General features: G+C 35.2%; 1 protein-coding gene and 1 non-coding gene across 5 annotated transcripts; one reads left to right on the top strand and one right to left on the bottom strand.

Annotated features, from left to right (window-relative positions):
- Positions 1-5,677: 5,677 nt before the first annotated feature.
- Positions 5,678-110,825, bottom strand: ANKHD1 (ankyrin repeat and KH domain containing 1). Of its 4 annotated transcripts, XM_055555378.1 has the most exons (35): positions 110,015-110,825; positions 85,420-85,573; positions 76,961-77,117; positions 76,105-76,252; positions 75,199-75,346; positions 73,258-73,491; positions 70,718-70,812; positions 66,875-67,112; positions 66,448-66,639; positions 64,625-64,734; positions 54,622-54,678; positions 46,529-46,616; positions 44,971-45,098; positions 44,634-44,777; positions 43,212-43,314; positions 35,069-35,827; positions 29,081-29,226; positions 28,801-28,912; positions 28,193-28,338; positions 27,608-27,750; positions 26,955-27,168; positions 25,920-26,095; positions 25,544-25,706; positions 22,122-22,217; positions 21,546-21,662; positions 18,214-18,388; positions 16,727-17,183; positions 16,126-16,272; positions 14,095-14,244; positions 12,312-13,924; positions 9,237-9,455; positions 8,018-8,269; positions 7,296-7,471; positions 6,437-6,601; positions 5,678-6,158 (listed from the first exon to the last, which is right to left on the bottom strand). In XM_055555378.1, the coding sequence occupies exons 1-35, from the start codon at positions 110,303-110,305 to the stop codon at positions 6,099-6,101; spliced, it is 7,773 nt and encodes a 2,590-aa protein (XP_055411353.1). In that variant the 5' UTR covers positions 110,306-110,825; the 3' UTR covers positions 5,678-6,098. The 4 variants fall into 4 exon arrangements, with proteins under 4 accessions (XP_055411353.1, XP_055411363.1, XP_055411359.1 ...); XM_055555388.1 differs by lacking the exon at positions 54,622-54,678 and having other exon boundaries at positions 9,279-9,455; positions 110,015-110,824; XM_055555384.1 differs by lacking the exon at positions 54,622-54,678 and having other exon boundaries at positions 8,018-8,218; positions 9,279-9,455; positions 110,015-110,824.
- On the top strand, positions 82,375-82,481 carry LOC129642496 (U6 spliceosomal RNA). Its single transcript, XR_008709765.1, has one exon. It is a non-coding gene; the product is annotated as a U6 spliceosomal RNA (small nuclear RNA).
- Positions 110,826-111,856: the final 1,031 nt, after the last annotated feature.

Below are 111,856 nucleotides of genomic sequence, written 5' to 3'. Positions count from 1 at the left end.
CCGTTCCTCCTGGCCCTAAACAGGCCAGCCTGCTTTTGCCTATGAGCGCTGCAGCCGCACAGTCATTTACTATTTACTATTTCCAGCGGGTGCTGGGAACGCGTGAGGTATGGCACACGTTTTTTGCTTGTATTCATCCATTCCTCTCAACAGTTGGATAGTAAGACACTATTATTAGTTACAGTTACAAGTGAGGACACCAAAGCCCAGAGAGGTTACGTCATGGTTGGAAGTCATGGATCTTGTATTAGGAACAAGTATTCATACTTGAGTGTGTCTGATTTAAGTGTGTGCCCCTGAGCACAGCTATTATGCCCCCCATTAATCAGTTTCAGTACAGAGTTAAAGTGCCTTGATGGCCTGGTGCACAAACATTTGTTGTGGAATAAGTGGACTGATTAAAGGATGAATAAAGGTTGGAAGATACAATAGGTCTGTTCTTTGATCTCTGCCACAGCTAACCTCAGTTCAGTTCAATCTCTCCAGTCGTATCTGATTCTGCGATCCCATGGACTGCAGCACGCCAGGCCTCCCTGTCCATCACCAATTCCCGGAGTCTACTCAAACTTATGTCCATTGAGTGAGTGATGCCATCCAACCATCTCATCCTGTCATCCCGTTCTCCTCCTGCCTTTAATCTTTCCTAGCTAACCTCACAACCTCAGAAAACTAAAGGGCTGGGGGCTGGAGAGGAGGGCTTGCTTTTTTAGCCCTCTGGCAACACAGAGTCTGGCTTTTTTTTGGCCAAGTCTCCAAGCATGTAGGATCTTAGTTCCTCAATCAGGGATGGTATTCAAGCTCCCTGCAGTGGAAGCACTGAAGTGTGGAGTCTTAACGACTGGCCCAAGAGTGGCCTCTTAAAGGATTTTTTGATGTAGGCATGGTGATGTGAAAGAAGGCATGAAAGAGATGGTAAGAGAGTAAGTACTAAATTGAGTATACTAAAAATCTCAACTTGATCTGGTTTGTTGTTTGGCTTCCTCAAAATCAGTATACCTTTCACCAGTGTCCCCCTTCTCCTCCAGCCAATTAATTATAGGCCACCTGATTTCATGCATTTATCAGTATTACTTCAGCTTTGGCTTCACCAAATTTTCCTTCAGCTCTGATTTCTTTACTTACTAAAAAAAAAAGTATTTTACAAGTCACTGCTTCTCAAATTTTACTGTACACATAAATCACCTGGAGATCTTACTAAAATGAAGATTCTGATACAGTAATTAGAACTTGAAATTCTAGGCTTTTAATAAAATCCCAGGTGATGCAGACCCTTCAGGTAGCAAGGATATGAATGTTTTATTGTTCCAAAAAGGCTTTTGAGCCTCTTATAAAGTGGTATATACCTGAAAGAAGTGTTTTAATAATAAGTGCTGGAGCATAAGGCTTGGGATCAGATTGTGAGGAACCGTCTATGATAACTCAACTTTTAAGCAAGGTAAGTAGTCTAATGAGGAGAGTGGGAGATGGGATGGAGAATAGTGAGACTGAAGGTGAAGACTCCAGCCTAGTGAAATGGGGTGGGCAAGAAGACAGTGGCTGTGAGGATGGAGAGAAGTGAAGGGGATCCAGATACACAGAGGATAAGGATAAGGTGACTGATTTAAGGGTAGGGTGGGAAGGAGATAAGCTAGGATAAGTCCCAGTCTTCTGACTTGAGAGTCTTCGTAGTTTATAGTACCAACTAATATAATAAGGTGGAGAAGGCAATGGCACCCCACTCCAGCACTCTTGCCTGGAAAATCCCATGGATGGAGGAGCCTGGTGGGCTGCAGTCCATGGGGTCGCTAAGAGTTGGACACGACTGAGCGACTTCACTTTGACTTTTCACTTTCCTGCATTGGAGAAGTAAATGGCAACCCACTCCAGTGTTCTTGCCTGGAGAATCCCAGGGGCAGGAGAGCCTGGTGGGCTGACGTCTATGGGGTCACACAGAGTCGGACACGACTGAAGTGACATAGCAGCAGCAATATAATAAGGAAAACAAGGGGAGGGGCATATTACTATATTGGGGAGTATATAATGTGTGTGGAATGTTCAGATGGAAAACACTGGAGAATGTTAAGTAAGGAGCCAGATGTACAGGTCTGAAGCTACAGAGGGAGAACTCTGGGCTAGTGATTCAGATTTGGGTGGAATAAAATCTAAGGCTGTGGGATGAGATTCCTTGGGGAGAAGATTCACCAAAAGAAGAGACCTGGGCACATCAACATTTCTTTAAGGGGTAGTGGAGGAAGAGGATTTCACCAAAGGAGACTGGGAAAGACCAGTGAGAGCAGAACAACTACGAGACAAGTGTCAAAGGCTGTCAAGAAGGATCAGTATGGAAGTGAGGTCTCCCGTCTATTAATCTCTTCTATAAAACAACAGCAGCAGTTACTACTACTATAAGACTACCACCAGAAGCTTACTTTTCTTGAGACACTGTGTGCTACAAGGGTTGGGGAACTAGAGAATAGGTAGTTGGATTTTAGAGAGAAAGCCAGATCCATTATCCATTCAACCTGCATGAAGGACCAAGAAAGATTTTAAATCAGAGGATTTTGTCAACACTTACTGACCATCAGAGTATAGGAGCTTTAAAAAGAAAAACAACTTAAACTCAGAGATCTGATTAAACCTGTAGGGAAATACTAGGTCTCTGCCACCAGGCAAATTACTGTGAACTAACATCAGTATCATTAAAATAAAACAGGAAGAGATGAAAAGCAATCACAAAATAGGTTTGCAATCTCATCATTAGATTTACAATCTTGTTTTCCAAATTAGGTCTTTAAGTGTAGGCTCCTGCCTTTATTGGATGTGGTCTTAACACACTTAAGTTTTGGATACTCAACCATTTCCTACTGGAGAGAGTGAAGGCAAAGTAACCTGTCAATAACATTGACACATGGTGACAAATCTTTGAGCATGAATAGAAAATGCAGCATTATTAGAGTCTCTCCCGCCAGGACAGGGTCCACTGGGAAGATGTCACAACCAGCCACATTTCTTGGTAGAAGAGCTCCAGGACCAGAGAACAAGATGTTCAGAAGCTGTTTTCATACAGTTTGTTTGCCTCTTCCTAGGTTTACAATGTGGTACAAAGGTCTTAAAACAGTGGGACAGAACTGTGTATACTAAGTAGTCCTCCCTGTCTGGCTTGAAACTCTAATATGATCAGCCTTTCCCCTTCTAAAAGCCACCTCAAACTAAGGATGGTACCTCCTATACTAATTTTGAGGTTGGGAAAGACTTGGTGAGAATTTACAAGATGGAAACTATAGTTCCAGGTCCTGAGATCTCTTACCTCTGGTTGGGAGAGGCCACCATTGGCTGTCCAACTCTCTTCTTCGGTCTGGTTAGCTGAGGTGATGAAATTTCCCCTTTGAGAGCAGGGACTGAAGGAAGCAGACTGGCCTATAAAAGGGCAAGTCAGCACACTGTAGCCACAATAGGTTTAAAGGGTCTTAAAAACATCAATACTGTTATCGGTGGTGGGATTTTATTTTATTGAACACTACTTGAAATGAGTAGGTTCAGAAACCTTGATGATACAGTTTTATTTCTTGAATGAGCTGTTATTCATAGGGTTTGATCTATGCCTTGGCAGGATGTTCTTTTTATTTTTTTCAGCAGGATGTTTCTTAATGACTTGAGGGCTCACTATGGGTGTGCAAGGTTTTCTTCTGCCTCCACTAAATCCCCAAAATCAATAATGGCTCTCACAACAGCAGGCTTTTGATTCCATGTAAGAACAAATAGTAGGGGCTCTCAAACCTCAGCAATGCATCAGCTTCTAGCAGTCCTATACCGCATATTCTCATTCATGAGACAAGTAAATCTGTTAGAACTAGGAGACCCTTTTGAGTTCAGTTATATTAAATTTCATTTTCAGATGAGGAAAGTGAAGCCCAGAGATGAGAAATGACTTGCCTAAGGTCACACAGTATTGAGTAACAGAAATGAAAAGAGAATTTAGTTTTCTGACACTTGTTCCACTCTACCCACTCTGCCTCCCCACAAATCCCTTGTATATTTGAAAATAATTAAGTTCTTACCTGAGCTAGGTTTAATCCAAGGTTCAGGTTGGTAAAATAGCAGTAAAGTAATGCCAGGAAGAGGCAAGACAGAGGAAGAAGAGATTATAGCAGGCAAAATGTAGTGGGGAGTAGGTTACTGGGATTCAAATAGAAAAGAAGGCAGTACAGATAAGAGGACAGGAAGGAGGGTATCCTAAATAGCTGCTACAAACTGCACAGCTGCTGTTTGTTCCTAATTCTCCTAGGGGGTTTCTTATAATTGTATCTTCTTCTTTTGGGTTCTAGTTCCTGACCTGAGATAAAGTTTCTCATTCTGTTGTCCTCAGGGTGTAGAAGATATTGGAAGAGCTCTTCCAAAAATTCAAATGTACTTTAATTAGTTAAGATAGAACACCACTTACTTTTTGTCCCACTGAATAGTTTACTTAATATTATCTCTCACTATATGTTTCATCAAGAGTAGTTCCATTCATTTCACTAATATTCAGTGATTTTTTTGTGGGGGGGTTGTTATTAGTGATAACTGGAAACAGCAAGATATGCAGGTGATCCTAGGGGTCCTTTGTTCTCCTCAAGGTGAGGAGGTTTCTTGAGACTACCTGATGTGGTTATTAAGCACTACAAAGGCAATAGCTTCAACACCAGTGATAGTTTCTAAATCCAATCAAAATAGAAAATAAGAAATCTTTCATATGTAATATAATATAGAAGACAAAAGAACCAGGTATGTCTAACATAGAACACCATGGTGTATCTCATCTAGTGGTGGCTCTAGGAGGAGGGCAGAGAAGATTAAGAACTCCTGTTGGTATGAGAGTAGAAAAGTGTTTCTCGTATGGCTGTGCTCCTAGTTACTATTTTTCTGTGCAAGCTACTTTGCCTCAAAGTGTGTTCTGGCTTCTCTATCAGTCTCCAACATTTTGTTTTCTTTTTTAGATTGCTTTTATCTAAGACCAAGTAATTCAACCACATTACAACATGAACAAGTTGATAACTGTTCTTTTCATTGGGATAGTTTTTTTCTTCTCTATTGCATCAGATTCTTGGCATAGCCTATAGTTTGGCCAAAGCAATCCATTCCAGGGTTCCTGAGTTTAGTTTGTTGACCATATTGGCTCTTCATGAAACTAAGCTCAGAATTAGTCACATATTTATAAACATTCAGCTGATTTGACAATACAACAGAATTACATGAGTCATCCCACCCCCTCCTATGTCCCAACTCAAAACTTAAACACCTATAACCAAAATAAATCTTTAGATTAAAAAGTCAGGAAGCACAAAAGGAGTCTGAAGGGTGATCTGGGTGTCTTAAGTTTGTTCAGTGTCATCTGACTGAAATCCTACTGTTCTTATTAACATATTCATGATCCATAAAGAGCTAAACCTTTTAATGGCCTATCTGCTAAAATCAGATAGGATACATTACAGGGGCTTGAAACATTCTCGCTTATAAAAATATATGCAAGAAAACCAAAGAACAAGGAATGTTTAACAGATTAAGTATACAACTTATTCTAAAAGTGCTTTTGCAAGGCAATCTAAGAATGAACTCTAAAGTGTAAAATGTGAGAAGACTATTACAAATATAACAACCTAGTTCAATATGATTGTGGATTGGGCAGTACCTGCATGACCACTGAAAGGATCACACCCCACTTCTAAACACTGTTCATCTTTTTATTGAATATTCTGGTAAATATTTCACATTAATACAGGCTACATTAAGTAGAGCCACTATATGACAAGAAATTTACTCAACTTTTTCCTTTTAAGTATGTAAACAATTGTACATGTATTTACCACCCTAAAAGGTTGAAATATGTAATCATCTAATTCTTTTCTGCATACAAGTAGCATTCAGTATGTTTAGCCCAAAGCACTAATTTCAAAATGGCTAAACTAACCAGAGAACATAATCAGGTGGTTAGGAAATCAATTTGTTCTTATACAATGGGCAATCAAATTTCCATTGCTAAAGCCTCAGAGAAAATTTCTTAGGCACATTAAAAAAAAATCCCCAGGGTTCTTCCAAGGTCAAAATTTCTCAAACAAGGCTAAAGAGTAAGACCTTCTAACTTAGTTGACATATTTGAGATGCATGTTTCCAATATGAGGTGCCCACGTGCCAGGCCAAATCTGAAAAGGGGGAGGAAAAATTGGAATTTCTAATTAGGAATCTTTAGACATTTACAAAACGAATATATAAATGCAATGGCAATTCACTGTTTCTGCCTAGAAAGAATACAGTACATGAAACAAAATGTTAAGTAGCATCATCTTGATATTGAAAAACTTAATTCAGATCAAGGTGGTAAGATGTCTTGACTTTTGATATTCAGAACTTGTATTACCCAAAGAATTAAAAGGATGACATGATAAATCTGAAAAATAAAAGAGCATTAAGTTCATTTTACCTGCTGGGCATCAGTGCATTCAGTTGAATTTTGAATAACTTTTATCATAGGGTTCCAAGAAGGATCTGGGTTGTGAAGTCCATTAAACAGAGGGCCTCCTGGAACATCAGCAAGCTGAGGATGGGAGGGTATTATGGTGCCTCCATACATGGAAATTGGTAGACCCTAAAACAGCAGAATGGTGTAATCATGAAGTGACTGTAAATGATGATTCCATAATACCAGCATAGATCTCTCTCATTTCCCTTCATTCAAAGAACTCCAGAGTATGTACAGCACCACTGTACAGTCTTGAGAAACCGAAAGTAGTTATCTACATCAGCAACACATTTTCACTGATAATAGAGAAAACAACTAAACCCAATATTCAATGATTGGGAAATTTCCAATATTTTATGAACATATAATACCCCAACTTTCCCACATTTTAGATTTACTAAATGTAGCTTAGCTTGTGCTAAGAAAAGGGAATTCTACATGATAGCTTGCAGCCACAGTCTGGCTTTACGGCAACCTGGAAGCTCTCAGAGCAGACAAGAGCGCAATGGTGAGCTCAGAGCCAGCTTTCCAGAGAGGGAGAGGCCTCCCTTCTCAGCTGTGGCAGCCAGATGCAAAGCAGCAAAAGTCAAATCTTCCAGGTTTGGAAAGAAGATGGCAGCATCTTCAGGATAGTTCGAGGACAAACTAACATAAACAACATAACCCACTTTTGAAAATAGATAAAAGATCTGACAAATTCATAGAAACAAACTAGTTATAACCAAAAAGGAGAATTATTTCAGTACAAATTACTCCTTAACATGTGACTACATTGGCTGGCAAAGTGGTAAACAAGTTACAATGATGTTTGTCAACTCACTTTAGAAAAATCCACAAAACTGCTCGCCATAGGCTGATGAAAAATGTTAGAGGGGGCTACCATTCCAGAATCATCTCTCTCCATTGGCTGATGCTGAGAGAATGTGCTTGGGTCTGACAATTGTTGATGCATTGGATGGTTCCCTATCACAGACTGTGACCAACCTGATAACCCTTCTAGAAAAAAGAATTGAAATCAAGAGTTAGATATTTATCTGGATAAAATAACAAAACATTACCACTGGAGTTTTTCATACTAAATTTAATCAAAAGCATTCCTTTGATAGCTCAGGACACATTCATAAAAATCTTTGCAATCCCAAAAAAACCAAGTTCCTGTAACTGGATGTAGTCTTCGGAATATCCCAAACACTCTACCTTGTCCTTCAAAAGATTAAATGCTATCTGAAAGAAATCAAATGATTGTCCCATTCTCCAGTGAAAAGCTTAAGAGGGAAAGTAAGTATGCTTTGAATTTTTAATTTCTAATTAACTCTGTATTTATTACATTTATTACTATCATACACATTACATCTATTATTAATATATAACCCAAACTAACATTCCAGACTTTGAGACTGGACTGGGCTCCTCAAAGGTTTAAACAATCCTACTGGTTAAGTGTAGGAATTAAGCTTATTTAGATAAGGAACTAAGTTTAAAAGGCAAAATCTCACAATTTACTCAAGCTATCCCTCCAGACAGAGGGCACTATAACCGTACCTGACATGGCATTGACACCAAATGACCAGATTCCACTGTGTCCAACAGGAGCGACAAAACCGGTTCCCACAGGGGCTTGTGCGACAGACCCTCCTTGTCGAATTCGGGCTAGTCTCTCTGTTCCAATGGGGGGAGGGATTTTTCGATCCTGACTGGCACTGCCTCCTTTTGGTTGGCCCAATGTTGGTGGGGCAGAAGTGGCTGAAAGAGGTGAAGATGATCCCGAAGAAACAGATGGAATAGGAGAGTCACCTGGTGGCAAAATATTTCTCTATTGTTTTATTACATATAAAAATTCAAATTATAAAAATATGAGAAACCTTGTTGGAAAGATCTATTCCACAATACAGGTTCTGGAAAGAAAATTTTCATTTTGCAAGATCATTCAAATGAAAATATATGAGTTATGTATACATTATCTTATACTACTACTGCCTGAAGCAAGTACAAATAGTCTAAATTTTTTTTTTTTAATTGAACTGAACAAGGCTAGAAAGGAAGAAGGCCGTATTTATTCTTGCTGTAGTTCTTTTGTCAAAGGACCAATATTCACTGACTACCTCATGATGCTCATTAAAAAAAAAAAATCAAATCCTGTTCACATCCTTTTAGAACTTCATCTATTCTAAATATTGAAATAAGTCAGAACAGAGGAATATTTTTACTTATAAATGGCAATACAGTTTCCTCAAATGTAAAAATAAATGAGGAATCATACCAAACTGATTAGATATTTAAATACAACCATTTCACAATACTGTCGTCAAAGCATCTTATAAAATTACTTCCCTTTTTTTTTTCTCTTTTTTTTTTTACTCAAGGCAGATATACTGAATGAGTTAATAACAAATGATGCTTAGATTGGTATAAAGTAACTAGATCCTTAGATGGTGGTTTGGATACTAAAAGAGGTGACTCTTGATAAAAATGCCGTGGTTCATCAGAAAATAGAGGATACAAAAAAGCTGAACTCAAACCAAGAAGGTAAGCAGATTCTTCCTCAGTTTCTCTCTTTTCTTTGTACCTCTTTTCTTGATCCAAGTCTCAGTGTAACTTCAAATCTGGCTTGAAAGAATAGCCTGACCCTTCTCAAGTTTTCTATCCTATAAATGACTGATAATTTTTGACATGACTGCGATACAAACCTTGAGTATTTGCATATAACTTAGATTACTTAAAATTACAATATGGTGTTCCCTATAACAAATAATTTAATAACTTATTAGAGATTCTTTGGGATGATTTCCTCCAGGATTCCTACATGAGTTTGAGGCGCTTGTCCAAGGGTGGGGAGAAAAATGTTGTCTGTTGAAACTAGGGGTCCCAACAGGAGCTGGCCCTTGCAGGAAAACCCGAGTTCCAGGTATGCTGGAAAAACTTGTCAGAGGAGCAGAAGAGGAAGATGGGGAGCTGCCTGATGGGTCAATGGACGGTAATCCTGAAATAAAACAGGTCCAAGAAATCAAATTAGCTAAGGCTTTAAAAAATGAAAGTCCAAAGTTTACTTAATTCCTCTTTAAAAAAGAAGAAAGCACACAGTTTATTCTGTGGATCACAGCAACAAGAATCCATTTATACCACACTGTATGTCCCAAACCCATTTTTTTTTCTTGCAGTCGAGAAGAATACCTCAGGTGACACTAGATATAGAAAGTCCAGTGTTTAGGAATGGCAGTCACCTGGAGTATGTTTCAGATAAATCTCAAAGCCTTCATTGGAGGGGATATGAAATGACAACATGTTGTGACTAAGTGTTACCTATTACTTGGAAGAACAGCTGTTCATCTCTATAGTCATTCCCTATGCAAAATGAATAGCAAAATCTACCAATTTTTTTCTTTCTGACAACGAGGAAAAGCATACTATTAAACTAAAGATAATTTCAGAACTCCATCTTACCAAAAAAAGAAAATCAAAAGTTGCAAACTACATCAAGATTTCTATCAATATCTAGTTTATATAAGTCTGAATTTGATAGTCTTCTCAAATTCCATTGCTTTCTCTGGAGAATGTAGTAGGGAAAGAGGGCAAGGATCTGGAAAAGGATTATAGGTGCTCATTTCATTTCAGGAAAAAGTAGTTAACATCAACATAAAAAATTTAAAATTCTCAGGCAGGTCTTTAGTATATTCACTGGGTTGTGCAACCATCACCATAGTCAATTTTAGAACATTTTTGTCCACGCTAAAAGAAAATGTATTACCTATCACTCTCCATCCTCCTTTACCTGATCCATATCTGAACCTTTAAGCAACTACTAACATATTTTTTTCTCTCTAGATTTGCCTATTCTAGAAATTTCATATAAAAAGAATTATACAATATGTGGTCATTTGTGACTGGCTTCTTTCACTTAGCAAAATGGTTTCAAAGTTTATCTATGTTGTAGCACAAATAACTACTCCATTTCTTTTACTTTATCTCATAATATCGAATATACATTATGCTGAGAATAATATCTTATTATATAGATACACCACATTTTGTTTTCCATTCATCAATTGATGGACATTGGATTGTTTCCACTTTCTGGCTATTATGAATGGTGTTGCCATGAGGACACCAGTTTTTGTGTAGGCATATGTTTTCTCTTGGGTATACCTAGGAGAAGAATTACTGGATCATATGGTAATCCTTTTTAATTTCTTAAGGAACTATTTTTCCAAAGTGGCTGTAACATTTTAAATTTCTGCCAGCAGAGTTTGAAAGTTCCAATTTCTCTACATACTTTCTTGTCTTTTGACAGAAGGTCAACGAAAGAAACCACCCAGGCAGTTAAGAAATGAAGCCAAGCTTAATCAATCCTGGACCCTGGAATGAAGGTCAAGGATTAATGCTTGCTTTAAAAAAAAATTTTTTTTTAAATTAGTAATAAGTAATTTTGATGTTACAGATCTGAATAATAAGGATCCCAAACCTGGTTTACTACCAAATTAGATGGATGATTTCCTTGACTTTCTATTTTCCAGCCATTCATAATCTGCACATCTTCTGGGATATAGTATTAGAGTGCAAAGAGCTCAAACACTGGAATATGAAAGATCTCAAGCTCAACTCTAGCTAAGGCATCTAAATTCACGTATTAGTTACTGCCAGTCACGTGAAGGACTAATTTAAAAATTAATTAAATTTTACCACAGTCTGAGCATTGGCAATGAGCTCTTCTTTCATCCTGGGGCCTCTGAAAACTTTATTAGTTTTGACCAAAATGAAAAGTTAAAATAGCACCTATTTATAGAAAAAAAAAATCCTGGAGAATAATATTTTTGGACCACAGATGGTCTTATGTAATATTTATTTTTATTTGAAAGATGATATAACAGCTATGTTTTCCTGAAAAGTAAATGGAAACGTATCTGATAGAAATGCTAAGGCTCACAAATTTTAGTAAACTCACAAATTTTAAACAACTTAGATCAGTTTATAATTAATAAAATGGAAATGGGCTCTGGGAAGTTTTCCAACTGGAAAATAAAAGCTAAATAAGTGGCACTATCACTTCTTACCCCCATTCTAGGTCAGCCACAATTTCTAATTTGTTTTTTACCATTTATTAGAGCAGATTGGACTAAATCAGAGCATTATAGAGCAAACTGGAACAAAATTTTGGCCTTTAGACTCTGGAAAATAGATTCTGGCTTTCCAAATATCTCTGAGCCACCACTAGCCTCTTATCTTTCCAAATCTTTCTTACACTGCCTCAGTAGCTAATTTCTAATTTCAAGGAACAAAGAGCTGATTTGAAATTGTTTTTTAAAAGTAAGAGCGCATACACGACTGGATCTCTTCAAGCAGCTCCATCTACTATAAACAAGATGGGTTAAGACATCATTTAATATTCATTCTGAGCACCCATGACTGAAAACAAAGAATGTAGATTATGAATTGTAACCCAACATTTTTAAATCTAAGAAATGCAAACACTCACTTTGATTTAAAAAATGTCTGTGAATTTGGAACCCTTGAAGCATCCTATGGGTCCCTTTTATGAATATCTTATATCAATTCTAAGAAAATGAACTGACATAAGGTGTAACTGCCTTGATAACAGGTACCGAGAGATCATAAAAAAGAATATAAAGAGTTCAAATTTGAGTGACTAACCTACAACTAGTTTTTTGTCCACTCAATCAGCAGTCATTAAGGGGTCTTTACTGTTTATGATAACACCCTTATTTCTTCATGATCATGCAATACATATTATGCATAAAATAAATGCTTTATTATCTTTGGAAGGTTAGATTATGCTGTTAAAGCCCCAAATTGCGCAGTCATGATAGTTACAATAACTTACCAACTGGACTAGTAGAAACTCGCTGGGAAGGTGATCTGAAGCCAGGTGCCTTGGAATTGTCAGGGTGCACGTTCTCCAAGTGTCCAAGTACAGAGCTACCCAGAAATGCTGACTGAACAGTGAAAGAGGCATCTGCAGCAACTCGTGAGGACAGAGGACCATCTCCCCAACCCTGGTTAGCTGGCACCTGACTGCTATCAAAGAGACTACTGAAGTGATTGAAAAGTGTGGCCGGGCCAAACGTAGGTGGCAAAGATTTATTTGCTGGGTTAATGTGCATCTGAGAACCATTCATAATGTTCATGGCTGAAGAAAGCTGCACTGTAGCTGGTGGGCCTTGAGGTGGTGTTAAAGGAACTGGATTTGTAACAAAAATGGACTGGGGATCCTGGTGTATAGTTGCATTTGGTACCACTGAGTAGAAAGAACCTCTGGGTTGCAATCGATGAGAAACTCGAGGTGCTGGTACAGCTAACTGAGGTAAATTACTGGTATCCTGATTATCAGCAGCAACCAATCTAGGTGATGCCAAAGTCAATGGAGCAGGTTCTGAATTAGATGCAAAAGGCATTGACATAGGACTTAAATCAGACACATTGGATGGCTGTGCTTCCTCCGGTGTGTTATTGGACGGAGGAGTGGGACTACCAGATGGGTGAGCTTCTGGAGCTCCTGGGGTGTTGCTGGCAGAGCTACTGCAGCTGTTGGCAGTTGAAGAGGGGGGACACAGGTTTGCCGTGGACTGGTCCTGTGTGGACAGTTTCTCTTTGGGGGTGGGCATGGCAGAGAAAGACTCCATCTTTTGTGAAGAAAGCTGTGCTTGAGAAGTACTTGCAGGCAGAAATGTGGTGGGAACTTGCCCACTAGTGATAGGTGCAGAGGAGACTGAAGGCAGGGAACTACAAGTGCTTGTCATAGAAGTAATCACTGTTGCTGGAGGGCTTGTCTTAGGCACACAGGCAAACAGCTGCTTTCTGACTGATGAAGGAGTCCGGGTATTAGTCACACACAGTTGCTGACTGGCAGCAACTACAGAAGAGACAGTGATAGGGCAACTGGCAGTAGCTAGTCCAGTAGACTCTGACGGTAGAACAGTTCCATTCTGGTTAGGTAGACGGCCTGTATTATTATGCTTTGGAGAGCTGTTTGTGTTGCCAGGATTCACAGGTCTCACTGGGAATGGTCCCCAAGTGTTAGGAGAGGGTGAGAAGGTTCCTCCAAACTGGGCCATGGGTAAGCGAGGATGCCGAATCTGTTGCATGGTTTGAGCAGCCAACAGGGCAAAATGCGGGTGGGGATAAGCTAAGGGGAGAGAAACTGGGAAAGAAGAACGTACATTTGCTGGAACGTTCTTATTAAGTTTATTAGTGGGCTGGAACGTAGATAATGTTGTTGCCTGTGAAGTTACAAGACTTGGAGCACCCAAGGGAAATGCATTTTTACTGGAAGCTGCTGTGGTGCCTACTCCAGATGAGAAGTTTGCATGAATGGCTTTGATGCTGGCAGGTGTTCTGATATGGTTTTTAGGAATCAAGTCTTCCAGTTCCTTAGCAGGATCTTGAATAAGTGCATTAATAAGTTGAACTGCAGATCTTGTTGATTCTGTACCACCCCTGGGGAGAAAACAAACAAAAAACAAAACAAGATCAAAATCATAAAAAACTAGGTAATCCTTACCACGAAATAAAATTCTGATTGTACCATGGCTAAGAAAAATGTGCTTCTAATACAGTTTAACTTCCTCACAGAACTAACTAAATATATATATATATTTCATAATCACCTAATTGTGATCATTCTCTCGCCATTCTTATCTTTTTGTTTATCCACATCAATGTGGGCACCAGTAACATCTTGAATTGCAGTGATGTTGCATCCTCCTCTTCCCATTATTCTGGAAACCACTGAGGCTGGAACAGATAATTTTTTTGACCTATAAAATGAAGACCACATACATGAGCATATGAAATCAAAATATTTATTAAAAAAACAGGTCTCAAAAAAAAAAAAAAAAACATGTCTCAGTAAGTATGTTCATGAATATCTGGAGAATAGTATTTATCAAACCTTAAAGAGGAAGTTATTAGAAGCTTTTATTTAGAAACTGACCTCTTATTATACTGAATTTAATTTGGTAAAGATGAAAAACACATTGCCATTTGAAAAAAATTATACTTAAGTCACTCATGATCTCAGCATTCAAACTATCACATGTTAACTGAATGGCAATGATCATATATACTGATACTTTCAAAATTAAAATAATGCATACCACATTGTTAAACTCTATATGAAAATGAGTACAGGCAGGTTATCAGTTTCAACGACTTTACTAAGCAATAAGCCTCGGAGTTGAATTACATAAAAAGCAATTCACAAGTGTGTGAATTCCACTTGTGTGAGGCATGCGAAGAGTTGATTCATTGGAAAAGACCCTGATGCTGGGAGGGATTGGGGGCAGGAGGAGAAGGGGACGACAGAGGATGAGATGGCTGGATGGCATCACTGACTCGATGGACGTGAGTCTCAGTGAACTCTGGGAGTTGGTGATGGACAGGGAGGCCTGGCGTGCTACGATTCATGGGGTCGCAAAGAGTCGGACACGACTGAGCGACTGATCTGATCTGATCTGAGGCAAGTGGAACTAGAGAGAACACCAGAGGCTGACACTGGGATCTGACAAGATGGCCTGGGTCTCTTGCAGGATTATCGTGGAAACTCAGTGTTTGCTGGCAGAACCAAAGGAAAGCAACATCCATTTTTTTCATGTGGTCACTGCTGACTGTCAAGATTCCCCCCTTGAAGATTCCACCCTCAAACTTTGAACTATACCGTCCAGAAGAATACCCAGTTGCAGACTCTAAAATACATTTCATGATCAAAATTTAATATCCTAATGTAGACAAACTGGGAAGACTATATTTAGACATTTTGAAAGCTAGAGCATACACTAGGCCATAAATAATATAATACTTAAATCAATCTAATTATTAAGTGCACATCATTTCTCCTGTTCTGTCAAGACTTCTTCCTTTTTTGTTTGCTTCTAATGGACAAAAAGTCTTAGAAAAATTATACAATAAAACTTCAGACATCTTAGTCCTTTGGTGATTAAGTGCACACAAGTAAATCCGTGTCTTGTTCTAATTCCCTGTTGTAAAGCATGAGCAGAGGCTTGAAATACCTTCTGGATTGTGTGAAACATTTTAAAGCACTGGTCCCCCTCTGTTTTTATTCATCATGGTTTAAGTATAAAGCAGTGTGAATAAAGGGAGTTGTCAAAGTTAGCTGCAGGGGTGTTTCTATTTGTCTTTATTTTTTTGAGGGAGAAGGAAGTTTTACTTTTATGAGCTCTTTCCCCACCTTTTACGGTGATCTAACTGCATTAGTTAAAAGTAGACAACGATTCTTTAGTGAACTCTAACATTATGTAGATGAACAAACTTGTCTGACTCAAAATGGGACCATTAAACAATATCATAGCCCTAATAACATTGTGACTTTGCTGTCAAGTGAATCTCTCTTAAGAAGTTTGTGACCTTTTTGTATGATTTGTCTGTAAACTGTTATATCTTATGCTTTAATAAAGTATTTTTTGTTTTTCCTAAAGCCAACATTTCTGGTATCATATAAAATATACATATAAAATTTACATACTGTTTCTAATTTTGCTTTAGTCCACTCTGGATATAGTATGGCATTATAGTTGAAAATAATAGTCACATTCAAATTACTCATTAATTAACTGGGTAACCATCTCACAATAGGAGAAAACGAGGAGATAAGTTAAAAAGATGAGACTAATTGCACTTACCTTCGGACAACTTCTTTCCATCCTTCCTCTCTTTTTTGCCCCCTTTTAGGGCTAGTCAGATTCAGCTTTATGTTTGGAGAACTTAATGGCAATGACACTGACTTGTAGGTTGTTGATAAGGAATTAGGATTCACTTCGCCTTCAAGTCTAAGAGAAATATCAAATCCAATAAAAGATAAATTTTAAGATAGAAACTCAAGAGATTTGCTGAAATATTTGAATTTAAATTTGGCACATCAAATTATTAACAATTCAGAAAAATAGAAATAGGGCAAAGAGTCCATCATTTATTTTAGTATTAAAATGGATTCAGAAGCCAAAAGGACTATATATAATCAATAAAAATGACATAATTAAAGTAAAACCAAGGTATGCTAACATTTTCAACTTCAAAATTAAATCTTAAAAGTTCTAATAATTTCCTTTCATAACTAGCACACAATTAGGAGGACACCGGTTTTAAATGTTTCAGTTTTAAATGTTGAAGACAGATAATGTGGTCGACTTAAATTATTTAACACAACTTGTGTTATTTCAAGTTCTTGTGCCAGGTATGCAAAAGGAAAGGTAGGTACAGAGTTAACAAGTCAGAAAATTTTACCGTGTCGGAGTTTTGGAAGCAGCGGTACTTGTCTTTTCCTCCTGGGAATGGAGTAGCAGTGGGGGGTATCTCCTATCACTAGAGGAATTCACATCCATAGTGAAATTTAATTCTTGGCTTTTACCACCACTGCTACTCTCACTGTTGCAATCTGTGCTGTCCAAGTTATCTGAATCACTATTCCCACCTGCACCACCACCTTTGCTTTCTCCGTTTACTTTATTCTTATCTGCCTTTTGCTGTGCTAAGGATATATGTTGTTCTGGTAATATTAAATGTGCAGTGGGAGGATTCTCTTTGGTTTTGTTCTTCTTATTTTTCCGGTTGGTGCTAGGAGTTGTCACAACATTGGCCCTTTTTTTCCCAAACACATTTGTGAATGTTGCAGATGTTGCAGAGATTCCAATTGTGGTAGTGGTAGTCGCACTAGGAGGTTCTATGGGAACTTCTTGCTCCACTGTAAAAAAGGATATAAATCACACTGAGAGCCATGGATCTCAAAACAAATTGTGACAGAATATACCTAATAATTAATAATTCACTCTTAGTCATAATTTCCTTTTATCAGTATTCACTAGTAAATAAACAAATCTTTACAGCTGTGAGAATGAAAGTATCATATTTTGATGTCTAACTCAGTACAAAACATTAACAGTCTTAAAGCTTTGAAATGCTAGTCTCATGAACTAACCATAAATCACAATACAGATTGGATTTAAGAAGTTTTTAAAATAGCATTTTAGAATTAGAATTCAAATAGAGCAAAATCATTTGCCTATTACGATAACTGCCAGACTGTACAATAAACAATTCTTTGAGAGTAATGGGCCCCAGTGCTATATAGCTTCAACACTAAACCTTAGTTAACTGAGGAACTAGACCTCTCCCCAGTTTCTAACTGGGGAATGAGAGAGTAAGGAAGAACCTGAAGAAAAGCTGGCAAACCTCTTATGGTATCACTTTAGGACATACATAATGTTTTTACAGGGAACTTAAATTACACCTGAATGTCTTCCCCTTCTGTTTGTCTATGTCACTTTACAATGTGAAATATTGAATACAGAAGTCAACTGTCAATTTCAGATTAAAGTAATTGAATATTTAACTAGAATTAGTTTTAAGAGCAAAAAGCACTCAAAAATGAAGCTGCTGCTGCTGCTGCTGCTGCTGCTAAGTCGCTTCAGTCATGTCTGATTCTGTGCAACCTCATAGATGGCAGCCCACCAGGCTCCCCTGTCCCTGGGATTCTCCAGGCAAGAACACTGGAGTGGGTTGCCATTTCCTTCTCCAATGCTTGAAAATAAAAAGTGAAAGTGAAGTCGTTCAGTCGTGTCCGACTCTTAGCAACGCCATGGACTACAGCCCACCAGGCCCTCCGTCCATGGGATTTTCCAGGCAAGAGTACTGGAGTGGGGTGCCGTTGCCTTCTCCCAAGCTGATAAACACAAAAGAATTTTTATCATTAATTCAGACGGTCCATTTCTCACCATCTTCCTCATTCTCCTCTTCATCTTCATCTTCCGGTAGTTCTGAATTCTCCTTAGGTTTGTTTTCCTCGTCTTCTTCCTGCTTTCTTTTCTGCTCCTCTTTTTTCTTCTTTCTCTTTTCTTTTCTTTTCTCTCTTTTAGCTGCAAGAGCTTGCTTTCTGCTCTCCTCTCTTGACTGTGAATAAAATTGTTGTTTTAGTCACTAAGTCCTTCCCGACTCTTTATCTCATCTTAACAATAATGCAATGATTCAAAATAAATAATGAAATGATGCTTTTGTTTATGATACATGGGGTTTCTCATGTATGTCACTCTTAACACACATTTATAAAAGCAACAAAAGAAGAAACAGATATGCTGGATATTATAAAAATTAAAAGTTGTTGTGCTTCAAAGGGATCATCAATAAAGTGAAAAAACATAAAATAGGAAAAAATTTTTGCAAATCTTACATCTGGTAAGGGTTTTGTATCAGGAATTGATAAAGAACTCTTATAACTCAATAATGAAAAGACAAATCAATCAATTAAAAATGGGCAAAGGATCTGGAGACATTTCTACAAACAATATACAAATGGCCAATAAACACAGATGCTCAATATCACAAACCATCAGGGAAAAGCATATCAAATCACAATGAGACACCCATTTCACTGTCACTAGGATGGCTAATCAAAAAGACAGATAAATCATGGTTAGAATGAGAAGAAACTGAAGACTTCATACACTGCCGGTAGGATTATAAAATGATGCAGCTACCTTGGAAAACAATCTGGCAGTTTCTCAAGTGGTTAAGCACAGAATTGCCATATGAGCTAGCAATTCCATTCCCAGATATATACCCAAGAGAAATGAAAACATATTCATACAAAAACTTGTATGCCATGCTTGCTTTGGCACCAAACTTACAAAAAAAAAATTGAAGTAATACAGAAGGTTAGCACTACTCCTGCATAAGAATGCCATACAAATTCATGAAACATTCCATAATAAAACAAAATAAACAACTTTTATACCTATGAAGTGGAAACAAACTAAATGTTCAACAACTAATAAATGCATAAACCAAATGTTATGTATCTATATAATGGGATATTATTCAGCAATAAAAAAATGAAGTAATGATATATGCTACAATATGGATAAACCTTAAAAACATGAAGCAAAAGAAGCCAGTCATAGAGGACCAAATACTGTATGATGATTCCAAATATCAAACGTCTGGAATAAGCAAATCCATAGAGACAGAAAGTAGATTGCTGACTACCTAGATTTATGTGGCATTGTTTAATTAAAATGCAACTGTTACAATCTTTATAAGATATTAACAAATTTCACTATGAAAATGTCCATAGGAGGCCATTATAGAAATTATTTATTTTCAGAAAGGGGAACATGACAATGGTTGCCTTACATCATAAAGAAAGCTTGAAACAAACAGAAAACACATCAAATTACTCACATTTCTATGGAAATTATCTAAAAAATCCTCACCATATGAAACTGACAATGAAGTCCAATTGTCCTGGTAATTAAGTAAAGCACTTTCCTCAAAACTATAATTTACAATTCTAAGTCACAAATAAGCTATTTTTAACATTTTTATTTATCCAAAACCAGGTATCAGCAAATTATGGCTTGAATGCTAAGAATAACTTTTACATTTTAAATGGTTGAAATGAAAATGAAAATGAAATGAAATGAAAAGGCAAACATTTCATGACATGCAAAAATATCACAAAATTAAAATTCTGATGTCCATAAATAAAATTCTACTGGAACACATTCATTTAACCACTGTCTGTGGGTGCTTTCATACTACCACAGCAGAGTCAGAAAGTCATGACAGAGTTTGTATGGCCTACAAAGCCCCAAATTTTACTCTTCTGCACTTTATAGTGTGGCCAAAGAAAGAAAAAAAAAAGATAAATAAAGTCTCTAAACTCCCTATGTAAATGAGAAAGGGTCTGAGGACTGAAAGAAGAAACTGCATATTCAGTTAACAATTATTTTATCATTTTTGTAGCATAAGAGCAAAATGGCTGTTCAGGGAATTGCTGACCATACCCCTGGGTAGTTACACAAAAATAAAATTACAGACATGGAAGGAACCATAGAAGTCATCAAACTTTAAACTTCCCTTTATTTTAAAATGAGTATTATTTTTTCCACTTGTGATTTCAACTATAATCAAGTTTATCATGGAGGTATTAGAATTTACTTAATTTCCTAATGATAAAACTTTAAGGTTTTTACCTTTCCCCTTATTATAAGCTATTTAACAGTGAATGCATCTTTGAGCATCTGTCAAAGTATTTACCTTAGGCTAAATTTCTAAAAGAGGAATGACTGGAGTAAAGGTATGCTCTCTTTTTAATTTGTCAAATCATCTCCATTAATAATTACACTAATTTATACCATGTATCAAAAGTCATACCAGAGTGCTAATTTCTCCACATCCTAGCCATCAACAGCTATTATCAAACCTTAAAATTTTTTTTCCCCAAACAGTTAAATTTTGAGTTTCCCTAGTCTGGCAAAGGAAATTTAAATCACTCTTTCACTGTGCATTTCTTTGTTTATTCATGAAGCTGTGCCTTCTCCATTTATTTACTGAAAATTCATATTTCTTTTTCTGTGAATTGCCCATGAAATTATTTTTCATTCTGGGCAAGTTATCTTTTGTCTTATTGATTTTAAGCAACTTTTTATTCTTTTTTTAACAAGTTTTTTTTTTCTAAACAAACTAAGAATTGGTATCAAAATTTTGGCATCTCTAAAATGATTTTTCCCCTTTCTTTTATCATCAATGAAATATCTTAATGTTAAGCTATCTCACACATTCTAACTCTACTTGATTATAGTATTTATTCTTTTAATATAACTTCTGGGTTCATAAGAACACCCTCATTTTCTGAGCCACACTGAGCCTCAGAAAAGTGATCTTTTAAAAAAAAATTTCCATTATATTAGTACATCCAAGGAAACTTAGACATTTACTCTTTAAGAATTTAATAAACCACTGATACCCCAGATCTTATAATAAAGAAAGATTTCCAATGTCTTAATAAATTTCTGCCTACACTAATGGTAAAACAGCTTAGGCAATAATATCATGTAGAAAACTGTGACGTGTTTAAAAACTAATTCTTCACTTATATGGTTAAAAATATGTTTTTGTATAACAGGTAAGAATAAAAAAAACTGATGGTAGTTTGATAATTTATCATTTTATAAAAAGATTTTGTTAAGATTATAGTCATATAAGTAGCAAATGTATTCTACTAGATTTTCAACCAGTTCTAAAAAGGAAAATTATATTTCTCACTCACCTTTTCCAGATCAAGTTCCTTTAAAAGAATACTTGCATTCTTATTTGCTTCTGCAGCCTGTTGGTCTTTAGCCTTCACAATTGTCTCAACACATTGGTGACATTTTTTCAACAGTTCCTATACCAGAAATGGAATTATATAAATATGGAAACACATAAAGAGGCCAATAAAACTTGAGCTGATAAGTACACCAAAGTTCAGGGCTTAAAGCCCAAATTATTGAATATTTACTAAACCAAATCAAGTTATCCTTTGAATCTAGAGTTTGACTGAAAAATCAAAATAAGCTACCATTTTCTTAAAAAGTTTATGTGTTCTTAGAAAACTGTCTAATCAGACTAATAATCTAATGATAAAGTTTAGATGCAGTTGCTATAATTACAGTCTGTATTAGGAAGAAAATCTCAAAATAATTTATAAATTATACTCATTCTTCATTTGCAAATGGAGAAACTAATCATTGAAAAATCAGGTTATCTGTCTTATAAAGGATGAAAAGAACAGGCTGTTAACATATACTTTGGTATATAATTCCATAAAGAATAAAAATGTGCTTCAACAGCATATTAAACCTACCTTATCAGTGATTGTTGCTATGTATCTCATGCATTCTATATCAGAAGGGAACTGATTGACTTCCTTAACCAAATACTGAACAACTTTTACATGACCCTGTAAAAAGTACAACAAAAGGTACACAAAAGAAAGCACTGAAAGCTGGCCCATATCCTTAAAAACTTAAGAGTAAAAGGTATAGTAACACTTCAGAATTTACTAAACTTAACAATTGAAACTATGAAAATATGAACAGAGAGAGGTAAGTACAACATGATGGGAAATACATGGAAGACCAAATGACATTTCTCCTAAATTTAATTTGCTCACATCCCACTAAAAATAGAAATACTTTTGAATAGAAATAGAAATAAATCTATTAATAAAATAAAAACTGGTGATGTGAAATATCTCTCAATATAAAAGGGAAATTAGATCTAAAAGAGGATATTCTAAATTCCAAAGCATTATTTTGCCCCTTTTTGCTTTTTCTTACTGTTCATGGGGTTCTCACCGCAAGGATAGTGGAGTAGTTTGCCATTCCCTCCTCCAGTTAGAACAACAGTTAGAACTTTACATGGAACTGATAATTTTGACTGGTTCAAAATTGGAAAGGAGTACATCCAGGCTGTATATTGTCACCCTGTTTATTTAACTTATATGCAGAGTACATCATGCGAAATGCCCGGCTGGATGAATCACAAGCTGGAATCAAGATTTCCAGGAGAAACATCAACAATGTCAGATATGCAGATGATACCACTCTAACAGCAGAAAGTAAAGAGGAACTAAAGAGCTTCTTGATGAGGGTGAAAGAGAAGAGTGAAAAAGCTGGCTTAAAACTTAACATTCAAAAAACCAAGATCATGGCATCTGGAATCACTGGGGACGGTGACTGCAGCCATGAAACTAAAAGAAGCATGCTCCTTGGAAGGAATGTTATGACACACCTACACAGTGTCTTAAAAAGCAAAGACATCACTTTGCTGACGAAGGTCTATCTAGTCAAAGCTATGGTTTTTCCAGTAGTCATGTACGGATGTGAGAGTTAGACCATAAAGAAGGCTGAGTGCAGAAGAATTGATGCTTTCGAATTGTGGTGCTGGAGAAGTCTCTTGAGAGTCCTTTGGATTGCAAGGAGACCAAACCAGTAAATCCTAAAGGAAATTAACTCTGAAAAGTCATTGGAAAAGACCTTGACTGAAGGCAAAAGGAGACGGGGGTGGCATAGGCTGAGATGGTTAGATAGCATCACAGATTCAATGGACATGAATTTGAGAAAACTCCAGGAGATAGTGAACGACAGAGAAGCCTGGTGTGCTGCAGACCATGGGGTTGCAAAGAGTCAGACACGACTTAGTGACTGAACTACAACAACAACTTTGGCTCTATCTTACTAAACTAAACAAGGTGGACTGTCATATTTATCTGAGTCCTATGACTTGAATCTAGGTGAAACATTTTCTAGATGGTATTATCAGAGGCTTGATGATCTGTAATCATTAAAAGTACATCTATTTTAACAACCAAACTTGCATAGTTTCCCCTAATACTAAGGTTCTAAAACATCTTCAAGAAGTAATCTGATGGGGAAAATTCCCTGGTGGTCCAGTAGTTAAGGTTCTGTGCTTCCAGTGCATATGTACGGGTCTGATCCTTGGTGGGATAACTATAAATAAAATCTTGGGAGAAGGAAATGGCAACCCACTCCAGTATTCTTGCCTGGAAAATCTCATGGACAGATGAGCCTGGTGGACTAGTGTCTGGCATCACAGAGTCGTACACAACTTAGCAACTGAACAACAACAATACACAATCAGGCAGATGGTGATTTGGGGAAATAGTTCTTGATGGAAATGTGACATAAAATGAAGAGTGAAGTGACCTAGCAATATGGAATACAGAGTTTTGTAAGAAATTAACATTTGTGTATAGAATAATAATTGCAAATATTCAAACAATAAAGTCCATGGCTAAAGAAAAAAATAAATAAATAAAATAAAATAAAATTTTGCACGTGCCATGGTGTAGCCAAAAAATAAAACAATAAAAAATAATTAGTCTGATGGTGGCAAAAGCCAGAAAAGTAGTTGCCTCTTGGGCAGGGAATTAACTGAGAATGGGCATGATTAAAGTTTCTAGGATTATGGAAGTAGTTTATATCTTTATGGGATGTGGGTTACATAGGTATATGCATTTATTAAAACTCATTAAACTTAGCATCTTAGATTTGTGCACTTTTAATATATATAAATTATATCTCAATTTAAAGGAAAGAAAAAATTGGAAAAATATTTAAGATTTTTTAAAAGACAGGTAACTTACACTGCTTTCATTCAATAGCTATTTACTGACCATCTAGTTTGTGTCAGGCACTGTGCTGAACAACTAGGTATAAATAGTGGTGAAAAAGACAATCATGAATCTTCACCTTCATAGATCTTCCAGTCTAATTAGGGAGTGAAAGTGAAAGTCACTCAATCATGTCCAATTCTTCGTGACTCCATGGACTGTAGCCTGCCAGGTCCCTCTGTCCATGGAATTCTCCAGGCAAGAATCCTGGAGTGGGTTGCCATTTCCTTCTCTAGGGGATTTTCCTGACCCAGGGATTGAATCTGGGTCTGGGGCAGATTCTTTACTGTCCAAGCCACCAAGGAAGTCCCTAACTGGGGAGAGGAGCATTAAAAAACTAATACATGTTTGCATGTATAATTACAAAATGAGATAAGAAAATAAACTATAAAAGAGAACAAGAGAAACTTTTCAGGTTGCAAGTTAGGAAAGGACTTTCTGAGAAATGATATTTAAGGAGTGGACATTAAAGAATAACGAGAAGTGAGCAAGGTGAAAAGCAAGTGAAAGAATATTTCAGGAAAAGAAAACCAGTGAGCAAAGGGCCTCAGGAAGTTAAAAATTTAGTGAATTCTAGGCCAGTGGCTGAAGTGTAGTGAGCAAAGGGGCAAAGGGGTACGGCAGTAGAAATGACTGGTCTGAGCCTGGCATGAGCCATATGATACAGGGCTTTGTAAGCCATGTTAAGTAGTTTATAGTCTATCACAATTTTAATGGGAAAGCTTTGTAATATACAGCAGAGAAGTAAACCTTAATTTATACAGGAGGTATAATAAATTTTTATGAGAGTCTACTTGTTTTTGTTCCTCTTAAGCATCTATCTACCCATAATATCTGCCCTGAAATCTCATGTTTTATGTACAAAAATATAACAAAACTCTTCAAGATATGAAGTTATTTAACAGCAAAGTTGCTTATAGGGAACTACCATACAGCTCTAAGATTTGGCCATAAAGAGAGTACAGATAGCAGGGGTGTGTATATAGAAACAGCGTCAATTCCTCAAGACCAATTTATCTTTCTCCTATGACTTCAACTTAAAATTCAGTAGTTTTAAACAAATTCTGTCATTTTTGTCCACATCAAGTTACCTTGCGAAATGCTGACATAAGAGGTGTAATTTTCCGGTTATCAGCTCCATCCACATCAGCACCTGATCGCACTAGCAATTGCACCACTTCAAAATGACCACCATTGGATGCCAACCAAAGTGGTGTGTTTCCCTTCTTGTTACGAACATCAATATGGGCTCCCCTGTACAAATCAAAGAACGTTAGTATAGCTTGCTTCCTATGAGAAGGGGCTAACTTTTCCTTTTTTTCTCTAATTTATCTTTTCTCTTTTATAAAGCAGCAAATACGCTGTTCTTTTAAATGTCAAATAAAGTAAAACAATTTTATTAACTGTAAAGGCTCTGAAAAGTGAAACGGATCATAGGAAATTTTTACAAATATAAAATTTACCTACCTATTAATCAGGAGCTCACAAAATTTGTAGTGACCTTTGTCCGCTGCTATTGTTAAAGCAGTGTCTCTTGAGGAAGGCACAGGGGGAGCATTGACATCTGCTCCTTTATCTAGGAGAACTCTTCCAACCTCTGCATATCCCCCAGAAGCAGCTTCCATCAAGGGGGTAAGACCAGTCTGTTTAAACCAAAAAATTATGTGGGTAAATTACATTGATTTCTTTAAAGGACTGAAACAATGACTTATAAGTGGATTCTATTTCTGATTTTCTCTCCCAAGAGAGCTAAGCAAAATTCACTCTTAAGCTTTACTAAAATAGCAAGTGAAAATTGTTAGATTCTGTTAAGACATGCTAGACTAAATTAACTTATAATACCTTATGGTAATAAAAAACAGTTCATAACATCTCTGTTGTTATAAATCTACATGAGACAGTAACTGTCTCTTTTAAGAAATAAAAAAGTGATAATCAGGGGAAAAAATAAGAGACTTTCATTCAGACATTTTCAATTTGGAATGACTACTAGATTGACCATTGTCTGGTTATAAAGAATTATACAAAAAAAAAAAAAAAAAAGAATTATACATAAGCTACATGTTTCAGGGGGTCTAAGTACCTAATAGTTCTAAGAAGAGAAATTATAAACACTGACATACTAACTCCTACTTTCTAAATGCTACACTGTCATGAAATTGTCATAATCTGTTACAATCAGATTATAGTTGCCTCAATTTTAGTTCCCTCAGTTTTGTAATTTATAAAGTAATTTTTAATTGAGATTTTTACCAGTGGTAAAGCACCTGTCTCATTAAAGGAGATCTCAGCTGTCCTTAATAAAGTTAGGAATGGTGACAATGTGTCACCCGCCACTGGATAGCACTATTCTACGATCCTGCACTGGGGCAAGAATTTCCTAATTTTAACTTAGAAAAATTTAAAATAGCACATTCAATTTGAGTGTGCTATGCTATGTTATATTATGCTCTTTCTATTAGAAATATGTCTGAAGTAGTTGACAAGTTATAAAATGCTTACCTTTGCCCTATGTTCAACATTGGCTTTTCGGTCCAGAAGCAAGCTCACTACTTCTGCTCGGCCTTGGAAACAGGCCAAGGTGAGAGCTGTGTTCCGATTGGTCTCTATTTGGGCATTAATATCTGAACCCATATCAAGCAGCAGTTTCACTGCAGGAACATGTCCATTCATTGCAGCCAACATCAGGGGAGAAATACCTAGTTTACTCCCAGTCCTAAGGGGGGAAATGTGCTCAGAAAATTAAAATAATATGTTGCCTGTTGTTTTTTTAAAAGCAGAGAGAACATAAAAAATGTAAAACTTTCAGTGAAAATAAAGCTTTCTAACACCAAAGAATAGATTTTATTTGTTTAGTCTCAAAATTAGAAAACCTCATAATTAGGAAAATCTCACAATTAAAAACACAACCCCTATTCAGAGGCTATAAATTTCTAACGATATATAACAAAAGAGTTTTCTGAAATGAAACCTCTTTGAAAACAGCCATGTTAGCTGAAATAAGCTCTCATTACTACAGGAATAATTGTTGGCCTTGCAACTTTAGTATTATCTTGCTTAAAAATGGCATCTGTCTAAATATTTAGGGGAAAACACTTAACTCTAAGGTCATAATTTATTAATCATGAATAATAAAATGAACAGGTGATAGATACCTTGAATTAATTTCTGCCCCAGCATTAAGCAGAATCTTAATGATATTAACATATCCTCCAGATGCAGCTAGACTCAGTGGTGTATAATCAGACACGTTCCTATGTTCTTTATTTGCACCCCGAGCCAACAGCAAGTCTACCACCTACAAAGTAAAATAGGAACAGAGAAATCTAGTTTACACCAAGGGTTCATCTTATAATGAATGAAGCACAAAGAAATGGGATCGTTAAGTTCTCTGAATATCTAACATTTTAATCAGATAGTAAATATTCAAATGCCAGTACTAGATAAATGAATTCAATTTTATATCAAGGAATTCAGACCTATGAAATCCTAATTATATTGAAATAACAAGTTGTTACTCTTTCACTTCCTCAATTATTAAGTGACAAATTTGCATTTCCTGTGTTAGGATTTTGCTCCATTCAGAATAGATTCTTTAAAAGGACATTTACTATTCTCATTAAATATAAAGAATATCTCAAAACACATGCAAGTTTTATTCATGTAGCTAAACTACTAAGCACATGCATATTTAAAATACAAATAAAATGTTTACAAAGTGAAAATAAACATCAGCATACTTCCTGACGTCCACCAGAACATGCTAATGAAAGAGGCGTATCCTTAGTTCGTTCAGATTGTGCTTCTATGTCTCCACCTTTATCCAAAAGGATTTCAACAACTCCAACATGTCCTGCTGTTGCTGCCAGGATCAGTGGTGTGAAACCTAAATCAGAAAATAAAAATCTCAGTCAAATTTGTGTTTTTTACTTAATAAGCTACTGTTTTTTAATTCTCTATTGTTTGAGGAGGAAGAAGTCTTTAGGACAGATACTTATAATCATTTAACATAAAACTGCTTTAAACACTAATCTGTTACTGACAAAACCCCATAAATACTTGATAAAAAGAAAATGCTAAGTCAAAGAAAACTATTCAAGCTTATAATCATAATAAACTTTGATACCTTTGTATGCTCTACTTTTGGACCAAGGAAAAAGCAAACACAACTTGCTGTACTTCCCTGAATTTCTGAATAATAATTTGGCTCTGTAGATGAACAAATCTGGATATACTTAATTGAAATATGCTAACCCATCTTTTCACTGAATAGTCCAGGAACTACTTACCCACAGTGAAAAAAAAATTGTTTTCTGACACTCAAGACTTTATTTCTAACACTTCTTACCTTTTTTGTCTCTGTGTTCAATTTTAGCATCTCGTGCTATGAGTACAGATACAAGTTCTTCATGGCCACCTGCACAAGCTAGGGTTAATGCGGTGTCATGATTGCTCTCAGTCTAGGAAAAGGAAAAAAAAAAGAATTAAACTTTTTTCTGTTTATGGTGGGGTTATTGATTGAAGAGCAAATAATGTTAATTTCCACAATTAATGTACAATGAATCTTTTCCTTTCCAAAGAAAATTGGAATGTGCAAAAAATAAATATAAATAAAGCAGTCTACTTACATGTGCATCAATGTCAACTGAAGGATATACAGGGGGTACAGACTGAGAAGCCACATTGCTTGGAGACTGAGAACAGGGTTCAGGTGTAAGACATTCTATGTTTTGAGAAGAGCTGTTTGAGCCAGTGGGCACTCTGCTACTCACAGCTGAAAAACAATATTCATATTGCTGAATTCTACTTAAAAGTAAAGTCATTTGTATACAAAAAAAACACAGAAAACAGAATATTCTATAGCAGTAATACAATGTAGTAGTCAAATCACAAGCTTTTGAGTCAGATGGACATATGTTTGAATCCCAGTTCTACCAATGACTTTCTGATCTTGGGCAAGTAATTTAAACTCTCAGAACCTCAATTTCCTTATGTGTAAAATGGGATGATAAATATAATACCTCCATTGTAAGGTTGTTGGGAATAGAATACTGAGCATGGTACCTGGCATTTAGTGAAACAGAAGAAATAGCAGCCTTTTACAGTGTCAGTAGGAAGAAAATAGTTTCCAATTGAAAAAAAGGAATTGTAAATCTTAGTTTGTAAAAGGCAATTAGATAAAAATATCCTGAAAATAATGCAAATTTTAAAAAAAGAAGAAGAAAAATAGAAGATGTAGAAGAAGGGAAAGAACAAGTCAGAGTATCTCTCTCATAAATAACAGAGAGTATGTATTTTTAAAATTCAATATTTATTCTGAAAATTTGCTAAAATGAATCAGTGTCTGAAAATCAAATTGCTTTAAAAATGAACACTGGAACTTTTATTTGGGACCTCAAAATCTAGTGTCTGAAACTGAATTAAATGAAATTATATCTTTGTGGCTCTGCATATTTCTTTTCTTTCATAAAAGACAAGAGTTTGCCCCATGGAGGGGGAAACAGGACCCATCTCAGACGGATACTGTGAATTGTCTGTGAGATAATGTATAAAAAGCATTTAACACAGTGTTTGGTACGGTAAGTGCCCAATATATGTAATTATCAGATATTTTATAGGACTTCAGTACTATCAATCACTGCATTGAAAAATAAAACATTACAATTCACTCAAGAAAGAAAAAACTCAGAAAAAATATATAATCAATAGTATAGAAAAAGACAACAAAGTTTCAGTGATGGCAATTAACTTCCTCTTACCCATGCTAAAAGTCAATCAAAAACACCTAAGTCATAAAGGAAAATTTAAGCATTTCAATGGTTGGAGAATGTTTTCTCTCTAGAATTTTGATATGGCTGAATCCCAATCAAGGATACTTATGACCACAAGTATGAAAGATTAAGTGTAGTATGCTACTTCTTTATAAATAATAGCAAATTTTAAGGATGTTTCTACATGAGCTGTCCCTTCCTCCTCCCAACCAATATATATAAAATCATCTTGATCATATGAATTTCTGCAGCTTCTGTTACCACATAAATATACACATAAATATTTAGCCATATGGTTATAAATAAAAATTATTATAAACATTTGTTTTGCCTTATAAGAATGTGCATGATGAAAACAAAGCTTTAAAAATCTGCACTGAATGAATTAAAAGCACATAGTATTTTGCTGCCCCCCTCAAAACAGCTGATAAGAGTGGAAAAAAGTTCCAGAAACAAGACACTAAACTTTGATATATAGCACCTTTGTAACACTAAGATTTTAACAGTCTCATAATCATTAACATATGTTAATAAAGAATTACTTTTCTATCATTGTTAAATTTGTTTATTCATGCTATCTCTTTTTGTGATTATGAAAAATAGATATTCAAAAAAATTTAAATAGTTGACTAGAGTGCTATGTCAGAATGTGATGGTATAAAAGACTTTTTTTTACAGAGTTGGTTTTTAAAAAATACTTTTGTACATTCAACAGCTCTATTATCAAAAAAGTGTTGCTACGTTGATTGTACATTTTGGTACAACAGTACCCTAGGAACATTTTTTTCCTCCTTATAATAATGACAATCAGAAACATTCCACAGAAGTGACTTTAAAAGGATAAATTACATATGAAAAGTTCTAAAGATAAAACTAGAAAATAGCAAAGATTTTAAAAGTATATGTGGAATAAAGGATTTATTAAGATAAAATTATACCAGGACTATGACAATTTCAAAAATCCTAAAATGCTTCCTACGTCTGATCAAAATGCCTCTGAAAATGACCAAAACAGATCATTATCATGAAAGTCACTACATAATTCAAATTAAATTTATGTACTATCCTAAAATGGGGTGATACTTTACTTACTTCTTTATAAAATTTAAGACAGTTTTGTAGACAATATGGAAGATAGTAATGTTGCAAGGTCTTAAGACATTAAATCACTGTAATCCAATTTAGGTAACAGTAACTGTATAAATATTTCCATATAAATAACAATCTATAAATAAAACATTAACATCTACTAGAAGAAATGATTACTTAAAGATATTTTATCGTAAATTCCCTCAAAGATAATTTTCCAATTACTTCATTCTAAAACCTAAATTGACTATCACCAGATTGCTTAAAGCAAGATACTTTTGAATTGGTATGTGTTGAAAGCCTATTAAGATGCCAACAACATTAACAATGTTCTAAAGTCACAAAACTGTATTAAACCTTATATACAAATCATATCTTAACATAAAAATAACAAGGGAAATTGTTATTTTATACAATTTAGAATTCTAAGAAAATAATATCTTAAATATAAACTCAGAACTTCCAGTTGAATCAAATGCATGCATATTATATCTAAGGTTCTTAAACCTGGCTGAATTGAGTTTGAATCTTAACATTTAACTAGCAACTTAATTTCCATTAGCCTCAGTTTTCAACAGAAAAATAGATGGGAAATGGACTTATTTTTTAGTATTACTAAATAGCTCATAAAATTACATATATAAAAGCATTTAGCACTGAGCTTGGTAAATGGCAAGCACTCAATAAATGTAAATAAAGAGATATTAGTTGATTTTTTTTAACTAAGGAACTTAATATATTAAGAATGAAAATTTTGCTAGATGTTTCTAGAACTGCTCAATGGTCAAAGCTATTTTGAATTTCTTTAAATTGCTGTTTATTTTTAGACCTTTATTCTAGACATCTGAACTGAGAATCACTTGCTATTATGATAACTTCAAAAGCCCAGCACTTACTTTCGGAAGAAATGGACGTGAAGAACCATGTTTCCAATCTGAGAGTAAACATATATTCTGGTTGGGACTATATCAAGTATGATACATCTAAGACTATATACTAAACTGCTGTCAGTCAACTAGTGAAGTTATGACATTAATAAATTATGTATCTAACTAACTCGCTTTCATGACAAATATTTTGAGATAGAACAGCAGTTAAAAAAAAAAAAAAAATCCTGGGACTTCCCAAGTGGTCCGGTGGCTAATTAACACTCTGCCTTCCAATGCTGGGGGTGAGGGTTCAATCCCTGGTCAGGGAACTAAGGTCCCACATGCCTGGCGTGCTGGGAAAAACAAAAAATAAAAAAACCCTCCTAAAAGTAAAACTTACTGCCATTATCTAAAGTAAAATTGTAAGATGTATTCTCTTTTATTAATAAGGCATGATTCATATAAAGGCATGATAACTAGATTTGATATAGGTAAAATTAATTACATCTTTGGCCTAACCTATAATTTTACTGACATATTAACATATTGTATAATCATGGAACTAGGTATTTACCTAATTCATCCTTATTTAATTTTTTTCACCTTCAATTAAGAAATTAAGAGAAATTCAGACTTAATAAAATAACATTTTAAATTTTGAGGCAAGTCATCCTTTTTGCTATATATTTTAAAATATAAGCTTCAACAAAATGAAAAGCTTTTAAATAAAGATAATTTTTAGGGAATTCCCTGGCAATCCTGGAGAATTCCCTGGACAGACGAGCCTGGCAGGCTACAGTCCATGGGGCTGCAACAAGTTGGACATGATTGAGCAACTAACACTTCACTTCACTAGCAAGCCAGTGGTTAGGACTCTGCACTTTCACTGCTGGGTGCCAGGGTTTGTTTGATCCCTGTTCAGGGAACTAAGATCCCACAAGCTACGCAACATATAATTTTTAATGTATTGACAGATTTATACTTTAAAGCTTATTAACAAAAGAATATTGTACAATATGGTGGGCCAACTGTGTCAGGAGACATTAATGTCTAAAAGAAATTAAATTTTATTCATTTAGATTAATGTTAAATATAATTAAAAGATGTTTTCTAAACTGATTTTTTGAAGTTTCATGTGAACTTTATAAAAGGTCACTTCAATTTAACAAATAGTTCAGTGGAATAAACAGAATTTGACCTCCTCCACAAGAAATAGCCTTAAATACTACCATAAAGTTAACACCTACAAGTACCCTTTAGAGATGTTTTCTCCATTCTTTAAAAATAAAAGGACAGGTCCTAAGTTCCAACAAACTAAACTGATCAGTAATGTGGGTTTCATAACTGCAAATGGAGTACTTAATTAGGAAGATTACAATGATATTTATAGAACCCTAAGTCTTAAAAATGTTCCTTCCAGGTCATGAGTTTCATTATTATTAATCCTAATCACACTTTATACTCTAATATCTGCTTTAACCAAATTAGTAATCAGAACCATAAATGAACTATAAAGTTATTCAATATTTATAACAACTTGCAATGCTAATAACACAAAGTTAATCCGAGTGAAGTGGCTATGGGCTGAAGATATAAAAAATAAAATTAAAGAATAAAGAATCTAACTCCTTAAAACATTTCCTAGCATTTTAATTTTCTTTATGAAAACTAAGATATTCCTCCTCTGCACAGCGATACCTATTACATATCAGAGGAGCCTCACAGGCACTCTTACAATAAACACTGGAAGTCATACACATGCCCAATAAAATTCCTGAATTAAGTAGTTTTATTCCACATTTAAAAGATTCAGTAAAGATTAGGAAGACTAAAGGCTCACAGAAGAAAGGAAACTGGGAAAGCATAACTGGGATGAGAGGAGGGGAGGAGAATATGACAAGAAGAAACAGACAACAGTAAAGAAAAAAAAATGTTGCAATCAAGAGACAGAGGACTGGCCTGCCTTTGAATATCACTCCAGCTACATCTTAGTTCTTGGTCTTCATCCACTGTCAACAGCCATTCTGGCTGCATTTCTGAACTGCGCTCTCATGGAGGTGATACATTCACCAGCCATCTTTAGGAAGGTAAATGATTAATTGCACTGTTTTCCCACTGCTGCAAGGACAATGAAAGGGAAAGTAAACTTGTGCACCTCATTTCATATCTAGTTGTAATTTTCCACACAACAATAAACAGAAACATACACTTTTAAGTTTATAAGGCTGGTCTCTTTTTTGCTTTGGTGATTACCTCTGTGTGTGTGTTTGAGTGTGTGTGTGATGTCTGTGTGCTTTCATCAAGACAGTTACTACAAAAAGCCCAATCTCCAAATCATTATCAAATGGACAATACTTTCAATGTACATTAGATCTTCTAATCACACATATTTTAACAATATGGAATGCTTATGGTTTTTTTCTGAATATCCCTTTTAATTAGAATGTTTAAATTGATCTAATAAAATCATAAAGAAAAAGCAATGTGATTTAGAGTTCTGATTTCCAAATATGAAAATCACCAATAGGAAAATTAAATGTCTAATCTTATATGATTATCTCTAAAGCCTGCAAAGAAATTCTACTTTGAGATCTCCTACCCAAGATATGAGACAGGGTGATTTTGATACCAAAGGTCTAAAATAAAGGATCATGACAACTTTATTTCTTTGCTTTTGCAAATAATGAAAAAGAAGAGGGAAAGCACACTTTTGTGTTTTAATGCTGTTGAGTTGAGTTAAAGTCACTTCCAAAACACCTCAAGAAATGATTTTATAAACATAGCTCTAAAAAGGAAAAATACCAAGTTGGTGTTTTTGGAAAGTTGTGTAAAGAAGTTGAGCACAAAAATTAAAGAGAAATTATTATAGGTATATTTCTTAACCCACCTGCTATCAGGTCATCAAGAGTGTCGGTAAGCGTCTGGGCTGGAGTTGCAACCATTAGTCCATCTGGTTCTTGCACTAACAGCCCCTGATCATGTCCAGTAATAGCAATCTGAGGCTGTCCTATAATCTGATGATTACCTGATACTTTCTGAAGTTCAAGAGAATTTGTCCCATTAGAACCTAATTCACTGGAAAAGTTACACTGTGGAGATGATAAAGGCTGGACTGGGACAAAATCAATTTGTTCTGCCGATGGTGGAGACTGTTGCTCATCATCAACATCATTATCTTTAAATAAGATTGTGTCAACCTGAGGTAACTCTGAAAAGTGATCCTCTGGGAGACTACCATCTCCTTCCCCTTCTGGGAAGACTCCTCTATGAGAGCACTGCTGGTGTAGAGATACTGTGTCTTTCTGACCTTTGGTTTCCAGATATTCTTTGGTAAATTGCTGCTGTGTTTTCATCTGCAACTGCCTTTCCACTTTCTGCAGTTCTTTCAGTATTTTCTTCTTCTTCTGGACTTGCTCTTCTCTGTTCTTTTTAAGTTCTTCTATCTTATCTTTGTTCAGAGGTTCACCTTGAATTAACTCCAATGATTTAAGCTGTGCTTTTTCAATAGCACTAATTCTTTGTCCCAGTTCATTCAGTTTTCCTTCAGTCTCCTCTACTATGCACTCCAAAGGCTGGTATGGGTGAAAAGGTGGCAGTACGTCCTGATCTGCTACCTGCAGGGAACTGGACTTCTGCTTGGATGTACCTAAGCACATGAAAAATGTTTGAAAATGTGCCATGCTAAAAAAAAATAAAAATAAAAAGAAGAAGAAAGAAAAAAAAAATCCCCACCCTCTCCCCACCCCCACCCCCCCACATCCTCCCTCCCAAACCCATGTAACTAGCGCTGCAGACGAACGCTCAAAGATTCACACCAGTTGTAGCTAATGACCAGGCTCTTTGATTTTACATAGCACAAACAGGGATGTTGCCAATTCAAAAAAATGTGACTTTTTTAAATTTAAAAAATGCAATATTTAGGATTGGATGATTTTGGAAAACAAGACAGGGGTAGGGAGAAAAGGAAAATCAAAGAGGAAAGAATCTCAAAATTCTGCTTATTAAATTGGACTTTTTAAAGAACATAAAATCTAAAGCAGAACCAAAATAATGTTGAGGGTATCATAAATGTTAGCTTAACTGACCAGTTTTTCTTTTTACAATATTAACTGTGTACATACAGATTACTGCAAGAAATTATAACTTGTAGATCAAAGTGGGGAAAAGTGTTTTTCAAATTACCAAAATGTTTCTTTTATTATTTTAAAATATAGGTTGAAATTAATTAAGATATAACCTTCTAAATTGTTCATTAATTAAGTCAAATACTTCCATAAGTGTTTAAGTTCACTACCTGAACACTGTATTAAACTTATACTACAAAGGACAATTATTCTGAGTTTAAGTAAACACTTCACGTAAAAATCTATGAGAGAAACAATGAACATTACCTGGGAGAAAATCAGACTTCCCATACAGGAGTACTCATATTGGCAGTGTACATTAAAAATGAAATAATTATACATTTAAGTGAAGGTTTTCAGTCACACTTAAACTTACTCCCCAAAGGCAAAATAATGATCAATAATCCTAACATGGACATAAAATGGAAGAAATATATAATAACCACTTTGAGGCCAGTTTAAGGTTTAATCTTATTTAGGAAGAACTGGGGCTATTCTACAACAAAAAGGAACAAACTACTGATATATCCTACAACATGGATGAACCTTGAAAACATTATGCTAAGAGTCCAGGCACAAAAGACCATATATTGTACAATCCCATTTATATCAGATCTATAGAGAAAAGGCAAATCTAGAGAGACAGGTAAGGAAAATAGTGGTTGCCTAGATTATAGGGGTGAGAATGCAGGCTGATCACAAAGAAACATGAGAGATTTTTTTGGAGTAATGGATCCAAAACTAGATGGAGGTGATGATTACACAATTCTGTAACTTTACTAAAAGTCATTGGATCGTACATTTAAATGAATTTTATGGTATGAAAATTAAGCAATATTAAAGTTGTTTAAAAAAAAACAGGTGAAAAATAGTTGTCTATTCTCAAGGATTGTGGTCAATATATATGAATAACATATGTACCTTCAGAGTTTTAAAAACTAGCTCATCCAATGCATTCAAAATGAGTCCTAGGTCCAAAAGGAAAAAAAATAATCCTTTAGATGTTTAATTGCTCTGAACTGCCAGAGATTGACAAAACTACTGGACAAGACAATCAGAGATTTAACTGCTTCTTTGTTAGAACTCAAAACTGCAGGTAGCTCAAATAACTGCAACATGTTACCATAAAAAGCCTAACAGATTTTCCCCTAAATACTGTCTTTAACAAGGTCATACAATCACAGTTCCAAAATCACTATGATAATTACCCATATTCAATTTTATATTTCTATCTGAGCAAAGTGGTGGGAAGAGATTTTATCCTTAAAGAGCAAAAGCTGTTAGCTTGTAAGATGATTTTCTACCTATTTCCTTAAGATTATATGGAAACCATGGTTTGCTTTACTTGTTCAAAGTACCTCATGACAATTAATGGTAGGAAAAAGGAGTTTAACTGCCACAGAATCTGCAAGCTCAGCAAGGAAATTTTCAGTTGTGTAACAAATTCAATGACATCAGCAGAGTAAATTCTTAAGTTCCGCAAGCTCCTCCAACATTATTTTAAAACACCCTTGTATAGTTCCTATGTAATTTGTATTTAAGATTAAGAAAACTAGGTTAAGAGTTCAACACTAAGACTGGTAATTAATTATGACCACTTTGGACATTCTCAGATTTAAAATCTTATATAAATAGTAAGATCCAAAATAAGACAAGAATTTTGAGAATAGTAACAGAAAGAAATGGCTCTAACTTGTTAACAAATAAAATACAAAGAGCAGAAGATTAAAAAGAGTAATGTATTTAACTGAAATTGAGACGAAAAGCCCTAAATTTAGGCAGCAGGAAAAGCAGAGGATGGTGAAATTAATGCACAAAAGGCAGTTCTTCCTCAAATATCCAATGACTGAATATCAGTAACCATAGAAGTGTGCAATTGCCTAGATACACAACAAAGCACTAATAAAAGCTATAATATCATGAATAAGTCAAGTTGGTGAAAAACAAATTATTCCTAGAAGCTGAAGCAACTCCTTCAATTTGGGGGAAAAGGAGAGAATGTTAAACAAGTGTCCTTTTAGCAACAAAGTTTTCAGTATGTAGGAAAGTAGCAGCATAAGATGTCAGAATATAAAAGAGCTCCTTCTTCCTCAAACATCTTGTACTGTCAGAGAGAAATAAATAAATCTATTCATTTGGTAGCACTGAGTGATATCATAAATTAATATTTAGGAACATAGGTGAAGTTACCATCTTATCTCTTTGGTGTGGTTTCTATCCTACTTCCTCAACTTTCACTTTTCCTCCATTAATTAAAAATGTTTCCAATAGGAAACTTTGATACAGAGAGAGCTTGGAATGTGGCCTTTATTTTTTATTGGAAGTAAGAAAATGAGGTAGATTATATACTTGTCAAATATTTGGTTTACTATAGAAATCAGTTTAATTCTATTAATCATTTTTGTGTCTAAACAATTAGTCCTCTGGGAAACAGAAAAATAATGGCCAAAGGAAAATAATGAATGACCTACAACTGGACCAAGGTTAAGCAAGTGTCCAAAAATAGAGTATCTGTGTTATAGGCCAACAGATTAAATCAACTGCTTTTACTATAAGCAGTTATATGTGAAAAGATATTATTAAATTTGTGCAAATGTAAATCCATACTGCCATGATTACTAATGGAAATCTACTAGAGAATATTATTAGTAAATCTTCCAGAGGAATATTCAACCTCATTTACTGTACATATACTTTTTCTATATAATTTTAATGCTTTGCTATTAAACTGAGAACTTTTCATGTTACCTACTCCAATAAACAACTCAGGGATATAAAGCAGTATGTTAACCTAATGCTTACTTTTCATGCATATTTCTGTTTTCAATCTTTTCCCTACAATTTAGAATACTCCGGCTTAAGTTCTTAAACATCCTCTTTAAACACAATGTTACTCTGCTTAAAAATTCTTAATAATTTTCTCTTGCCTTCAGAATAATCTATATTCTTATCCTGGCAGTTATTAACTTATTCAACAAATATTTAACAGCTAGTACAAGCAAGCCACAGTGGGCCATACAAAGACGAGCAACATAAACCCTGCCCTCAAAGAGCTTACAGTCTAAAACGGGAGATAAAAATGTACAAACTGAAGCATTGGCAGGTATGTAAATGCAATGGGGTGTAAAATATAGTAACCTTACCAATTGCTGGTGGGAGTGTAAACTGCTATAGCATTCTAGAGAGTGAATTCATAGTACTTTGTCAGATAAACATTATGGTTATCTATGACAGGCAATTCTACTCCTGAGTTTATCCCAAAGAAATTCTCACACAGATCCATAAGGGGACTGTAACAGAATTTTCACCATAGCATTGTCTGTGTTGGTGGGGAATGAGACACAATTTGGGTAGCCATCACTGAGAGAAAGGACAAGTGAAGAACAGGATATACAGAATAAACACTATGCTATAGGTAGAAACAATCTAGAGGTAGACATATGGATAGATCTTAAAAACTGTTGGGCTTCCCTGGTAGTCCAGTGTTTAAGAATCTGCCTTACAGCAGGGGACATGAGTTCGATTCCTGGTCCAGGAAGATCTCACATGCTGTGGGGCAACTAAGTCCATGCACCACAACTACCAAGCCCACGTGTTGCAACTACTGAAGTCTGTGCACCTTGAGCCTGTGCTCCTCAATAAAAGAAGCCACCTCAATGAGAAGCCTGAACACTGTAAAGAAGCTCCAGTGCAGCAAAATATAAATAAATAAAAATAATATTGAAAAAATAATATATGTAAAAAGTAAAAACCAAGCAGGACATACAACATAATATCACTTGCGTAAATTAAAATATACATAAAGAAGTGAACATTTTATAAGAACTTGTAAGAACAAAAAAATCTACAAATTAAACACATTAGAAGGACTGCCTAAGGGGAAGTATGGGTGTGGAGAGAGGGATAAAAAGGAATAAAGTAAAACAAGACAGGAACCATGATGACAAAGTCCAAGAATTAAGTATGATTAACTCAACCTTCCATACTTGAAGTTCAAAGGGGAAGTGAAGGTGCAGGAGTGACCATAAACAGAAGGAAGATCCAATAAAGTACCACAGGAATTCAGAGAAAAGAAATGACTCCTCAAGAGGAATGGAGGTGCACACAAAAGAAGTGTATTTTTTATCTTGATATCATTTTAATGTTTTGCAATAGATTAGTTAGTTCTAAGCTATACAACTACATAGAATCATCAGACTCACAATTTAGGATCTCAGTAGAATCAGTTACTACAAATAAATTACATGCAAGAAGTGGCTTCAGTCAACAAATTTCTTTACAAAATTAAATTTGGGTGGTGGTGGTCCCTGGGAACCAATGTTCCCTGATGGTCCAGTGATTAAGAATTTGCCTGTCAATGCAGGGAACACGTTGATTCCTATTTGGGCAACTAAGCCTTGTGTATCACAAGAGAAGGCACCGCAATGAGAAGCCTGCACACCGCAACTAGAGTAGCCCCCATTCACCACAGCTAAAGAAACCCATGTGCAGCAATGAAGACTCAGTGCAGCCAAAAATAAATAAATAAATTTATTTAAAAATTAAATATGGAAGGACAAAGGTTTGATATTACTTATATATCCTTTCCCAAGTGTACTCAGAACTATAGATGATAAAGCTAAACAATGCTATGAAACTGAGCATATCACTCTTACCCAGCTTCATTTCTTTTTTTATAAAGGTATTTCTGAGGCCTCTATCAATGTCAGCTAGGATCTCAAATCTTTGAAAACTAACAATGGATAAGTGAAATTAGTTGCCTAAACCAGGAGACTATAGTCAAGATGGATGGAGCCTGGACGAATGGTGCACATGAAAGAAGAATGTTTGAGTAGAATATATAAAAAAACACCTGGGTAAGACTTATGGGCATGCATATATTTTAAAAGGATGCAAATATGCATAAAGACTTGAGATAGGAGTAAAATGTTATAAACTTGAAAAGATGATTGCTAAGAGGAAAACAGTCCTAGAGAATAAGAATCCTCTCTCCATCACTAGCTACATATGCAATGCATATATCTATTGACTTAGAAAAAACAAAAACAAAAGGATCAATCAGCAAATTCATCACTCAAAGGAACTTCTCCAGAGACATAAGTGAGAAATTTTAGGAAGAAAAATTAAGGAGAAAATAATATATCTTTAATAATTTAAGATAGCTTTTACTATCCATGCAGGTGTACTTTTACATCATCAATTTATTTTTCCTAATTTACAATCATATAATATTCTATGATGCACTCAAACACAACGCATTATTACACCTTCATCCTGCAAAAATAAATGTTGGGGTTGGCAACACCACTTGGTATCTGGCAACAGCAAGTGCCAGGTGTCTAGATACAAGTGTTAATTTTTCCTGCCCTAATAATTTAGTAAAATGAAAGATTTCGTAAAAGGTAGGTTCAGTTTAATACTATTCAGTAAGTAATAAAACATCAAAGTAAAGAAAATAAGTAGATACTAAGTATAAGAAGATATTTCAGTAAGCAAAAATACGATTACTCACTTAAGTATCAACTTAGAAATCATGACCCAAACATTTCAGTTGACTTATATAGTAGATCTAAATTTAAAATGTCTTACTTCCTTTCTGTACATACTGTGTCCTTCCTAGCTCATTTCTTGGTTATTCTGTGGCTCTGTGTCAATAAATATTTTTTCAATTATTTCTTACATAGTACTGAATTTCCCTAGTCAAAGTTACTACAGTCTTCTATAGGATATAGTCAAACAAAAAAACAACAAAAACTGAGGCTTTTAGGTTCAAATACTTTACTAAAGTCTATTAGCCGGTTAGGATCCTCAGATTCTTAACAAGTACATGCTTAATTTGCTTTTTATTTCTTAAGACTAAAAATAGCAGTCTTCGTTTTCTGAAGTTAGAACAGCTTGGTGGCCAATGGAAAACTGCTAGAATTAGCTTAAGTCAGAGAGACTGCAGGTTATTTTTGAAATTAATAGTTTAGAAATGAAGTAGTCCTTGGTAAAGGCACTCAATACTCTAAATTACTAAAACTGACGTTAATTTGAAAGAGGTTTCTGTTTGGTGCTGTACAGTCATGCCTTACCAACTTTACTTAAAGCTATATGTTAAAAAAAAGTTGTATTAAAGATACTGAAACATACTTACACACTTGATTATGATTTCAAACATCTAGAACTTGTCATATAATGAATGAAATATGCTTATAAGTTGGTTTTATCTGTAATAGTTTTTAATACTTTACATACTACCTATTTATTTCAGAGAACTCAGATATGACAACCATACATGATTATCAAGTGAAGGTACTTTATATCTACAAATGAAAATATAGCAGAAAAAAAACAGAGCTCATAAACTTGAGTCCTTTAAACAGTGTATCCTCTTCAATATTCCACTTGGCTGTTTTTCACATACTTTTTAATAGTTATTTGTCTATGTTCATATACTGACAGATGTTAATCCATTCAGTGAAATAGATTTCATGAAAGAAACTAAATATAATTCTTAAATTGACATTCACTGAATTGCATCAATGATACTAGGACTTGACTGACAGCAAACACATATTTTCATTCCTCATATTATAGTATTATTTAGCTAAAGCATTGTGAAATGAAAAATGAATGCCTGATACATTTTTGCTACTTTAATAAAATGAAGTACTTGGTATATGCTTATTTTTGGCATTGCCAGATGAAAACTACACCTAGAAGTACGTTACCATTTTAATAAATCATTTTCCTAGTACTTCTGTCTTTTCTATTTTAAATGGTATACAAGATGATTAGCATTTGTCAGAATTACCTACCTCAATTCTAGATATACAGTAACTGTGTACCATGAAAGTATCTTTATGAATTCACACATTAGGTGATAAAAATGCCCATTTTAAAGAAAATAATTCAAGAACTAACCTTTTTGTACTCCTAAAACAGCAGGAGAGTTCTCCTGTAAAGTTCTGTCAGGTTCCTGAGGAGGTACAACCATGGCAAGTGTATGCATTGGCACACGTGGAACCTAAAAAATCAACTCAGAAAAAAATTATCTCAGACCAAAGAATAAAACAAAGGTCCATACATGAAACAGAGATCTTGTTTTAGATTTTCTTCATATACCACCAAATGAAACAGAGATCTTGTTTTAGATTTTCTTCATATACCACCAAATTAACTTTTTTATTTCTTTAAAAGAAGAAGAGGGAAAGGAAGATGAAAAAGAAGGAGCAGCAGCATTGTTTACCAAGCAATAATTTCTGAGAATACTGATAGGGCAAATTCAGGCAATCTACACATAGTCCATGATTTAAGCTAAATGGAATTAATATCACTCTCTTGTTAAGGAGACAGCCTTGCTGGTTTCAATTACAGCTAGGAGTAAAAGTAACATATTCAACTGACCAATTTACCCTTGTTCAAATTCTATAGGGTCAAAAGAAAAAAATCCAACACATTTCCCAAATTAGTGTATTTTAGCAGTTCTCAGGATACCGTTGTAGAAAAGAATTTAAGACGTCAATGAACTTTGTATACTTATTATACTCTCTACATACTCTCTGTATTTTTAGGTAGGTTTAAAAATTAATAAAATTTTGGTGCATATATCACTCACACTTTCCTGGTTGATAAGAGTAGCTATCTTTAGAATATCTCTAGAAAAGGTATTTCCAGGATATCTCTTAAGAGTCCTTTGGACTACAAGGAGATCAAACCAGTCAATCTTAAAGGAAATCAACCTTGAATATTCATTGGAAGGACCACTGCTGAAGCCAAAAAAGACTTTGGCCACCTGATGTGAAGAGCCGACTCATTGGAAAAGATCCTGATGCTAAGAAAGAGTGAAGGCAAAAGGAGAAGCAGGTGGCACTTGATGATGGTTAGATAGCGTCACCAACTCAATGCACATAAGTTTGAGTAAACTCCAGGAGTTTGTGGAGGACAGAGGAGCCTGGCATGCTACAGCTCATGGGGTCGCAAAGAGTTGGACATGACTTAACAACTGAATAAAAACAACCAGGATAATTAACACTCTTTGGAGGTATTAAGAGAAGAGCTTTCTCTTGGTTAACAACCCTAAAGACATAGCTGAATAAAAGGACAACTTGGAATGCTTATATGGTATTAAGTGTGCATTTTTTTTTTTTAAACCAAACACTATTTTCAGTAAATAAAGACAATTTAAAAATTTCCATGTACTTTTCAAGAAAATCTCAAAAGAATTTAGGACAAGATTTATTTAAATTTTAAAAGAGAAATAAGCCCATTTTATCTAAGACTAATTTTAAACAAAAATTTCCAATTTGAAGAATATTTATAAGTTTAAGTTCTATTTTATATTACCTGAGATTGATCTTGAGAAGGTGGGGTAAGCTGAGACACATCTGTGGTAGGAACTGACAGAACATTGTTTGGATAATCCAAAAGATAAGAAACAACATTAGTATGACCACCTTTTGCAGCTTCAATGAGCATTGTTGAGCCATCCTGAGAAAAATTGATATTGTAATTAATTATTTGTCAATTTCTTTTAATAATATGATTACTAAACACATTTAGTTTCTTAGCTCATAAAAATCAAAACTTAAAACAGTTATGAATATTAATAATATTAAGCACTAAAATATCTGAAATATATTTTAATAATGATATATAATTTTCTTATTTTGAAGTAGAATACCTTGAGACGATGAGTAGGGTCAGCCCCATGAGCCAAGAGTAGCTCCACCACTGCCAGGTGACCTCCTGCACATGCCAGTGACACTACTGTATGATCATTATTGGCTGTAGCCCTATTCACATTAGCACCTTCAAAGAAAAATAAAAAAGCAATCTTAGCAAAGCCAGCTCAGACAATATGATTTTTGAAACATTTCTGAAATACAACATAGACATAAAAAAGTACAAAAATCATAGGTGTATAGTTTGAAATATTTCTCAAAGTGAACATAATTGTGTAACCAGCACCCAGATCAAGAAACAGATTATCCACATACCAGAAGCCCCACTTTGTGTACTCTTTCAGTCACTACCCACCCCTCCAATGATAAGTACTATCCTGACTTCCAAACTGATTTTAGGTTTTGAACTTTATATGAATGAAATCATACAGTGAACTCTTTTTGTGCCTGGCTTCTTTCACTCAGTATAATATTTGTGAGAGTCATCTACACTGTTGCAGTCCATTCATTCAATACCACTTAAGATGAAAAATCTAGATTAATAAATACATATAGTTTAACATATATACGAGCATCAAATAATACCATTGTATGTAACTCTTTAAAGACATTTTTGATCTACTTCTAAAATGTCACAGTATAGCCAGGTCTCAAGGTAGAGAACTTCTGAAACAATACTTAAGAGAAATATAATTCTTCATATTGTGTATTTTAAAAGTTAGAGACCTGGATATGAAGAGAAGACATAAGATCATCTGAATATATTAAAAGGCAATTTAGTAAGTTGTTCAATAGCTCTGTACAATATAATCTAAAGAAAGTCTAAATGCAAATCTTTTCTTAGCCTCTTTTTTTGGTAAATTAATTTTGATTGCCAGGAAAAAAAGACTTTATTTTTAGTTCAACTACCTTTTAAAATCCCAAATGGATCCAATTAGATAGTTAAGACTACAGCAATGTTTGGTCTTCCTTCTTCCTTAATAATCAGATCTATTTTATGAAAGAAAAATAAACCTATGGGAAACTAATATTTATTTAATTTTCAAAACTACCCAGCTGAACCTAATCCTAACTTACATTAAAGTACATTTGTGGGGGAGGGGAAAGTACATTTGGGAAAGGCAAGGTACATCAATAAGCATCCTTACATTAGCAACATGAGATTATTTTTAAAGCTGTTAATATAGCTGATTTAACTGTACCATAAACAATGGTAGTAGACTTTCTCCCCTCTATCCTTCCCTATTTCCAGCAGAACTGCCTTAAGTGCTGAACAATACTGTATCTACTATACATAGCTGGACATTTTACATTTGACTTTTCCAACTTTTGGGAGTAAGTAGATACTGTTTGGTTGATGAAAATTCAAACTTGAAACTAATAAAGATTCCAGCAAAGTACCTTATGAACTCTGCTTCCTAAGAATATACAGCAATAAAAGACTAGAATTCAATACTTAGACTATAGGTAAAGTAGCTTTAACATAAATTGCAACAGTTTAGGAACTTTTTACAGAAGTTGCAGCTTCTTGAAAATTCTCATTTGTACTTTCTTTACCTTTGCTAATAAGAAACTGCACGGTACACAAATGACCAGCTCTTGCAGCTTTCATTAAAGGTGTTCTTCCACCTTCAGATTCATGCTCCTAAAGAAACATAAAATAATCCGTTAGTGCCAATTCATTAACCATCTATCTTAAACACTTAGTAGCAATGACATAAGAAATAATGAAGATTTAATACTCAGTCAATGCAATCACTTCTGCTGCTGCTGCTAAGTCGCTTCAGTCGTGTCTGACTCTGTGCGACCCCATGGACTGCAGCCTACCAGGCTTCTCCGTCCATGGGATTCTCCAGGCAAGAACACTGGAGTGGGTTGCCATTTCCTTCTCCAATGCAAGTGAAGTTGTTCAGTCGTGTCCGACTCTTAGCGACCCCACGGACTGCAGCCTACCAGGCTCCTCCATCCATGGGATTTTCCAGGCAACAGAGTGGGGTGCCATTGCTGTTACCTACCTCAAATCCTGGAAAATACAGGATTAATTTCAGTCCACACTAGTTGGTGTAACTTTCTAACAGCAAGTTCAGTTTTGCATACCAAACAGTAACCATTAAAAATTAGACTTATGTTTAGTTTGATTCCCAAAGAGAAATAACTTGCATTTTTTTCCCCTAATACTAAGTTTCCCTAATTATTCATCTGAACTCTGAAAAAGGAACCTTAATTTTATGAGGTGATTATGAAGATCACATCATATCAGAAGCCAGTAAGAGTTGTATCAAAGGTGAGAAACCAGTCAAACACTGTGGTATTTCAGGAGTAAAGGGAAAAGGAAAAAGAAAAACACAAATGAGCAGATTTTTTTAGAGTAAAATTAAATGCTTGAACAGTCAAAGGCAAAAGAAGCAGTCTTACAATAGCAGAAAGATTGTGTTCTTCCTAGGAAGTTTACCAGCAAGAAGAATGAATGATAAAATAGCTTCCAACCATTCTTTATTAACTCTAAGGGCCCATGGACAGAGGAGCCTGGAGGGCTGCAGTCCATGGTGTCGCAAAGAGTTGGACATGACTGACTAACACACACACACACACACACACACGAAGAATGCATAACTACAGACGATGCCAAAATAATGTGGTTTTAGAATGGATTTTGAACTTGAAAATTCAAGTAAATGTAGATAGTAAAATTAGATAAATGTAATATTCCGGCCATTAACTTCAAACAAAACAGAATACACATCATGAAGAGCTTACTCAGAAAGACATAGAAAGTCATGTCAATACACTATACACTGCAATTCTATCAGCTAAACACTGGAAAGAAAGTGCTCCTTTAGCAACTGCTATTTACCCTCTGTCTCAGGGCCCTTTTCCTTAAGCTGCTATCTCTTCCCTGTAACACTTGTTAGCTCCTTTTCATCCTTGATTGTTTCAAGTGTTGTGTCCTCAAAGAAGATCATTCTGAACCTTAACTAGATCAATTTTCCTAATATCAACTTATAAAGAGTTCTACGAATTGCTCCTTTTTAAGTTCCAAACACGTATTAGTTTGTGTAACTATTTAGGGTTACATGTCCACCACTAAAATGCAAGCTTCATAAGAACAGCAATCATGTCCATTTCTGCTTACCATTATATACCTAATATCTAAAACAATTAAGTACTTGAATACTGTTTACCAAGAAGGTACCTAAGCATAACTGACCTCTCAAATCTTCCCTCTCACAGAAATGAAGCTTGAAGTTTAAATTTTCTACTAGGTAAATAAGAGAAAGAGAAGTTAACAATAAATTAAAAGTAGTAGCTAAAATTAGATTAAGAAATTGATTATCTGCATCAGATAATACATTATTACTAGATCATGGGTGGGCAACACTAATGTCATTTTTCCTTTTTTGGGGGGTGGCTTTCTTATCTCTTAAGCCTGGCAACTAGATCCCATGAATAGTGGCAAAGACAAAAGATTCTGAAAGCCCTGTTTAGAATAAACTTTTAATTAACTGTTAATCCTGTATATTTAAAATATTCCCATAGCTGTTAAAAATAAGAAATCAAAGAGTATAATCCCAAGAGCCGCACCTCAATTTTGAAATTTCAAAATTCAACATATTAACAAAATTTTGGAAATAAAAGGTGTTAAAAGCTGCCTATTTTATTTTCCTCCCTATAAATATACATCCATTCCTTTGGTTTTGAACAATTATGTTTGAGGAAACAGCTGATAAGACAATGCTGCAACTTTATAATGGATTTACATTTCTTGTCCTAAAATTAAAAATGTATATCCCACAATGTATATCACTTGACCCAAAATATCTGATCACTAAATCCTTCTTTTAGGATACGCATCAAATTTGTTTATACAGTTGACCCTTGAATAACATAGGGATCGAACTGTGTGGGTCCATTTATATGTTGATAACTAAGTACTACACTACATGATCTGTGGTTGGTTGATCACAGGGATGCAGAAACCAGAATTACATGGGTAAAGTTACATGCAAATTTTCCACTACACAGGTGGGCATCCCTAACCCCCATGTTGTTAGAAGGTCTACTGGCTACTTAATCAATAGTACTACTATTCACTTATGAATGTTGGGTTTATTATTTCAGCCAATATTTGTTCAGTATCAATAAAATTTTAGAAAAGAAATCACGATTTTTCCCTGCATATACAAAATTACTTTTCAAGGCTACAAAGTTAGATACTGTGCAGTTTAACTTTTCTCTTTTGAAGAAAACTAAAAAATAAAGGGATTATCTATTCTTTGAACATTTGGTAAAGCTCACCGATAAATCCTTCTGGGATGCTCTTACCCTTTTAGGAGACGGGTGGTTTTGAACTATTGACTCAATTGTAAAATAGTTATTGTTTTATTGAGGTATGTGATTCTAGAACTTCCTTTTTTGCGCTGCACAGTGCAGCTTGCATGATCTTAGCTCATCAACCAAGGACTGAACCTGGGAACTCGTCAGTGAAAGTGCAGAGTCCTAACCACTGGATCACCAGGGAATTTCCTGGAATCATTTTTGATAATTTATATTTATAGAAAATAATCAATCATTTCATCTAAGTATTCAAACTGATTGTTCATACTGCCCTATAAATTTAGTCCTCTACTATATCAAAGTTATAACTGTTTAAGTTTATACCATGTATCTGTGCCTTTTGCCCCTTTGAAAAAAGCTGGTCTTACCTACTTCAGAATTTTTTAAAAATCAGCTTTTATTTTGCTGTTTACCCCTATTTTTTAAACTCTTTTTTCGTTTACTACTCAATATTAACTTTTTTTTAACCTTTTATCCTTCCTTCTTTGTGCTGTTGTTCTTTGAGTAGTTTCACTTCCTTTCATTATAGACATACATACACATACAATTTTCCTTCTAGGGACCACTTTAGCTGTATCCTCTCTCCCAAGTTTTAATGTGTAGTTTTGGTGATAACAACTGTTTTGTAGTTTTTACTGTGATTGCCTTTTAAACTCATGAATTATGTAAAAGTATATTTCCTCATTTTCTAATTGTATGGGATTATTTTTAAAAAGGTTTTATTGTCAATTTGTAAAACTACAAAAGACCAGAGAATGTAGTTCACAGGATGAAGAAGTTTGTTTTAAAAACTTTTTTTGTGGCCTACCATGTGTCATTTTTATGTATATTCAATGCACTGGAAAATATATTCCATATTTATTGGAAACAAAATTATAGCTCTCTATAAGAACAAACTTGATTTTTCTATTCTTAGCAATTGTTTTATCTTTCAGTTTCATGGAGAAGTGTGGAAAAAAAATCCTATGAGCAGAAATGTAGAACTAATTTTCTTGTAACTATAATTTTCTATTTTAGTTGGAGGGTAGATGTTAGATATTGATAAGTGACTGATTGTTATACTAATGGGAGGAGCATTTATTTATCTCTAAAACTAATTTTGGCTTAAAATTCCATTTTGTTTGATATTAATATTGTCTTACATAACGTTTTCCATTATTTTGTCAATCTTTTCCCTGTCATTTTGCTTTAGTTCTTTCTCCTGAAAACAGAATTCACTAGATTTTGATTTTGAATCTAATTCAAAATTCTCTGCCCTTTTAACAAATGAGTTGAATAGGTTTGTATTTGTTCTGATTAATAATATATTTTTCTTAAAAAAAAAAAAAGATTCTTTAAAGTTATTCAGTACCTGATTATTCTCTCCAGAACAACACAAGAATTCTAACACGGCTTTTGAACTTTCTAACATATCCTGCTGAATTACACACTATTCTGTCTAGATTTTAGCACTACTTTGTTTTTAAGCATAAAAATTTAGGTTTTACACTCACAAATTTGTATTTATAGTTTACCAGCTTCTGTACTTACCAAGGCTTCTTGCATCCCACACCTTCCTCCGGGGTTCTTTTTTCTTCTTATTGATGTACATATATTTTAGTAGTTCTTTTGGCAAGGGTCTGAGGTGGTAAACTCTTTTATTCTTTGTAGATCTGAAAATATCTACATCTGAAAATATAAGTATGTCTTCTTCTTTGGAATGCTAGCAGAGTACAGAATTCTGTATCATGCTATTATCTTCTAATATTTGGAGGACATTACCCTCTGTTGTTTTCTGTAATTATTATTGTTGGTGAGAATCTACTGTCAAAAATGTAACTGGTCTTCCTTTGAGAATAATTCATTTTTCATATAATGGCTTTTAAGATTTTTTTCTTTATCCTTAAAATTCTGCAGTTTCATTTGTTCTTCTTCGTGATTTTTTCAACCAAGGATTCCGGTCAGCCTTCAGTTCTAGAAAATTCTCCATCAGTATCTCTTCAAGCATTTCTTAGTGATTTTTTTCAAAGACTCATGTCAGGTTTCAATTCTAGAAAATTCTCCATCATTATCTCTTCAAGCATTGCCTTTGCTTGCTATTTCTATTTTCTCCTTCAGCAACTTCAAATAAATATATGGTAGATACTATTTCCTTTCTCTCAGTTTCTCTTTTATATTTTCCATCTCTTTATTTTTGTGCTGTATTTATCATTTGATTAATTCCTTATTCAACTGTTCAACATACTGTTTATCCTATACATTTTTTAATATAAATTTATTTATTTTAATTGGAGGCTAATTACTTTACAATATTGTATTGGTTTTGCCATACATCATCAACATGAATCCATATCCTATACATTTTTATTTCCAAAATTTTTTTACCTGAAAGTTTAAATATTTCATATCTACTTGACCTTAATTCATAATTATCAGCTCCTATTTCACTGCCTCTCATTATTTTATGGCTATTGTTCATAGTTTAAGCATGTTTAAAATCTCTGATTAAAGTATTTTATTTCAATTTTCTTGGGCCTATATTCTCCCAGTTTGCTGTCTGTCTGCTTGCATTTTGACTATCTCTCTTGATGTAGATTTGCTCCTGAGCTTTACAATTTTTCTTATTTGAAAAAGTTCATTTTGCATGGGAGTTGGTTTTTTTTTCTTTTATTTCCATTTATAAACTTATCCCTTCTCATCCGATGGTCTGAAAGTTACCTTAATCTGGTCCGTTTCAGAAGTAGACCTTTACCTGGCAACTTAAGCTTCTTATCCCATGAAGTTCTTCTTTCTTCTCACTATATCAAATAATGATGTCCTCCAAGTTCTTAGCTACACTGCTGTCTTTGCCTCTTCCCTCTATGAAGAACAATCTGCTAATTTCTAACGGTAATCCTGGGCAGTTGCTTTGAGTTTTTTTTCCACCCTGCTTCGCAAGCTGGGCAATAATAAATAAGGTACCAGTTTCATGCTTCAATCAAGTAGACTAAATCTATTGGCCTGCTCTATGTGAGATACATTCAGTTCTTATTCCCTTAAAGATGAAATTCAAGCCCCAAATAGCTTCAACTGTAGATCCAGAGTCCATTTTTAGTCCACAGTTCTTTAACCTTGTTTCTGAGTATAGCTACATATTTTTAGTTTAGTTTGTTACCCTCCCATATTTTATTTACTGTATCTATGTACTTGACACAGAACAGAGAGGTTTCAAAATATTAAGAGACTTTACCCTCTTGAAAGGAAGTCATTTGTTATTTGTATTTAAACAAATTTGAGACAGGATTAATTCAACATACAATAGGAAGGAAAGAAAAAATTTTTTTGGCCTTTAAAAAAAAAATTATCAGGAGTTTTGTGTATTGCACAGATAGTTTAGAGATCAAGAAAAAATTGATAAAAGTTTTCCAGCTTTAAGTAGTAAAATCTTAAAATATGTATATGTTATTCCTTAGCGAAAAGTTATTTAAAAACTGGGAGGTCCTATTTAGTTTATTAATGTAAACTAACCACTAACAGTTAAAATATACTGATAAGTAGATAATTAGAACTTACAAGTCTGCTACACTTTTGTTCATAAAAAATGTACTGCAAAGTTCTGGTTCTGATGCATAAATACTATGAGAAAAAAGGTACACGTGTTTTTCTACTTGGCTTTAGATAACAAAAATTTTAGATTAAGGTTTTTTTCTTTAAAATAAGTCAATTTCCTTAAAAAACCACAGTCCGGGCCACCCAAGGTATTTGTTGAAGACTGTCACTATATCACAGAGACAGTGCTTCTTGGAGTTGAAGGTGGACAATGTCTTGGGGTAAGGACCGGAATCAAAGGGGAGGAAAAGGAGATTGTTTATACTATGTATGTACTAAAGGATTCTTACATCTCCCTTAGTGAATATGCTCTTCCAACCCACTACTCTGTATATTGATCATTACCTTAGCAATTTGTTACTGATCAGATTCACATCCCTCAATAGAACTGAGATGGAGAAAGATTAAGAGGCACCATATTAGTGCTTGTATTTAGCTCAGTTTCTAAAAACACGTAACAAAGACAAAAACCAAGTTCATTCAGTTTGGATGGAGGAAGGATGATAATAAAGCAAAGATGAGAACAGAACTCAACAATGATGCAGAATAATCTACAGACTCTACAGTATAGACAGCAGAGTCTCTACAGACAGACAGCAGTGTTTCAAAGTATGGAATATAAAGGACTTAATGAGAATCTACTGGTATATCATCTAAAGTGCAGACTCCCCATTTCAGAGCTGCTGAATCTGAACCTCTAAAAGGAGGGCTGCAAACCTAATTTTTAAAATTATCCTCCAGTAAATAATAATAATAAAAATCCCAAGTCTTAAGACTTACAGCTAGAGATAGATTTATAATCACATTTCCTTTAACAAATCCAGGGAGAAAGAAATAACTTTATGTGAACTAACACTCAGTTTTACATTCTTGACAGGAGCCAGAGTTGCTACATAAACTGAGCAAAAGTTTACATTTTCACCTAATATTTTGTGAAAGAAATTTATTTACTCTATTCCAAATAGAATGAATATATAACAACTTCTTGCTCCAAAAGCCAATAAAGGTGATCCTTAACAAGCATTATGATTAAAAGTGGCTTGATACTGAAAAATTTATTTTAGATGGCCTAAATTAATTGTGATGCAATCACAACTTACTCTTAATTTAAAAATTAAGTACTGCTCCTGAGTGTAAACAAATCTCCCTGAATTATAATGGATATTAAATTTGCTTGATTTTTAAAACCATTAGGGCAAAAATTCCACACATTTTTTTTCAAAAGAAAAGAAATGCTTGTTTATAAACAATTTCAGAATGAGGCTACATGAGAGGATATTAAGAAAATTTTAATTTTACAGAAATTAGAGCATCAGCTAGTAAATGTGTCACTATTTTTTGTTGTTGTTGTTTGAGGATTATATAAAAAATAATCCACTGTATCACTCTAAATCTGAGTTTCAGACTTTTGTTGAACAAAGCTGAATACAAAGGGCTTTATGACTGTGGGGTATCTTAACTCTCTCAATAAAGGAGAATGCAAAAGAACTATCTGAATAGGAAAAACTATTTTCACCTAAGAGGTTTTTTAGGAATACCACATAAATGAATACTAAGGAAGCAAACTACTAGTAATATAAATCTTTTTTTATTGGAACTTCATAATCTTTTTCAATTGAAGAGTATTTCCTTTGTCACCCAGCAGCATTCTGGAACTTCTTGGCTGGAATTCAGATATCCAGAGTTCTGGTTACCTACATCATCTATTCTTTATGTAGTAGCTTACAAGCATCAAAGGCTACCCTCACCTGATGCTTGGCCGGATCTATGCCCTCCAAAATAGTCTTCATGTCCTCCTGCTTGTCCTGTGAAAGGAAAAAGAAGAACTCACGGATCTAATTCCAAAAATGAAAATCACATTTGGCCATGAAGACCTTGTGACTGATACTTTAGGTGCTGGGCTTTGTTAACTTAGGATCTTCAACTAAAAAGATTCCTATCTGTAGAGACCATAATCTCATGAACAGAGTATTATTTCTTTAAGAGTATGATAATATGGTCTCTACCAATATAATTTTAACATAAACCTTAACATATGCAGACATAATTCTGCTAAATGTTTAGAACTCATGCCTTTGTCTTCAAATACAACTAAAACTACAGGAAAAAAAGAGCAGTATCTTAATATCTAACCAAGGGAAATAATTAAATTGAAAGATCTGTGAATATCAGAAACTGAGAGAAAAAGTAGGGAAAGTATTGTAAGATGTATTATTGTAAGACTGTAAGATGATTAAACAGCTCTGTAGTACCTCCTCCTCCCATTATAAATGCAGTCAGTCCTCACACTTCAATCAAAACAGGAGACTTGAAAGAACCTGAGAATATCTGTATGTTCTCTATATCTTAGACTCCAGATAGGAAGAAAGTTCTTGCAGATGAGACAGGAAGATAGCTGAAGAAATAGCAAGGAGCACTGCAATCACCGACCAGAGTCAACTATATCTCCAAATAAAAGAGATGTGGCCTAGAGAAATCTTCACTCTAAGTCACTCCTACCTCCTACCCTGGAAGATGTGCTTACCTAAGAAGGTGCATGCTCCTACGGCAAAGATTTAGTGAGAAAATATTCTGAGACAACTATATGATATGAAGAAGCTGACTGTTAAAGCTCACTTGTTCTTCCTTTCTCATCCACATATGAGTTTCAACAAAAACAAGTCCCATTCAAATATGAATAGATAAGCACAAAGTATCCAACACAGAACATATTAAGAAGTTCTTATAAAAACAGAAAGAAAATTTAAGCCAAATATTCCCTATACTTTCAAAAAATTAAAGGGAATACAAATGCTTTAAACAGTGGGACAAAGTGATATAACAGCAAGAGGAAATTTAAAAGTGAATTGGAAGAGCAGAAGATACTAAGCAATGAGGAAACCATGAAAACCACATTAGAAGCAGCAACAACTTTACAGAAAAAATAGGGCCCTGATGGATGATCCCTATTAAGAAAGAATACAGAAGAAAAAAAAAAAGAAGTGAAAAGAATCAGACATAAAGATAATGCAAATAAGGGAGATTCAATATATGGATAATAAATGAATTTATTTAGAGAAAATAGAAAAAGAAGTGTTCTATAGAAGAAGAAAACTGAAGAAGAAAACTGGAAGAAAGATGATACTAGAAGAAAACTGGAGAAGGATGATAAGGAGGAGAAAGAAAAGGAGAAAGGAAAGAGGATGAACTAAAATCTTCAAATAGAAAGCATTCATGATTTTCCAGGAAAAACTATTATAAAATAATACACACCAAGATACATCCTGGAGAAATCATAAACGTTTAATATAATGAAAGAATCTTATGATAATCCAGGCAGAAAAGAAGTTGCTTACATATACTTACATACACTGGGGAATATTCGAGCAGGCTTTTGCAATATTTAATACCAGAAGATAACAGAACAGAGGGCTTAGAATTTTGAGAGGAAAAAACCCAGTGATTCAATAATTCTATATATGGCTACAGGGTGGGTCAGTGGTAAAGAATCCGCCTGCCAATGCAGGAGACACACAAGATGCGAGTATGAACCCTGGATTGGGAAGAGATTCCCTGGAGGAGGAAATGGCAACCCACTCTAGTATTCTTGCCTGGGAAATTCCATGGACAGAGAAACCTGGTGGGCAATAATCCATGGGGTCACAAAGAGTCAGACACAACTTAGTGACTGAGCATGCACGCACGCACATTCATTTATAAATACAACAAACAATAGTCCTAAAAATGCAAACACCTGTAAACTTTTTTTTGGTGGAGGAGAGTAAATTCAAAACAAAATACTAATATCAGCCAGCCAAAACTTGAGTCAAGTTCAGGAAATCAGGAATTCACAATCTATATAATATGAAAGACTAGTAAGGTAAACACTGAATCCACCTAAATATACAATTAAACAACTTTGAGAAATAGGATCATAAAACAGAACATAAATGTTGTAAAATCATAACAATGTAAAAATAAAATAACTCATGAAAATTCTATGATGTAAGACACAATCTCCTCTTCAGAATGGAGTTAATAAATATTGTCTAAATATTAGATTTTTTAAAAATCAGTTTTTTAAAAAGAAAGTAACAAAATATTTCAAAACTTGCATTTGTACATGATGTCTGAATACTTCTCCAGGAAGTAACTTTATATCTGTGTTTTAAATAGTTCACCAAAGCTTTGGGAGCAATTAGTGAGCAGCTAACAGGGCTACTTGGAACATTGTGATTTTTTAAGATAAAAAGAAACATGGGGGCTATGATCAGAGATTAGAATATTAAATTATAAAAAAAGAAAGGAAGGAAGACAGAAGAAATCTAATTCATTTTAATGAGAATTAAGAATCTGGAGACCTCGACTGCTAATAGAAATGTAGACTGGTTCAGCATTTTTGAACAATTTTGCAGCAGCTATCAAATTTCTAGATGTGTGGACCCTCTGATAACCAGCAATTTCACTTCTAGAAATTTATCCCTATAGATAAACTCACAAAAGTAGCAAAGATATATAAATGTGCATAACAATATTTGGTGTAGCACCATTTGTAATATTTAAAGATTATAATAACTCAAATGTTTATGAATAAGTTAAGTGGTTAATCAATTACACAGCACACAGGAAACCTGTGAAAAAGAGTGAGAAATCTTAGGGATAGGAAAAATATTATATTAAAAAGAAAAGAGTTTCAGAACAGTATACGTGATAACAAATCTATTCATATAAAAAAGAGATATAGCTCACAAACACAGAATATATACATGCTTGGGTGTACAGAAATATCTAGAAAGACACACAACATACTGCTCAAGTTAAAAAGAAAAAAATCTTATGAAGATTTCTATTTTGTAAGATTTAATACAGATAACAAACTTATCTTTCAAAATTTTTGTCTTTTAAGATAAGTCCATATCAAATCTTAATTTCCAGAAGTAAGAACCAGAGGGTGCCAATATATCCACATTCAAAATACCCAGTTTCCACTAGTTCAACTATTCTAGGAAAACCTCCCCCAAAGTTCATTTGGCTGGTAGAATACAGTCTAAGAAAAGCCAACAGAGGTCAGAGAGCTTACTTTCTATGGTTAGGGAGGAAAATCAGTGACAGGCCACTACAATATATTCAAGGGGCCCAATTTACTCAGTGCAGAAGTGCTTCAATTTTTATTCCAATGTTAAAAATAATAAACCTTAAAAGCTATCATCAACTCTACAAAGAAAATCAGTATAGTAAAAGCCAAAATTCTATTTAAGTAAGGAATTATACAAAGCACTAAGCATTAATTAGAGTATGTATTTCTTTCAATATGTGACTTTTCATCATATCTATAAAAAATATCTCCAGAAGAATAGAAGGAAAGAACAACACTGATTGCCAATAGAGAGGAAAACTGGGTGCCCATGGGACACTTTAAAACTTAACGAGTTTTGAACCATGTAAAGGCATTACCTATTTAAAAAATAAGAAAACCTACAACTGATTTGCATAGGACCAACTATTATTCAATATGGCAAAGATGCAGAATTAGCAACATTGTGTACCTACTACACTTCTTTAGGTTGGTTCTACTTATTTTCTTTGATACTGCATCTATAGCAGATTATGAACATAAAGAAAGAAACCATGTCCTATCTTATCCCTGGAAAAACTTGTCTTCCACCCTTACTTTCAAGATGGTGAACATCTTGAAGCAAAACAGCATTTCTAAATTCCCAGCCACTGAATATTTATCTTAAAGAAATTTTGAAAAGTTTGAAGCCACATAAGATGAGAAGAGGATGTAACAAAAGTTTATTCTGCTACCTGAAATAAAATTTAACTGAAGGAAAAGAATAAATTCTTAATTGAACAATTCCAAAGATAACTGGAGAGATTTTATTCTTAAGGAAACAATGTACTTAAAAATTCATGTCAAGGAAACTCTTCCTACTTCTTTGACAGTATTTAAATAGGAAAAAATATTGATAGTAAAAAGACAGGGTGGAAGACATAATAATTTAGCATTGTATTGCCAAATAATCCTTACTGGGGTGGCCTTGCCAAGTTACTGTATTTTCTAGGGATTGGTAACTTTTATCTATTAAAATATTTTATAGTAAGCTAAATCTGCTAATTATTAACTATAAATACCATCCAAAATTAAATAATTTAATACATTTAATATACACAAAGATTTCAAGAGATAGAATCATTTGTGTAACACATCACTGCTCTTAATGATGAGTCGCAACTAAAATTTCATTTTCTTCAAGAATCCCATAGCACTTTACACATTCTTGAGCTAAGCACTCATCTAGTCCATTCAATACCTCCAAACAAGTAGCTGCTTAACTTGTTCTTTAAAAAAACATAAAATTAGATTCCTTAACACACATCATTAAAGATCTTCTGGTCCAAACCCCTCATAAAAAAAAGGAAAGGGGGGAGAAGAGGAAGAAAGGAAAAAAAAAAAAAAGCCTAGGGAGTCTCAGTGATTTGCTAGCACATTCAGCAGAACCAAAGAAAGAATATTTACATGACTTGGGTAAAATAGTCCAGAAAATAATACTAGATTTCATTTTACAGATGAAATTATTGAGGCAACTATTTACTTAAGATCAGTGGTTTTATGGCTATAATGAAAATTTAGGTCTTGTCTAATGTTCAGAGCATCTCTAATGTAGACTTTTTTCTAAATAACCTAAGTGTAGCCCTCCATTCAGATACAGGATTACAGGGTGCTTTCTGCAGGTACTTCTACCTTTTAGTTGATTTATTTTCAAACAGCAATGAAGGCCTATAACACGCTAAAATAGATCATAAAAAATCTTTATATGAATACAACTAGAATGTATTTACTTTCTCTAATATCTATGTCAGTTGTTTATTATGGGAAATACTACTTGAGTTCCTCTTCTAAAATGAAAGGCCAAGGAGCTGGAGACAAGGAAGAAATACTAATTTATATATTATTCTCCCTTTCCAACCTTAGCTTTGTGAAGGAAAATTCTGTAGATGACAAGTATTTCTTTTATGTTAACAAATGCATCAAAGCTTTAGTGTTCAAATTAACATGCCATGATGAAAACAGAAAGATTCCACCATCTTCACAAATGGTTTGAAAAACACAAACACCACCAAATCAATGTAACTCTTCACAGACTTCAACTTATAAGTAAGTACTGGGAATGTATTATACAATACGGTAAATATAATTCACACTGTATGTTATATATGAAAGCTGTTAAGAGAGCAAATCCTAATAGATCTTGTGACAAGAAATAAATTTTTTTTCTATTTCTTTAACTTTGTGTCTACATGAGATGGAGGAGGGCATGGCAACCCACTCTAGTATTCTAGCCTTAGAATCCCATGGACAGAGAAACCTGGTGTGCTATAGTCCATAGGGTTGGACACAACTGAAGTGACTTAGAACACACAGTATATGAGATGATATATGTTCAGTAATTTATTATGATAATCCCAAATTAAATTTATACAATGTTGTATGTCAAATGTATCTTAATAAACCTGGAATAAAATTTTTTTAAAATAAAACACAATAAAAACTCCTATATATATAGATAAATATATATATTTTAAAAAATATAGATAGATAGATAGATTAAAAAATATATATATATATATCTCACTTAAAAACAGAAAAAAAAATGCTGACATGTTAACCAACACAGTGTTGCCACCTAAACATATTATCATTAGGGCCTTTGTAAACTCTGACCTGATGCAGTCATCTTTCATAGACATGGAGCAACTCTCTAACAATAAAATGGTTGGACATGGAAGCCAGGAAAACAAAGATAACAAAGTAAGTCAAGATTAAAAGCAAGCAAGCCAAAAAATGAGAAAGAAGCAGAGTAGTGTTTTACAATCCAAATTACACTGCTGAATAGTTCATGCAAATTCTCCACCTTGAACATAAAAGTAATAGTGAACAGGGAGCTAAAGGACTGTGGTAAAAGAAATCAAGCCATGTAAGTGCTTTAGCTGATGTAAGCTATCAAGATACGAACAAGAATGAAACATTAAAACTCTGTCTTCTGGTCTAAAAACCAGTAAATAGGGAGAAAGGCCTAGAGTAATAACTATACAGGACACCAGGACAGTGACTCAAAGACTATGGAACTGAATCAACTTCAGTTTTTGTTTTTCTAATACTGTAGATGTTGATTTTAGTTTTACTTTTTATTTTTTGGCAGCACAGCTGTGGGATCTTAGTTCCCCAATCAGGAATGAAACCTGTCCATGTATGCCCCCTGCAGTGGAAGCGTGGTCTTAACCACAGGATCACCAGGGAAGTCCCTCAACTTCAGTTTTGAAATGGTATTTATTGGTTATTTTTTGCCAAGTAATTGAGTAAACAAATTTGTAAGGACACTGATAGTATATTTCTTTTTTTTTTTTTTTTGATAGTATATTTCTTTTCAGAGAAACAAGATTAGTTTTCAAAGGCAGGTGTCTCCTCTTTTTTAAAAAATTCCTTTTAGATTTTAAATATATTACAGAATGCTAAAGTTTTTTAATAAAAACTTTCTTACAATGGATTTACATCATATTATACCTGTCATTATATCAAATACTAAAAACAAATTTGGGCCCAATAAAAGATGCTGTGCTGAGAAAGTAAGCACATAAAGGAATACTATCTTTCAGTATACAATGATTCCCACTACAGTGGTAACAAGAGGTACAAATAGCAGCAAGATGTGGATTAGGTGATTTGTTCAAGGCTCTCTGTTTATTGAGTAGTTAAAGTGATTCTGCATGTTAATAGGGAGAATTTTCAAAAAACTCTGCAATTAACAGACAGTTTTTATTTCATTTAATTTTTGATTTCTAAAAGGAACATTTTAAATGGCTTATTTAAGACTACTAATCTCATTCAAAGGTTTTTAATAATGGACTATTGACATTTATGTAATTATTACAAAGTTAGACAAGTTACATATCAATTCATAATCTTCTAGATATGATGGTATTCAGTGGTTTTTTTTTTTTTTACTAAAAATATCTATAAATACTTTTTCATTTTAAATATTTTTAAAACAAGAAAAAAAATCAAACCTCAAATAACTAAGATTCAAATGAGAATATGCACATATTTTGAGGATCTACCTGAAAAGCTCAAGTATACCATCAGTTCTGGCTGAAGATTTTTTTAAAAAGCATTAAATAAGAAACTGTCTAGATTTCCTTTAAAACTAAATTCTAAAGTATACCTCCTACACAAGTAGAATGAAAAGCCTTAAAAACTCCCAGTTTCATCTCAGAAAACAATAAAAGGAATTCAAATTGTTACATTACATTTTTATAAAACTATAATTAACATCCTGATTCTAGTACAGAATATTTTAAAGAATGAGAGACAACAGCTTTTAAGCTCCTTTAAAAAACATATAATAACAAAGCCTTGAACTGTGGCAAAAGTTAAGCTCTAAAAATCTAAGAAAACATGAGGTCCAGATTACATTTCAAAGACTGACTTGTGAGTTCTTATTTAAAACTGAAGGTAAAAATAGTTGCCCGCAAAATGAAGATTCTCAAAAAAAACTATTTACCTTAAAGAACTACCAAACCTAGACATCGAGAACACATCTATGAGATCCAGAAATGTTAAACAACTCAAGTCCATGCAATGGGAGTATAGAGTTTTTCCAATTCCAATCCACAGTCCTAAACAGACACTAGGAGATGACAGAAAAGAACGAAGGACAAGAAAGATGCTGCCTTTTTAGGTCCAGTTAGCAAGAATTATCAGTCATTTTTTCCTCAGGATTCAAGGACTGATCTGCCTGCACTTCTTGTTTTTCAGTAGGTCGTTCGTTGCCCACCTCTGGCTTATAAGTAAATCCTGAAATTATTATAGGTTTTAAATATCAAACTTACTATACTTTTCCATACTTTCCACATTTTCTATAAAGAACAAGAATTGCTTTTTACAATCAGGAAAATAACATTAAAATTGAAATATCTTTCCCCAGACAGCAAAAGCAGGAAACAGGAATAATTTTTTTTCAATGGAAAATTATATATGAAATAATTCAAAAGCAGAAAAAAGGAAAAAGTTATGCACATGAAATTATTAGATCTAATAATTTACAATAGTGAAATATAAAAAGTTCAATAATAAGTGAATGATGATGGCTCATCAACTTGATGGAATATTATGGACAAGTTACATAGAGAATATGTAGCAATAAGGAAAAGATTATGATAGAACACACAGCTGGAAATTATAATTTAATTATAATTACATATAAATATGAATACAAAGATGGTTTACAAAATACAAAACAATTATGTTAGAATAACAGCATTAGCTCTGTACTTAAGATAAATATTATCTAAGCCATTTTTTAATCTTATATTTTGAATGTAAAACAGTATGACAAATGAAAATCTATCTGCTTAATGAAATTCTTCTAAGGAACTTTAATCACAAGCAACTGACCTAAGTACAGAGGACTATAAGACATTTAAAAATATTTCATAACAAATTTTTAACTGTCAAAATCAGTAAGTTTTGCTATACTTTATACTGCATTTAACAGGTAATTTTTCTTTTTCCTATTTAATATTTTTAGAAGAACTCCTAGCAAGTAAGTTAAGGAAGTGACTTTGTTAAGGAAAAATGGAAGAACAATGAATTTTATAAGAATTCAGAGGATAAGAATATTAAATTTGCTTCTAGTATCTAAGCTTTTATGCTCTATCCTATTTATTTCAAGTGATCAAATACTTCAATTCTTAATTTTTATAGATGACCCAAAGCAACTCTTAAGGAAGGCAGAAGATTAAGATCTATTTAACATACCTGTCACAATTTTCAAACACAAAAATTACACCTCTTAGAAATTCTAACTGGCAGACCCTCATTAATGAGAATGAATGCTAGTGTTATTACCATATTTAGTAGTAGTAGAAATCATGATAAACAAATAGCATAATTACACTATATTCTTATTTTAGTTAGTAATTATTTTCCACAATGTTTTGAGGGATTTTGGGAGGAACTGCTGTTACAAGAAATGGATTAAAAGACAATACTTAGAAAGTTTTCTCTATATAAGGGAAATTAGTAAAGTTGATTGTCTACAACATATATTAACTATGTGTGCCTCACATAGATTTTTAAGAAATACATAAAAGAATTGTGGAAGAAACTCCAGAAAGCAGTTTAAATTACTCTCACAAAAAGCAAACATTTCAGCAAGAAGCATAAACCTTCTAGTGGATATTATTTTACAATTTCCCATTGTTGTAAGGATTATTATACTTATGAACCTGCCATCTAATTTGAAACTTTAAAAAGCCAAAATAGAAGATACTAAAATAATAGAAAAAGAATGAAATGCTCTAAAAATGTTGTTAGGAAGATGACAGTAGTTTTATTTTAAATGTCTAACTAATTAGAAAAACATAAGAAAATCACTCAGTGATTTGAACGGTTACTCTATTCTGTAAACATATCATTGCATTTATATATCTCATACAGCGCAGTTAAAAAGGTTCAGGAATGTTAAATGGGACTAGGGTGATAGAAAGAAAGAAAGAAATGGTTTTTCCTGGAAAAAAACAGTATGCCTTTTTAAAAATTATTTTCAAATACATTTAATAAATGCAACAACTAAGAACAAGTAGCCAGATTTTCAAGTTATTTTATATAAAGCATGCAAACTATTGATCTGCTTTACTAGTGTTTTCTAAATGTTAAAAATAAAGGAATTAACATTCATACAAAAATATGTGAAATTAAAAATCTCTTACTAAATCGGCCCCTGCTTGAAGTAAAACATCTGCAACATCCGTGTGTCCATTTTCACAAGCGTAGGTTAAAGCTGTGTCTCCTGTTGCTGTTGTAGCATGAACATTAGCACCTGGCAAGCAAAAAAAATTACACATTTATTCTGTGAATTTTAAAATTATATTAGATAATTTGATTTTATAATTTGGTGAAACTCATAAACTCTAAATATTAAAACATCAGAATATATTTTAAGAATCCTAATTTTCCTTTAAAAATGCTTTGAAAAAATGCTTTTAGCCATAAAGAAACTATACCAAACAACTAAAAACTATAATAGTCTGTCTAAATATCCCCAGTAAGATATACTCTAAGAAATAAAAGAGCTGCTAAAACAAAAATACAAAAAACAGCAGTTTTCAGAAATCATATTGGCAGTAGTTTTAGTTTCTTCTCAGACAATTTTATGAATACTTTTTATAATTACATAAAAAGTGATTCTCAAGCCATGAGACAGTTTCATAAACTACCCACTTCAAATTAGCAAAAGTAGCTAAATGTGAGAATTAATGGTGACATGATAGAAAAGACAGTGTCAGGAGCTCTAAGTTTGAATATTGGCCCTGTCACTTATTAGCTTGATTTGCTTAGAGAAGCTATGTTACATGATTGTACATTAGTTTCTATATCTATAAGATGTATGTAATATTTCTTAATAGACCAGTGGCCAATGGTAATTAATAGAGAGAACACATGAGCTGAGCAGAATGTCTGATATCCAGTGATTTATTAGTTAACATTATTTATTCCTTTTTTTAAAAGTCCCTTAACAATACCATGACTACTTAGAGGGATGTGGGAAGAATGAAGACTGGTGAAGAAAGACTCTTAAATAGGACACAAACAATTACAGAAAACAATGAGAGAACAGTAACTGAATAATATACATACATATACTATCTATAGCAAATAATTTTTGAGCCAAGGAAGAGGTCAGCTTGTATGGTTGGTTTGTGCAATGGTTCAAAATCTAAACAATCATTCAAACCATTAATGATCTGGATTAATAAATTATTTTAATAATAATTCAAAGGAAAAATTGATGCTGGTTATAATCAAATTAACAGTGAAAGCCCAAAAAGGTTCAATAATGTTTTGCTAATATTTCATTTCCCTTTATACATTAATTTCCTTATATATCAAGTTTTAAACAATTTATTAGACATGGATTTAAAAAAATCTGTATTACTTTCAAAGGAAATATAAAGGCTTACATCTGCCTGGATCAATATATATATAATATATATATCAATTTTTTTATATATTTTTAACTTGCTCTATATAAAACTATATGTAAAAACACTGATTTCTTACTACTGCTTCACAACATATAAAGCACAAATTATTTTATATAAAGACCAAATATTTCTGCCAAAAAAAAATTTCTACTTTTCCATTCGTTCTCTTTTTTTTGAGAAGAAATGTCAAGAAATGACATTGTCAAATGTTATAGAGGTTATCAAATTATAACCTCTATGTCATCCCTATATTCTCTTACTGAAAGACTATAGAAGGAGCTAATTTCTCCCCTTCAGAAACTACAAATCATTCAATGGAAAGAGAAGATCAATGGGAAGTCTTACCATCACTAAGCAAACATTAACTACTTTATAAAACTTTTTTTTTTTTTAAAGACATTTTTGGAGATTTAAAAGCCTAAGACGAGAGTTAAATTGTGGAGCTGTTTTTCAACCTTTGTAGAAATGAAAAAAATAGAGTTAGTTGTTAAAGTTACGAAAAGCAATATAAAATTCTTTCTCCAAAAGGCGTTTTTAAAACCACATACCAGCAGCCAGTAAGTATTTAACCAACTCCAGGTGTCCCTCCTGAGAAGCCTCCATCAGAGGTGTGGAACAGCCGAGTTCTATGTCAGCCCCTGCCTTAATCAGGAAGTCTGCAACTTCAGAAAAACCTCCACAGCAAGCCAACGTCAGAGCAGTTTCTTGGGTTTCTTCTGTCTGAGCATTTATATTTGCTCCTGGGGAAAGCATAAAAATAGATAAAACTATAGTTACAAAAGACTTACAATAAAGTGTTCTGATTTCTGATAATTATCTCTTCTTTTTTCTGTTTCTGGTGTTCCACCCAGGGTGTTGAAAACTTATTTTGTCATCAATGCAAACAATATCTTAGTTGTAATAAACTTCAGTGATACTGACACAAAAATTCAAAGGAAATTGATTTTTTTAATTAAAGAAGTAGAACTATTTTACCTTGCGCTAAGAGTAGTGCCACCATCTCTTCATGTCCCTCCCGAGCAGCTTCCATCAAAGGAGTATATCCTTCATCATTAACTTCTTCAAGATTTGCTCCCCTTTCAATAAGCAGAGCTGCCAATTCAACATGTCCTCCACAGGCAGCCAGAGTTAACGGCGACTCGAATGAATCTGCAGGCATATTCACTTGAGCACCACTATCCAAAAGCAAACGTGCTACCTCTACATGTCCATCCTGCAGATTTTCAGAAGTAAAACAAGAAGAAAAGATTTTTTTTTTTTTATATTTTTTAAGTGGGAGAAGAAAAGCAACAGATTGTGGAAAGACAGGAGGGAAGAAAAGGAGAGGCAGCTTAGATGCATATATATTATCATACACATCTGAGAAGTTTTGAAATCTGTCTTATCAAAAGTCCATTAAAATTATTTTACCTTACTTTAGAGTAAGCCCAAAATTTTCCACAAGAATCAGACTTGGTACATACAGTTACAACTTCAAAAAATTTTTAATTTCTACATTCTCTGAAGTTCAAAAAAGTATTAAATCCATAGTCATCAGTAACTCAAAATAAAATAATTACTATTTATACTACAGCCAGGGTCAAATATAGCTATAGCCTCAAACTTAAGTGTCATGTTTAAGTGTAGAAATTGTGTTAGATCTATTTAAGAAACAAAGACTGAGAAAAAATAACAAATTCTGTGAAGTCATTATCATTTGGGATTATATCACCAAGGTAAATCCCTGTGGACTGATACTATCTTATATTTTTTCTCATCACTAGTTTGTTGTAATAAGGCAAAGAATTTTACAAAGATGCAAAAATTACTCACTTGTAAATAATTTTACCATGAGCCTATCTGCATAGATAGGCAATTAACAAAATATTCTCATGGAGGTATCCATTCTACCCCTTTATCATCATAAATACATTTCTTTAATTTCAAATTCTTTGCTTCAAAATTTTATGGGTCTTAACTCCTGTGGCAAATAAAGATAGAGCTGGTATGTTGTTCTTTATTTTAAAAAATGACCCAATATTGCTAATGAAAAGTAAACAGAGTAGAAAAATAAGGTTTTATAAGGTTGGGAAACTCTTTTACTGAAGAACTAATGAAAGAAACCTTAAATATTAGGTTTCAGTATCTATCTAGAGTTTTATTATACTTAACTAAATAAGTTAGCTATAATCACTTTAGCTTTAATATGAACAAATACTTCACATTAAAATAAAACACATTTTTACCAAATTCCCATATTGAGTTATTTGGTATCTGAAATATACACCTAATTTAAAAGAAAATAAGGGTTTATAAGTGTCCACAAATCAGGGAACTACTATTGCACCCAGCTTCTTTAGGTTCCCAAGAAACTGTTTTGTATGAATTTAATTTTTGAAGATTCTTTGTATATTGTGCTAACATATCTAGAATACAGACCTTAACAGCGAAATTGTGCTAAGAACTTTTTAAATATTAATGTGCAGTATTATTTCTAACAAAGGAAAAAAGAATACGAAAATAAAATTAAAAAATAATCCACTCTCTAAAACAAGAATAATTTGACCATATTTAACTGTACAGTTCAGCAGCACTAAATACATTCACATTGTTATGCAACTCTCATCATCATCCATCTCCCAAATTTTTCAATTTCCTAAAATGAAACTCTGTCCCCATTAAACACTAAGTCCCCATTCCTCCTCCCACCTCCCCCAGGCCCCTGGGCATCTAACAACGTACTAAGAACAATCAACTCTTGGGCTTCCTTGATGGATCAGTGGTAAAGAATCCACCTGCCAATGCAGGAGACATGGGTTCGATCTGTAGTCTGGGAAGATCCCACATGCCACAGAGCAACTAAGCCCGTGTGCCACAACTACTGAGCTTGTGCTCTAGAGCTGAGGGGCCACAAGTACTGAAGCCAGCGTGCCCTAGAGCCCATGTTCTGCAACAAGAGAAGCCACGACAATGAGAAGCCCACGCACTGCAACTACAGAGTAGCTCCTGCTAGCCTCAACTAGAGAAAAAGCCCGTGCAGGACTGAAGACCCAGAGCAACCAAAAATAAATAAATAAAATAATAATAATCCACTCTTAAAGGCCTAATATCAATATTAATTTTTTTTTTTAATTCTAAGAATTCAGTCTTAGCCATTGAGCAGTAGCTGGGATTGGCCTTACCCTCCTATCACAAACTATAAAAATTGGGATAAAACTACTAGAGGCACTGGACAGCAACCAAGCTAGGGTTAGAGTTATAATCACTGAAAGAAGGAAGCATATGAGATAAGTGCTACATTCACTCTAACTTTTTCTCTTTAGGCATCTTCCAAACCATAGCCCAAGGAAATAAAGCCTAAACAAAGAATGAACATCTTTAGGACCAAAGAGTTAAGGACCTAGGAGTAAAAGTGATGCTGAAATTAAGCCTCAATAGGATCAGGGTGATTCACTGGTAATTTAAGTACCTGATAGAACAGAATTTAACAGTCTTAAAAGAAGGACAGGATAATCCAGAGCCTTGAAAAGGGATCATCTACAGCATATGACTTACAATAAAAAACAATTAGACATATCAAGGAGCAAGAAAAGGTGACTGACCTCAAGACATAAAATAATAAAAACTGACCCAGAATTGAATCAGATATACAAGATAGAAGAAAAGAACTTCAAAACAACTACTACACTGCCTGTGTGCAGCAATGCATACTCAGCACAGCCAAAAATAAATAAATAAAATTTAAAAAGAATAGAAAAACAGAGAAAAATCAGTGAAATCAAAAATTAAAGGCTCATCATTATGTTCATATGCAATCTAAAGGAACCCTGAATAGCCAAAACCAACTTGAAAAAGAAAAACAAAGCTGGAGGACTCATACTTCCTGATGTCAAAACTTAAACAAAGCTACAATAATTACAACTTTGTGGTTCTGACTTAAAGACAAACATACAGGCCAATGAAAGAGAATAGAGAGATTAGAAATAAACCTTGCATGTATAGTCAAATAATTTTTGATAAGAGTGTCAAGATGATTCAAATGGGAAAAGTCAGTCTTTCTAATTTTGATGCTGGGAAAACCAGATAGTCACATGCCTAAGCATGAAATTTAACACTTAACCTAGTATCATATATAAATTTACTCAAAATGGATTAAAAACCTAAATAAAAGAGTTAAAACTATAAGAAAACACAGGACTACTGCTTCATGAAACTGGATTTGGCAATGACTTCTTGGATATGGTATCAAAGGCACAAGAAGCAACAACAAAAATAGATGAGATGGACTTTTGAAAAACAAACCAACAAAAGCACAACTTTTGTGCAGAGGAGACTATGAACAGAGTAAAAGGGCAGTCCATGAAATGAGAGAAAATATTTATCATATATCTGATAAAGAATTAAGATCCAGACAATATAAAGAACTTTTAATATTCATCAACCAAAAACAAGCTAATTCAAAAAGGGGCAAATGATTTGAATAGACATTTCTCTGGAAGATATACTGCCATAGAAAACAGTATGGTAGTGGTAATCCTCTTAATTATATTTATGATATGTGTATTTTACCATGATGAGAAAGCTGGAAAGAAAATACAAGTACATGAGTGTGCTGGAAATAACATAGCTAAGCCTGCCTTTCGTATGATTTCCTACATCAATAGATTTACTATGAAAAGCTAAACACTGCACACATCCCCTTCAGCCTCTAATAACGTACAAAATTTTCAGATTCCTCACCATCTCGTAACAATTTTTCCAAAAAATAGTAATAATTCTCAAAGGCTTAAATACATGACTCTTTAGTCCTATATAATCTCAAGTGCAATTTAAAATTACCATGCAAGCCTCCATTAAGGCAGTGTGCATCTCATCTGTTTTGTGCTCTTGATCTGCACCAGCATCAAGCAGAAAGCGAACCATGTCCAAATGGCCTTAAAAAAAGAAGAAAACAAATTTTAAAACTATATTTCTCAAGAACTATCAATTTAATTTATAAGTATTAAAATGGGAAATATTTTTCTTTCAGATATCTATACAAAAATTTATGAGAACTTATTTTGCATTCAATAAATCAACAACAATTCTACAAAGCCAATCCAAAATAGTAAGCAGGCTCTCATCAAGGTCTTATCCAGGTTTTAAAGATCAAATTAGTCCAAAGCACATTAATTCAAGCTAGGTAAAGCAATAAAATGGTAATACTTATACTTTGATTTAATCTATATAAACTATAAATCAAAACACTGAAATAAAACAGAATGCCAAGTAAAGTACGTTTGGATCATATTTTTCAGAAAAAAAGCTTTAAAATAATAACCATAAACTCACTGTGGCAATGAGCAGGCACAGAAAACTCCATTTAAAATAATTTCAACCTTCTTGATACATTTAGTATATAAAAAGCCTTAATAGTCAATAAGAAAAAGACAAACACTCCAGTAGAAAAATGGATGAAGGACATGAAATGGCAATTCAAAAAAAAAGAAATGAAAATGAATATTAAACTGATGAAAAATATATTAAACCTTCCTACTAAACAAATGCAAATTAAAATGAGACACCATTTTTTACTATCAAAATGGCAAATATTAAAAAGAATGATAATACCCAGTGTTGGTGAGGGTGTAGGGTGGGGTAAAGGGCACTCTCAAACACTGCTGGTGGGAGTGTAAATTGGTTCAACCTTTCTAGAAGGCAATTTGGCAATATGTATCAAAAGCCTTAAAAATGTCCATACCCTTTGACCCAGCAATTCCACTTCCAGGAATTTATCCTAAGGAAATAATCAGAGATTAGGCAAAGATGTCTGTACAAGGATGTTATCACAGTGTTTTTAATAATAGTGAAAAACTGGGAACAATTCAAGTGTCCAACAATAGGCAGTTATGGTGCATCCATTTGATGTATTTGGCAGAGATTGCTAATTCCCTACCCATTATCCATTCTTTCATTTTCATCCTGATTTCATCTCAGTGGCAACATGCCTGACTAAAAGACTACATTTTCCAGCCTCCCTTGCTGCTCTGTGTAGCCAATGAGATGTAGGAGGGACTTACAAGGCAGAACTTCCAGGAAGACTCCTTAAAGGTAGCTGACTAAGTTGGAAGGCATTCCTCATTTTGCCCTTACCCCTTGCATCCTTCCTAGAATATGGACTGCTGGAGCCCTAGCTACCATCTTTGAGCATAGATAATAGGTGACCTTGAGAATAGAAACCACACACTAGGATGGGTGGAGCAGAATGCTGATATCTTAATAAAAATGGAACTGCCTTTTTAGTTCTAGATAGCCTATTTTTGTAACTTAAAAAAATTTTTTTTTAATCCACACCACTTGCAGGATCCTAGCTCTCCTACCAGGGATCAAACTTGGCACTCGGCAGTGAAAGCATGGAGTCCTAGCCACTGGACTGTCAGAGAATTCCCAGAATTGTTTTATATAAATGAGAATAAGTTTCTCTTTTGTTCAAATCATTATTAATTTAGGTTTTGTAACAAAAGCAGCCAAATCTACTCCTAAATAAAATAGTGAAATACCATGAGAATATCAAAAGTTGTACTACAAAAATACTTATTGAGATGGGGAAGTGTTCGTGATGTATTGCTAAATAAAATAAGCAGACTATAAAAGTGTTAGAGTATGACCATTTAGTTTTTAAAATGTATATATACATTTTGACCTGTGGACAATGTGGAGGGTTAGGGTACAGTCAAAAATCCACATCACAGTTGGCCCTCTGTATCCATGGTTCCATATCCGAGGATTCAACCAGCTTTGAACTGTTTAGTACTACAGTACATATTTATTGAAAAAAATCCATATGTAGTGAATCTGTGCAGTTCAAACCCATGTTGTAAGACTCAAGTGTGTATACATTTGTTTATAAATATACCTAAAAAACACGCTGGAAGTAATTATACTAAAATATTGTTTATATGCTTTTTAAATATTTAGATGGTAACATTATATATCATTGTAAAATTTCTTTACACTATTCTGTTTTTTAGGATTTATATATCATGTGACTATTATTATTTGAGTGTGTATTATTTTTGAAATAAAGATTGGAAAAATCATATAAAACAAAAGTTATTAAAGAATGGAAACCCTCTAAGTCTGTGCTAAGAATTCCGGTTGACTTTACAGCTAGTTGAGTAAATTTTGAATTAAAATAATAAGAAAACATATACTATGAAACTATACTACAGGAAATACAGGCTAAAATGGACTTTCTATATATCTTAGAAGCTAGATAATTTTATAGCACAGGGAAAGTATAAACAATTAAAAATTAACTCATACTCAGTATCCAAATATTTAAATATTCAAAGTTATTATGAAAAAACTCTATAAACATATATACATTTATAGAGTACCTTTGTAGCATGCAAGTGTAAGAGCACTTTCTTTGAATTCATTAGAATGAGTGTTGATGCCTGCCCCATGATCTAGAAGAACTCTTGCAACTTCCACATGACCTGCACTGGCTGCTTCCATTAAGGGCGTATGTCCATTTTCATTATGATCTTCTATATTTGCGCCTTCATTAAGTAGCACTTTCACAATATCAACAAATCCTCCAGCACAGGCATAAGTTAATGCAGTGTTGCCTAACAAAAAGAAATTAAAAATTATGATAAAACTGATACAATTCCTATTATACTACTGCTCTAGTTCTATCGCTTCAATTACCTTACATAAACCACTACAATTATTATCTCAAGTTTTTCATTGTATTGGTTAGAAGCATCATCTGAATTTTATCACTAATTAAAAGGTTTATTATAAATGGGCCAATTTACCTCTCTTTATATTTCCTTAGCTTGTAAAATAAGATTGTCATCTTGAAAAATTACTTCAATATATTTTAAAATAAAATATTCTAATATATCACTCAAAGTATTGCTTTTTCTTATAACACTACACAACTTAGAAACACTTAACATTTTCTATGCATATTCATTTCTTAATTTTCTTTTACTTCTCCTTTATCTTTAAACATTTATTCATAACACAATTCATTGTTCTAGATACATTTTCTTTCTGAAATATATGTTTAGCCTACATTTATGAGATCTAAGGAGACAGAAATAAATCTCCCTCAGCTTAACTCCTGCAAAATAAAAATTTATTTAAAAGGTCATTATTCTTGGATCTGCCACTTATTTCTTTCTTGATTTGTTTTGAGGACTTTTATTATTAAAGGGAGTAGGGAAATGGTTTAACTACCCAATAGTATGAGACTGAAGAAGACTGTTTTAAAGGTTCAGCAAGAAAACTATCATTTCAAAGCCAAAGTTGTTCAGAATTCAACCGTTTTAACAGTCTCAGACATTAAGGATATTAATTTTACTACAACTATGGCAAAATGGTCAGCAAAGTGACCTACAATCCCTTCTAAGAAGTCGTGGTCATTTAAAAATAAATTAGGTTGCATTTAACATTTATTTGAGTATGCTAACATATACTCAAATGTCACTTAATGGAACACTGATATGCTTTCATTACTGAAACTTTTTTAAACCATATGCTTGTTGAGATTTAGGAATCTCATTACTAAATGTATATTTACTGCAACTCAAGACATATGTGGAGAAGGCAATGGCATCCCACTCCAGTACTCTTGCCTGGAAAATCCCATGGACGGAGGAGCCTGGTAGGCTGCAGTCCATGGGGTCGCGAAGAGTTGGACACGACTGAGCGACTTCACTTTCACGCATTGGAGAAGGAAATGGCAACCCACTCCAGTGTTCTTGCCTGGAGAATCCTAGGGACAGTGGAGCCTGGTGGGCTGCCATCTATGGGGTCGCACAGAGTCAGACACGACTGAAGCGACTTAGCAGCAGCAGCAAGACATATGACCAAGAGTAATAAAGAACCTTACTAGAGTAGCTTTCATGTTGCCAGGAAAATACCTTATTAGTAAATGCATTCTATACACTTGACATAAAAAACTCTATAAGGTTTTGACTCTCAGGTTAATATATACAAGGTAGTTGGTATTTAAATGAGACAAAGAATTGTGAAAGATACAGTTCATTAATTTGCCTCTTTAAACATTATATATCAATGTGGCAAAGAAATTGTCTCCAGCAGAAAAACTGTCAGTCCTGATCAAACAGAATGTAAGAGTATTCCAAAGACTTCTGAAGATAACAAATTAATCTATATTTTACTCAGAGATTCTAAACAACGACTACGATTTTTCTGTATATTTACAACCAACTATCCCTAGGAATCAAATTTTTTTCTCTCTCAGGTTATAGTTATTCACATCAATTTATTTTCCTCAAATGAACACATCACTTTCGACATACCTGTTGCAGACTGTGAGTTGACATCTGCATCATGAAGAAGTAACAATTTCACAATATCTAAATAACCTCCACTAGATGCTGCCATTAAGGGAGTTATATCTCCTTTATTCCCTCTGTCTTCAACATTAGCATGCATAGCAAGCAATACCTTTAAAACACATAGGCACATGGAGAGAAACTGTCAATTCTTACAATTAATAGTACTCTAGGTAATACACTGAATCTGGGAAGATACTCTTTTAGAATGGAGACAAGTAAAAATAAAAATAATCACCTTTGGGGAAAATATGCTAGTGTTCACTGCTCAAAAAAAACACCGGTTAAATGTTATATTTTATAATATCATTACATATTATCTCTAAGTAAAGTAGGTAATCATATAACCATCCAATTATAAAATTTAACTGCTACTGTCAAAAAAATTGTATTATGCTTAGGATTATCTAGCAAGAGAACAGCAAACCTATTCACAAGACAGAAACTAACTGGTAAACACATGGCTATTTCCCAATATTGCTCTAACAGAAAAAAAAAACTAAAAAGAATTGGGATAATCCAGATGGAATGAAAGTAAATCAACATTTTTCATTATAGTTGCATATTATTTCTAATGGCAAGTTTAAAATTTACTATTATTAATATTATCTCTATGTGTTTTTTTTCCTTTCCTTTTTTTCCCTATGTGTCTCTCATTCATTAGGACTATTTTTGAGTAAGTGGCAGAAAAAATGGACCATGACAAGTTGCATGCACAGAGAACAAAAATTAATTATGTATCAGTTTCTATTTAACCTACTGCCAAAAAGGAAAGACCCTGGTCTCTAATGATTCTTTTATTAATGATAAAAATAAATAAAACATCAAAATCTTCCACAATTCTGATCACTAAAGATTACTTCTGCTTACTTGTGCTAATTCATAATACCCAGCTGAACAAGCCAAACACAGCAGGCTTTCTCCTTCTTCAGTATGTTCATTTACACTTCTGCCTTCATCTAGCAGTTTACGAACAGCATTCACATCCCCATCAGAACAAGCTTCTGCTAGACTGCGACTGAAAATAAACCAACACAGAAAAACTCAAGGTCCTATGATAATGAATTGTATTAAATATATACTTAGTCATACAAAGAAAAATGCTGATATTGTAAGAAAAAAATTATTTGAACATTTATTTGCATACTAATTTTTCATGTATGTGGACCAAGCCAGAAAGCAATAAGTAAATGTGAAAACAGCTGTCATTTTTATCTTTCAAAATGTCCTAACATATTTTCATGTCATATTAAGTTTTAAATAAACTGTATAAAGCATTAGATGAACAAGTTTTTAAACTAATGTTATGATTCCCAAAGACGTATTTATTTTAAATTTTACTCGGTAATAGTGAGGTAATAGAAGATAAAAATCTGAATAAAATTTTTATTGCAGAATGACTAACAAAATCAGTGAGTCTCTGACTCTAATGTGCATATAAACAGCGCAAGTTTCTCGTTAAAATGTAGATTCTGATTCAGTAGATCCAAGTGGGGTCTGAAATTCTACATTTCTAATAAGTTCTCAGGTATGCTGATGCTGCTAGTTCCAAGTGCCATGTTTGAGTAGCAAGGACCTAGATTACTGCATTAGCAACCCATTTCATTTATTATTACTCAGGTGGTCAGTTTAGAGTTTCAACTATAACCTTTGGAGTAAGTAACTTCATTAGAAATGAAAATCAGATACAGAATTGAATACTCAGCAGAAGTCATTAAACACATACGTGTCTACTTGTCCTGCACTGTGACTGTTTTCCGCCCTCATCCGCGTCAGTGCAGCGGCAGCTTCATCCAGTGCACAACTTACTGAGGATGTCAGTCTTCGGAGTACCTCAGGATCTGCAAAGGCTTTACCATCAGCAGTTGACAATTTGCCAATTCCTTCAGTGTGCATCAATTAGATGGTGCAGGGAAAGAAGAAGCATAAATGTATAAATTGTAATTACATTTCTAAACACTACTATCTAGGGCAAAACGCATGTGTAAGGCTGACAATTTCAATTTTGCCACTAACATCAAAAGGCCATTCGTAACTACCTATGTTTTAGTCTTTTCATCTTTACAATTCACATAACACTAATTTGTCCTCTACCTAACTCCAAATATAACTTAATGCTTACTGTAAAAAAATGGATGAGATTTCTATCAAAGTATAATTACAGCATCAGATCTAAAGTATAAGATCCTATCTATCTATTGATATTTTTAGTAGTAATGAAGGAAATATTCTTAAATATTACAACAAACAATCCAACAGTTTCTTCCTTTGATTGAACAGCCACCTAGAACCATTTTCTGGGTAAACATGGTAAATTAAAATAAATTATCATATTTTACATTTATTATGTGCTTTTAAATGTACCAGACATAAAGGAATAAAACCTAGCTCCTGTCCTTACACAGCTCACAATCTGGTTGGTCTAGGCTGCCAATAAATCTTTTTCTCTAGATTCAGTGAGGAATCAGTAACAGAAAACTTTGTTGATAATATGACCACCTGTTACTGCTAAAAATGAGAGGAAAATAGCCAATAAAAATTTATAGAACAAAAAAAAAAGAAGGGAAAAATTGCACAATAAGAGAAAAAATAGACATTGTGATGCTCTCCAATTAAAACAGTATGATAGTATGACACCTGCACAGAAAAATAATTCTATCAAGGATATATAATAGAGCCCCCAAGATCCTGGATTATTTGGGAACTCAATATATGACAAAGGTGACACTTCAAATCAATGGAGATAAGAGAGCTTATTTCCTAAACACTGTTCAGAAGTTGGCTATTTGAAAATTAGGTAAGATCTCAAATTCATACCATTTACAAAAATAAAAACCTGGTAGATTTAAATGAAATCTGAAAAGTACTATTATACTATGTAGTATTCTTCTATTGCTGATATTAAGGAGGATTTTCTAAGCATGAGACCAAATCACGAAAGCTATAAAGTAAAAAATTAGTAAATGGGATATTAAACATGTTTATTTTCAATAAAAATTTCTATATAACTAAAGGCACCATAAATAAAATTAAGGCAAAATAAAAACTGGAAAAATTAACACACATTTAATTTATATCATTTATAAAGAACTACCACACAACTTGTTGATAATATTGACTGAACACAAACTATGAAATTGATCAAAAGAACAAAGGTGGGAGGCCCTTTCAAACAGTTGATAGGAAGATGTACTGACATAAACTTGACATTTCTATTTATAAAAGTTATCAAAATTTTGAATGCAAAAATATCCTCTGACCTAGCAGTATCACTTTCTAAAACTCTGTCCTATGAAGATACTTGCACAAGCAAGAAAAGTCATAGATATATATGGATATAAACTATAGCAGTATTTGTGATATAAAAAAATTGGAAATAACCTAAAAATATCAACATATAATGTTATAGAAGGATGAACACAATAAATTAAGTGAAAAAAAGTGAAGTCGCTCAGTCGTGTCTGACTATTTGTGAACCCATGGACTATAGCCTACCAGGCTCCTCCGTCCATGGGATTTTCCAGGCAAGAATACTGGAGTGGGTTGCCATTTCCTTCTCCAGGGATTTTACTGACCCAGGGATCGAACCCGGGTCTCCTGCATTGTAGGCAGACACTTTACCATATGAGCCACCAGGGAAGTCCAAAAAAGGAAAGTAAAAAAAGGAAAATTATGATTTGTTAATATGAACCTATTTAACATAAAAAAAAAAATCATGTATTTATAAAACTACAAGTGAAAGTCTGAAAGTATATGTAAATCCTGACAAGTATATGTAAACCTTTACAATCAAAGTAATACATCTCATTCTGTTTTCAGTCAGTTCAGTTCAGTCGCTCAGTCGTGTCTGACTCTTTGCAACCCCATGGACTGCAGCACACCAGGCCTCCCTGCCCATCACCAACTGCCAGACTTTACTCAAACTCATGTCCATTGAGTCGGTGATGCCATCCAACCACCTCATCCTCTGCCGTCCCCTTCTCCTCCTGCCTTCAATCTTTCACAGCATCAGGGTCTTTTCAAATGAGTCAGCTCTTCACATCAGGTGGCCAAAGTATTAAAGTTTCAGCTTCAATATCAGTCCTTCCAATGAATATTCAGGACTGATTTCCCTTAGGATGGACTGGTTGGATCTCCTTACAGTCCCAGGGACTCTCAAGAGTCTTCTCCAAAACAACAGTTCAAAAGCATCAATTTCGGCACTCAGCTTTCTTTAGAGTCCAAAGCTCACATCCATACACGACTACTGGAAAAACCATAGCCTTGACTAGACGGACCTTTGTTGGCAAAGTAATGTCTCTGCTTTTCAATATGCTGTCTAGGTTGGTCATAACTTTCCTTCCAAGGAGTAAGCATTTTTTAATTTCATGGCTGTAGTCACTATCTGCAGTGATTCTGGAGCCCCCAAAAATAAAGTCTACCACTGTTTCCACTGTTTCCCCATCTATTTGCCATGAACTGATTGGACTGGATGCCATGATCTTTGTTTTCTGAATATTGAGTTTTAAGCCAAAATTTTCACTCTCCTCTTTCATCAAAGATTCTCTTTAGTTCTTCACTTTCTGCCATCAGGATGGTGTCATCAGCATATCTGAGGTTATTGACATTTCTCGAAAAAATCTTGATTCCAGCTGTGCTTCTTCCAGCCCAGCGTTTCTCATGATGTACTCTGCATATAAGTTAAATAAGCCAGGTGACACTATACAGCCTTGACGTACTCCTTTTCCTATTTGGAACCAGTCTGTTGTTCCATGTCCAGTTCTAACTGTTGTTTCCTGACCTGCATACAGGTTTCTCAAGAGGCAGGTCAGATTGTCCTGTATTCCCATCTCTTTCAGAATCTTCCACGGTTTATTGTGATTCACACAAAGGCTTTGGCATAGTCAATAAAGCAGAAATAGATGTTTTTCTGGAACTCTCTTGCTTTTTCGATGATCCAGCGGATGTTGGCAATTTGATCTCTGGTTCCTCTGCCTTTTCTAAAACCAGTTTGAACATCTGGAAGTTCACCGTTCACGTACTGTTGAAGCCTGGCTTGGAGAATTTTGAGCATTACATTACTAGCCTGTGAGATGAGGGCAATTGTGCGGTAGTTTGAGCATTCTTTGGCATGGCCTGTCTTTGGGATTGGAATGAAAACTGACCTTTTCCAGTCCTGTGGCCATTGCTGAGTTTTCCAAATTTGCTGGCATATTGAGTGTAGCACTTTCACAACATCATCTTTTAGGATTTGAAATAGCTCAACTGGAACCATCACCTCCACTAGCTTTGTTTGTAGTGATGCTTTCTAAGACCCACTTGACTTCCCATTCCAGGATGTCTGGCTCTAGATGAGTGATCACACCATCGTGATTATCTGGGTCATGAACATCTTTTTTGCACAGTTTTCCTGTGTATTCCTGCCACCACTTCTTAATATCTTCTGCTTCTGTTAGTTCCATACCATTTCTGCCCTTTATTGAGCCTATCTTTGCATGAAATGTTCCCTTAGTATCTCTAATTTTCTTGAAGAGATCTCTAGTCTTTCCCATTCTATTGTTTTCCTCTATTTCTTTGCATTGATCACTGAGGAAGGCTTTCCTATCTCTCCTTGCTATTCTTTGGAACTCTGCATTCAAATGGGTATCTTTCCTTTTCTCCTTTGCGTTTCACTTCTCTTCTTTTCATGGCTATTGATAAGGCCTCCTAAGACAAACATTTTGCTTTTTTGCATTTCTTTTTCTTGGGGATGGTCTTGATCCCTGTCTCCTGTACAATGTCATGAACCTCCATCTATAGTTCATCAGGCACTCTGTCTATCAGATCTAGTCCCTTAAATCTGTTTCTCACTTCCACTGTATAATCATTAGGGATTTGACTTAGGTCATACCTGAATGGTCTAGTGGTTTTCCCTACTTTCTTCAATTTAAGTCTGAATTGGGCAATAAGGAGTTCATGATCTGAGCCACAGTCAGCTCCTGGTCTTGTTTTTGCTGACTGTATAGAGCTTCTCCATCTTTGGCTACAAAGAATATAATCAATTTGATTTCAGTATTGACCATCTAGTGATGTCCATGTGTAGTCTTCTCTTGTGTTGTGGAAGAGGGTGTTTGCTATGACCAGTGCATTCTCTTGGCAAAACTCTATTAGCCTCTGTCCTACTTCATTCTGTACTCCAAAGCCAAATATGCCTGTTACTCCAGGTGTTTCTTGACTTCCTACTTTTGCATTCCAGTCCCCTATAGTGAAAAGGACATCTTTTCTTTTCTTTGGGTGTTAGTTCTAGAACATCTTGTAGGTCTTCATAGAACCATTCAACTTCAGCTTCTTCAGTGTTACTGGTTGGGGCATAGACTTGGATTACTGTGATATTGAATGGTTTGCCTTGGAAATGAACAGAGATCATTGTGTCGTTTTTGAGACTGCATCCAAGTACTACATTTTGGACTCTTTTTTGGACTATGATGGATACTCCATTTCTTCTAAGGGATTCTTGACCACAGTAGTAGATATAATGGTCATCTGAGTTAAATTCACCCATTCCAGTCCATTTTAGTTCACTGATTCCTAAAATGTCAACGTTCACACTTGCCATCTCCTGTTTGACCATTTCCAATTTGCCTTGATTCATGGACCTGACATTCCAGGTTCCTATGCAATATTGCTCTTTACAGCATCAGACCTTGCTTCCATCACCAGTCACATCCACAACTGGGTGTTGTTTTTGCTCTGGCTCCATCTCTTCATTCTTTCTGGAGTTATTTCTACGCTGATCTCCAGTAGCATATTGGGCACCTACAGACCTGGGGAGTTCATCTTTCAGTGTTCTATCTTTTTGCCTTTTCATACTGTTCATGAGGTCCTCAAGGCAAGACTACCGAAGTGGTTTGCCATTCCCTTCTCCAGTGGAGCACATTTTGTCAGAACTCTCCACCATGACCCATCTGTCTTGGGTGACCCTATACAGCATGGCTCATAGTTTCATTGAGTTATTCAAGGCTCTGGTCCATGTGATTTTGTATTATATATTATATTTATAATTTAGAAAAGAATTTTTAAAAATTCTTCTTGAAATGGCCTTAATTCTCAAAGAACCTTAAAGTAAAAAATATTTTCAACTTTTTTTTTTCAGTTAAAATAGTGTCAAGAATTCTGTCTTTAGTGCTCACTTCAGCAGCACATACACTAAAATTGGAACAATACAGAAAAAATTAGCATGGCCCTTGTGCAAGGATGACACGCAAATTTATGAAGCATTTCATAATTTTAGACCTACATGTAAGACTAGAAACTATAAAACTCTTAGAGGAAAACATAGGCAGAACATTTGATGATATAAATCAAAGTAAGAGTCTCTATGACTCACCTCCTAGAGTAATGGAAATAAAAACAAAAGTCACAAGTGGGACCTAATTAAACTTAAAAGCTTCTGCACAGCAAAGGAAACTATAAACAAGGTGAAAAGACATCCTTTAGAATGAGAGAAAATAATAGCAAATGAAACAACTGATAAAGGATTGATTTCCAAAATATACGAGCAGCTCACACAACTCAATACCAGAAAAACAAACAACCCAATCAAAAAGTAGGAAAAAGACCTAAACAGACATTTCTCCAAAGAAGATACACAGGTGGATGGCTAATAAACACATGAAAAGATGCTCAACATTGCTCATTATTAGAGAAATGCAAATCAAAATTACAATGAGATATCACCTCACACTGGTCAGAATGGCCATCATCAAAAAGTCTACATACAATTAATGCTGGAGAGAGTGTGGAGAAAAGGGAACCCTCTTGCAGTGTTGGTGGGAATGTAAACTGATTCAGCCACTGTGGAAGACGGTATGGAGATTCCTTAAAAACTAGGAATAAAACCACCATATGACTGAGCAATCTCACTCCTAGGCATGCCCTGAGGAAACCAAAATTGAAAAAGAAACATGTGTCCCAGTGTTCACTGAAGCACTATTTACAATAGTGAGAACATGGAAGCAACCTAGATGTCCATTGACAGATAAATGGATAAAGAAGTTGTGGTACATATACACAATGGAATATTACTTGGCCATGAAAAGGAACACATCTGAGTCCATTCTAATGAGGTGAATGAACCTAGAGCCTATTATACAAAGTGAAGTAAGCCAGGAAGAGAAAAATAAATATCTTACATTAACACATATATATGGAATCTAGAAAGATGGTACAGATGAATTTATTTGGAGGGCAGCAATGGAGAAACAGACATAGAGAACAGACTTATTGACATAGGGTGGGGGGAGGAAGGAGAGGGTGGGATGCATGGAAAGAGTAACATGGAAACTTATATTATCATAATTAAAATACATAGTCAATGGTAATTTGCTGTATGTCTCAGGGAACTCAAACAGGGGCTCTATATCAACCTAGAGGAGTGGGATGGGGAGGGAAATGAAAGGGAGGTTCAAGAGGGAGGGGACACATGTATACCTATGACTGATTCATGTTGATGTTTACAAAATCTGTGATGCAATTATCCTTCATTAAAAAATAAAAAAAAGTTTAAAATATATTTATAAAGGAAAAAATCTATCTTTAGAAGTCTAGTAATATTTAACACATTCTCATAATTGAAAACAAACATAAGTCTAAAAATTCCTCTTAAATGTTATAGGCTCATGCAATGTACAAAAAAACAAATGAAAATACTAATGCACAAAAAGGAAGTATTCATTAAGCAACTGCCTTGGACAGGGCTTCGAAAGTACATTTTAAAAAACATTTGATAGGGACTTCCCTGATGATCCAGCAGTTAAGAATCTGCCTTACAATGCAGGGGATGAGAGTTGATCCCTGGTGGGGGGACTAAGATCCCACATGTAGGGTACCACAACTATTGAGCCCAGGTACTCGAGAGCCCTTGTTTCACAACAAGACAGAAGCCCACATGCAGCAATGAAGAGCCTAGGAGACACAACAAGACACTGGAGCCAATAGAAAAGGAAAAAACACCTGTAAATTCTTCTAGATTAAATTCTTATGTATGTGTAATGTACACATGTATTTACATTAAATAAATAAATATAGGGATGAGATTGGATAGTATCATCGACTCAATGGACACGAGTCTGAGCAAACTCCAGGAGATAGTGAAGGACATGGAAGCCTAGCATGCTGCAGTCCATGGGGTCACAAAGAGTCAAGACACAACTGAGCAACTGAACAACAACAACAATAAAAGAAGGGAATATCATACAAAGTAAACATATCTCAAAAGCAATATACAAAGATTAGAAAAAGATAACTTCCCTCTTAAAACAATTTTAGGAAATGAAAGGCTTTCATTACAGTGTGATGGAAATTTTGTTAGGCAAATTGTGAGAAGGTTTTAGAATATAAAATAGTTATTTATTATAGAAGTATATATTACTTTGAGAAAGCATGCTTATCACAGAGTTTTCTTTTCTGTTGCTTCAAAATAAGAAATTGACACAGTTTGGTAAATTCTGGTCCAATTTTGTGTTCAATTTTTATTTAAATGTCTTCGAAGTAAAAAAAAAGCAATCTACAATTAAGTTACAGACTAAAGTCAGTAATCATGTGCACAGTTCCCTAAATCAGCTAAAAGACTCATAATTTGATGGATTTAATTTACCTCACACATTTTAATTTTACAATGTAACTGGTAATAAGTTTTCCTTAATAACTAGCTACTTATCTAATACTTTAAAAATGCTAGTGTTATTGTACAGCAGGGAACTATATTCAATGTCATGCAGTAAACCATAATAGAAAAGAATACATATATATATATATGACTGAATCACTTTGCTGTATACCTGAAACTAACACAACACTGTAAATCAACTATACCTCAATTTTAAAAAAAGTTAGTGCTGAGCCTAGAAATCACTCATTGAGAACTTTCAAGCAAGAACTTTTTAAACATAAAATGTGAACATTTTCTTTAGGAAATTTTTAAAAAACCGTAAGTTTTACAGACTTCAAACTTTATATAGTATATAATTTGGTGATAATCTTGTGTAACTTTGAATAGAGATGGAGTCTTTTTTTTTTTTTTTTTGCTGCTCACAGGATCTTAGTTCCTCCACCAGGAATGGAATCTGGGCCCTTGGCGGTGGAAGTGTGGAGTCCCAACCATGACCACCAGGGAGTTCTCTGGAGTCTTTTAAAGAGATGAGAAAGAGAAAAGAAAAAATAAAGTACCTGCTGCTTCCAGCAAGGCTTCTAGTCGTGCCTGTGTCTCTGGATCCACAGTGCGTAAGTCTGCTCCTTCTGCAGTGCTTGATAAGAATATCTCTGATGTTGTTTTAAGCACTGGGTTATCCAAATCTTCTTGGTCCAAAATAAATGATTCAACCTGTTTATGAATTAAAGATGCAATATTCATAAAGCTGATCTTAATATAGTTAGCATACTACAATTGAAGGTCATAGGACTTCTGATTTGGAATTTAAACATAACCAAATAAATTACTGCAAAAACAGGAGATTATGGGGAGGGACTTTTAGGGAGCCTCTTCAGACACACCAGATTAAAGTTTCCTGGAGAGCAACGAATCTTCTGTGCCCACCACAGAGCCTGAAAAGCAGCATTTTTTAAAATGAAACAAGTACATCAACACAGCCCCTAGGAAGACATATACAGGACTAGATAGTAAAAAGATTAGATAGCATAAACAGGTCATTGAGGTATAGTTTCTCCTCTTTTCCAATCAATATAAGTCAATTCTGACTCTTACACTAAAGAAAAGAATATTTAATCTACTGTCAAATATCTTAAGTGCTCTAGACAGGAAAACTTAATTAGGTTAGGAATCATAGCCATTTGTTCACTGCTCTATCCTCTGAGCCTATGAATATCTTGTATATGGTAGTTATTCAATACAACTTTGTTGAGTGAATAGCATAAGTAAAATTAACTTATAAAAATAAACATGCAACCCTATAATTTTAAATTAATTCTAAATTTTCTTACCAAATAAAATATGTACAACCTTTTGGGGAAGCAATTTGGAAAAATGAATCAAAATGCTTTAAAAAGTACTTCTCTGATCCAGTAATTTCATTTAAAGAAATCTCTAAGAATCTACCTGGGCTTCCCTGGTGGCTCAGTGGTAAAGAATCTGCCTGCCAGTGCTGGAAATACGGGTTTAATCCCTGGTCTAGGAAGATCCCACATGCCGCAGAGCAACTAAGCCCTTCCGCCACAACTAACTAGAGCCGGTGCTCTAGAGCATGCAAGCCACAACGACGGAAGCTGCGCGCTCTAGAGTCCATGCTCCACAACAAAAGAAGCCACCACAATGAGAAGTCCGAGCCCGCGCCAACTAGCGAGTAGCCCCTGCTCAACCACAGCTGGAGAAAAGCATGTACAGCATCAAAGACCCGGCAAAGTCAAAAAAAGAAAAGAATCTGCCCGCAATGCGGGAGACCTGAGTTCAGCCCCTGGGTCGGGAAGATACTCCGAAGAAGCAAACAGCAACCCGCTCCAGTATTCTTGCCTGGGAAATCCCATGGACAGAGGAACCTGGGGGTCTGCAGTCCATGGGATCGCAAAGAGTCGGACACGACTGAGTGAATAACACTTCCATTTCCATCTTTAAAAAATTATCTGAATGCTAGAAAAAAATGCGCAGGGATGTTCATTGCACCATTAATTAAAATTCCAAAAATGAAGTGAAAAAAAAAATAGGGGATTTGTTAAGTACATTTTGTATATTCATAGGATGGACCACTATGCAGTCATTAAGAATAATATTTTTGAAGCATGTTTAATGGCTCAAGTCATAAAATTAAGTGAAAACCACAAGATTTAAGAGTACAATCTTTATTTTGCAAAAAGTATGTATGTATATGTATGCAAAGAAGATCATATGAGTACTCATGTATATATAATCATGAATACATATTTATATACCTATATATGTCTATAATATGTAAATATGTCTAACCAGGCAGGTTAACATACTTGTAGATAGAAAAACAGGAACAGAAAGGTTAAGTACTTCTCCAAGGCTGCATAGCTAATAAATGGCAAAGTCACATTTCAAACACAGGCCATGTGACTCTTAGACATTAAGCAATAGACACTAACACATTCATAAACAAAGTACCACAGTATTTGGATTACATTATTTGGAATATTTGACTAGTTGGTGATCAATTTTCACAACGGATACCAAATAAAGATATCCTAATAAAGACAGTAAAGTTAAAATGATGTTGATATATTTTATTATCCAATGATGTGCTTTAAATAAAGTAAATCTTTAACATCATATCCAATAACACTGAGCCATGTACTGTGTTTTAATACAACTTCTTTAATACATAATTATAGACAAAGATGTCATTCTAGATCAAAGCCAACAGATAAATGTATACTATCAGTTTTCAAGTGATTTGAAAGGCAACTGCTCATACAAGAAAGAGCTTGTTGCAAGCACAAGAAATTATTACATATTTTTAGATACATACATCTGCAGTTGTAAGGATAGTTAAAACCACCATTACAAATTCTGAAATTTATTAAAAATTTAAAAAAAAATTATTTTTTAAAATGTATTAAACATTCTGAATTTATTAAAAACAGTATTTAGATGCTAATATGTCTATTTTATAAAAGCACTGGTCTCATACACCATTACACATATTACAAAGATAAATACAGATTACATCTATCATGTAACATTTTAAAAATCCAAAATAAGGATATCCAATTTTCTCCCATTCATTCTCCAATATTTACTGAAGTCCTGTTTTATACAAACTACTATGAGAATACAAAAATGTGGTAGAAGAAATGTCAAAGACACCAACAACTGTCACAAAAGGCCTCCAAGAGAAATAAATGGTAAAACTATATTCATTAAAAAGAGAGAAATCACTTCCTGCCCCAGTACTCTAAGCAGATTTTGCACAAGTAGAATCTGAACTAGCCTTTGAAGGCTGCACAGAATTGCACAGGTGGTCAGACATGTAGGGGGGGAGTAAGGGAATGAAATTAAAAAATGGACTTGACGATGCATTTAGAAAGTGACGAATGATCCACCCTCAAAAATATAAGGTCCTTTGTACACTGTTAGTAGAAGCATAAATGATGAAGTACCTGTGGGACAGTGTTTGGCAGTTCTTCAAAAATTAAACACAGAATACAACCTAGCAATTCCACTTCTATGTATACACCTAAGAAGATTGAAATGTACATGTTCATACAAAACTTTGTACACAGACATTCATAGTTGCATTAAGCATAGTAAACAAAAAGTGGAAACAACCCATATGTTAACCAGTAAACTGATAAACAAAATAATAATATCCATATGATTGAATTTTATTCAGCCAAGTTCATGTGCTTAGCATGAACAAAGTCAGATGCAAAAAGTCACATACTATACAAATTTGTTTATATGAAATGTCCAGCACAGGCAAACCCAAAGAGACAGAAAGATTAGTGGTTTACTGAAGAGCTGGCAAAAGAGGAATGGGAATGACCACTAACAGTATGTATTATGAAATTATTACCACAATAAGTTAACATCTATGACCTCACATAATTACAATTTTTTTTTCCCTAGTTAGAATCCACTTAAATTTTTAAACATAGTTTTAGGCATTTTATATTTAGCTTCTGACCCAAAAGATCAAATTTTAAATATCTGTAACACTTGTGGGGAAAATCTTAAGTTCCCAGAATGAGTTATACATAAATGACTTGAATGACACAAAAATGACTTGAATACATTTGTGCCGATTTGTGCCAAAAGGTACTCAATTCTCATACTTTTCTGCCCTACTCTCTGTAAAATCTTAATTGTCTCAGGATTTCCCTGGTGGTCCAGGGGTTAGGAATCCACCTGCCAACGCAGAGGACATGGGTTCAATCCCTGGTCAGGGAACTAGGATACCACAGGCTGAGGGGCAACTAAGCCCATGCACTGCAACTACTGAGCCCAAGTGCTCCAACTACTGAAGCCCTCACACCCTGGAGCCTGTGCTCCACAACAAGAGAAGCCACCACAATAAGAAGCCCATGCACCACAACTAGAGAGTAGCCCCTACTCACCACAACTAGATAAAGACCAGGTGAAGCAACAAAGAGCCTGTGTGCTGCATCGAAGACCCAGTGCAGCCAATTTTTTTTTTAACTTAAATAAAAAAACAAAAGCCTGTCTCAACATGCGATCAATAAAAGGATAAAATATCCAGTTATGCCCATTACTTTGGGACTATTTGGAGGACTGCTTTTGGCAGTTCATAAATATCTTACCTGACAAACCTGCTGAAGCACATACTGTTGCAATGTAAATTGCAACAGCATTACCTCAAAATGTATCTGGCCAGTCAAGATGGAAACCATTTTCAGAAACATGGAAATGTTAATTAAGACCAATACCATACATTTAATATAAAGGCTCAATGATATAGCACAAAAAATGTCTAATTAATAGATAAGTTCAAAGTAATGTTATATCTAATGAAATTAGTCTTCATTATGCAAATGATGAAGAAGCAACACACAGCTTATGGATCAAATACAGCTAAAGGATCACAGAAATTTCCTTAGTGCCTAAAGATAGAAAGCTCACCCCTATCCAGCAGCTACATTGAGCAGCAAACATAATGCAACAACCTACAGTGGTACTGTTTTTAGTAATGGCAAAAAAGTTTATTTCCAGTTTTAAACATGGCAGATTTCTTTTCCTACTTCTGATTAGGTACAAAAATAAAAGGTGGAAGAAAAAGGATGTGAGGAAATCTGGCCCATAAAAAACTATATGTTTTTTCCTTACATATAGGTTTTTTTCCTTACGGGCATCCTTGGTGGCTCAGACAGTAAAGAATCTGCCTACAATGCAGGAGACCTGGGTTCGATCCCTAGGTCAGGAAGATCCCCTGGAAAAGGAATTGGCAACCCACTCCAGTATTCTTGCCTGGAGAATTCTATGGACAGAGGAGCCTGGGAGGCTACAGTCCATGCGGTCACAAAGAGTCGGACACGACTGATTGACTAACACTTTCACAACATCTAAATATCTTTCATCTAACATCTTTCACAACTATCTCATCTAAAATGCTAAAGGCAAACTCTTGAGGTCTTCCTCGTCAAAAGTCTTTCTTATCCTTCCCTTTTTCTAAAAAAATAGGTCCAGTTTTTAGCTTCAACTAGAATTTAAATAACTCTAGTATTCTTGCCTGGGAAATCTCAGGAGAGCCTGGCAGGCTACATACAGTCCATGGGTTGCAAACAGTTGGATACAACTTAGCGACTAAACAGCGAGAAGGGAAAAGAGTGGAATAAGCATTTTGTCCCATATGACATTTCAAAAATAAGCCACTGGATGGCAATAGTTACTAGGGAGAATAACCACAGACTCAGCTATTATCACCTAAAATAAAACCCAGCAACCCTAGCCAAAATCTAATTAGGAAAAAACCATTAATTAGCCTAAGCTATGATTTAGCCAAAACTTACTTCCACTAGAAAAACAAACAACAAAAAAACACAATTTCTATCAAGTAAACAGTGCTAAAATTAACACTTTCAATAATATTAATATGGTTTAAGTCATATGACAGCAAAATAAAATCTCACCTGTACATTTGTTACCTTCTCTAACGGTACATTTCTGGAAATAGTGAGGGCTAGTTAATAGAGGAAATAGGTTAGTAAAAAACATTCTATCATAAAACATGTATGTAACATTTCTGTTTATATATTCTCTAGTTATATGGTCATATCATGCAAAAAGCAAATAAAGAACACCAACAAATGCCTTTTCACTTACAAACAAATTATGAAATTTTTATTTTTAACATGTTAAATACATTTGTTTTTTGAGTTATAGTCACAAATATTGCTTCTGGCAATCCTTAAGAATAATCATCACTCCCCATGAATTCCCACCAGAACTATTTAAGAGAAGGGGCTAAATCTTTATTTTTCACTAACTCTTCTTACAAACCTTTAAAAATAAAGCTTCCTTAAGAAATTCAGATTTGATCATTAAAATGAAAATGTTTAAATAAAATATTTAAACATCCAAAATATTATATGTATATTTAAATGTATTTGCTATTTCTTTTCTTTTCTCTTGTTTAGTTTGTATCTGGAGAGATCAACATGTCTTACCTTTTCCCACCCAAAGTAAGCCCTCAACTAAGTCAGAATCACACCAATTTTAGAATGCAGGTGGCTTAATACTGGTTTCTACTTGGAGCAGCAAAAAGGATGGGTCAGCATTCCCAGAGATAATTATTGAAGGACACAGTAATTCCTTTTTGCAAAAAAGGTGGTACTCCAAACAGTCACATTCACCACAAACATGCTCCAAGATCCATTCAAAAGGAAAAAGTAATACAGTTGCAATGTGAGACCAAATAATGACACATTTAGCAAAGAGTTTTGCTAATACTGTTAAGGCCCAATATAATCAGCAACACTGGAAATAATGGAATGAAAAGGCTATTCCACCCTGCCACAAAAACTTCAGATCCACAATCCTCTTCTCAAAAAAACATCAATGTTATCTTGGGATTTCTGAAGTTAATTAACTTCAATAAGCACAAGAGAGAACCATCAGGCTTTTCCTAATTCTCAGTTAAAGCTGAAGAAAATTAACTCCACTTTTGTGGTGATTGTTGTTATTTAGTTGCTCAGTTGTGTCCCACTCTCTGCGACCCCATGGACTGTAGCCTGCTAGGCAAGAATATTGGGATGAATTACCACTTCCTTCTCTGGGGGATCTTTCCACCGAGGGATTGAACCAGAGGCTTCTGCTGCGTCTCCTGCATTGCAGGCAGATAGTACTCCACTCTGGTCAACCACAAAAACTTCATTTCTAAACCATATCTTTAATACTGAATCTATTATTTTTTTTAAAGTTTCTAAACATGGGAGAAAGGAAATTATAGCTACCGTTAAGTGCATTTTCCATATATTATTCCACTCAATCATCTTTACTACTCAATGAAGTAGATTAACATCTTCATTTTAACTGAAATTCAGAAAGTTAAAGAGACTTATCCAAGATGACATAACCATGAGCAGATCTGAAGCCATGTACTTCAGACTCCAAAGCTCACACCATTTTCACCAGACTAAACTGTATTAAGGGACTTCCCTGGTGGCCCAGTGGTTAAAACTCTGTGCTCCCAAAGCAGGGGGTCCCGAGTTCAGTCCCTGGTCAGGGAACTAGATCCCACATGCTGCAACTAAGATCTGGTGTAGCCAAATAAATAATTAAATATTAAAAAAAAAAAAATAAACTGTATTAAGTGACTGTTCTAAACAATGGAGTATGACTAAAACAATTACATACTAACCAAACACGTACTAAACAGAGAATCTACAAGTATCATAATGTCAAAGTTTAAAAGTAAGAGCAATGTCAGGAAAAAATCTTTAAATGTGATAGATTATCAAGCCACAAAGAGTTCTTACACAGACAAAGCATGATTTTATTTAATTACTTCTGGTAGCTACAACTACATTATTTCTAACAAACAAATATATAGCAAAATTTGTGCCACAATAGGTTTTTTCAAAAAGAGAAGCTTGCTCACATACTCACTAGGAAAGTCACAAGGAATGAAGAACCTGGCAATCAAGTCCAAGAAAATCTTAATGTTGAAAACAGAAACATCATATCTGCCCTATCATAATAAGTGGGTTAAGACTGAGGTTAGAGAGAAGTTCTGGCTTCTACTCATTACTCTAAATAAAAAATAAGCATCAAACACTCCAAAGAAATACTTGATTTGAGTAAGTTAAAAAGAGCCTCAAACACCCATAAACCTCCAATTCATACCAATAATGGGAGGAGAGCATAATGACTAAGAGCAAGGAGTCTTAAAACACTAGCCCACTGTTGACAGTGCCATCTTAGCTAACTCGTTTTACCACTCTTAGCTTCATTTTCCTCAGCTTATAAAATAAGGATAATAGTAGTAACCACATCACAGAGTTATTGATGATTAAGCAAGGCACCAAATCTAAAACTGCACAGCAGTACTTACTTAACACATGGTAATCACTCAACAAATATTAGCTGTTATTACTATTACCTTTTTTATTATTAAGGTCAGTTTATCTCTTACTCTCTACTCCACAAAAATATAAAATCCCTTACATTGTCTTAGGCTAACAAGTAATCTGAGCATATTAAACACTATACATATATATTCAAGATACATTGGCTTATTAAATCCAACATTTAATAAGTACCCACTATGTGCCAGACATTCTACTACATACAGGGAACATAAAAATAAATGACATGATTCCTGCTCATAAGACAGATAATCAAATGAATGCAATAAAGTACTAAAGATGCTGTTTAACAGGGAGTTATATATGGACAACATGGGAACACAGAGGAAGGAAGAAATGGTCAGTTCCAGCTGGGGCAGTAATGAAGGAAATCAGAGATGATGATTTGGAACAAGAAAGTATCCAACAGGATGGGGAAGAGGGCCATTGTAACAGCTGCAGAGTAGTAGTTATAAGCATGGGTTTTATATCCCAAGAAACCTGATTCAAACCCTGGCTCCATTATTACTAGATGTATAACTTTGTGCGTGTTATATAACGTCTCTAAGCTTCAGTTTCCTCATCTATAAATTGGGAATATCACTTTCTTCATATGATAGTTGTAAAGTTTATTTTAGAATATAAAGGTAAGCATTTAGTTCAGTGGACAATAAAAACTCAGCATGTAGTAACTATTATCCTGATACTAGAACCCAAAGCAGTGAAGTAATTTACTCCGGACGTTTAATAGCTTGCTATGTTCAGAGAACTACAGCAAATTTGGTATGGCTGAAATATAAAAAGCAAATAAAGGAGGATACAGCAAGGAAAGAAACAGAAACCAAATCCTAAATAACCTGGTATGCCACACCAAGGAATTTGATTTATCCTTTATCTAAGGAACAGGAAGGCTTTTTGCCAAAGGAGTGACATGACTGAACTGGCATTAGACAATTTACTGTGATAGCAGGATAGAGAAGAATTAGAGGTTTAATCATAGAGGTATTGAATAGATAGAGCCAGGTATTACTACAGTAAATATAAGTGAAAGATGATGAGAATACAGAGAAAGAAACAAATAAACAAGATGTTAAGAAAGAAACTACAGGGTTCAGTGCCTGTTTGGATGTGTGTGGTAAGAAACAGCAGATGCAAGTTCCAAGGTTTCTAACTACACTGCTAGTTTTAGGGCAATGCAATTTACAGGTTGGGGGAGGGCGGGGTAGGGGGAAAGCCATGAGTTCAGTTTTAGGACTTGAATCTGAGATGTTTATGGAATATACATACAGTAGGCAGTAGGAAATGCTCTTAGACTACTAAAATAGGTAAAAGAGGGAAACCATACAGGTATCTAAGAGAAGAAAGCTCCTATGAGAGTGAAGTACAAATGCCAAAAGCTCTGGAGCAGAACATGCTTGGAGAGTTTACAGAACATAATGTGGTAGTTGTCGTTTTGCTCAAATGTCTGATGCTAATGAAATTTGTATCCTTTCATTTTAAATCACTGCCCCTTTAAACTTGTCACTTAAAGCCCATCAAACTCTTGAAAACACTCAAACATCAACCTTTATAGTGATCATCCAACTAACACAGGGCAATGATCCCTATACTGAGGTAAGGATTTTAGGCTGTCACAAGACTAGGAAAATATTAAATGAGGTTATGCAATTAAGGTACACACACCTTGAACAAACACTCAAATATAATCTGTTACTATGTAAAAGTAGTTTAGAAGGGGAAATATAATTTGTATAAATAATTTACCTTGTTTTTACATTTCTCTGAAATGTTCATGTTCCTGAAAAGCCTGATGTCTTTAAGGGTAGGCACCATATTTTTTCATCTTTGTAATCTAATCCTAAAGCCCAGAACAAAGCTTAACAAATAGCAGGTTCTAGTTAAATTACTGTGGAATCTGCAATACCAATCAGAATTCTTAAACAGAGTGCCAAGGGTTCTAATCTCTGAAAGATATAATTTTATTATGTAAGATGTGAGTTCATGAAAGAGGCCCTACCCCAAACTAAACATTGCTTTTCCTCAGTAGAGACTGAGAACATGCTTTTAACAGATTAACAAGGAGATAATACACAGTAGGAAGTACTTTTGATAATGTATTTTTATATTATTCAAAATTTTGTGGGGGAAAGGGTGGTAATAGGTCAAATCCATGCTCCTGATTTAAGTATAGCCTTAAATAATAATCTCTTCAAGCCAAAAGAAAATAAAACTTTTCTTTGTTGTCAGTCAAGTCCCAAGCACATCAGGTACTAAAAGATAGTACACATTCTCACTATTCAGAGCCAAACTAACTAGTAAATTAACATAATTGAGACCATTTGGGCAGTAATATCTAAGATTTGTTTGTGTAATAACACAGGTGGTAACACTGGCTTGGGTGTCAAGGTAATAGTATGTTACTCAAATACTGAATTCATACCTCTTAAACAACTGTCAGAAGATACCAGATGCAAACACTCTAATTGACATGTTTTACACTTTATTCTAGTTACCTGTTTATTATTCTGGAAAAAGAAATTCTGTCCATATTCCTCTTGAGGCTATATATACAGTCCACATCAGATGCACTTAGACTACAACTATTCAAACTAACCACCTCCTTCCTCTTCAAGTTAGTCTCCTCTCAAATATATACCCAGTTTCTTTCTGGGAGGGGATGCATAAAAAGACACTACAACAACTTGTTCTTCTGATAGCTTGCAAACACAGGTTTAATCATAAGAGTTCCCAACCATCCACCTTAAGTGTATACAAGAGGAGCAGAAATTTCAAGAGATGAACATTATTAATGGAGAAGGGGTGGGTTTTGTGTGTGACCACAAATTCTGTAGCATACAAAACACCCTCTATTAAGCCTCTTCTGAAGACTAAAGAACAAGAACATATCTAGTAACCCAGAAAGGGCAAAAGAATCTCAAAAAAAGAACAAAGTGGAAGACTTACACTTCCCAATTTCAAAACTTACTACAAAAAAACTGTAGTAATAAAGACAGTATGGAACTGGCATAAGACATACAGAACAGTGGAATAAAACAGAAATAAACATTCCAAAAATAAACCATTATATTTTAAAGTCAAACGAATTTTGAAAAAGGGGCTAAGACACTTCAATGGAGAAAGAAATGTCTTCTCAACAAATGGTGCTGGGACAATTAGATATCTACATTCAAAAGAATGAGGTTAGACCTCTATCTCACATCTATAAGATCTCAAAATGGGTCTCCCCTGGTGGTCCAGTGGTTTAAGCATCTACCTGCCAATGCAGGGGACACAGGTTCCATCTCTGCTGTGGGAAGATTCCAGATGCCATGGGGCAACTAAGCCTGTGCACCACAACTACTAAGCCCACACTCTAGAGCCCCCGAACCACAACAACTGAGCCCACAAGTCACAACTACTGAAGCCCATGAGCCCTAGAGCCTATGCTCTCTGCAAGAAAAGAAGCCACCGCAATGAGAAGCCATGCACCACAACTACAGAGGAGCCCGCACTCGTCACAACTAAAGAAAGTCCACACATAAGATAACCCAACCAAGAAATGGGGAAAAGATTTGAAAAAACACTTCTCCAAAGACATGCAAATGGACAACAAGCACGTGAAAAGATGCAACTTCACTAGTCACTGGGGAAATGCAAGTCAAAGTCACAATAATCTCCATATCCACTAGGATGGCTATTAAAAAAATGTTAGCAAAGATGTGGAGAAATTAGAACCTTTATATACTGTTGGTGGGAATGTAAAGTCATGAAGTTGCTATAGAAAACAGCCTGGTAGCTTCTCAGAAAATAAAAGTTATGATGTGATCAAGCTATACACTCAAGGGAAATGAAAAGATATCATCATAAAAAACTTGCATACCAATGTTCATAGTATCATAATTTATAATAGTCAAAAGATGGAAATAATCCAAACATCATCAACCAATGAACAAAATGTTGTATATTCACAAAACATTTCAATTTAGTACTGGCACATGATAAAGTGAAAGTGAAAGTCATTCAGTTGTGTCCAACTCTTTGCAGCCCCATGGACTAGACAGTCCATGGAATTCTCCAGGCCAGAATACTGGAGTGGGTAGCTGTTCCCTTCTCCAGGGGATCTTTCCAACCCAGGGACTAAACCCAGGTCTCCAATATTGCAGGCGGATTCTTCCGAGATCAGAAGAGATCAGGTGTATTCAGGGTGGTATAGCCGTAGACTGCAGGTGAATTCTTTACCAGCTGAGCCACCAGGAAAGCCCGATACATGATACAGCATGTAGAAATCTTGAAAACAATATAATAAGTGAAAGACATGACACAAAAAAATCACATATTGTTTGATTTCATTTATACGAAATTTCCAGACTAGACAAATCCAGAGAGGCAGAAAATAGATTAGTGATTACCAAAAGCTGCAGGGACAGCAGAATGGGAAATGCCTGCTAATGGGTACAAGGTTTTGTTTGGGGTGATGAAAATGTTTTAAAACAGATAATGGTGAAGGTTGTACAATTCTGTGAATATATTTAAAAACAACTGAAATTGTACAATTTAAAGAGTGAATTCTATACTATGTGAATTCTATTTCAATTTTTTCAACTTTAGGAATGTGAATTCGAATAATACTTTTGAAATTTGTTAAATTTCCTACCTTGATAAATAAATACACTGTGGTTATGTAAGAGAAAAGGCATGATGTGCGCAACCTACTTTCAAGTTATACAGAAAATAAATTTGAGAGACAGAAGGATACAGGAATGGGATAAAATGAACACAATTGGTCTGTCTGGACAAAGGTTATATGAGGGGAATTCTTTGTACTATTCTTGCAACTTTCTAGTAAGTTTGAAATTATATCAAAATAAAAAGTGGCAAAAAAGAGAGGGAGAGTATATCCTTGGTATCTGCTCTTTGATAATGACAGTTTGTGTCACATGTCATTGAATTTAGCAACTGTATATTTTTTAAAAGGCAAAATCAGAAATTTAGCAGAATAGGTAAACATGAGAAAAAAAATCAATTAGAAACTGATTAAGTGCTGCAAGTACAGTGTACCACTCAAGGTATCAACTGACATGGCCTTTACTTTCTGACTCGGATTTCATAAAATGCCTATATGAAAATTTTAAAATTCTACATTATTAAAGAAAATACTACAGGTTCATTTATCTAGATTTAATACCAGATCAAGATAATTTTTTCAAAACTGAACTCACCTCTAGTGATAAAAAGAATAAAAATTATTATTTCTAGCATTCAATCAGTATGTGAAGCTTTGTGATCAGTCACAAATTAGTTAATATGAGGACAAACTGGGGAAAAAAACCACCATATTAGAGAAACATCTACTTACAGCACAGTATTCCACGTGAACTGGATTCAATGGCTTTGGGAAGACATTAGTGAAAGTTCAGTCTTCCAATGTTTCGAATGTTTTGTCAATCTCAAGCTTTTTGATTTGCTAATATTAACTGTGGTGAATCAATTAAGTAAGATCTATACTCAAACTTGTTCTCATAAAGCAATCTATAGATTCAGTGCTGCTGCTGCTGCTGCTAAGTCGCTTCAGTCGTGTCTGACTCTGTGAGACCCCATAGATGGCAGCCCACCAGGCCCCGCCGTCCCTGGGATTCTCCAGGCAAGAACACTGGAGTGGGTTGCCATTTCCTCCTCCAATGCATGAAAGTGAAAGTGAAGTCGCTCAGTTGTGTCCGACTCTTAGCGACCCCATGGACTGCAGCCTACCAGGCTCCTCCATCCATGGGATTTTCCAGGCAAGAGTACTGGAGTGGGGTGCCATTAATCCCTATTAAAATCCTACAGCATTTTTCACAGAAATACAAAGACCAATCCTAAAATCCACAAGTAATCTTAAGGAAACATGACTAGTCAAAACAATCTTACTGCTGCTGCTGCTGCTGCTGCTGCTGCGAAGTTGCTTCAGTCATATCCGACTCTGTGCAACCCCACAGACGGCAGCCCACCCAGTTCCTCGGTCCCTGGGATTCTCCAGGCAAGAATACTGGAGTGGGTTGCCATTTCCTTCTCCAATGCATGCATGTATGCTAAGTCGCTTCAGTCGTGTTCGATTCTGTGTGACCCTATGGACAGCAGCCCACCAGGCTCCTCTGTCCATAGGATTCTCTAGGCAAGAATACTGGAATGGGTTGCCATTTCCTTCTCCAAAAACAATCTTGATAAAAGAACAAAGTTGGAGGACTAATGCTGCCCGATTTCAAAACTTAACTACAAAAACTACAGCAATCAATACAGTACAATACTGGTATAAAGTCAGTCATAAAAACCAAAGAAATAGAACAGAAAGTCCAGAAAAAACCCTCCCCCATATGACCAATTAATTTCAACAAGGATGTCAGGGCCATTCAAAGGAGAAATTATAGTCATTTCAACAAATGGTATAGGAAAAACTGGATATCCACAAGCTAAGGAATACAGTTAAGACTGATCTTACACCATATACAAAAATTAACTCAAAATGGCTCAAAGATCTAAATGTAAGAGCTAAAAGTTTAAAATTCTTAGAAGAAAACATTGGGAAAAAAATCTTTAAGACATTGGATTTGGCAACAACTTTATGGATATGAAAGGGCTTCCCCAGTGGCTCAGGGGTAAAGACTCTGCCTGTAATGCAGGAGTTGCAGGTTTGATCCCTGGGTTGGGAAGATGCCCTGGAGGAGGGCATGGCAACCCACTCCAGTATTTTTGCCTGGAGAATTCCATGGGCAGTGGAGCCTGGCAGGCTACAGTCCATAGGGTCTCAAAGAGTTGGACACAACTGAGCAACTTTCACTTTCACTTCCCAATTAGACTGGAAGATCTATGAAGGCCAAGATTCATGATTATCTTTTTCACCATTGTTTATACCCAGTTGTTCTGCACAGTGCCTGACATACACTAGATGGTCAGTAAATAGCTACTGGAGGACAGTGTGAAACTAAAGCAACTTAGCACACATGCACGTTATGGATATGAAATCAAAAGCACAGACAATAAAGGAAAAAATTAGATAAACTGAATTTCATCTAAATTAAAACCTTTCTAAAAATTCTTTTATTTATTAATTTGGCTGTGCGGGATCCTAGTTGGGGTGTGGGACCTATGATCTTTGCTGCACCACACAGAATCTTTTAGGTGCAGCACTTTTTAGTTGCAATATGTGGGATCCAGTTCCCCAGTGGGAAATGAACTCAGGTCCCCTGCACTGGAGCTCAGTCTTAGCCACTGGACTACCAGGGAAGTTCCTAGAATAAAACCTTCAATCCCTGGTTGCAGAACTAAGGATCCCACGTGCTGCTGGGCAACCAAGCTCCTGCACAGCAATTACTGAGCCTGAGTGCTCTGGAGATCATATGCCACAACTACAGCAGGCTTGCCCCAACAAAAGATCTTGCACGATGCAACAAATACCCCACGTGCCAAAACTAAGGCTCAATGCAGTCAAATAAATAACATTACAACTGTTTAAGCACAAAAGGACAACAGAGTAAAAAGGCAACCAGTGGAATATGAGAAATGTGTGTAAATTATATTTATATATCTATATATGATATGATAAGGGATTAACATCCAAAGAACTCCTACAATTAATGAAAAAACAACTCAACTAAACATGAGCAAAGGAGGAATTTCCCTGGCAAGCCAGTGGTTAGGACTCAGCACTTTCACTGTGGGGGTGGGTGGGGCCAGTTCCATCCCTGGTCAGGGAACTAAGATCCCACAAATGTCAAGATGTGGCCAAAAAAAAAGGGCAAAGGATTTGAATAGACATCTCGCCAAAGAAGAGACACAAATGGCCAAGAAGCACATGAAAAGATGTTCAATATCACTAATTTTTAGGGAAATACAAATCGAAACCACACCCATTAGGATGACTAGTCTCAAAATCGAAAACAAGAAGATTGGCTAGAATATGGAGAAACTGGAAACCTTGTGCTTTGCGAGTGGGAATGTAAAATGGTACAGCTGCTATAGGAAAGCAGTACTGTGGTTCCTCAAAAACTTAAAAATAGAATCAACAGATGATCCAGCAATCCCACTTCTAGGTATATACCAGAAAAGAATCAAAAGCAGGGACTCAAAAAGGTATTTATACACCCATGTTCACAGCAGCATATTAACAAAAGCCAAAAGGTAGAGAAGCAATCCAAGTGTCCATCAACAGATGAACAAAAATGTTACATACGTAACAATAGAATAGTATTCAGTTAAGTTTCACACAAGCTTCCCTCCTCACTCAGAGGGTAAAGAATTTGCCTGCAATGCAGGAGACCTGGGTTTGATCCCTGGGTTGGGAAGATCCCTTGGAGGAGGGCATGGCAACCCACTCTAGTATTCTTGCCTGAAGAATCCCCATGGACAAAGGAGCCTGGTGGGCTACAGTCCATGGAGTTGCAAGGAGTCGGACACGACTGAATGACTAAGCACAGCACAAGTTTCACACATGCTGCAAACATAGATGAACCCTGAAGACACTATGCTAGGTAAAATAAGCCAATCACCAAAAGCAGAAAAACTGAATGATTTCACTTATTTGAGATACCTAGAGTAGACAAAATCACAGAAAAGGAAGTTACTTGTGATTATTAAGGGGCTGGAGAAGGGAGGACAGGGCGTTACTGCTTAATGGGTACAGAGTTTCAGTTTTGGAAGATGAAAAGGTTTTGGAGATGGCTAGTGGTAATGGTTGCACAACAATGTGAATGTACCTATAACCACTTTAAAATGGTAAATTTTTTATTTTTCTGGTAGTCGGGTGTTTAAGACTTCTTGCTTCCACCACACAGGATGTGAGTTCCATCCCTGGTCTGGGAACTAAGATCCCACATGCTCAGTGTGACAAAAAAAACAGGTAAATTTTCTGTTGCACATATTTTAACACAATTTTTTTTAGCCCTTTTCCTTCTTTGTTAAGTGTATAAAAAAGAGTCCTCATTTTACAAACTCAAATCAGACAAGTATATGAGGGTATATAATTGGCATATTTATAAGCTGGATCCAACAAAAAACTCACTGCACACACAATCCAAAATACATTTGTCTGCATATTTACACAGTAACTCCTACAAAGTAAATAAAAAGTTAATTCTCATCACTTTAGTACATATGTGATACATGTACTGAAACATATACAAACATATTTAAAACAAAGGAAGTTTTTTTTCAACCAGAACATCAAGGGCAACTTTTTTCAACTCAAGTACCAATTCATTATTTTCTGCAAATATACAGCAAGGTTAATTTTAATGGTTCTGTTCAGTTTTAGTAAGTTATGTGTATGCTCCTGAAATATAGCCAAAGTTTTAGATTTTAATTTCCAAGGTAACGGTACTTGCGACTTTGTTGTTTAGTCACTAAGTCGTGCTCGACTCTTTTGCCACCCCAGGGACTGACTGTACACAGCTCACTGGGCTCCTCTCTCCATGGATTTCCCAGGCAAGAATACTAGAGTGGGTTGCCATTTCCCACTTCCTTCTCAATTGGGGGAAAAAAAGAAGGTCAAAATGGTGAATTTTGTTATGTTCTACCACAATTTAAAAAACTGTTGGCAACCTAACTGTCCTCATCACATAGCATCGTAACAATTTAATAAACTGTTCTGTTCAGCTCTTTGGTTCCTGGGGCTAATCCCTGGGAGTCTGCTTGCTTTTTTTAAAAACTGCAAACTAATGCAGGTGAATCAAAACATTAGGATACAGTGGGATATCTACATAAAAACAAACCAAAAAACCCATTTTTACTAACAAAAGCAGCATCCATTCAGGGGAAAACTTTGTGAGAACAGGAGGATATACAGTGGAGGAAGAGCATAATGTACTCTTGACAAACTGTTGCTAAATTTCAGCTTATCAAGTAAAAAAGCTTTATATACAACTTTACTTTACTCCTGGTTTAGGTAAAGTTGACCAGAAAAAAAGGTAAACCTGTCAACCATCATAAGGCAAATGATCTTCATTCACAAGAACTGTACACTGTAAGTAACTATAAGACAGCACACAGATTTTAATTTTTACAAATTAAAACCAATGTTTCCTATTAGTGGCAAAGGTGCAAAGTTGGGTATCTGCCTTTCTATATTGGTACTTTTAATATTTAATTCTCTTAAAATGAATAATGAGAAGGCCTGAACTTTTCAAGTTTAAGTGCAATGACAAAATTACCTTAAAGTTGTGTTCCTCTGATCCCCAATGGTACATCTTTGACTGCCTTCTTAAAATAAATTGATTCACATGGCAGTCATCAATTTCATTATATAATATAAAAGCTTTTCAACAAGGTCAACTACAGATTATATGCTAGTTTGAGACATGTGTTTCTTAAGTAAGTGTTAGTTGTTCAGTGGTGTCAGACTCTTTGTGACCTCATGGACTGTAGCCCACCAGGTTCCTCTGTCCATGGAATTCTCCAAGCAGAATACTGGACTAGGCTGCCATTTACTTCTCCAAGGGATCTTCCCAAAAGGAACAAAACCTGGGTTTCAGGCATTGCAGGCAGATTGTTTATCATCTGAGCCACCAGGGAAGCTCATAGGCATTTCTTAAGCAATTAATTATTAATAAATTCATGCGTCAGAAAAGAAATAGTCAGCAGGACAATACAGCAGTTAAGTACAATAGGAGTCACGTGACTTATTTTCTACTATAAATTAGCTGTGTGATCCTGAGCAAGTTATTCAGATCAATGGTTCCCAGACTTTTGAGGCTTTACCCAGAGTCCTAACATGAACTTTCCAATTTGATATTTTGTCAAACACAGATATTTTAAAAATTAATTTTCATAACAGTACAAAGGGCATTAACTCAAAATAGAAAACAGTGGGAAAAGATTGCTTTATGAGAATTTCACTACATTGTCCTTACTTTTCTGACTTCATTATAGACTTATAAAACTTCAATATAGATTAAGCAAGTAATTATTGGAGGCAGAGCATTGGTAACCAAAACTCTGCCTAGTTCTTAATGTGAAATAGCATGAGTTCTGGATTCAAATCCTAGCTTTATTGATTTCTAGCTGTATAAATAACACTAACCATTTTTATTGCTTTCTGGATTGATCATTTCTCTGAACCTACATTTATTCATCTATCAAAGTGTAGATAATACCCACCTCAAACGGATGTTGAGTGATTAAATAAAATAACCGAAGTATACACCATGGTGTTTGTGTTAGTCGCTCAAGTCGTGTCTGATTCTTTGGGACCCCATGGACTGTAGCCCACCAGGCTCCTCTGTCCATTGAATTCCCCAGGAAAGAATACTGGAGTGAGTTGCATTCCCTTCTCCAGGTTATCTTCCTGACTCAGGAATCGAACCTGGGGTCTCCCGCATTACGGGCAGATTCTTTACCGTCTGAGCCACCTGGGAAGCCCTTATATAATACGGTATTGGACTATAATAAGCATTCAATAAATGGCAGCAGTTACCTAAAAATGAGAAGAGACAGGACTATCACCAAGATTCTGTGACTATACAGACAAGCAACAGGAGAGGAAAATTGTAAATAATAATGTCCAAGAAGATATATTGGAAGAGTTCATTTATAATGCATTGAAAAAAAGATAAAGAATTTATTAAAACTTTGGTTCTGTAGGAAGGTAAATTTCCAACTCAAGACTAATACTAAAATTTTATTTATCTTATCTCATTGAATCAGAAGGACAGAGTTGATTTTCAGAGGTCATCATTCTACCACCAGATAGGCTCAGAAAAGAATGTGCCTAAACTCATCTCCAAAACTTCATTCTTAACATGTTTTATCACTTTAATTAGATAAAAAGTCTAAATTCTTATCAAATTCACCATTTAAAAATCTCACATGAATAGTATGTTATCTTTTGTATAACAATGGGGAAAATAAAACTACACATTTGTATTTCCATAATGATATTCTGAAAGGACATCAAGACATTAAAAGTATAAAGGGCAGGTCAAGACCTTTTTACTGTGTTTGCACTAGTCTTATGAACTATGCAAATATAAATCACCTACCAAAATGTACTAAATAATAACCAAAAGAAAATCTCTACATACTTCAAGTTTCACAACAAGGTTTTCCTCTACCCATACCTAGTCAACTCGGTTTTGACCTGCCATTCATACAACTATACTCATCAATGAATCATTTTATGTAAAGTCCGAAGGCTTTACAGAATGAAACTTGTGCAAGGTTGGTACTCATGTAATATAAAAAATTTGTTATTGTCATAATACATCATTTTTCCTTCAACTGACATTCTCATCTCTCCAAAATCTGCTCACTAGAATACAAAGGTATATTTCCTATTTTATCACTGTGTGTGTGTGTGTGTGTGTGTGTGAGCTCAATCGTGTCCGACTTTTTGCAACCCTGTGGACTGTAGCCCACCAGGCTCCTCTGTCCATTTGATTTTCCAAGCAAGAATACAGGAGTGGGTTGCCATTTCCTGTTCCAGGGGATCTTCCCAACCCAGGGATTGAACCTGAATCTCTTGCATGTCCTGCATTTGTAGGTGTGTTCTTTACCACTGTGACACCTGGAAAACCCTGTTTTATCACTACTGCTGATAATTTATGGAATAAGGCCTTTCTACCTTTAACAAAGTCCCCAAAAAGGTTTTTTAGAAATTCATTTTCATGGGCAATAAATGAATTTTTCAAAAACAACATAGCATTTTAAAGTTTCCTAAAATTATAAATTTATCATGGAAAATTTATAACATTAAACCTGTCAGTACCCACCCTCTTTCAATTTCTCTCTTGTTCAGTTATGAACATAAGCCCTGAGATGTTATTAAAAGCAGTGACTCACCTTGTTTACCTGAACTTTGAATATAGAGTACTGATGACAAAATTGCCATCCCAGATAAGAGTGGGCCTCTAGACCAGTGGTTCTCAGGGGTGATTTTGTCCCCAAAGACATTTGGCTTTGTCTAAGGTCATTTTGGGGCTTCCCTGGTGGCTCAGTAGTAAAGAAAGAATCCACCTGCCAAGCAGGAGACGCAGAATCGATCCCTGGATGGGGAAGATCCCCTGGAGAAGGAAATGGTAACCCACTCAAGTGTTCTTGCCTGGAAAATCCCATGGATAGAGAAGTCTGGCAGGCTACAGTCCATGGAGTTGCAAAAAGACATGAACACAACTTAGTGACTAAACAACAACAAAGGACATTTTTAGCTGTCACAATTAATTAGGTGTGTTCTACCAGCATCCAGTGGGAAAAGGAATGGGATGCTGCTAAAAAGTCAGGAGCGCCCCTCACAACAAAGAATTAATATAGCTCCAAATTTCGACACGTTTCAGTTGAGAAACTTTGCTCCATACAGTAGACTGTAAATAACCCTAAAGGAAATGATCCATCTCCTATTAGAGAAAATCAGAAGGAACCTCTGTATGGCTTGTGCGTTTGACTCTTAACATAATTTTCAGGGGAAAAAAAAATCCCTACAAAGCTTTTGCTATAATTTGCTATAAAATGTTAAACCCAATTTCCTTTTGCTTTTACCTAATTGTAAATATAGCATCTGCCTCAGATTAAAAAGCCTCAACAACGCTTTCTAATTGCAATGATTTCTAGTTTCTAATCTTTTAAGTGTATATAGGAACAGGTAAATATATATGCATTGGCTTATATAGGCCTAGAAATTTTACTGAAAGGAAAACTGTAATACTCATTACCTCTAAGTGGGATCTGAAAGGTCAGTAGGGGTGAGGAGAACTTTTTACTTTTCATATTATATCTACTATCTACACTGTTGAACTTTTAACCATAAGATTATATTAATTTATTATTTTTTTAATTTTAAAAGGAAGATGTCACACACGTATACATACAGTATATGCATACATTCTTAACACAGAAAAATTAAAGGTCATAAACGTCACCAAAACCCTCTCTTTAGAATTTTATTTTCCTTTTACCTTACTTTGAAAAAAAAAATTACAAATCTAAATTTAACATTTAAAAATTGTTTTTTAAATAATTTTCAACCTGATTTCTATTCTGAAAAATGGGTACATTTCAAAGGAATCCAGGGCAAGTTCTGACTCCTCTGTTCAAGGCCCTTGACAGCTAATGAACATGCTCAACATGTCTAAAGAAATACAAAAAAGGTATCCACCCCAATGTTTAAAGCAACAAGAATCAATTCTAATATATGAAATTTACAAAAAGATCCAAGCTTCTTCTTCAAACTAAAAGGTCTTTTGACTCGGCCAGCAAGAGAAAGTACCTTGTTGTTTTTTTTTTTCTCAGATGTAGGCTCTAATAATGAATAGAAAAGAAATCCTTAAAGTATTTATATCTTTGTATACCCAATATCTACTCCCTACTCAAAATCCTTCAGCTAATTCTAGAGCAAATGCTCTAAGCCTCCATATTTCTTATTCATTTCTCACCTAGTCCTGCCCCACTTGGGGAACAAGACAAACTTCACTCACATACTCTTCTGAATGTCTACATTCTAAATATTTGGTTCTAAAACATCTAGAGGTATAATGAAAATTAAAATTCTACTATTATTCATCAAATGCCAGTTGGGTGAGTGTTTTTTGAAGAATATTACATATGATCTTTTTACACTAAATGAAACTCAAAGGTAATAATAAGAGAGAATACTATGATCTTGTCAGAGAGAAATGAGAAAATCCAAGAAATCTGCTTGAGAAAAAAAGGTCATTTCACTCACAAAGGCACAGACTATACCCTACCACACATTCAACATACACTAGATATTCCAGGAATTTCTTTTTTATATGATATGGATGAATAGGACATAAAAACAAAATTTCCTTTCTCCTCAGGTTAAGAAAGAATCTATATGCATATTGAGCATTATCTTAGACTAGGCTCAAGTTTGTGGGTACTCTAGAAATCTCTATCCAAAAGTGATGTCTACCTATATACACTTAATATCTAAATCTTTTAAGCACAGAAAATTTAGAATAAGAAGTTCTTCTACCATTAGCCTAAGTGGCTGAAGGAATCGTGAATAATTTCTATGATAACACCAAAGAAAATCACACAAAAGGTGTGAATTCTGCTCACAGCTTTAACAGCCTGGTGTGAAGACTCCAAATGAAATAAGCTGTGTGTATGAACAAATCTTGCAAAATTGGTTACTTCAAAAGCTCATTTCTCCAGATATAACACAGAAGCCCATAGAGTTAGAGATTCATAACTATGGAGGCTCACTAGCACTTTACCTCTGACGAAATTTAAGACTACTACTGAAGTAAAAACAAATGTGTGATCTCTCACTTCATCAATGACAACTGTGCAAAAAATGGTTCAGAAAATCAAGAACATCATCCTTCTATCACATTCAGACCAAAGCAAACTTTTTCAGTCTCTCTAACAAGTTTCAAAGAAAAACAGACTCTAATCTTTACTTCCTAGGTAAAAAGTAACTATATTCTAGGTTCATCTCTCATCAATTTTCATTCAAAGTCTAAATGAAAGCCTTCCACAAGCCCAGGAGTGGAAGTGCTCCAGAGACACTCTCCAAAACTGCCTACTCAAAATCCTGTACCACCTTGGCTTAGAAGTTATTTCTCTTATAGTGAAATTCAAAGACAGAGACATCCAAGGAACTGTCTCCTTTACAACCCACAAAGTTTATTCCAAGCAAAATACTGGGGTTAGAAAAAACTAAAAGAATTCCTGTTCAGATCAAGAATGGTAAGACTGCACTAATTGTATTCTACAACCCATAAATACAGTTTCTCCTTATTCCTCTCAATACAACAGCCAGAACAGCTGTACATACACAGAAGCCCCTGTACTTTAAGACTAAGATCAGAGGTTAAGATAATTGGTCATAGGGGATGAACCAGGCACCTTAGAATCAAAATAGAATACTCTGAGCTCTTAGAACAACAGTCACCACAGGACAGAACTATAACAAAGCCATAGTCAGGGGGAGAAAAGTACAAACGTAAAATATCTCCTTTAGCCCTAGAGCCCAAAAGTTGATGCCTCCCATTCCAGGTTGCCTAGACCTAAAAATGTCCAGTATGCGCCTAACAGCTGAAAGGAATGAAGGTCCTGATAACAAATTTCCCTCACTGCACAAGGTTTCCAAAGAGGATCTCATCTTCTCCAAGCCTAAAAATCTCCAGAGTTCAGCTATCCAGCTGTTGCGAAGCCCAAACGAGCACTGGAACCTTCTCTTCCTGTCTAACTTCACACAGTCCCAGGTGCAAGGACCCACGTGATTTTTCAGCGCAAAAGCAGAGAGCTCCTTAGTACTCACCTGTCTCAGACCAAACTGGAATTAAGAACCCTCCTTTAGCACACAAGTAAGGCATAAGGCAAATAATGCCCAATCCTTCAACTCAGAGGAGAGACACAGTACAGTGGCAATGTTCTTTACGCAAGCCAGCCCTCTCTGTCTGTCTCTCACCCTCACCCTCTCTCTGTCCCGCTCTCTCAGTACCAAGGGCAGGGACTCTGGCAAGACCCCGCCCCCACCCTCGTCTCCAAAGCGGGGTGGGCGGGAGGTGCCCAAGGAGTCCCGCTTCCCGCGCGAAGCTCAGAGACCAAAGGACTCCCTATTGTGGGTCTATGGATGGTGACGGGAACCGGTCCGACTCAAGCCGAAGAGTAAGCCGAGGGCGCACTAGGCCCGCACCGCCGCCACTGCAGCCCGGGAGCCGATCGCTGACAGTGAACGACTCCATCTGGGCAGCAGGAGGGTGGCCCGAGCCCTGCGCCGGCCCAGAGAGAATTCGTGCCTCAAGCTGTGTAGAAAGCAGGGATCCTAGAGCCGTACCTCGGACACCTCGTCCTCGTCGCTACCAGAGGCACCACCTCCACCCCCGGTCCTCAGGACAGCAGCCGCCAACTTGAAATCCAGCGCCGCGTCCCCTCCGCCTGCACCGCTGCTGCCTCCACCGACTCCCGGAGCCGGTCCGGCCTCCCCGAAGAGTCTCACAGTGCGGATTCCCAGCCCGACCCCTCCCGGCGGAGGCGGCTCCGAGGCCCCAGCTGGGGCGGATCGCGGAGCCACCGAGTCCAAGTCCTCCTCAAAGGAGGTGCCGCCGCCTCCGCCGTCGGTCAGCATGGTTCGCACGCGGAGCCGGAGACGCTGCCGAGTCACTCGCGGCCGCGGCCACCGCCGCCGCCGATCCCGGGAACGAGAGAAGCAGCAGGAGGAAGAAGCGTCTCCTTCCCCCCGTCCCAGCAGCGCCACTAACTTCTCACTGCCTAACCTGCTGCCTCCCGCCCCGCACACTCGCCACTGGCTGCAGCTCCCCAGCGGCTGCAGATCATTGGTCAAAGTGACCCGTCGCTCAGGCTCTTCGTCACGCGCTGTTCGCTGGCTCGCGGCCCTCAAGCTGCGTTGACCAGCGCAGGCCTAGGCGGTTGCGAACACCCGCCTCCTATTCCCCACGCGCCGACTTCCGGTCTTTTTCTATGTCTATTGGCCAGTCTCTCTGACTATCGCCTCACGACCTTAAAGTGGATTAGTTGGCCTTGTGGTCAGTCACAGTGACCCCAGACAATGGGAAACTTCATTGGCGACATAAAGTGTCGGTCACTTTGTCACAGGACGTCGCGTGGTACAATTGGTCAGTAAGGATACCATTCATCCCGCCCCCATCTGAGGTGACGGGAAAGGGTTGGGGAATTTCCACTCTTGATTAAAATGACGGCTGCAGTGACGACCTGCAAAAATTGGTGAGATTTGGAGTGAATTCACCCAGGGCTTAGTAAGGCTCTTACGTCAAGTGTGCAAGAGGCAAGGAGGTAACGCAGCTCCCACCTGTCGCTCTCCGCCAGGCGCGGAGAGTTCCTGCATAGGGATTGGAGGGAAGAAGCTATCAGTCTCAGCTAGGCTCCACCTTCCTGCCAATCCCTGGTTGGAGAAGCGGTGCGTCAGTCACTAGAGAGGTCGCCTCCTCTGGGACAGGTGAGGCTGTGTAAACTCAGCTTCAGTCTCTGGGTGGGAGTGGGGGATTAGGACAGGCAAGTGAGCCGGGACGTTCCGGCTGCGTGCCACCAGCCTTTCCGAGCGGAGCCTAGACCGCCGAGCTGAGGGAACCAAAGAGGCTGTTGAGGATGACCGCCGGGAGGCGATTCGGCCAGCCTGCCTGCCTGGACGCGGCTGGGCGCGGCTGTTCTACAACCTGCGGGCGGGGTCGCCCCGCGGGGCTACGTTCTCTTGCCTGTTGAAGGCGGCGAGCCTCAGGGCTGGACAGCGCCATGCCTCAGTACTGGGAACTGTCCCACGAAGGAGGGTGGGAAGGCCGCGACAGCGTGCGGAATCACACCGCGGGGCAGAACGCAATGGTTCAGAGTGCGTGCTCTGGCGCAGTTTCGAGTTTTAGTGCCGCCACTTATTTGCTGTTGTGACCTCCCGGCGTTAGTTGTATAATCTCTGTGACTTTCAGTTCGTCCGTCTGCAAAATGCGGATAATATTAGTACCTCCCTGATTGACTTGTTGTTTTGAATAAATTGGTAACAACTTCAGGTTCTTAGCAAAGTGCCAAACTTATAGCAAAGACTCATTTTTTTTAGTCACTTTTCCGGAGTCCTCCACCTACCCCTGGCAGCCAAACTAATTTTTGTCAGGTTTCTGATGCGAAACAAGGCTAGCTAAGGGGGTCTTCT

The sequence above is a fragment of the Bubalus kerabau genome, chromosome 1, assembly GCF_029407905.1.
Source record: "Bubalus kerabau isolate K-KA32 ecotype Philippines breed swamp buffalo chromosome 1, PCC_UOA_SB_1v2, whole genome shotgun sequence".
NCBI lineage: Eukaryota > Metazoa > Chordata > Mammalia > Artiodactyla > Bovidae > Bubalus > Bubalus kerabau.
This window is presented reverse-complemented; position numbering and strand designations above follow the sequence as displayed.

What these genes read in the sequence shown, in the direction of transcription:
- ANKHD1 (XM_055555378.1), bottom strand. Translation starts at nt 110,305, where the DNA reads ATGCTGACCGACGGCGGAGGCGGCGGCACCTCCTTTGAGGAGGACTTG. An exon ending in GGTATTATGAATTAGCACAA is followed by an intron (nt 75,347 to 76,104) that starts GTAAGCAGAAGT and finishes TGTGTTTTAAAG; the next exon opens with GTATTGCTTGCTATGCATGC. An exon ending in TAGCAACAATCACTGATAAG is followed by an intron (nt 21,663 to 22,121) that starts GTAGGTTTAATA and finishes TTTCTGGTATAG; the next exon opens with GAACTGTTGAAAAAATGTCA.